The 144,179-nt window shown below is 38.8% G+C and overlaps 2 protein-coding genes and 1 long non-coding RNA gene across 7 annotated transcripts in view; 1 reads left to right on the forward strand and 2 right to left on the reverse strand.

Moving 5' to 3' along the window:
- Positions 1-1,170: 1,170 nt before the first annotated feature.
- Positions 1,171-18,092, reverse strand: DDIAS (DNA damage induced apoptosis suppressor). 2 transcript variants are annotated; one of them, XM_074335690.1, is made up of 6 exons: positions 17,962-18,092; positions 17,682-17,849; positions 11,308-11,436; positions 6,365-6,526; positions 5,167-5,284; positions 1,171-4,059 (listed from the first exon to the last, which is right to left on the reverse strand). In XM_074335690.1, exons 3-6 carry the CDS (start codon positions 11,418-11,420, stop codon positions 1,471-1,473), a joined length of 2,982 nt encoding a protein of 993 aa, XP_074191791.1. In that variant the 5' UTR covers positions 11,421-11,436; positions 17,682-17,849; positions 17,962-18,092; the 3' UTR covers positions 1,171-1,470. The 2 variants fall into 2 exon arrangements, with proteins under 2 accessions (XP_074191791.1, XP_019608101.2); XM_019752542.2 differs by lacking the exon at positions 17,682-17,849 and having other exon boundaries at positions 17,962-18,033.
- A 23-nt stretch (positions 18,093-18,115) lies between these two features.
- On the forward strand, positions 18,116-78,321 carry PRCP (prolylcarboxypeptidase). 4 transcript variants are annotated; one of them, XM_019752556.2, is made up of 10 exons: positions 18,116-18,200; positions 19,301-19,482; positions 50,973-51,113; positions 54,940-55,041; positions 57,807-57,988; positions 58,224-58,381; positions 59,101-59,273; positions 68,921-69,085; positions 69,821-70,008; positions 77,578-78,321. In XM_019752556.2, exons 2-10 carry the CDS (start codon positions 19,321-19,323, stop codon positions 77,792-77,794), a joined length of 1,488 nt encoding a protein of 495 aa, XP_019608115.2. In that variant the 5' UTR covers positions 18,116-18,200; positions 19,301-19,320; the 3' UTR covers positions 77,795-78,321. The 4 variants fall into 4 exon arrangements, with proteins under 4 accessions (XP_019608115.2, XP_019608114.2, XP_074191792.1 ...); XM_019752555.2 differs by having other exon boundaries at positions 18,122-18,251; XM_074335691.1 differs by having other exon boundaries at positions 18,164-18,251; positions 19,306-19,482.
- A 58,906-nt stretch (positions 78,322-137,227) lies between these two features.
- Positions 137,228-144,179, reverse strand: part of LOC141572212 (uncharacterized) — a 14,497-nt gene continuing 7,545 nt past the window's right edge. The window contains exons 1-3 of the long non-coding RNA XR_012497461.1: positions 141,419-144,179; positions 139,717-140,924; positions 137,228-139,214 (exon numbers count right to left, since the gene is read on the reverse strand). The exon at positions 141,419-144,179 is cut by the window's right edge and continues 7,545 nt beyond it. This is a non-coding gene — a long non-coding RNA (uncharacterized LOC141572212). The remainder of the gene's footprint in view (positions 139,215-139,716; positions 140,925-141,418) is intronic.

Here is a 144,179-nt window from a genome sequence, read left to right on the forward strand (position 1 = left end):
AATATGGCATAGGGCCCCTCGCAGAAGACGCTTGTCACGTAGATTGTGAGGCGAGACCTTGGGGAGTATAGTGTAGTGACAGAGTCCCAGAGGGCAGTTTCCAGGCTCTTGGCCTCATGTGGAAAGGTGCTGGCTTGGGTGTTAACAGCTGATGGCCATCAGCTGTTACCAGTTAGTCATTAGCCACTAATATAACTGCCGTGGCTACGCTACGGGGTTGGTTGGTTAGCAGAGAAGCGGACGGCAGGTTACAGATCGTGTGGCTCCTGCTTCCTGTGTCTCCAACCCAGCCGCCAGCAAGAATATAGTGGTATGACTCCCTTATCTCTGGCTCCGTTGGTGTTCCTTTTTGGCCTCACCCTGTCCTGCGTTCTTGTGAGAGGAGTGGGATCAGAGACCCTGCACGACAGATTAGCACTAAATAGGTGTGCATCATTTTCTGAGATTAGAAGAAAAAAGCTATGGGTGAGTAGATACAGGTAAGTGGGTAGGTACGGGTGTGGGAAGCTGAGGGAATACCAGCTGATCTCAATCTTCTCCATGGAGGAGCCAAGAATAGTAGGTTGGTGGCATGGAGATGTGGAATACTTGCTGTGGGGAATGGCAAAGGGATACATAAGATTTCACAGGGTGGGGCTGAGGCACCGCTAAGCACCTGCGTGTCCAGAAACTGCTCATTTTTTTTCCTATTAGCACTTCAAGCTTATCTCCTATCAGAGAACTTACCAGATACAAATTGTTTACCAGATCACGAGTTTCTTGAGGGAAGGGGCTCAGCTTTCAAGTTCCCAGCGCCTAATACAGTACCTGGCATGTAGTAAGCATATAATGAATCCTTATTAAATAAAAGCGAGTTTCACATTTAACTCTAAACAGTAAATTTGTATTGACCTCTCTTCTTATCCCCAGATGCTCCTGGGTTAAATGCTTCTCTATCACGATTCCGTAGCAACGTAAATGTTTGTAATACCCATTTGAAACCTCTTTCATTGCATTTGCTGCATTGGAGTGAAATTGGCGCTTACCTGTCTATCTTCCGAGTAGACTAGAATCGTTTCACATTAGTGTTCCCATAGCTTGGTATCACAAACTTAGCACAGTAGTTGGCCTAATACACAGCAGGCATCTTCTGAGCTAAGCTGAACAATTAAAAAAGACTTTAAGTTTTGGTTTGCAAAAGCTTTATTTCTGAATGTACGTGTTCTTAAACATTTTCAACAAGGAAAATTAACAATATTACTAAAGTACAATCAACAATATAGAATAAAGTGTCAAATGATCTGCATCAGAGTATTCTGGATAAAACACTGAGAAAAATAATGGCTTTACAAACATTTAAAAAGGCACAAATTGCACATCTTTTCTATTTGTGTCTCTTCAAGTGTTCAAAATGTGTTCCATGCCAGTGGAGGAAAAAGTTTCCGCACAGACTTAACTGTAAAAGTTCAGCAATTGGGTTCCGGTGACTTTTTATGAAAACAATTCAGGAGACCAAGCGCTTTTAGTTTCAGGCACTGAAGGTGGCCAATTTTCTGAAAATGGAAGGCAACATTTGACTTCTGAACAAGAATCAAGTCCCAAAACAGACTTGTTGGAAATCCAGCCTGAACTTGTACTACTATAGTTAGGAGTTTCCTGTTTTGAATTTGCTGAAAGCATATTATTTAAATTTAACTCCTGAACTAAATGTTTATCAGTTCTTTGTTGGACATATTTCGGTTTCTTTCTTGGTAACTCTTTTTGATCAGGAGTACAGGCAGCAGGGCATTTCCTTAGACCCACGGTTTGCAATCTGAACATATCTGAAAGAAATACTTTTTTTGTGGTAGGAGGGACCCATTCATCAATGTCAGATTCAAGGCTCTCAGCAACAGGACAGTTGTTGAAAACCTCTGGTTGTGCAATATCAGATATAATAGGGCTTCCGGATTTCTGGCTGGATGTTTTTTTACTTTTTGGACAGCTGGAGGTGGCTTGCTGTGCCTCATTTTCAGATGAAATCTTTGTTTCTTTATAGTTAACATCAAGATCTAAATAGAAGGCAGGTAGTTTCTTGAAAGCTCCTTTCATCCCATGAATTCTTGTTTGGTGGAATCCTGCAACTGGAGTTGACTGTGAACATGGAACAAAATCTTGGCTATCTTCAAAATCATTTTCTAAATCTGACTGAAAATGAGGTGAAGAGTATGTCTTTGGGTACATAGTGGCAGACATGTTTTGCAAGGATAATTTTTGTGAAGATTGTCTGGAGCTTTCAGAAAGTGATCTCGGTGAAAAATCAGATTTTGTATGATTTTTTGCCAAAGACTTTCCCCATTGTAACAAAATATCCTGTGATTTTTTGGTAATTTCTGTTGCAACATCCATTTCTTTACCACTATCATCAAAGAGATCAGCAGAAGCATTGTAGCTCCCTTCATGACCAGGAAAACAGTTCTGTGTTAAATTATTGTTATTGGTATGTCCATAAGGCATTTCTTTTAATGCATCTGTACTTCTATTTGGACTACTGCAAAGAGCTTCTAAGGGATATGTAAGTTTCCTGCAAATTGTAAGACTGTCATCTTGGTTCTTTGGCCACCTACTATATTGCTTATTTTCTAAGTTGCAAAGGTCAGAAACATCATTATACCTCCAAGAACACAGAGTTGTCAACTTACTACTCATTTCTGAAAGTGATTTTACTCCACATCCATCAAAATATTTGCTATCGAGACAAGAATGGTCACTCTCTGGTTTATTGTGCTTACGTAAAACTTCAGCCCTATGTGGTGGAATTCTGGTAGACTTCCTAAGAGTAGCTCTTGTTCCTGAGCCTTTTGAAGATGGAAAGAGAGCTGATAGATACGCGTTTGGCAGGAAACAGTCAGAAATATCTCTTTCATGACTACTTATAGAGATCGCCTCTGTTGTGTTACCTGGTTGGGACTTCTTCTGAACACCAGGAGTTGGATTTGCTTCACAGGTGGAAAGGCAGTCATCTTTGCCAGAGTTTGCTTTAGCTGTTTCTTGTGCTGATCTTAAAGCTATCGGTGGTGTATGCAAGGCTCCAGTAGTTCTCGAAGGAATCACAGATATGCCACTGTGGTCTGCATGTAATTTATCGATGTCATTATCCAGATGACATTTCCTACTGCTGGCCTCTGTCTGGGTTATAGCAATCTCACTTTCAATAGCAGCCAGAAACTTGTTCAAGCTTTCAGAGAATGGCAGATCATCCCACATCTCGGGGTCACAATCCCGGGAATCACCAGCTACCTCTTCAAGTCTGAGTGATGAAGGTGGACAATATATAGGTCTCTCCTCAAGGCTCGGGGGAGTACTGACATCGTGATGCTGGTGATGTGTTTGCTCATACTGGGAATACCTATTTTTATTGTCTACTGCACTGTGGAAGGATTTTGTATTACTTGGCTCAAGCACCTCTTGCATTTTCAAAGGGAATAAATTAGAGCCAGTAACTCCAATTTCATGGTGAACTACATTTGGCTGATTAGCTTGTAAGCCAAGCTCTTGATCCAACTTTGGTGCTGTGCTCTTTGCATCCATATATGAAATGAGGCTCCACGGACGCTGAATGACTTCATGGTAGCTACTGGAACCAGTGGCCTCTGCAAAGGAGATGCTCTTTCTGTTCTGGTGAAGAGTATCAGTGGCCTGGCTTTGTTCTGAAGCTGAAAAATTATCATCATCTGTTAGTTTTGAAACAATGGAAGTGAGTTCAAGTGATGGCTGCCAGAATCTAACAAAATTATCTCTGCTGTGGGACTCAAAAAAACAAGAACTGTTGTCAGGGCAACATATGCTGCTGAGATCACTACTTGAGTGTTCTAAAGCAGGTAAGTGGCTATTAGGTGTCTGGGAGCCATCGTGAAGTTTCCTGAAATCAGAAAGCTGCAAGAGCTGATGGAAATACTCAATGACTGTGCGGCCTGCAACACCCGGGTCTGGTAGAACAATCTGGCAAGCTACTAGCGCTTTAACTTCTCTCTTGAGGCCAGGGCACTTCTGTAAGAAGTTATTGGAATTTGAACCGTGCCCAGCTTGGTTTTCAAAATTCTGTGAAAGAAGAAAATGAATTTAAATGAGAATACAATTTTCTTTCTTTCACTCGAATGTGAAACAGAGATTTAAAAGATTAAAACAGATACAACTATAACCCCACCCCCATTATTTCAATTCCTCTATAGTGTTATAGGCCGAGGAGTATGAGAAGTAAGTCTTGGAGTAAAGAGACTTGTCTTCAAATATTGGTTCTAACATTTATTAGTGTTGTGACTTTGGACAAGTTAAGATTAAGTAAGTCTTGGTTTTCTCATTTATAAAATAAAGATAAAAATGCAGTATTATGGTATTTGCAATAACACCTGGAAAACTGTGGTGCTTAGCCAATAGCAGCTGCTCAATAAATGGTAGCTGCTATTATATTTCTCATTAGCTTCCATAAACTTTGAGTGTTTAATGGAATGGTCTCATCTGTTCAAAAAAAAAAAGGCACACAAAGAAAAAGAACCATCTAAGATTTTAACAAAGGAAAGCTCCATAGCTCCTGGCTTCTCCTTCCCTTTGGGTTTTTCCCACTGTACAGTCGTGAGTGCTCTATTCATGTTTTTAAAACCCTGATTTCAATGTGGACAAAATTTCCATTTGTTCCCTTTGCATGGATGAGACAGAAAACGATTACTCTTTCAGAATCAGTACGTAATCAGTAAGCTTCTTCTGCAGTCACTTTTAGTTATTTAGGACCATCCTTCCTAACCTACTCTTAGTTATCACATGCAGATACTTTGCCTTCAGTGGTAGTTTCCTCCTTCTCCTTTTACAGCTGATAGAATTCAAAAGGCAAGGATTTGAAGAAAGTTTTACTATGGAAGCTGAACAAAGTTTGGAGAGTAAAATAAACACCAAATAGCAAAACAAATATCTAACATTTCTGAATTTATAACATTTAAAGCTCTGAAAGCATTTGAACTAGGCTCTTCTAACTTTTGAAAGAGGAAGTTGTCACACCGTATTTAACAGATCAGCTAAAGCCTATTTTCGTACAGTGGAAAAGTGCTTCTACAGGCTCTCATATTTATGACTCCCAAAAACTAGAGGATTCAAATCATTTCATTACAATGGAAATATTAACAGAATACAAAAAAGAAAGCTAGGCTCAATTACCGTCACTCCAAAAATGAAGCTCTGTCCAACAAAGCAAGTTTCAACTGCTTTAGTTAGTAGGTTCTGAGTTGCGTCACTGCCTGGTGTTTCTGGAATTTCATTACGATCCTGAATGTACCTTGATTGAAAAGAAAATAGAAAATATGAAGAGATAAGCTTTGAAATTTTAACTTGCATAAACTCAGAAGCTATAAACCATTAGTTTGAATATGCAGCATTAACCTTTTTGAGTTACATCTTCTTAAAAAAAGTGACTTTAAGAGCTAGGCATTTTGTTCCCCACATCCTAAAAGACAAAAACAATAGCTCCTAAGTGAATAAGGTAGAAGCCTGCCTAGTAATCAGACCCAGCAATTATTGTAACAGTAGCAGTGGGAGTAGTGGTGGGATCTCTAGCACCTTCTTCTCAAAGCTGAGGGAAAGCCTTTCCTCTTCCCTCGCAATCATGGCTGTCCCTCTGCTGTCCCTTTCTTCAAATGAGTTTGCTCTCAACTTTGAGGAGATTGACAGAGATTTCTTCTGTCAAGTGATTAGGGGAGAAGAGTAGAAGACTGGGGGAGAGAAAAGAGCTTCAATTGCTTACACTGTGGGTACCAAAAAAAATGTATTCACATGACTATTCATCTTTTGTTATTGGTATATATTGAGCATTACAATTTTAATAGTTTTTTCCTTTCTTAAAATGTCTATACATTTTTTTTTGGCACCCTCTGTATATATCCTTGCATTCTAAGGACAACGTCACAGGTCCAACTATGCAGGTCAAGTTGCAATGCAAGTGAGAAAAATGACAAAATTTCCACTTCTGATATGCAAATATTCCCACAGATGGCTTCTTCTGCCTCAAGGGACCTTAGTCACTTGAGTGCTAAACCTCAATTTGGATAATCCTTCCCTTTGAAACAATTTTACTTTGTAATTCTGTATTTCTCTAACTTGGATTCGAGTTTTATAATTTAGTATTTTAATTACAGCATAGCTGTCCTGAATAAAAGGAGCCTGGTTTAACATCATCACAATATGTATTCAGGAAATAAACATCTTTGTTTTTCTGATTATCTTTTAAAGGAAATGATGATCTGAGGTTGAGTGATCATTTTTTTTACTAAATGCGTATTACCTTAAAAACACATAACTTCAAATTCTATTAATATCCTAAAGGAGGAGCCAGGAAAAAGAATGCTTTAAATATTCTTACCTGTGCAAATCGGTGGCTGTAAGTCCAAAGAATGCATCTAAGCAGCTTCCAAATATAGTAATGCCAAATAATTTGTTTGATTCTGCAACTTTTATGGAAAGTTTATATCTGTAACTGGCATTTTCAACTTTACCAGTAGAGCCACATTTTGGACAATTAGACCTGGAAAAGTCAGGGGTGGGGAACAGAAATGTTCACTAACTAATTTTTTTTCTTACGATGAAAAACAAATCTAAAAAGTAAAAATTAAAAATATTTTGTGTTCAAGTGTTCCTATACAACTTACATTCTTCTTAAACATTTCAGATCAACCTCTTTGAATATCTCTATTCATAACAGATGCCTTCACTGATTTAAATTAAGTAGCACCAAATTGACAGGAAAGTGAAGGAAAACTGGGGGGGGGGGAGGTGAAGAGGGAGAGATATTCTTGTGTTCTTATTGGGTAGCTAAATCACCATTAACAAATTGAAGCATATTATATATAGTCTGGGGTTGGTGGGGGGGTGCAGACCAAATATAATGAAATGAGCACCATATCAACAGAAGACCTGAAAATTAATGTCTATCTTCTATTAAAAGAATAATGAATAATCTTGAAACATTTAATAAATATTTATACGCAGAGTACCCAGTTACATTCTCACCATTATAAGAATAACTTTCTTTAATTCACTGGAATATGCTGAGAATTTATCACATTACAAAAAATTAGGAACAAGACATCTTATTTAACTTGTTTTTAAGGTAATGTATAATTATGGTCAATGGCTTTCTTGTCAAAAACTATGTAACAAGTATAACTTTACTGTCATTTACTAACTATCTGGTCTTGGAGCAATTACCAAATCCCTTAAACCTTATTTCCTCATCTGTAAAATCCAGGGTTGAAGAAGGATAAAAGGAGACTAAGTAAATGAAAAGATAAACCAAGAATCTATTGCAGATATTGCCAAATTAATAGTGTTAGTCTGAGTCTCTCTCATTATATTAAATACTATGATTAATCGTCACTTCTACCATTTCCCTCCTTTCTAGTTATTTGCAATAGTATCCTATAACTCTGATATCCATCTCACATTCTTAATTTAGCAAACTGATCACTTAAAACATCTTATGATAATGGTTAATCTTAGGACTTTTTTTTTCTGTTACTAATAACCTAGCTTTAAAGAGTGGCAAAATGCAAATAGAAAATAATGTTAGTTTTATAAATTTGATTGCTGACAGATAGCCACTAGGGGGAGCCTAAACTCCATAGATTCTAAGGTGATTATTTTGAACAAAGGTTAATCCTTCAAAAAAGCAGTTACTGATTCAGAATTAGATCTGTGCTAATTATTATTATTATTTTTTGCTACACTGAGGATGGATCTGTGTCAATCCATTCATATAATCTTACCCAAATCTGCTAGTTTGTGCTGTAGTTTGGCAATAAAATAAAGTGAAGGTAATAATAACTGACTTCCTAGGGGATAAAATCTCATTAGTACCAAGCTTTAGTGAAATCAATGATTTAAAATACATGTTAAATTATTAAATACATATTCTTTAAAAGTTATATATTCATAATGCATTCAGGCCGAATGTAAAATTCTTAGCAAATCTTAGAGTAATTAACATGCACCAGTATTTTGCAGTTTATTATTTGCAACATATATTCTTTCATTCTGGTAGGTAAACAAGGCCATTTATTCCCATTTACATCTGGGGCAATTGGAGTGAACTTTTGTTCAAAGTGACAAAGTTAGTGAATGTTATGACCCAAATCGAAGGCTTTGGATTCCTAGCTACTAGTTGTTTTCCTGTATTATGTCTTATAAAACTATAAGAACAATATAGTTAATAATGAACTACCTTGTAAATAGTGTCAATAATAGCCTAACAAAAGGTAAATCTAATATTAATGCATAATACACACTAAATTACATATACTTTTATATAATATATATAATGAAGATATTTATGTATATAGTTTCCTCTAATCCTTTGGGAATAAGACAGGGTTGAAAGAAACAAATATTAGTATGGAGAAACATAGATCACAGCTTGAATTTTAATATGCATACAAGTCATTGGGCATCTTGTTAAATGAAGATTCTGATTCATTAAGTCTGGGTCAAGGCCTAAGATTCTGCATATCTTTCCCCCCCTCCCCTTCTTCACCCCCCCCTCACACCCCCATTCAAGCTGCTGTTACTCAGTCTAGTTGTGTAGGACACAGCTCCCTGGCCCATGCTGGTATTATGAGCCTTGCGCTCCTCATGGCTGAGGCAGTTGGTTGCTGGTTGGCTGCTCACAACGTCTCTCACTGGCTGCGCCACTCTGGCTGGCCCCCAGCCGCTGGTGGCAGCACACAGCAGCCAGCAGCCCGGGGCAGCTCAGCTCCAGGGAGAGCTGTTCACAATCTTAGCTGTAGAGGGCCAGCGAGAGCTGTTGTTCACAATCTTAGCTGTAGAGGGCGCAGCTCACTGGCCCATGTGGCAATCCAACCAGCGACCTTGGCGTGAGGAGTACCGCGCTACAACCACCTGAGCCACCGGGCCGGCCCAGATTCTGCATTTCTAGTAAGCAAACAGGTGATGCAGAGGTAGCTGTTCCTCAGACCACACTTTGGGAAACAAGGGTAGAAAAAACACACAAATCACAGTCCCTATTTAACATCTAGAAGCACCGCAATTTCCAAAATGTCATTTGTTATGGAATAGCAGTTTTCAAACTTTTGATCTCAGGACCCTTTATATTCTCAAAACTTATTGAGAATTCCAAAGAGCTTTTGTATATGTGTGTAATATGGGTCTATATTTTAAATTGAAAGAGAAATGAAAGTGAGAAATTAAAATTGAGAAATCTAAAAAGTATTAATTCATTAAAAATAATGGACCCATTGCAAAGTTAACAAAAAGAACATTAACTTTATGAAAAATAACCATGTGTTCCAAAATAAAATTAGTGAGAAGAGAATGGCATTGTTTCACATTTTGCAAATCTCTTTAATATCTGGTTTAATAAAAATAGCTGGATTCTCATATCTCCTTTTCTGTTCAATGTGTTGTTATATCGCATACCATGTTTCCCCGAAAATAAGACCTAGCTGGACAATCAGTTCTAATGTGTCTTTTGGAGCAAAAATTAATATAAGACCAGGTATTATTTTACCATAATATAAGAGTGGGTCTTATATACTATAATACCAGGTCTTATATTAATTTTTGCTCCAAAAGACACATTAGAGCTGATTGTCTGGCTAGGTCTTATTTTCGGAGAAACAGGGTATGTAGTCTCTTAAAAAACTCTGCTATGCATTCAGAGAATTCGAGTGAAGGGAAGAAAATGCCTTGGAATTATTATGAAAATTGTTTTGATCCCAAAAAGCCTCTGAATGGATCTGCTTGAAATAATACCTGCAATTTGCTACCTTTTTTGTTTGATACGTTAAAACAGTAAGTTTCATTCATGTATTTTTCTAGATTAGTGTACTTATAGATATCTCAGAAGTAGAATTGATGAGATTAGTGATCCTTAGTGTTTCCTTGGTCTTGAAACTCTGAAAATCTGATGAAAGGAATACACTCACTCCCTCTCCCTGAAAAATGCATACATAACCAGATAACACAGTAATTTATGTATTTTAAGAACTGGAGCATTCATATGCACTATAGTCTATCCACAGACCCCAGGTTAAAAATACATAGACTAGAGGATTACATAATGTCCCTTCCAAATTTATAGTCCCAGATTAAACTGAATGTATATAATGTAATGAAAAATATTTTTAAAAATGTATCTTTAAGGCTTTACATAAAACTTCTCTCAAAGGAGAAAACTATGATTTATGTGTGGAAATTCAATTTGACTTGTTTAAGTAAATGACAACCTCTTTGGGTGGGTGTGAGGGGTGAGCAGGGGAGAGGATAGGTAGATAGTCTCTGAGCTATGAGTCACATCTTAAGACAGGAAAAGAAAGTTCTTAGTGCCAGAGACAGACTTGTAGACTAAAGGGACTATGGGTCCCATTAAGTACCTAGAAGAGCAATTTACATCTGTTTGGGCTGGGTAGATAGCTTATCTGGATAAATAAAATCCCCTCCCTTACTCATAATTTTTGGGCTAGTACACACACACACACACACACACACACACACACACACAAACGCCAGGGGTACCAAAAAATGTATACACATGACTTGTATTCATCTTTTGTTACTGGTATATATTGAATATTACAATTTTAATAGTTTTTTCCTTTCTTAAAATGTGTATACATTTTTTTGGCACCCTCTGTACATACATGTGTGTACATATCTAATTTCATCCTTCATATGAAAAATTATATTCACATATACAAGCATGTACATATGTAGCTATACATACACTTATGTATGTGAATACAATAATCTTCCCATATGAAAGACCAAACTAACTTTCTATACTTGTATTTTTTATATTTCTATGTCTACATCTTTATCATGGAACCTGTTCAAATGAAATCTTGGAACCCTAATACAAAGATGAGAATGGAGCTCTTGTTGAAACTAAAACTTGGGGCCCCGGAGCACATCCTATTTGTCAGCACCATCCACTATTCTTTCTCTAATCCGAATCTCCCTCTAGAAACAAGGGGCCCTAAGGCTCTGCAGTATGTAATTTGAAAACTACCATTGCTCTAAATCTTGGAGGTTAAAAAAAGGAAAAAAGTTAACCCCATGAAAAACGAAACACCTATTATGGTTGTTATCGCTAAGGATTTGGGGTTCAAAGAAAAACTTTAGGTAGCAGTCTTTTGCTCTTTAGTGTCTCTAAACTCTTTTGCAAAGGCTGGAGTGTGGAATTCCTGTCATAAACTTGCTGTGCTGTAGCAGTGAGGAAATGAAAGTGAGCAGTCCTCCATTGGCTAACAACTGATTTATATTTCCTCTCATGCTTACAGGCTTTACTTTTACCTTTTGGAGACTAGGATTATCCGAGAGTAGCACTTTTGACATGCAGGATATATAAAACTTGAACTCTGGAGAGCAAGAACTGAGGCAAGAAGAAATTTTCTTCTTTTATTCATGTGTTCACACCGCGGCCTACAAAACAAAATAGTCACTGGGGTGAATGGTGAATCTTTAATTGTAGGGGCATAATTCATTACTTAGGACAACCTCTTAAACCTACATTGCAAAGCCGATAGATGTCTTTTGTATATAAGTGTCAATGGATTGGAAAACTAATTTTCTTTTCCTGCTTAATTGAAAGTATTAATAGAAAGAAAATAAGATTTAAAACATAGGAGTTAAAACTTTCTGCTTCTGAATAAATACGCCATCTCAGTAATTCAGGAAAGCTGTTATTTAGCTTCTTTTATATCTTTATAAGAAAAGCTATATAGAAATTTTTTCTACCATTAACAGGAACTTAAATGACTTTTTTAAGAACCTAAATTGGGCGGCCAGTTTGCTCAGTGGTTAGAGCGCGGTGCTCATGATACCAAGGTTACCGGTACGATTCCCACATGGGCCGGTGGGCTGCACCCTCCACAACTAGATTGAAAACGACTTGACTTGGAGCGGAGCTGAACCCCCCCACAACTAGATTGAAAACACGACTTGTCATGGAGCTGATTGGTCCTGGAAAAATATAGTCCCCCAACTAAAAAAAAAAAGAAACACTAAATTGGTGGGAAATGGTACTTTTTAGCTGAAAAAATAACTTTATTAGATCTCAGTGTGCACATTTTTACACAGCTTGAAGAGAAAAAAAGGTAATTCCTATTTTGCAAATGGAAAAAGCAAAATGTTATATGGGGAAGGAGAGTTCAAAGTGCTTTAAGATGCTTGTATAAAACATATCAGAGAAGTAAAACAATAAAATAGCAATGTTCTACTTATACTTTTTAAAAAATGTCAAGTGTTGGTTTACCTACCAAAATTTAAAAAAATGATTTAGCTTATTTATAGCATAAAATAAATGTCTCTGTACATGGTCAAGATAAAGTTATATCAATAATTTTTCATTTATAAATACATGGCAAAACCTTTCAATTTCTGAAAATGAGTGGAACTGTTTCTGAGCCTGGCATCTGCAAATTTCTACAAATTGGGAGTCATCAGTTTAAAAATCATAATATAATCTTTTAGGTATAGCTCTTCATAGGATAATCAGAAATTTAGAAATGTCATGCCAATGGAAGGGAGATTTTAAAGTGCTACTAATCCTGTCCATTAATCAAAATAACATTTCTGTGAAAATAAAATCTTGTCCCCTAAGGCATTAAGATGGAAACTTGCAAAGATGAAAGATAAACAGATTTATCTAAATCACTGATCTACATTATTAAAGGGAGCATAGAAAAAAATTAATTCTGCCGAATTCTTTGTTGTTATTCTTATTTTGTGATCCTGAAACATACACGACTAGTTACGGTTCTACCAAAAGCAGTTATGTATTCCTAGATTTAGTTTTTATCTTAGGCCATATGACAATCTCTAAGGCCAAAGTAGAGTAGGGGATATAGGATACAAGTGGAAGGCAGAAAGAAGAGTCACAGAACACTGTCATTATTAATGAATAAGGGCAATAGGGCGAAGCTCCCTCCTTACAATGTCATCTCTTACCTGCTTAAAATCCTGCTATTTTGAATGCAGCCTCAATTCCTTACAATGGCCTATGAGGCCCTCGGCCATCTAGCTCCATCTCCTTGACCTCACCTTGTACCATTCCCCCTTAATCACTGCAAGCCATGCTAACCTTCTGTCTGCTCCTCAAACACACCAAACAACTTCTCTTTTCAAGATTCTGTGCTTACCTTTCTTTTTGCCGAGAACATCCTCCCCTTAGCTCATCAAATAGAAGGCTCATTCTCATCCTTCAATCTTTAATGTTACCCCTCAGAGAGCCCCACTTTATCTCAAGTAGACCTTAGTTACCATGACATCACCCATTTTATTCCTTCAGGGCACTTATCATGCTTGTGATATAAGCAATCATGAAAATGCATATATCCTATATATACATTTGCTCACTTATTTTTGTTTCTTCTACCCCCACTAGTCTGAAAGTTTCATGAGATCTGGTCTATCTTGTACTCTACTATATCCCCAGTACTTAGCACATAGTAAATTGTCAATAAATATTCAATGAATAAATGAAAAACTATAAGCAGAATCTTGCAATTTAAGGAACCTTTGTAATGGAGTAGGTATATGTTATATAATAGAACTTTCCTCCCTTTTCATTTAAAACCCCCTTCAAAAAGCCTTTCTCTATTAACATAAAGGATGGCTTTTTTTTTTCTACACCTTATACTACTGTACTTCTACAGCCTTACCATTTGTTTTGTCTGCTCTATTCTATTTTCTACTTGGTTTTACTCTCCCTAAATGCCTTTTTTCTTAATTCTCTCACCCTTGTTCTTTATGTGCTAGTAATTTATGCTCGAAAACACAAAAAAAGCAATCTGAGTTGTGTTCCTTTTTCCCTTCCTCACCCCCAAACACTCCCCTGCCACAATATGTTTCACATTTCTTTGCTTTTTTTTCACTCTTTCCTCTGTCTAAAATGTTCTCTCTCCTGGCTAAAGCCTATTCTTCTTTAAGATCCTCGCAGGGGTGTTCTTCTCCAGGAAGCTTTCCCAGGTTAAGTTAAGTGATCCACTTTCTAATTTATCACTTACCATATTATGTTAAACTTATCTATTTAATATGTATTTTTCTGGAACCAGAGTAAGATCGTGAATCATCTTTTTATATCTCCAGTTCCAAACTAAAAAATTGTCAATCTGAACATCAGCTATTAATTTTCTTCTTGATTGTCAGCTTTCCTTTTTTTAAGCCAGTTCTGCCACATACTATTAATATAAAACACAATTTTACCAAGTCAAAAAAATAAGTTTCAATGTGTATATACATTAGAGTACATAGAGAAGTTTCATATATAGTACCTTATTTAAAACTTGATCTTTATTTATATTTTATCCTCATTTCCAAATTTTTTCTTAATTGTGGTCATATGAGCAGAGGTTATCTTATTTAGGGCTCTAACATAAAAATTTATATTGTACCACAACTATGTCAGCATTCATCAAATCACATTCTTTACAAAATTTGTATCAAATTTAAACTTTAGTAAATGGACTAAACATGTAAGACGACTAAAACACTGCAAAGTGTTGTGGGAAAATTTGAAAAGTAAGACACATCCTGTTCTGAAACGTTTACTGTCTAATTGGGCAGACAACCTACCAATGAATGAAAAACAGATAAGCAGAAATATTTGGGGGTTAATTTCGAAATTAATTGTGCAAGCACGAATTGCTCTGTTTTTAAAGGAAAGTTGGTTAAATTGTCTTTATTTAAGGGTTTATTGCCCTCTAGTGGATCAAATAAATATGTCTAGAAAATTACAACAATGGCAAATTTGTGAATTGAAATGAAAGAGGTCATTAAACTATTTTTACTATTTGTGTTTCACCTGGTAAACCCCAGCAAATTGCAAAAAGACTTCCCATTCATTGTCTGGTGGACAAAAACGCAATGATGTCCTTTCAGGCAGTTACTGTTAGTTATTCTCTTTGCTGTTTTCATTGTATTTTCTTTATGATACTTGTCACATAGTTTTTTTTGTTTCTCTACTGCTTGAACTTGTAGTACAGTGGATCCATGTTTGATGGATAACTGAATGAAGCATCAGGAATGAGTAAATACTAAAGTTAGGAAAACATGATGATGGACATAATAAACAAGTTCCCTACCTGGTCACCATACTGTAAGTCCAATGCAAGAGACATATTAAACCAATAATTATACAAAAAGTTTAACTGAAATTGTGGTAAATTCTATAAAGGAAATGAACATAATACCATGAGAAAATATAAGGGGACTGATCTATGGAAGAGGATAGTTAGGAAAATATATAAACTTTTCTTGAAAAGTATTTTCTGTCAGAGTTGGCAGATTAAAGGTAATTTTTATTTCATTATGTATTATACTTAAAATATTTTCTAAAAGTACTTTTATAATTAGAAAAATAAAGAAAATAATAGTAAAAATACTAGGTGGGGAACTTAGCAATAACATATAAAGAAAACCTTGGGTCCTCTCAATCTCTCACATATAAAAATAGAAACAAGGGATTTGAGATGGAGACAGGGAGAAAAGTATGTTAGCGTAGGTTGATGGGAACTAATTAGGGCCTCAGCTTTTGTTTTGAAGGCCTAAAGGTTGCTCAAGTCAATGTCCAAGAATGAAGACTCTGATACTTACACTTCTGTGGGGTGTAGGTAGACACATTACAGTATATTTTTAATTTAACACGGAATAGTGTGGAATACTTGTTTTCTCTCTTTCTAATCCAGCCATATGGAGAGCTAAACTACAAGCAATGATGCTTTAGTAATTTGCCATGGAAAATTACCATCAGAGGGAAGGGATACATTTTAAGGCTATATTTTCTTTTGGGTGTATCTACATGTTAAGCCAAATTATAAAGAAAGTTGCTTGGAAAGGGTTGTCAGGTGAATCAAAAATTTAATGATAATATAGCTGATGCATCCTTTTCACACTAGAGATTGTTTTGTCAGTGGGCCCATATACATAAGCTCATTGAATACCATTGAAATGATTTACTAACCTTAATATGAAAATTCTAGAAAACGAAGAGAGGCAGGGAGGAGATAGATAATTAAATGAACGGAAAACAAACCTCTTTTGTTTGGAGAACTATTGGTAAAAAATATTTTTAAAACATTACCCAGGAAAATCTTTTTTGAGTACAACACGCAGTTTGTCCACTACATTTATAATGGGTGAAGCACTATTCTAAGGATAGGGAAGGGGACAGGGTTATAAATAGAAAACACAGGCTCTTGTGTTCAAGGAATTTATAATCTATTGGCTAAGACAATATATAATTGCCAATGAAGTGACACAAAGTTACACATATACTCTTATTTGCAAGCTCCAAACTTCCATATCTTTACTTACCTGAGAGCCAAATGTATTTGGATGACTCACAGACATCGCAAGGTTTAATAGGTAAAAAATCTGAATTTTTGGTTCCCTCTCCAACCTCTTTACTCGCAATTTTCTCCATTTCAGTAAACGGCACTACTTTCCAACCAGTAACTCAGGCGAGATAGCCAGGAGTCATCCCTCATTCCTGTATCTCTCAAGTCCCACATAATAGCCATCAGTAAATGCTTGAGTCCATCTGTATATCTAAAACCCATCACTCACACCCTCCACCTCCCCTCCCCCATCACATTCTGCCACCACCTTAACCACAACCACCATAATCTCCTGCTGATGTTGCTGCATTAGCCTCCTAACTTTCTAATTGATGTGGTCCCTGCCTGTCTCTCCAAAGACATCTCATACAACTGTTCTTTCTGAATATATTCCAGCAACATTGGATGCCAAGCTCGCTCTTTCCTGCCTCAGGGACTTTGCACAACTCATTCACTCTGGAATGTTCTTCCTTTCCTCTGTTGCATGGCTGGATCACTCTCATCTCATAGGCCTCAATTCAACTGTCAACTTCTCAGAGAGGCCTTTCCAGACCAACCTAACTCAAGTTATTCTTCTTAAGTCCATCCATAAAAGGTTTAAATTCCAACAGGACAGGAATCTATCATGTTAACGATTGTAATCCCAGTACCTGGCAGCTCTTGGTACAGAGGAAGAAAACGCTTAAAAATTAACTGCAGAATGAATAACTAACTAGGTGCCTTGTGATCCAATCTTGCAGGGTCAGAAAATGCTACCTGAGTTAAAAAAAATCATAAAACGAGTAAAAATTAGCCAGTTTGGAGACGGGGTCAGAAGACATCTAGAGGTGAGGGAGAGTGGTGCATTTGAGGAACTCAAAAAGACATTATGTATGGCTGGAGCCTAGGGCTAGAATGATGAAAAACAAAGCTGGAGAGGTAGGCAAAGGCCAGATAAGAAAGGCCCTGTAAATCATGTCAAGGAGATTGGGTGTTAATCTGAAGAACAATGGGAGCTACTGAAAGGTTTTAAATAGGGAGCGTCACCACCAGATTTGAGCTTTATCAGCCTGGCAAAGTGGAGACTGGCTTGGGAGTAAGATTGAGAACAAGCTGGGAGGCTACAATCATAGTTATGTAGCACTCATGATGCTGAACCAAAGTCATGACATCAAAAGTATGGTATGACTGGCTAGATGTGAGAGAAAAGGAAGGAATATAGAACACATTCAAGTTTCTCGTTTGAGCACACCGCTCAGTTAATCACTCTTCCCTCTGGGCCAAAGCAGTTTGCAAAAGTACCTTTTGAGCACGAATTACTTTCGGCAGAGCAGCCAGCTGATTACGTACCTCAAAAGCTGGATTTCCAGTTCCAGACGCTCATCCGTGTCCGGCTCGGTGGCACAGTAAATGCTCAATAAACGCTCTTTGAACGACTGCAACGGCACTAAAATTAAAAATGACTGACCCTGCCACTCTCTACCCTCATGATCGCCCTTTTATAGAAGAGACTGACTCCTGAAAAAAATAACAAAGAATGCTCTGAGTCTCATTCATAATGACGTTAAAGGCTTCGTTAGGAGTCTCCGGCCCTTTCCCTCCCCGAGAACCTCTCCCCACAGCGCCTCACCTGAAGCAGAGGACCGGGAACCTGCCCGGACAACGCTCAGAAACGCAAGCCGGCGGACCTCAGCAGCAAAACAAGCGCCCTCCAATCGAATCTCCCGCGTCCCCTTCCGCCGGAAGTGACGCATGGCCGTGGCTCCTCAGAGCCAATCAGAAGAAGGCGCCGCCGAGGGTGGAGAGTAACCTCGGCATCTTGTGAGCTGTAGGGAACGACCATATTCGTCAAACTGGGTGTAGAGACAGGTTTGGCAAAAGTTCTTCCCCGACTGGTCGAGCAATAGTACTGTCTGTAAAGTAGGTTTGGAGGCCAAGATGAGCTAGCTGAGCGTAGGGATCCCGGGAATGGGTGGGAGCTGGGGGAACGCCCCTCCGACTGGGGTTCAGCCGGGAGGCTGGAAGGAGGAGTGGGAGCTGGTGAAGGGCGTTGGCGGAGCCGTGAAAACGCAAGGGGATTCTGCCGGAGGGGGATAGCACAGCACGGGGACGCGGGCAGAAGGAGGCGGCGGCGGGGGAAAGGAGGGAGGGAGTTCACCTCACCCAGAGCGGGCTGCATGGTGCTGGGAAAAGAGGGGGCGTTACCTGGAAGAAAGGACCTGAACCACGCCGGAATCCGAGGCTTCGTGGTCCCCTGGTGACCTTCGTTAATGGATGGGTTGCGTGGGCAACACGTTGGAGGTGGTTAGGCTTACATAGTGGAGGTGGGGTGCAAGGAGCCAGATAGAGCAGTCCGTGAAGCCTTTTCTGGGTGACCCAGTGCAGGTCCCCGCACCTGTCCTAGCCTGTTTTCTCCTCTGTAAATGGGAATAACAATCATACACGACGCACAAGATTGCTGTTAAATGAGATGTGTGTGCCACTATGCCTAGTGATATAGTGACATGTAATGAACGATCAATAAATTGTGGTGGTTGCTATTATTACCATTATTTGGGATTTGCGGAGGGCATGGGGGTGTGGCGATGGAAGTAAGGGGAACGGGTTAGGTTTTGGCGGTGATGATAAAGGCGGGAATACTGGGTGACCAGGCGGAAAGATGGATTTGGTGGGTGATACATATAATTGAAGATCGGATTCAGCGGTCAGGTAGGCTGGGGCCCTGCGATTATAAGGGTAGATCTGGAGCGTGACCGAAATGAAGGTGGACTCTAAAGTGGGGATGGCAAGAGAGGGAGATGAAATGTGGTGGCGTCCTCTGGGACAGGGGAGGTGTGGCTTGGGTGACCTGGGTTTGGGCGGTGCTGTTGAAGGGCGGGATGACTTTGGGCTTCCCCTGGGAGGAGCCTGTTTGAGGCGGGGTCCCGCTGTGACTGCCTGCTTCAGCGGGTCTGCCTCCCCACCCGCAGTGCAGCCGCGAGCCCGAGCCATGGGGCGCCTCTCCCTCCTGTTCCTGGCTTTCCTGACGCCCGGGGCTGCCATCCCGGTACCGCCGGCTCTAAGGGCCTTTAGCAAGCTTCACTTGTCAACTAGCTTCACATCCCACTCCGCTATAGCCATGAAGTTCACGACTCACTACATCGAACAAAAGGTAAGGCCGGGGGCGGGGGATTGAGGGGAGCACTGGGGTTTCACGGCCCCCCACCCAACCAGCGGGACCCCAGACACCGGAGTCCACCAGGAATTTCACACCCCTATTGCCTAAGACTTGTCCGATCTTTGGATTACCCTTTCCAGAGGATGGCCCCAAGTCTCAGTTCTGTTTAAAATCTCTCCTCCTATTATCAATGATTTAATGTCAGTCGTGGTTCCACAGTCTTCTGTAATTTGCCACAATAGTCACTTCAAGAAGTTTTTCTGCTCCCAGAGGATGCCCTAATCCAAATTATCTTGCCCTCTCCCCAAATTCAAATTATTTAATGCCAACTCTGTCCCCTACTCCACTTTGACAGTCATCCTTTGTCCCAAAGCTGCCCCCAAATACAAATTTTAAATTTTACCCAATATTCAGCCTAAAGTGCCACCTTTCATCTCATGCTCAGCTCAAAGTTGATTTGGTAGCTCTTTTATTAAGACTTTTTAACCTTCATTATTTTTTGTAAGACTGAACATAAATGTAGTCCTTGCCTGTAAAGGAAGTTGTAGGAGTACGTCCCAAGCTTTGGGAGTGGGGGCAGGGTTTAGAATCTCTGTTCTTTGAAGCTTGCATTTAGAAATTTAAGGTAGGCTTGATAGCTTTGTACTTGACAGAGGCATGAGCTATTTCCTGGTAAGCCTGGAAATGTACATATTGTGTGAATGACAATGATCCCTTACAGTTTTGTATTTCTGAGAGCCTATGTAAAGATAGGCAAAGATTTGGGAAGGGTTGAGGTTAGGAAGAGTGCAGGAATCTGAGGTTTGGTGTAGGAGTCAGATATACCAGGATTCCACTCTGCTAACTCTGTGACTTGGGGAAGGTTACAGAACTTCTCTGAACCCAGTTTCTAGCTCTCCTGGGGATTTGGTAATGGTTAAATGAGAGCAGATGACATGTCGCTAGTAGAGTACCTGTCCTCCAGTAGGCACTTATTAAATTCGTGGTTACTGACCTATGTGAATTTTGAATAGGAGTTTGGGATAGAGGGGTGGCGTTAACTTGTAGAATAATTTATAAGAAATGGTTTTAACCCAGAAATTTACATCAGGGTTTATGAGGAAGAGAAACCATTTTAATTTCAGCAGAGGTGCCAGGAAGGAGGGGTCTTTTTCTCAGGCCACTCATTTAAATGAATTCTCTAGCCTACAGTTTCCTCATTTATAAATTTAGCGGCTTGGATATGGACCAGAATGCTTCACACTGCACTGAGGAAAATTAAGGGCTCTTTGGGGAGACATCTCAGAGGGACGGTGGGTGAAGGCCAAGTGGAGGCCAAGATAGGGTGTCCCAGTATCCCCTCTTTCAGCCTGAGCTTTATACTTTCTTTTTTTATATACTGATTTTGTTTACAATTATTTGCAGGGTTCTATTGCTAAAGTAAAATTAAAGGGGAGCTATTGGAATGAGGAACTCTAAAATCCCTTTAGGAATGATGAAAAAGAAAACTATCAGCAGAAAAATGGAGAATGAAAGGGTAGAAGAGACCGAATGATTTGTTAGCTCTTAATTAATGTTCCTTTATAGTAGATTCCTTTCTTGATCACTTCACTCTTTAGAAATGTAATTTAAGGCAAGTTCTTTTTCCATTTTGGTGATTTGCAAAATCTGTTTGGCTTTACTAAGCCATCTCTTGCTCTCCGGCCTAAATATAAAATTTAGTTCATATTTTAGGACACAGATTTCACTTATATCTTTATTACCATAATAATCATTTTCCTTACATCAACTCCAATTGAGTTTTATTTCATTTTTTTGAGAAAAATTTCCACATGTATTTATTGCATTAATAATGGTTATAGTAGTTGCCAGTTTATGGACCATAGATTTTTAGTTGCAACTGACTGTGTGTAAACTCAACTTTAATATTTTAATTAGCACATGAAATACTCATGCCTTTTAATAATAAACATTACTATTATTATTTTAACTGTACGGCTCAGTTTTTATTCAAGGTTTAATTTTAATCAAACTTTATAATGATTTTCTTTATCTGTGGTTATGTCTGTCTAGCTGACCAAGCTATTCCCAGCTGTCCTTATATGTACATAAGCTCTATGAATGGTCTCAGTAAAAAGGCTTGGCCCATGGCCCTGTCCCTCCCCATTTTAGAAATCCTTAACTCTGATTGTTTGCAAGACAAAGGTCAAACTCTTTGCCATTATTCCTCACTACATAACCCCAGCTGGCCTTTCCAGTTTCATATCCTGCCATAGCCTCTCTACCCCCCAACACATACATACACTTTTAGCAACATGGAACATAGACTCAATTGAATTTTACTGTGTTTGAAATTCTGTCTGGAATACCATCCCACTTCTCCACTACTTAAACTCACATTGTTTCAGCTGAAATGTCACCTCTTCTGCGAAACTTCTTGACTTGAGGGCAACTTTGTTTGTCTTTTTTCACTCTGCACACTAAATAGCACCCTCCAGTATACAGAAGAGCCCATAAAAAATATAAAGTACAAAATAAATATTTATTGAGAGAGTGAATGACTAACCAAAGAAAGCCTAAACAAAGCAGAGTGACACAAATAATCTTTTATTTTCCTTTCTATCTGTTCTGTCCATTATTAGTGTGTTATGTGCCGTTGAGTCTGCTCTGACTTCCAGCAACTCTGCATGAGTGATGTCCAGTGTCCTGTCCTCAATAGCCCTGCTCAGCTCCTGTAGACGCGTACCTAAGGCGTCTTTTATGGAGTCACTCCATCTCATATTTGCGCTTCCTCTTTTCCTGCTGTCTTGTTTTTCCCAGCATTGTTGTCTTTTCCTAAGAACCATGCCTTCTCATGATGTGCCTGAAGTAGGACAGCTTCAGTTTTGTCATTTTTGCCTCCAGTGATGTTTCAGGCTTAATTTGCTCTAGGATCCACTTGTCTTTTTGGTGGTGCAGGATATTCCTAGAACTCTCCTCCAGCACCATATTTCAAATGAATCAAGTTTTTTTTGTATCAGCCTGTTTTCTTCACTATCCAACTTTCGCATCTGTACATGTAACTGGGAATATGAGGAAGTGGATTATCTTAACCTTGGTCTCTAACAGCCCATCTTTGTTCTTGGTACTCTTGCCTAATTCTTCCATTGCTGCCGCCCTTTTGAGTCTCAGCCTTCTCTTGATTTCTTGGCTGCAGTCTCCATTTGAATAGATGACTGAACCGAGGTAAGCAAAATCTTTACTAATTATTTTTTCTTCTTTCAAAGTCTTCAAATGTTGATTTAGTAGGAATATTTTATTTCTTTATCCAAAATAACTGAATCAGGAGACCAAAGGTTAGTACATCACTTGGGCACCTCAAGGCTCTGGGTACATATGTGACACTAGGGTTTGTAAAGGACTCCTTGGGATGTGTGGCTTGTAGTTACAGGGTTTCCATGTTTCTCACTACCCTCCACCTCCCATACTAGCCCCTCAAAATAAAATGTGAGTCCTGAGGGCTTTTTACTCTGTGATATAGTGGGAAAAGAGAAAGGGTCCTTTTAGGCTTTTATTTTCCTGAGTGGTAAGAGCAATATCTACTGTATTAGTCAGGGTTCTCTAGAGAAACAGAACCAATAGGGTGTGTGGGTGTGTGTCTCCACAGAGATATATTGATTTATTTTAAGGAATTGGTTCATATGATTGTGGAGGCTTGGTAAGTCCAAAATTTGCAGGGTAGCCCACAGACAGGAGACCTAGGGAGTTTGAGTCCAAAGGCAATTCTGCTTGCAGAATTCCTTTTTGTTTGGGACAGGTCAGTCCTTTGTGCTACTTAGGCCTTCACCTGATTGGATGAGGCCCAACTGCATTCCTGCTTTAGTCATAGTCCACTGATTTAAATGTTAATCCCATCCAAAAAACACCATCACAGAAACATGCAGAATAACGTTTGACCAAATATCTGATTCACTGTGGCCCAGGCAAGTTGACATGTAAAATTAGCCATCGCATCTACCAAGGTTGTTATGAGGGTGAAGTATGGTAACATGTGAAAGCACGTACACAGTGCCTGGAACACGGTAGGGACTTAAAGAACTAAGTAGAGTAAGTGCTAGTTCCTTTCCCATTCTGTCCTAAAAGCACATTCTCCATAGTGTTATGCATTTCAGATTGATCCAGATGCATGACAGCTGTGGAAATGCCTCTTCTAGAAACCTAGTGGTCATTCATCTATATTCAACTATTCTTATTTAACTACTGACCAGTGTTTATGTTAGAACTCTGCATCTTGGCTCAGCATTGAGCTCATGGCCACTGATTCCTGCAGAGCCTTTCCACAGCTCCTTCCTGGTCTGCTCTGAGGCAATCATATCAGCAGGCTAAGCTATTTCTATTTATGTACATCCCTAGAGTTGTACTTTCAATTCCTATTCTACGTTCCCCTTTCTTACAGTGGCCCTAGTGTCTAGTAAAATGTATGTGTGTCGGCCCCCTTGGAAGGGCCCATTGCTCTTCCTCCTCTTCCTACTCTTCTTTTTTTCTCTCTTCTACTCTTATTGTTGGTTCTTCTACTGATGGCCTTCCCCTTGTATCTGGAATCTACTGTCACAGATACTATGTGAATTCTGAACTGATTTCTGTTTTTGCTCACAGAATCATTGTTAGAAGAAGTCTTAGAGATCATGTAGTCCACCCCTTAGATAAGATGAATTGACCGTGATCTAAAAAAAATTATGGAAGGTCAAGAATTTGATAGAGCTTGAATACCATATAAATTGAGAATCAGTTCTATTTCTACCACTACCTGAGTAACTACCGACAAATTACTCTGAGTTTCCATTTTTATTATTAGCAAATAATGATAATTATAGTACCTATCTTACAAATGTGTTATGAAATGAGCTAATATGTGTAAAGTGCTTATTTAGCACAGTTTATATCACTGGGTAAACACTCAGTAAATGGTAAATATTATAATTTATCTTGCAGTTTCTTAATAAAATATTTAAACCATCTCTTACCATATATAAAATAGTTATTTAGAAAAATGAAAATCCATGTGAACTCTTCTGTTACAAAAATATATGTGTCTTTTTATCAGTGGGATATAACTTAATACAGTTGTAAATAAGGCAGAGAAATTGACTTTTCCTCGCTTAATACATTTTTTCATGAGACTGATGCATGAAAAAATACATGAAGCTATTTCTGGTGTGTTTTTTTTTTCTATGCTATTTTGAGTTTGGGGAAATTGTGGAGGGGAAAATATAATGAACATATCCTTTTAGGTTTTTGCAAGTACCTTCTCTTCTCAACAATAATACTAAATCTAACACTGTCCTTCTGATAGCAGAATTTTGAATGTTTTACCAGTTAATGCTAAAACGTAGTTTAAGTAAAAATTAATTTTAGGTTTTGCACTGTCACGTTTATAGCCTTAAGTATATTGCAGGGATTTTGTGCTTTAGGCAGTTAACAAAACATTTTCAAAGTTTGGGTTCTAGTATCAGGCCTGCCACTAACTCTTGTTATGACCCTGGGTATGATGCTTAACTCTAGATTTCAGCGTATTAATGCAAGATAGGATTGGAGTAAGAGATGGGAGCGTAAACTAAAATATGCAGTGTATAAGCATCTAATGCATTAATAATAATAATCTGGTACCATTTATTGAAAGCTTTATATGCCCTAAGTACTCTGCTAAGTACTGAATAGACATTCACTTATTTAATCCCTATAGCTGTCCTATGAGGTAGATATTATTGTCCAACTTTATAGATGAAAGAACTATCTTACAGAAAGGTTAAGTTACATGTTCAAGATAAACTGCTTATTTCTACCATTTTGTTTTTCTGAAAATAAACTTAACAAATTTCTAGTTCTAAAATAAATGTCATTACTTTACTTACTGTACTAGTCAGGATAGGCTAGGTTATGCTGCTATAACAAAACTCCACAATTTTAGTGACTTGACCCAATAAAAATTTATGACTCATGCTGTATTTACATTGGGTTGAGCAGAGGGTTCTGCAAATTACATTCACTTAGAGACTGATGGAAATTTCCTTTCAACATATGCTTTCATGATCACTGTAGCTGAGAAAAAAGAACATGGAAGGACTTGTGTCAGCATATAAATGTTCTAGCCTGGAAATGACATTTGTCACTTACTTTCATAATTCATTGGCCAGAACAGGTTAGATCACTGCATCTAACCACAGGTGGGGAGACAAAAAGTATTGGCTTTGGAGAGACAGCACCACTGACTACCATACTCAATTAGTCTCTTACCCCCTACCCATCTACCTACTCAGGGCTTATCCAATTCCTTTTATGTCAGGCCCTGGGCTAGGTCCTAGGGAGGCAGAGATGATTACATCCTAGAGGACCTTACAGTGTATTTGTTGACCATTTTAGTTGTACATACTGAAATTTGTATCTGAAAAATATGGAAAGGCACTGATATAATAAATTTGTAATGTATTAGCTTTTATATGGCTACAGCTCACAGATTGCTTCAAAAGATATCCCTGAAGTGAGGCCGATGTACTTTATGTTTTCTTGCTGTTATCATAATTCACTGACCTGATGTGTGTGTGTGTATATTATATAACATATATAATATATGGTATATATATAATATGTACTATATAGTATATATGTTATATACTATATAGTATATATTATATATACTACATATTATAGTATATACAGTAATATACTGTATATACTATAATATTATATATGTATAATATATATTATGTATTATATATATTAGAATATGGTAAAGGAATTTATGCTGTCATTAAAAAATATTTGTTTTGCCTGTCTTTTTATAATAAAAGACATAAAATTGATATAGAGATTAATATAAAAAATCTAAAGTATACTTTGTAGGTATTGATTAATTGTTCATCACAGTGGCAAATTCTGCACTGGTAATCTGTATATTATTGGGGAATTTATAAAAATCTTGTTCACAATTTAAGAAAAGTCCTAGTTATTATTTATGAGCAGTAAATAAATGAACAATTATTGATTTTCTAATCTGGGCCAGATAGTATGCTGAGCTTTTTTATATATCTGTTGTTAATTACTACAATCACTTTTAGAAATATATGGTTTAATTGAGGTTCGGTTGAAGTTCATAGAAGTTAAGTGTCTTGATCAAGCTATTAAGGGACAATATTGTGAGTTACATTTGAATCTGTTGCTTTCAAGATCTATGATCTTTCATTCAGTTGAGATTATGATGCCTCTGTGTTCTAAGCAATATTAATAAAACTGATGTCTCTGTATCTATTTATAGTCGACATTCAGTCTCTACAACAATCCTTTGAGTTAGATATTACCCTTATTTTTAAAGGTGCAAATACTGAGTGAGGCTCAGAACGATCAAAGGAGGAAACATCCAAAATTTCCCAGTTGTAAATGTCTTGGTTTTTCATTTCCAAATTATAAATGATGGTCATATATCCATAAAATGGAATACTATTAGCCCTGTAAAAATGGCCTTGAAGTATATCTGACAAGGTGGGGAAATGTTCATGAATTGATGATAAATGAAAAAAGCAAAACAGAAAACAGAACATACAATCTATTTCCAAATTCATTTACTCAGTTTGTATTGAGTGCCTACTGTGTGCAAGGCATTATGGGTACTGGGGAAGAACATTGAAGTCATGGGGAAGAGCAAGTACAAAAACCTGGTAGGTGTGTACCAGGCAGGAACAACTGCAAGGAGGCTAGTAAGGCTGGAGGGACATGTCCGAGGGAGGAGGACAGCGAAAGTAAATACTCCTCTAGTAGAGAAGGAAAGTAAATGGGCGAGTAAAACAGAATTTGATTTTAGAGCAGTTTTGAAATCTCATGCAGGTTAGTAAAGCCACTTGACATGCCTAGTTACATTCAGTTTCTTGGCTGTGGCTGTGGAGTTAGTGGAGAATTCTTTTGAACCAGGATTGCCCTTTTACCAAATGAGTAAAAGAGACAAAGAGAGACTTGGGGACTGAGGGGTGTATAAGAGAGAGTGATTATCCTCATGGACCATGGAATTTAAGCCAAGTAAAGAGGGGAGTGAGAACAGGGTGAGGGACAGTGAAAAGGTGGACTATATGATGAGGGATTTAGAGAATCATAGTAGTAGAGGAAGTAAGGTCGAAAGATATGAGGGAGTAGAATGAAATTGAAGGTATGTTGGGATTAAAGTTCCTGGGAGTGACAAGATCTAGTGGTGACAAGATCTAAGGTTTGACAATGAGTTAGTGACTGAGGTAGGTGGGGGACAGGTTAAACAGGAGCTAAGAGCCTAGGATATTGAAATCACCAAGAATTTTCAAAGGAATTATGTTGGTGTGCCAGTGAACAAGGAGCTAAAATCTTCAATGAATGAGGGAAAGTGAACCAGAGGTCAGCTGACGATTGTAGCAAGAGGAGTGGTATAATTTGATGCCATAATAGTTAAAGCTAGTAAGTTGGAGAAGAGGGAGGGAGAATTAGAAACAAGGAAAATAATCTATCCCTCTTCCAGGCCCAGTGGTAGGAGAGGTTAGAAAGAATAATCAACTACCACTTGAAACGGTCAAATATGTTTAAAAGTATGTTTATAGCTGTACAGAGAAAGGATAGAAGAAAATAATACAAAATATTAACTGGTGGAAAGGTGTGGGTGATATTTTATTTATACTTTTCAAGTTATGTATAATGAACCTACATCATTTTATAATCCATTTTTAAGAAGCGTTATTAAAAAAGGAAGCAGTTGTCCTGGCTCACATAGACAGTATGTGGCAGCATTTAGAACCGGGCCTTCGGACCTCAGACTGTATCACATCACGCCATGCCTCTCGGTTAACACTCGGATTACTCTTGTTCCTCCTTCGCTGCCTAGCCATGGCTGCTCTGCCATCCTTTCCTTAAGTGTTCTGCGTCCTTGTCTTCCATACACAGCTGTGGGCAAGGAGGAAGAACTCATTTGAGTGGAGATGGAGGGGATAAAAAAAGAACAATCCCTTTCTCTATTCCATTTCAACCCTTAGGTTTTACTGGATGAAAGAGAAGGGGGAGAGGAAGTAAATGAAAGGTTTCCAGAGGAGCTGGTACCCATGTCAAGAAGGGGAGGCATTAAGCATTTAGGCCACCTAAGTAGGACCACAGCATGTGTTTTCCCTAAGCCTCCAACCCTCCTATCTGTCTGCTTTTCACAGATAGGAGCTCATGGTTCCTCTCAGGAATGCTTTTCAGATCATTCCCAAATCCATGGTTGTAGATTTCTCTCTCTCTGTCTCTATCTCTCTTGCATGCTTTGACCCATTTCTCTAAAAGTAATCAGAATAGTGATAATAAATATTTATTGAGCTCTTACTATGTACTAGACATTGTTCTAAACACTTTACACATATTAGTTTCTTAATTCTCACAGTGACCTTATGAGCTCTTGGTACTGCTATCCCAAATTTATTGATGGAGAAACTGAGGCACCGAGTGTTAGGCTTTTTAATCACTACCTCAGTCTGCCTCTTGATGTTTCTACTTGGAGGTTTTGTAGGTCTGACCCAGAACCAGACTCATCTGGTTAGATGATGACTCGGTCCAACTTTCTCCTGGTGGTGTTATTATCATTGAAAAAAGTATTTGTTGAGGGTCTACATATATGCCAGGCGTGGTTCTGGAGACAACAGATGGACTGATCAAGTGAAACTTATTTTCTGGTTAGAAAATAAGTAGATAATAAGCAAATAAACATTACATAAAATAATTATAGATTATAATGATTGCCTTGAAGGAAATAAGCAAAGTGATATGTGTGTGTAAATATGGGGTACGGCGAATGGGAAAGGCTCTATTTCAGGAAGGTTTCTCTAAGAAAGGGACAGTGGATCAGAGGGAGCAGAAAGTACAAAGCCCCTAAAGCCTGAAATGCCAGTTATTTTTGGCTCTTCTTTCTCCCATACTCCTTGTAATTACCAAGTTGGGTTGATTCCATCCTCAGAGTATATGTTACGTTCATTTGTATGGCCCTCACCCTTTGTTGTGACCCCTATTACTGCCTTCCTGAACTGGAAGAGTCTTTCAACTGGGCCTCCTTGCTACCTGCAATTTCCCCTCCACTGCAGTCCCCATGGGTCACATTAATCACTTCTCCTGCATTCAAGCCATTCTTCTGCTCAGAACCTGCAATAATTCCTTATTGTTTGCTTTATTAAGAACAAAATCCTGTAGCATTCAAGACCTTTCACCCTATGGCCTCAACTCACCTTTCCAGTTTGCTAATCTATTCTCTACACATGCCCACTACCTTTTTGTTTTTATCTTTAGCCCACATTTTTCCTTTGCCTGGAATGCCTCTCCCATGCTCTTCCCTTCTTTATCATCAGTCCCATTCATCTTTTAAGCCCCATTTAAGACACTGCCTCCTTTTGGAGCCATTTCTTAACCTCCTGAAAGTGTGTGATTGGTCAGATCTCTCTTTGTACTTCTCTTATGGCAGGTATTTTATTTTAGCCTTGTGTACCTTTGTTTTAATCCCCTTTTAAAGAAGGAACCCTGTCTTGTAACTACATATCCATACTCCTCCATAGCATATTGCAAATTGTTTTACTTGTGAATGTTTATTGAATTTATATCTTCATTCATGTTGAATTTATATTTTTCTCCCTCTCCCTTTTCCTGCTTATCTACACATTGATGTAAGGAACTTGTGTGTGTGTGTGTGTGTGTGTGTGTGTGTGTGTGTGTGTTGGGGGGGAACAATGTGGAAACTTGATTCACAGCTGTCTAAAGTCCTTTTGGGGAACAAGGTAGAATGTCCTGCAAATAAAAACAGACCTACTTGTTCTCATTCTCTTATGATCTGGAAGCTGTGGCTACTTGTCTGCTGGCCTTTCTTTCAACGTTATCTAGAGAGAAAGAGTCATGGGAGGGAATGTAGCAGTTCCTGTTTTTTTCTTTGTTTTGTGTATGAGTGAGGGCTAAGGGAAGGGTGAAGAAGGAACACATTGGGAAAATGTCTCCTTAAAGAATAGTCATGTGGTAATTGTGTACTGCCCATATTGATTTGAGAGCTGAAGTAAAGGCAATTCTTCCTATGATTTTGGTTTTACATTTGCAAACAGAGGCCAATTAACTATGTATATTTGTAAATCCTTACTTTTTATTATGTATGTGTCAGTTCCAAGTTGCCCTGCGGTCGGTCCTATGACTGGAGAGGAACAGCTGCTGTGTCTCTTTCAAACTCATGATGTTCTCTTTCTTCCTTTCTTTCTTTTTTTTTTAAGTTTTGGATATTCACTAGTCACTTTATTTTATTTATTTTTTTTTACTATTAGTTTCAGGTGTACAAAACAATGTAATAGTTAGACATTTATACCTCTCTTTCTTGCTGCTAATATTGTGAGGAGTACCCACCTGGGTTAGGAAAAGGCAGATTTATTAAAATCAGATTTCTTTAGGAGCTTTCTCTGAGCAGTTCTGCAATTTGGTTATGTGGTACAATGCACTATAACCCTCTTATAACATTTATATAGTAAAGCAGCACAGTTATATATTCATTTAACAGGTATTTATCAAACTCTGTGTGCCATACACTGTGTTAATAGCTGGGGTTAAGTGGAAAGCAAAGACAGACCTCATGAAGTTTACAGTTAGTGGGAAAGGGGATAGTGACAAGTAGTTACAAGTGTGACATGTGCTGTAAGGAAGTAGTTTGTTGTAGGATCTCCAATGGAGCCCTGAGCATTAGGGAATTGTCTAGGCAGCAGTGGTGTTAAAACAGAGACCAGAAAACTAAGCAGGAGGTAGCCAGGAGAAGGAGATGATCGAAAGTTCTGTCAGGTCAAGGATGTGTCAGGCACAAGATCCTAAGTTAGGAAAGAGCAGGTCATGGTGGAGCAACTGAAAGGAGGTCAGTAAGACGGCGCTAGAGATGGTGAGGCAGGAGGTGAGTCTTCAGCACTGAGGGCAGTTTTGTCACTCTTTCCACTTACACACTCGTGGTGTGGGTATTCCTTCTCTGAAGCTTTCATTGACTTTACTGGTGTGGGGCAGAGCATGCTCTGTTGGCCAGAGCAGCATTCAGCTCGTGACAGCTTCTGCATAAGAGTTCTTCACATATCCGTCTTTCACTGCGGGGAGGTACTACCACACCTTTTTTACAGAGGAATAAAAGGGCTCAGCGGTGAAGTCATATGCGGTCTGACAATTAAGTTCATGAACTTGTTGCAACGATGTTGCTAACCGTTTTTGATATCAGAAGGATTATTCATTATGAATTTGTACCAACTGGACAAACAGTTAACCAAGTTTACTATTTGGAAGTGCTGAAAAGGCTGCATGAAAAAGGTAGACGGCCTGAACTTTTCGCCAACAATTCATGGCTCTTGCATCACAACAATGCACCAGCTCACACAGCACTGTCTGTGAGGGTGTTTTTAGCCAGTAAGCAAATAACTGTATTGGAACACTCTCCCTACTCACCTGATCAGGCCCCCAGTGACTTCTTTCTTTACCAGAAGATAAAGGAAATATTGAAAGGAAGACATTTTGGTGACATTCAGGACATCAAGGGTAATATGACGACAGCTCTGATGGCCATTCCAGAAAAATAGTTCCAAAATTGCTTTGAAGGGTGGACTAGACACAGTGCATAGCTTCCCAAGGGGAGTACTTGGAAGGTGACCGTAGTGATATTCAGCAATGAGGTATGAGGTATGTAGCACTTTTTCTAGGATGAGTTCACAAACTTAAGTGTCCGACCTCGTGTTGCAGTGTCACAGCACTGGTGACTAGAAACTGGACAGAAAGTCAAAAGCAAAAGCAAAGCACATACCAGGCCGCATCACATTGTGTGTGAAAGGCCCTCACTATCACCAAGTCAGTGCCCTGTTGCTGACATCAGTTCCAAGATAGCTGCAATTTTTTTTTTAATTTGACTTTGTCATTTTGTGTGTTTTTTTAACTGAACACAGGCCCAATTGTTAAAGTTTTATGTCATAATTTCCTCCTTGTAAGTGGCAGTATTAAACACATAACACATATATTAATATTATTTTATGTTCGTATGTGTGTTTGGCAGTGTTTTCAGACTTGGGAGGCGCATGCTAATAATAAGCTACAAAAATAGTAATGCAAGAAGCTTTTACTTCCCAGAGGCCCTTGCTGGGCACTTGCACACATGTATTATCTGACTGAATCATCACAAGACTGCTCTGGGGTAGGTATTATGTTTTTCATTGTACATATAAGAAAACAAGTCCAAAGACATGAAGCAACTTGTTCAAGTTTAAATAGCTCTAATAGATGGCAAAATTGTCACTCAAACTCAGATCTGTCTTCAAATTCCCTTCTCTTTATAACACAGAACACTTGTGTTTTTCGGGAGGGAAAAAAAAGTTTTTGAAAGATCTCTTGGTAACTGATTAGAGTTTATTAGTACAGAAGTGTGTGTGTGTGTGTGTGTGTGTGTGTGTGTGTGTGTGTGTTTTCAAGCTTTGACAGTGCTGGCATATGACTAACATGTTTGGTCAGCATCATTGTGATTTAATAACCTAATTTAAAAAAGGAACTACAATCCAAACAATGGCTCTGATTCAACTGATAGGAAAGTGAGGAAGTACTTGTTATTATTTGTCAGTGAATTTTTATTTTTAAGCAGTTTGAACCACAGGTCACACTGCAGACACTGTCTGTTAAAACTGTCGGAAACCTCTGTCACTTCCTGAGCACTGATGGCCTCTTCCTTTGAGGGAGCAAGCAGCTCATGCAACAGTTTCGGAAAGCAGTGGTGGTAACTCGCTTCTCCTTGGCCTCTGATGCTTCCTTTCTCTCGAACAATTGGCTTTAAATGACAATGACCAGTGCAGCTAGTACAAACCAAAAAGGGGATTATTGTTTGCCTTTCTATGTTGTCCAATTTCTAGATGACCACACTTTAAATGAGAGGGGAATTCATATTTGCCAAGCACCTCTCTGTCATCTCCTCAAGGACAGAACCTTGGGTCTCACTCATGTATGGGTCTGGGAGCCCACAGCACCAATCTGTGTACATGTGGAGCTGAGCTGATAGAATGACACTGCACGTTAATATCCCATATTATTGCAAACGTTAAGTGCAAAGGGCCTATTGCTGTTACTTATATACCCCCAGTGCTTTGGTCCAACTCTGAAGACTGTGAGTGTAACATGGTAAAATGGATATTGGCTGAGAAGCCACGGGAGTTATTTGCCACAAAATACGGATCATGGTTTTTAAAGATTTTCAGAAGGACTTTTTGCAGTTCAAATTCTGTAACATTGCCAAACCCTTTTATTAATTTGAATTTTTAGTTATTTATCTGTAGTCTTTGTTCCCAGCTGAACTTCTTTCTCCACTTCACACCCCAGCCAAATACATACATGTATTTATTCTTTCCTTTTGTTTTTCTGGCAAAAATTTATTTTTTAAATACTTCTTTGATTTTCAAGGTGTCTGGCCTGTTTAGTGCTGGCTTGTTCCCTTCTATTAAGAAATGCCCCACTCTTTATTAATTGGAAAAGTAGCAAGGTTCTGTTGTTCCTTTGTTCCTACTTTACACTCCATTCACTGTTCTTCCTTTATCTTTGCTTACGTGCATCTAACAAGTGCAGGCGACTAGTTGATTTGCAGGTTCCACGTGCTTCATTTTTAAAATCCAAACTGACTGACCCCATGCCTCCCAGTGTGCCTTTGCCTGCCCCATCCCTTGCTTAGCTAGGGTAGGTTTAGACAAGGCAAATGAATCAACCTTTAAAAACTTAATCAGAGAAGTATATCTGCAAGAAAAAAATCTCTAATATTTATTATATATTATTATAATATATACAGGCATTACACACTGGTCATCTATCTCACTGTTTTGTACACACTATGCTGGGATATGGCCCATATAGTGCTGGTCTCGCTCTGCTTGGAATAGTTTGTTTTCTTCCTTTCTCTGCCTGGCAAACTCCTGTTCATCCTTCACTGCTCAGGTCTTGTATCACCTTCTCCAGGAAACTATGGGACTGGTTTGCTTCTCTCCCACAGGCTGGGTAATTGACTTCTATCTCCTTTGTGCCTCCCATTGCACTTTATAGAAACTTCTTCTGGATTTCAGTGATTTGTTGGTATTCATATATTGGTATGCCCATAGACTGTGGGCAGCCTGAGTGCTGGGATCACACCCGTGAGTGCATACTCAGTGTATGCCATCCACAGCTGCTTGAATGAATAACTGGCCCAAGCTGAAGTGATTACTCCCTCTTCTGAATGCTGTTAGCTTTGCTTTTATTATATTTTGCCTAGTACTGCCAATATGGCATTGATACTGCCCAGTCAGAACAGAACTGGTCATAGAGCTGTGCCGTAGGTTAGTTCTTTAGGTCTGGAGAAGGGATTGGGACGGTGACACACGTGGGCATAGAGAAGGGGTGGGCATCACTCAGTGTGCTAAGGCAATTATTTGCCAACTGGTATGGAAGTATTTCAGTATTTTAAGAACTGGCAGAGAATCAGCCTTAGTCCTTCCAGGTAGTAAGTGCCTTAAGAATAGGATGCTGTTTTCACTGCTTAAGATTCCTCAGATAGCTACCTAAGTGCAACTCAGAGGTACAGTGTTCAAAGCAAGTGCAACTTACAACAAACATTAAGGTTTTTATATAACACTCCCTTCTAAAACTCCTGAGTTTCGTCACATTGCTGTTGATGCCACTGCTCTTCTCCTTGTCACCCAGGATAGAGTAATTTGGAATCATCTGATTCCCTCCTCTTCACCTCCACACCAAAATCCAGTCAGTCACCGAGACCTTTCCATGATTCCTTTCTAGTTTCTGTCCCTTCCTTTACATTCCCAAGGTTACCACCTTGTATAGGCCCGTGTAATTCCAAGCTAACAATAGCCTCTTCAATGCCTTTGTTCTTTCAGCCTCAGCCCGTCCAGCTGGCACCATGGTTTTTCCTCCTCTCCTCTTTTCCAATCCAGGCTTTAGTGGGGCCGGCTTAAACCCCGCCTCCTCAGGGAAACCTTTCCCCACTGACAGAACCTAGTGTGAGCTGGTCTTTCCTAGTATTTATTGTCTGTAACGTTCATTCAGCGGCTGTTAACTGCTCTGCTTTGTGAAGTGGTTCTTGTTTCCTGAGCTGTAATTATACGTATCTTGGTATATGATGTAACACGTATTTATCCTTTAAGTAGAAAGCATATATGCCCTAGAATTAATAGACCCACAGGGTCATATGGTTTAGGAGTTTTAAATTTTTAAAATTTCCCGATAAACATCATTTTAAATTCTGTAGGTAGGTTGCTGAATAATATGCAACTTTGTTAAAGAGAAATGCTGACTATGACCCACTAAATTTAGTTTATAACCCACTAATGGGTCACAATCTCCATTTTATGTAACACTAACCTAGACTGTATGGGCCTTACAAAAGTGAATGTTTCTCCTGTAATGGAGAGGTAAGGCCTGGAATCAAAAGTCTTTACCATAGGGAGACAGTGAAGTATTGCAAGAGAAGTATATAGCATGTGATTTCAGAGGAGGGAGAATTGCATGTGAAAACTACTTCCTATATTAGGAAGATGATTCTGTTTGGGGGAGAAGGGATTTGGGTATTAGCAGTCATAGATTTTTCCTTGATAGTTAAATCATTCCTTTCAAGGTGTTTTTTTGTTTGTTTATTTTGTTGTTTGGGGGTTTTTTAGCAATGGAAGATGGGAATAATATACATCCACTTCCTCTTTATTTATTCACTGTCTTGTTTTCCTTCTCAGTGTTTTTATGCTTGCACAATAGCAGGATTCGTAACTGAGGTTTTCAGACTTTGATTGTATTTCTAACACCAACGAGCAAAGCAGGTTACCCTAAGGACGGAGATTTATTTCTTAATACTCATCCATTTTGGGGACAGACAAAAAAGTATATTTTAAAAATGGGGAGCTCTAAGAGGTAGTAGGCTTTGGGATAAAAACATCATCACTTCTGAATAGCTGTAATTACTTCTCATTGCAGGCAGCCTGGATTATAGTTTTAAAGGGAGGCAATATCCTATAGTAAATAGTGTTGGCAGACTATTATTATTTTTTAACTATTTTTTTATTTTTCAGTTACCGTTGACATACAGTATTATATTAGGGCAGATTATTATTATTATTCCCAAGTAATTTTCCTCCGAATGTGCTGTTTTCTCTCTCTCCCTCTCCCTGTCTCTCTCTCTCTCCCTCTCTCTCTTTCTCAATGAATGAGCCTTTGAGGTGAAGCTTTTCTTGGTTAGATTCTTTGTGGCAGCTTGTTTCTCTCTAGAAGATCCTTTATGTAAAGGCTACCTTACATTATTTTTATTGCATTAATGAGGACAAAATTGTACCCGGGGAAAATATCATCAAACTGTTTCTTAGGTTCACTAGGGTCATATGCCAAATGTTATGAAAATATTCATACAGTGGTAATGTACTTCTGTGTGTGTTTTTTAATACCACGAGATAAAATTATGGATCAATCATCAGGGGGCATTTGCTGTAATTCAAATTTGAGCCTTTACGACGGTCGGGGATTTGTACACATACCGTACTACCTTGAATCCTTGCAACCTTGTAAGGAAGATGTTTGTAGCTCCTTTTACAGATGAATCATTTGAGGTTCAAAGATGTGAAAAAGTTTGCTGGCATTCCCCCAATTGGAAAGGGGCACAATCAGCGTTTTAACCCAGGACTGTCAGACTACAAAGTGGGTTCTTTCCACTGGAGAAGGAGCACTCCCCTCTGGACCTGGGGTTGTCCTGGAAAGCTTTATGGAGGGGACAGTGCTTGAGCGGACACTTAGATGGACAGAGGAGAGGTAGGAGTTTTCTGTAATGATATGAGGGAGGAGAATAGTCTATGCAGGGGGAAAATCTGGACACCGGCCTGGAGACTTGGGAAAGCACACTATGTCCAGGCGATTTCTGCGTTGTGAAGTAGGAGCAGGGCAGGTGGTAGAAGATGAGTTGGAAAAGAGGTGGGCAGGGTCCTGGTGTGGGCACTGTCAGCTCCTCCGAGTTTGCCTTCACTGCAGCCTCCTGTGCAAGCACTTGGCGGGGCTGCATCTCCTCCGTGCTGCCATAGCAAACATCCCGTGCTTACCCGTATTCATAATGTGCGTCTTCTGCGTGGAAATCGTGTCTTTGCTCGCTTGTCTCCACTAGACTGGCCTCTTTGAGAGTGAAGACTGAGCCTTTTATCCTTGCGTCCAGTGTAGTCAGGCACGTGCAGCAGGCGCCTGGGTAGTGGGGGAGGGGAAAGCGCCTTGCCCTCACTAAGAATCAGTATTAATCACTCACTTCTGTGTTTATCACTCTTCTACCCTTTCAAGTTTCAGTTGGATTTTAACTTGATAACTGAGGATCTGTTCATGTTTCCTGAGGTTAACACACCTGATGGAAAGAGAAGAGTCCTACTGGTGTCATGTTACCCTTCTCACTTCTGCGCAGTTCAGCTCAGCAGTCTGATGGAAGAAGTCTTGTGCCCGTTGTGTGCTTTGTCCTGTGGGGGCTCAGGCAGGAACAAGAAAGGGGGGGCAGTGTGGTGTGGTGGGGAAAAGGCAGCCTCGCCACGTCATGGGGTTCCTGTGAGGAACAAATGGGAGGCTGTACATTTAGCACTTACGTTATTCACAAGGGCAATGGGAATAATGCACCTGGTTTGATCAGTAGATTCTAACGTCTCATATGGGTTACTTAGTGTTGGGGTTTGTAATAGAATACCAGGTATGCAGTATGTATGTATAAATAACTATAGTGCAAAGCTACATTTGAAAAGCACTATACTGGAACTAAAATTACTATGGAAGCACAAAGAAGGCAGAAAGGCCAAGGTATGCTTCATGTAGGAAGTGGCATTGAATAAAATCCCCAGGGCCTTTTCACACTGTTGACATATCTAACTAGAAGGCTGTGGGTGAACAGCTTAATTAACTACTGCCTGCTCTGAGACCCCCGCTATGACTCCCCTATTCAGATTAGGTCTACCTGTGTTTTCTCTGTCAGAATCAAACCTGCACAATCACAGTTCCTAAGTGTTTATTTGTGTATTGTTTGTTGTCTGTTTCTTTTATTAGATCATAGCACTGTATGAGCAGTGACCATATTCAGCTTGTTCGCTGTTATATCTCTAGCATTTATCCCATAGTAGGCACTCAAGAAGTACTTGTTGAATGAATGAATGAATGAATGAATGAATGACTACAAGCACTGACCGTGATTTCTTTGTACATCGTGTTAGCTCTGGGCATTTGCTCTGCAGGATGGTGACATAGTGGCAGAAGCACCTGAAAGTAATCAAAGAAGCAACTTGGTCTTGTTTGAACTTGGTGTCATTGTTCTGAGCTTTTTGGTTTCAGCTGAGGATATCCTTTTCCCTTCCTTTATCTTTTCTATGGTGCCCTTCTCATTCAGACCGGATGAATGCTGAAAACAATGAGTAGTCTATAGAGTGTATTTTTAAGTTGATGATAAAAAGTCTCTAGAGGCCATTGTGTAGTGAAACCATGACTGAGAATTTGATGTTGGAGTTCCCCAGGAGGAAAAAGCTTAGGCAGCTACTTTCTTCAGTTGCTTCCTTTTGTGGAGACTCTTCATGTGGAGATTCTGTAAAGTTTAATTTTTCAGAATGCTGAAAGCCTTTAAAATCATGTATTAATTAGTAAAATAATAATAATTCATTTTAAGGCAATCTCTGAAAAGAGAATGCCATAGGTTTTGTTGCAGTGGTTCTCGCAGTGTGTGATTCACAGAAGATCCTCCATGCGAAAGGAGGAGATGCATTTTAGCATTATGTTTCAGTTTCTTGTTTGCATGTCAGACTTTTTTTTAGAAAAGTAGTTTATTAATTTAACAGAGGTAACCAGGTCAAAATTGTGATCCCTCATTTCTTGTCTCACCAGAGGGGAACAGGGACTATAAAGTTTAGGGACTACAAAGTTTGAGAACTATTAGATTCTCACTTTGTACAATTTCTTTAAATAGAATTTGGAGGAAAAAAGTGGAAATAGAATCTACTTTGTTAACTTCCGTTCAATGCTGGGAGGAACCTGATGTCCTTGGAAGTCTGTCGCCACTTTCGTAGGGCTCTTACCCTTCAAATGCCCACAGTCAGGGTCAGCGCTGAATCCGTTACTAAAGGGCGGTAGTGTTGGTTACAGCTTTTCGAAAGACTTGTTTTTGTTGTTTGCTGTTACCTGAATGCTGCTGTTGTCAGACATTGGGTCCTTTTATATTCTGATCTTTCCTGGGTGTATCATGATTTTGGAACGCGAACATTGTTATATATATTATATACATATGTACCAATTGAACAGAGACTTGGGGTTGAAACCTGGCTTATTTATTAGTCTTACCATGATCTCTCCCCTGGACCTGTCAGTAGCCTTCTGTTTACTCTTTCTCTCTTTCTTTACCATCTCTCGCCAAGTCATCATCCACAGAATAGCCAGAGTGACCTCTTTAAAATACAGACCAGAACAAGTCTTAAAACTCTTTTAAAGCTTCCCATTGCTCTTAATATTAAATTGAAACTCCCTACCATGACCGACCTAGCCACAAGCCTCATCCTATACCATTGCTGCTGTGTTTACCATGCTCCAGGCTCTGGGATCCTTTCTGTTTCTACAACATTCCAAGCTCTTTCTGGCCTCTCAGCCTTTGTATTTTTTTGTGCCTTCTTTCTGGGTTTTTCCCTTTGCTGGTTCCATCAGGCTTTACCTCCAGTTACCTCCATGGAGAGGCTTTCTGTGTTAGTTTCTTAAGGCTGTTATAAACAAAGGACCGCAAACCGGGAGGCTTAAAAGAACAGAAATTTATTTTCCCATAGTTCGGGAGGCCAGAAGTTCAAAATCAAGGTGTTGGCAAGATTGGTTCAGGTCCTTTTGGGGCGCTCTGAGGGAGAATCTGTTCAGGGGCCCACTCCTAGCTTCTGGTGGTTGTGGGCATTCCTTGGCTTGCAGCTACATAATTCCAGTGTCTTCTTCTGTCCTCACATGACCATCTTTCTTTTGTGCATCTGTACTTGACATGGCATTCTCCTTCCTCTCTGTATCTGTCTTTGTGTCTCTTCTCTTCTTATAAGGACACCAGTTACAATGAATTAAGGACCCAGCCTATTCCAGCATGAACACATCTTGACTAATCACGTCTGCATTGACTGTATTTCCAAATGAAATCACATTCTGAGGTTCCAGGAAGGATATGAATTTGGGGGCACACTATTTAACCCAGTGCACCTTCCTGACTCTCAGTTTAAAATAGGCTGTATTAGTGGAGCTGTATCTATAAACATACAAGTTATTTATTTCTGGCCAGTGGTGAGCAAAGTACTTAGTTATAGCACATTTCATGCATTGTACTCAATTCTGGGCACACCATCCATGAGAGAGAATGTAATTGACCTAGGATATGAACAGGGTTATGGACTGTCTCTTCAGAGGAGGGATAGTGTGGACAATTGGATTATAAGTTACATACATCACAGCATTTATGCAGGAAGAGGATGTACAGCATTACATAACTTTTATAAGATTGCCATTGAAATGCTTACATATTGTATATATGAGTTCTGGCAACATTTTTTCATTCCTTAAAATGGGGTAACTGCAACATTGTTTAAATTCTCTGGCAAGTCAACAAGCACTTTTGGCAACATCTGTCTGGTGGGCGAGGCCCTCATTGCTCTGTGTGTTCATGGTTATATGGAGATAGGGATGACCAACTCGCTTGCCCCCGTCCTTCTGTCACAGCCTCTTTATGAAATTCCCATTCTGGTTTTATCTAGCCATTAAACTTCTCTACTCTGGATTTCTAGTGAAGTAAATCCACAGCTAGGCAGGTGGTTGTGCCTGCAAATTCAGCCTCCCACCTCAGGGACCCTCTGGAGACAAACATCAGTTTTTTCTTCCATGCTACACTTTTGCCTCTATGTCCAATCATTGCCACAGTGTGCTGTTTTATTCTCTTTTAATAGATAGCCTTGCCCCCTACTTCACTGATGTTGTGTGAGAGGCATTTCAGTTAGAACCCCTTCAGTTTTCTTCCCTTTCCACCTTGAAATGTAACTCCTTCTGCACCCATCTCTTTCCCAGTGGAGGAGGGGTTCCTCTCCTGTCCAAGTCAGAACCCTCCAGTTGTGCTGTGGACCCCATTCCCTCCTGCCTCCTCGGACTCTCCCTGCATCACAGAATCCCCCGTCACCTGGAGTCTCAACTAATCCCTCTAATCGTCTTTTTGCCCTTGGACATAACACCTTTCCCATGTTTCTTCCTTCGTCATAAAACTCTGTTGTTGGAAAAATTTATTTTATACATAGATCAAATCAACATTTTGTATTACATTTAAGTTTACTGAACTCTAGTATGCTCCTCGATGAGCCATTCTGATGTACATTTTACAGGAAGCTGTCATTTGTGTTAAATACTGTGCACTGGCTGAAAGCCACAGCTGTAAGTCCTTTCCAGCCCTGAAACTGTGACTATAACCCTGTCATAAGGTCAGGTATATTTTAGGTTATACATGTCAGTAAAATGCTGATCAGTCGTCCTTCCCTGCCCCTCTACCAAGATGCTGGCATAATTTGTAGGTACCTTCCTGTTTCTACCTCCAGCAGAGGGCATGCAGTTCCTGCTTTCTCAGCAGCCTGGATAAGGCTAGCCTGTTAGGAATCAGTTTTAGATTTTATGCTTGGGTTCTCCCTTAGGCATGTGATCTGCCAGTGGGCAAAAGGCACATCCAACTACAGCCAGTAACAGACCCATGCACTAAGGAAACCTGCACAGACTTCATCTAGGGAACTTTGATCTCTATTCTCATTGCTTTGAGTCAGGCTGTTCTCCGAAGCTCTGTTGGGTCTGTTTTTATACCAATTGCAGAGCTAGGATGTATGCATGCATTCATTCCTTCTCTACATAGTCACTGATTTTATACTATGTGTGTGTATTTTTCTAGGCCCTGGGGATTTAGCAGTGGGCAAAACAGACAAAAGTCTCTGCCTCGTTAAGGCTCTACTTCTAGTGGACCTATTTCATTTATTGTTGGTTGAGAGAGGCAATCTCAGGTCAGTGTGGTATCTCTTCATAGGAAGAGTTTCATACCTGCATCTGGTGGTAGCCTGATGAATCTAATCTTCTGTCTCTTATCCTGACAAACTGTATACCTCCTGCCATAAAGCAACAACACTTCTTGAATATGTTTGTTTTGCATAGTCCATCATGCTCCCTTTGCTTGAAGTTCTCTTCTGTACCTGCAAAAATTCTTGTGATTCTTCAGGGTTCAGCTCAGATGTCACCTTCTTGGTGTAGCCTTCCATGATTTCCTTAGGCTGGGTAGTAACTTCCTCTGCTGAGCTCCCACAGCACTTTGTATATATCATCATGTGATTGTTTATTAGTATGTTCATCACTTTTGTTAGATTCAAAATTTGAAAGGCGGAATTGTATCTTACGCAGTTCTCTTTCCTTAATGTCTGTCATTTAATAAGTTAGTACTCAATACTCATTTTTAAATGAAGGAAAAATTAGATGTGATTTAGTGCAATATAATTTACATGTAACTAGTGAACTAGAAATAATACATTATAAAGTAAATCATAAAATATAAACTATATCTCAAAGCACGGCGCTCCAACCACCTGAGCCACCGGGCCAGCCCCAAAGGGCATCTTAAATGCTTACAAATCTATTTGTTAATTATTTTATTATCCATATAGAAAAATACACTGTCCTCATTCTGTTTTAGAGTCACTTTTCTCCTACAAGGGTAACCACTATCCTGACTTCTAACAGCACAAATTTTGAACCCTGGCTTTAAAAAGAAGGGTGATGAATTCCCTATTTAAATTATGTGGATATACCTGTATTTTAAAAAGAAAGATGTAAAATAACTGGCATCTCTGTATCTCAGTTTTTTCATTTAAGAGTTTGGACTTATCTGAATTCTGTTCCTGTCCTAAAATTTTATGAATCTAGTATTTAAAACTTGTCTCTCCCACTTTACTTTTTATACAATAGCGCCATCTGATGGTGTAACATTTCTTGAAGTTTATTTATTTCATAATCACAGCAGTCCTTTCTCTCTAATTTGAGAGCTTAAGCTGTGGCCACGTAACTCCAGTGGCACAAACCTCCTGAAGTCGGCAGGGGTTATTGCTCATGTGGTGCTTTCACAGTTGTTTAACCAACAGGTGATGCTTGAATCGTTGCTGAAACACTTAACTGTTGTTTGACAAAACATGTTATTTCTTGATTTACTGGAGTGTTTTCAGTGTTCTTGAAGACAGGATATCTCCATCTCTGTTTTAGCAGTAGAGCAAAGAATATTTTAATTTCACGGAATTTTGGTAATTTAGAATGTGAGTCCCTCTTTGGGGTCCACAGTCCTTGGTCAGTGAAAAGGGGGTTACTGATGTGGATGGAAAAGGGGCCACATATTAAACCTGACAAGCTCAGGAGACTGAAAATAATTACATGAGATGGCATGAGCAAAAAAAATTCCATAACTAAGTGGGCCATGGCGGGAAGTCATATCTTTACCTTCCTTCATAATGTTAATCTGTGTCTTTAAGTGGGCCTGTCTATTGTCTTTTTGTACCTAAAATGACATCCTTGGAATGTCAGTAATCCCTTTTTTCTGGACCACAGCAGGAAAGTACAGAATCCCTCATTATGATTCTTGTCCCTTGATTAACATCTCCTTGTGAGCTATTAACTGTCCTGTACCACATATGAGAAAGAAGTACCTGTCTCTCCAATTTACTTTTATCCAATCCCAGAGATTTCTCCGCTTTGCTTTCTCCCAATCGCTTAATCTGTCACCAGTGGATTTCACGTAATCCTCCTCCTTTGATTCTACATATAAAATAAACTGCAAACTGCCATTTCGTTGGAGCATTTTCTCAAGCAGTTGAGATTTTGCTTCCCAGCAATTGTCAGTTTGGCTCAAATACACTCTTATAAGCTTTAATGAATGAATGAATAAATAAATGGAACCACTGATTTAGAAGATTTGAATTACATTTATTTAATAATTATTTATAAAGTATCTGTCTTGTACAGGAGCACGGTGGTAGCTGTTCTGTCCTTGCCGTTCTAATTAGCCATTTATAAGTATAAGAGGCTAGATCACCACACTTGTTCTATGGTGGACTCTCCTGTATCACTCCTTTTCTTCCTTTTCCATTTTGTTATTTCTCTTTGAATAAATAATTTATTTCTAAGAATCTCCTTTTGAAGATTGGGGGCAGGTTACTAAAAAAGTATAGAAGGAGTGAATATAATTGTCTCCTCGTTAATATGGATACGTGAGTGTGTGCCATATATGAAGGAGCAGTGCCTTATTACATATAACGATCATTTCATTTGAAGGGTATATCTGAGGAAACTTTCACCTCCCTTGTCAAAATGGAAACTAGATCTGCTAAGATTGGCAATGAAGAGAGCATCCCTGTGGGGAGGGAAGGCCAATCCTGTTTCGTATACTCAGCTTCCTTTTCAAGGGACTTGAGATCGTTTCCCCTGTCACCAGCACACTGTCCTCAAGGAATACTGTTTTAATTCTTTAAGTCAAATTTAGCCTTCAGTTCTTCGTGATATCTTCATAGTGCAGATGAACAAAGGTAGAACATTTAAGCAGGACTTTTTAATATCTGTGACATAAAGAAGTAGAAATAAATGGTAGTCACACGTGGCCTGACTCATAAGATATGGGTTGCTCTTCCATCTTGTCCTAGCTCTGGGGCTACCACTGTGTGGGGGACAACTTAACTTAATTGGACTCCACTTGTAGACATCTACCTGTCTCCAGCGGGAGACCTACGGTCTACCTAAATCTCTCTTCCCTTCCAAGTTTTGGTTCCTTCTCTGGCAACTTGTATCTTTCCAATGTGAAGATGTTCACCATTTCAGGAGAGATCAAGCTTACCTAGAAATGATGTCAGAATTCATTTAGGAACCCTAAAAATGTAATGCCACAATTCTAAAATTAATAGAGGACACACACATCAAATGGAAGAAAAGGGGTCTTATTTCATTTTAGCACCTCTGGGTTAGAATTGGAAACCAGAGCTCCCTTCTTCAAGGTACTTTAATTTATTGGAGATGTGAGTCCATTTTTTTTTTTTTTTTTTTTTTGTCCTGTATGTCTGTGAGTCCACTTTTCATATCTTTAGTAAAATTTCAATTAGCTATTATATGTCTGGGTGCATAAATAAAACCAACTGTATACTGAGTTTTTTAAAAACTCTTACTGAGTAAGAGTTAATGCAATTTTGTTTATCAGTGACCTAATGAAATGAGTTAAAAATAGTAGTATTGTAGCAATTACTGAGTCAGGTAAGTGAAAACACCGCCATTCCACATATTCTTCAGTATAAATATTAGTAAATGGCTGAGAGATATGTTCTTCATTTTGCAAATTTAGGGGAAAGATAGTCTAGTGTTTCTGCTGAAGTTTGAGTTCATAGTCAGCCCTAGCTGTAATAGTATGTTATACTGACAAAGCAGACTGGCTTTTGTCAGAAGTAGGATTGGGTAGAGGATAAAAGCACATGAAAAAGAATTGTATTTGACTTTTAGTTATTAGTTATGTCACCTTGGGCAAGTTATGTGACCTCTTTGAACTTCAGCATCCTTATTGTAAGACTGGTGAGTGTTATTGGGAGGGGGAAGAAGCGATCTGTGCAAAGCACAGTGTCAGGCACGTAGTAGGTGCTCTGTTACCACCCCCACACCCCACTGCCCTTACATTGCCACCAAAACTGTGTCTACCAGGTGTAATGTTCTTCAGGCTTTTCTGGATGTGAACTTCATTTTCAAATTTTAAAGTCCAAATAATTATTGCTCAAATAAACTGTATGTAAAGGATGTTCTTTTTGTGCCTTCTTGCCTATCCATTTTCATGGATCTCTTTCTCTTCTGCAAGGTGAATGAGGGAAGCATCACTTAAAGTTTCTTGGACCACACTCTAGAAATAACTACTGTATGTGAGTAGAGGTTTCCTTTTTGAGGTCGGTCATGCCTATGTCACTTTTACAGAACGATTATTAATTTCAGTTATTTCGATAAACCAAATTGCAAAACAAGTCCAGCCCTGCCTCTGACTTGTGACCAAGTCACTTGACCTTTGAGCCCAGTTTCTTCAGTTGAACAACACAGATCAACCTTGTTTTGAGATCTAACCTTGTTAGAGGGTTTCTAAGACCCTCGTCTCCTTTTGTGTTGTGATTTATAAAATCTCTATTCAGGAGCGCAGAGCTGGAAATGGTGTGTAGGTCCCCATTCAACAGCAGAGGGCACGATGCCCCAGTGTGCTGGGCCATTAGGTATTGGAAACTATACATCTACTATGTAGCTGGACGTTGCTAAATACGGTGATAGGAAGGAGCCAAGAAAATTCTGTAATGTTTTACAAAGGAGATTTCACTGCCTGTTTCTAGCTATTTAATGTTTAGGTGAAGCACGAGAGAGAGCGAGAGAGAGAGAGAGAGAGAGAGAGAGAGAGAGAGAGAGAGAGAGAAAGATCTTGACCTTCTAAGGGTATTTCCTGTAATTCTGTGAAGAGCTTCCTTATGTCTTCACCTCACTTACCCCATCGAAGTACTCTATGCTTAAAATTGGTGTGCAGATTGAATGGAGAAAACTAATATTTATTGAGCACTATATATTGAACTATATCTGGTACTTCAGGTGCATTTCCTCTAATCCTTGCAACATCCTTTGAATTACGTGTTATCCTATTTTATATAGGAAGACACTAGGGCTCAGAGAGGTTAAGTGACTTGCTTGAATAGAGATTCAAGTTCAGGTCCGTTAACTCTCAGACTGCTTTCTTTCTATCATACCAGGGTTCCTACCCCTTTCCTCCAATCTAAACAATTAGGGATGATGGCTAGGAGCAGGTGTGCCCAGAGAGTGGCCACAGAGCAAGTGTGACTTTCTCTGGTTTTGAAGTTCTTGTGGCCCTTTTTTTTCTAGAGGAAGCTTTCCCTCTGGCAAGAATTTTTAGCCATTTACATTTAACATGATATAGACAAACCCATACCATGTTTTCAAATGTGAAAACTTTAGACTGGATTATTGAAATGCTTTTCTTTATGGGATGCTTTCAAGGGTATAGCCATGTCTCATTTGATAAGAAGGTTAGGTTCTAAAGTCAGTAGGTAAGGTGAAAAATCACTATGGCAGAATTATCTTTGAAAATCCCACAGGAAGGCATCTTGTTAGAGAGCCATGTACTTCTTTCTTTAAGTTCAGCACAGCCAAGCTTTCCTTCCCTATTGAAATAGATCATGATTTTTCCTGTTCAGTTTCAGATGATACAGTTGGCTTGTATTTGGGGGCAATGTTGGGTGATAATTTACATCTTTAAACATCATAGCCTCATTCAATGTGGTGAGATGCTTACAGTATAAGAGATGTTCTAAAACCTAGATCAAAACAAGGAATAGCGGATTCATGTCTTATTTGGGGGCTTCTGCTAACTCAGTGGTTCTTAAAACTTCAGCCATGCATCAGAATCACTAGAGGGCTTGTTAAAATATAGATCCCTGGGTTCTACTCCCACAGTTTCTGAGTCAGTAGGTCTGGGATTCAGCCAGAGGATTTGCATTTCTAACAGCTTCTGAGGTGATGCTGTTCCTCCAGGGACCTCACATGGAGAACAACTGCACTTGTGAATGGAAGCAGGGGGAATCACTTGTCTATCTTCCCTTCGCTGTCTGTCTGTCCCTCTTGCTCTTTTATTTTTACACTGAGTGGTACCATGTTTCTCTGAAAATATGACCTGGCCGGACAATCAGCTCTAATGCATCTTTTGGAGCAAAAATTAATGTAAGACTGGGTCTTATAATAATATGACATGATATGATATGATATGATACAATATGAGACCGGGTCTTATATTAATTTTTGCTCCAAAAGACACATTAGAGCTGATTGTTTGGCTAGGTCTTATTTTCGGGGAAAGAGGGTATTAGTTTAAGTTAAATGCAGGGATTGTGGCTCAGCCAACTCTATCCTTTTGCACACTGCTTGGCCCAGAACAAGTACTTGGCCCATTCAATAATTGCTTATTGAATGAATGATTGAGTGAGTATACATATATAATGGGAGGGGTTTTTAACACATGGACATCGCTATTATATAGCTGCTCCATACAAGCTGTTTATTTTCCTGAATGTAGGCAGCCATTAGTTTAGGATAGCTTATATTTTAGGACTATATGTGGCAATGATCATAGAAATCAAGAAGCATGTAATTAGATGCAGTTTTGTGAAACTTGCATTTGGGGACCTTTGATATGAATGTGAAGAGTGTGTATGTGTCGCTGTAGCTCAGTACGGGGAATCCCATTTGTTTTAGAATGACTTAGGGAAGTCTTAGGTCAGAACCAACACCTGCCCCAGGGAGGCTTGAGCAGCACTGGATCAGCCTATGTCTGCCCCAGACCAGACGCTGCATTCTCACTCCTGTCCCCCGAAAGCACTGGGACATTCAGCCCCCATGATCCTAAAGGGTCACTGGGGCTCTGTACTGTGGGGTAACTGTCAATTCAGATAGTTGTCTATGAATCTTACTGTGTTATAGGACCTGATAATTATTTTTTAAATGGTGAGTTTATTCGGTGAGGGAGGAAAATCTCAAAAAAAAATGTGTTCAAAGTTCAATTTAAACATAACATCATTTTTGACATGTTCAATGTTATCTGTCTTGCAGAGTCTCAGTATTCTGTGTGTTTTGTTTCTTTCAGTATAGATTAAATTTTCTTCCTTTAAATTCATTTTACTTTTTTATGCTGAAGTATTTTCAAGTAAATTACAGACAGGTTGACATTCTAATTCTAAATTCTTCTATGTGCAGTTGTAAAAAATAAAGAAATCATTTTCTATGTAGCCAAAATAATATAATCACTCCTAACAAAATTAACAATGCCTTATTATTATCTAGTATCTAGTCCATATTCAGATTAACCTAGTTGTCCCCAAATTGTAATTTATATCTTGTATGTTCAAACCAGGATACACTCTGGAGTCATGCATTGCGTCTGTTTATTATGTTCCTTAAAATTTATTTAATCTAAAACGGTCCTCTTTTAATGACATTGCCTTGCCATTGTCTTGTAAAATATCCCGCTTTTGGATTTGTCTCATTGCCTCTTCAGAGTGTCTTCAGCTTGTTTTACCCTGTATATTTCCTGGAAACTGGAAATTAGACCTAAAGTCTGGATTAAGATACAATTGAACATGTTATCCAGAATTTATCGTAGGTGATAATATGTGCTTTGTGTTGTCCTACCTGAGGAGATCCATAATCCCTACCTACCTTACCATTAGTTATACTAACGTTGATCACTAGATTAAGGTGATGACAGCCTGATCCTTCCGTGTGAAGGACATAGTCCCCTTGTTATGAGACAGAGTATTCTCTGTGATATTACTTGGGCACTAATATGAAGAATTCATTTCTCTATCATCCTTTCTCCTAATTTAACACCTTTTGGTAATTTATGCTGAATCATAACTTCGTTAGGGTTTACAGAACTATTATTTTTCTAATTTTGTCACTACTACTGCCAATAGCTGACATTTGATTAAACAGAGCTCTTTTTCATCAACTGGGACTGTTTGGTACCCTGAAATACAATTCTGTTGGAAAGGCTGGTTAAATGATGAGTTCTTTACTTTTTTATTCCTAATTTCTAACTAAGGAATTGGTTTAATAGACACATTAAATGGTGAGAAATGAATGTTTTTCTTGATTTTTCTTTTTTATCAAAGACTGGACTAATGGATTTTCATGAGTTGAATATTTTAATCAACTACAATTATTCTTTTTATGTTCAATTTATTTTATATTCAATTTATTAAAACTTTAGCCAATGATAGAGTCTTTTGTAGTTGGCTCCTGTGTCTGTTAGACATAACTCCATTCATATTTGAGTACTTCCTTGAACAGCAAGATGCATAGGCCGATCTAATTGCTTCCTTGTCCCAAATGTCAGTCAGCCATGTCACTAACAAGCCCTAGTTCCTTTTAGTGGGGAAAGGTATTAGACACCAATATACTGGCCCAGTTTTTACTGGGCTGACAGTGTTTATAGAACTTTTCAGTGGTCTTTTTGGTTTTTTAATTTTGAAATTGAAAGTTTGAATAATGAAAATTCAGATAGTAATGATATCTATATTTTAGAAATTAATGGGTTCACATCACTATTTCCAACTCAATTTAAACATTACTGTGTTTTAAAGTAACTACTTGATTTTATAATTGTATCTTTTCTCTTACACTGGAAATCTTGATCACCAATAACATTGCTTTATCTTACAATATAAAGAAAAAATTTCAAAATAACAGTATCAGTATTACCACTACTAATAAAATCAAATGAAGTTTAAACTTGTTTGTGATTTTTGTAGCATAAGTTGATTTTAATGAAAGAGCAAATGTAATGACTTTTGAACTCATTTAATTACTTTCCTTTGAAATATGTGTTGTCTGTTTTTGTTTTTTTGCTATAGGTTGATCATTTTGGATTTAATACTGATAAAACTTTTAAACAGCGGTACCTAATAGCTGATGAACACTGGAGGAAAGACGGTGGATCAATACTTTTCTACACTGGTAATGAAGGGGACATTATCTGGTTTTGCAATAATACGGTACGTGCAGATTTGTGAAGTTCCTATGCTCTATTTACCTTTTGTTATGATAAACTGGAAGAAAAATATTTTGCAGTATCTATGACCAAGTTTTACTGTACTTAATTGTTAAGTTCTTTAAAAAAAACAAAACAAAAAAGGTAAACTCACTAATAATACAAAAACAGCAAAAGAACATGAATAGGCAGTTCATAAAAGAATAAATAGAGATAACCAATAAACCTGCATGTTCAGCCTTAAAGAATTACACATAAAAGGAATGACATACTATTATTGGACAATTGAATTTGAAAAGATATTTTTAAATTCCCAGTTTATTTCTAGAATGAACAAGGATATGAAATAAATGGGAATAGGAATGTTATGGCATATAGTTTTTTATCTTATTTTTATTATGGTCTTTAGAATGTAAATACAAGGGCAGGAATTTTTTTTTTAATTGGGGAATATTGGGGAACAGTGTGTTTCTCCAGGGCCCATCAGCTCCAAGTCATTGTCCTTCTATCTAGTTGTGGAGGGCGCAGCTCAGCTCCAAGTCCAGTCGCCGTTTTCAGTCTAGTTGCAGGGGTTGCAGCCCACCATCCCATGCAGGAATCGAATTGGCAACCTAGTTGTTGAGAGCTCAGGCTCTAACTAACTGAGCCATCTGGCCGCCACAAGGGCAGGAATTTTTGTAGGTTTGTTCAGTAGTGTATTCTCACAGTCCAGGACTACTAGGTATATGGTAGGTTCTTAATAAATATTGAATGAATGAATGAATGAATGAATGAATGAATGAATGAATGAATGAATGAAACCTAATCAAAGCCAATGCGAATAAGAAAAAAATACAAGTTTAATTGTCAAATAGGAATGGACAAAGGTATAGTTGAAGCAATGTTTGAAGCAATGTTTTAATTTGCCTTTACTACTGTTCTACCATTTTTCTTATATTTATGAGGGTAACAAGTAGTATAGCTGTTAGCTTACTTCCCTGACTATATTTTCTCTTTTATAATCCATTAACAAAACTTAATTTAGAAGGACATATGAAAGGAGGAAATTTTCCTCTTTAATGTGCCAGAGCTATGACTAGAAAATACCAACTTTCAGAGCGGATGGGTGACTCAGTTGGTTAGAGCGTGAGCTCTGGGCAACAGGGTTGCTGGTTCGATTTCCACATGGACCAGCGAGCTGCGCCCTCCGCAACTAGAATGAAGACAATGAGCTGGTACTGAGCTCCTGGGCAGCCGGGTGGCTCAGTTGGAGCGTGTGCTGTCAACCACAAGGTTGCCGGTTCGACTCCCGCAAGGGATAGTGGGCTGCGTCCCCGCAACTAAGATTGAACAATGGCAACTGGACTTGGAGCTGAGCTGTGCCCTCCACAACTAAGACTGAAAGAACAACAACTTGATTTGGAGCTGATGGGTCCTGGGAAAAACACACTTTTCCCCAATAAAGTCCTGGAAATACACACTGTTCCCCAATAAAGTCATGTTCCCCTTCCCCAATAAAATTTTTTAAAAAAAGAAAGTCAACTTTCTACTAAAAACCTGGTCTGTGAATTACCTTAAAGTGGGAACTGAATCATATTTTCTCTATTGCTAATTAATGTCTAGCTTGATGCCTGGTATTCAGGAGGTCTCAGTAAATGTTGAACTGAACTAAATTGAACGCAAGGATATGAACCCAGTTATACTGTGTTATTATTGCTTGCCATATTTCTGAGTATTTCCTTAGGAATGTTAAAATTCTAAATATGCTAGTTGAAAATAAAGTAATTCCCTGAGAAATGAGATGCTAGGATGTCTATTTCTCTTAGATCAGTGACCAATCAGAATTTATTTTCCATCAGATTCCCGCTGTGGTATTCTGTGAAACAACCGAGTCTGCCATGTCGCCCTTTCTCTTTCTTGTGTGACTTCCCTTTTGTGCCAAGGTGATAGGGCAGCTTCTCTTGTCCAGTTATTTTCCCCGCTCCTCTTCTTCTTTATTATAGGCAGGCAGCTGTTCCTGCCTCTACCAGACCCCCCTGCTCTGACTGGCAGCATAACTGAAGGCTTGCCAGGGAATCTCTGACCTAGAAGTGGTAAAAAGGAAGAGATACTCAGCGTAGGAACAATTCCAGAGAACTGACTAGAGGCAGATCTAGAAGGACAGATCCTGGTCCTTTCCCAGTCCTACACAGCTTGCTTTACATGCTAAAATGTTCCAGTCACATATTCTGGACATTCCTTTATTAAGGGGCAGTATATCATAATGGTCAAGAATGAAGACTTCAACCAGACTCATCAGGTTTGAATTCTGGTTCGGCCACTATGCTGTGTCACTTTGGATGAATTTCTTATTTTGTGCCTCAGTTTTCTCATCTGTTAAATGGGTATAGTAATGTCTCGTTTATAGAGTTGTTGAGGGCTAAATAAGAATCAGGAACTTAGAACAATACTGGCACATAATGTTATTAAATGTTAATGTATTGCATGAACCTCTTTTGAAAAATAAAAATATCCCTGAAGTAGAGGCAAAATAATCGCTTATTATAGTGTGAATCAGTTCAATTAAATTGCTTTCTCTCAAAGTCTGGGGTCAGCTCCACAGAGGTTTGGTTGTTTTGATGGATGGTCCTTACCCTTAAGAAGCTCATAGTCTGGTAGGATAAGACACACATGTCTTACTAATATTGCATAGTGGTAGAGATCTATACCTTGCACAGTGGTATTGAGAGGAGGGAGAGATCGGGGTGTGACAGGAAGGGGATGGCATGCTTGAATTGGGTGTTACAGGATCTATAGATAAATTGCAGGGGGTAAGCAGGATGTTAAGAGAAAAGGTGGGGTTTTTGAAATTATCAGAGATATCAGGTTCTCCATTCTCACATGCACACACCTCTTAATTGTTCGTTTATTGACTAAAAACAAACAAAACATTTCAGACTTTCTTAGTTTTTGTTAGGGAACAGCAGCTCATTAAAAAGCGAAAATCTGCACTGGGAATGACAAATAGTTTTAATGTATGCTAAATCTAAATCTGATTGATGTTGGCTGCCTAGAATGCGTTGTTGAAAAAGATTCTGAGCGCACAACTGAGATAAGTGACAAAATGCAGTGCTTGATTAATGACCAGCATTGCATGTGGAAGTAAGGTTGTCTCACAGCACTTGATGATTATGCTCTGGAGCCAGACAGCCTGTGTTTGAATTTTGGCACTGCCACGTTCTAGCTGTGTGACTTTGGCAGGAAACTCTTGTGCCTCAGTGTCCTCGAATATAAAATGGGGACAATCGAAATGCATCTCTCTTAGATTGTTGTGAAAATTAAGTGAATTAATACATATGAAGTGTTTAGAACAGTGCCTGACACATTGTAAGCACTCAATTAATATTAGCTATTGCTAGTTACTATTTATTTTCAAGTTAATAAGAGTAATATAAAAGTGAGTCTAGTATGTTTATTTGTACTGTTTTCTCTTTTATGTTGTAAATGTATATGAGTAAGCACCAAACTTAGATATCTAGCACTTAGAGTATTTGGCTCACAGTACAATTTGAAGACTATTTTTGATATAATGTTGATTCTGTGGCTAGAGTTAGAATAAGGAGAGTTGGAATGACTCGTGGTTGAGCAATTTGGGCTTACTTTTAATTGTTTCACTCTAATACAGTGTGAGATTAATATGCAACAGTGAAACAGCACTTACATAATTTCTCTGTTAAACAAATATAAATTATGTGGCTTCTCAGCGAGCTCTTTTTGGTCTGATTTAACATCTGTTTCATATGAGTTAAAAAAAGGTTCAGTGACTTTTTTTCATATCCTGATTTTATCCTCTGAATCTAAATTTTTCCTAGGGTTTCATGTGGGATGTGGCTGAGGAACTGAAAGCTATGTTGGTATTTGCGGAACATCGGTACTATGGAAAGTCTCTGCCCTTTGGCGTCAACTCATTTAAGGTTAAGTATACTTTTTACTTCTAAGTTTAGAAGTTTTGTTTTGTTTCTTTAAAAATTTTAGGACATTTTCTAATTATAGGTCCCACTGTAAGAAAGAAATGATAGCTTTAACTTGAATTGCCTGAAATTTCAGTAATTTGTATTTAATCTTTCATTTTTATATACAGATTGAGACTTTTTAAAACCATATGATTTTCATTTATAATGTTGATCAGTTTTTATTTAACTCAGTGTAATGAGGCTAGTTTTCACAGGTGAATCTTAATTTATGGCTGCAGAGACTGTGGAGGGAACTTTTCATTGTTTCAGATCTGTCAGTAAACAATTCTGCTTTATAAATTATGTACTTAAATTATTGGGTCTACCACTGGAAAAAATGTAATGAGCACTGAAGTGTTTGTTTAATCAAGTGTTTTTAAGTAAAATAAGGACAAACAATCTCTACGATTCAATGAGGCCAACTGGCCACTTGGATTTCCTCCTGGCCTTTCTTATTCTCACAAGGAGCTTTGGCCTTGGCCACAGGCTCTACACCTAATAAATCAGGACACTTTCTTCAACTGAGTCATTCATGTACTATACTTGTGATTCTGGCTACATGATTTTGCCATCTATGCTATTAGTATTTTTCTTTAACCAACTCTCTCTTCAAATTTAGTATTACCTTAACAAAAAACTTAACTAGGTTTTATATACTAGTTATTTTTTCTAAATTACATTAAAATAAAAAAGTACTAAGTTAAAAATGTTCGTGTAATACCTAATATCATCGTACATACTGCCAGTATACACATACCATGCTTTTGGGGAACTCTGAGTTAGAAGAATTTAAAGTCAATCATTTTCTAGGCTGCCTGTTTTGAGAGAAGTTTTTTTTATCAGAGGTTTTACTCTCTCATATTATATATAAATTAAATAAATGAAAGTCTTATGTTACAAATGAAAAGCAGAACAATTTATTGGTATTTACTGGGCTGCATGGGAAACTCTATTCTTTAGCTTATTATTTTTCATTATTATGTGATTAGTTAAGTTGACAGATCCTGAAACCAGAGAAGTATTCATTCACCTTGCTGCAGATAGAAATGTAACCTCCTCCCTATGGTTCATACTTTGTTAGCAAAATGGAGCTAAATGCACTCTTTGATATGTTTTTTTCCCTTTGTGTATTCACAGAATTTATTAGTATTATGGGGCATATTACAAATATTATTTAAAGACTTGGGGGGGAAAATTGCACTCAAGTATAGATAGTGTCATGAAAACCAAGTAAAGAATAGTGACAGAAAATGAGAGGTGGGGAGGTAATAAGTCAGAAAGCATGCATCTTGGATAAGGGGGAAGGCTGAGGAGTAGGTGACATACCTAGGAAATATGGCAACTCTGTGATTCCAAATGTGCCAAATGAGGGAAGGAGTCAAACATGTTTGAGTGGTGAGGCTAAAGCATGAAGACCAAACAGGATAATATAATACAGGTATGTAGCTATATTAGTTATCTTGCTATGCAGCAGTTTACCTCAAACCTTAATGGCTTAAAACAACAATGTTTATTATCTCACAGTTCCTGTGGTTAAGGAATTAAGAGTGGGTCAGCTAGGTCGTTCTGTTTCATGGGGTCTCATGAGATTAAGATGTCAGCTGGTGCTGCTTTCATCTGAAAGACTGACTGGGGCTGGATGTTCCTCTCCACTCATATGGAGGATCCACATGAGTGCCAGACTGGTACTGGGTATCAGCGAGAGGCTTCAGTTTGTCTCCTCCTGGGTTTCTCCAAAGGCCTGATTGAGTGGCCTCATGACATAGCGGCTAGCTTCCCTCAAATTTGACAATCCAAGAGAGCAAGGTGAAACTGCACTACTTTTTATGATGTAATTGGGAGTCATGTATCACTTGTTTTATTCTGTTTGTTAGCATGAAGTCACTAAGTCCATCCCGAGTTCAAAGGGAGAGGAGTTAGGCTTCACCTTTTAAAGAGAGACACCTCTTTAGCTTTTCCAGCTTAGCAGGACTCTGAGCTTCACCTCCCTACACATTTTTGCATACATATTTAAATACAACGTACAGAAAATTACACAAATCAAAATACACTGCAGTGAGGAAATTGTCCTTAGTCAGAGAGCTAGATGGTCATAGAATTTACTTTATGAGTATCCTTCTCTCAGGGATCAATGTCTCATGTTGCTGTTTTCTAATCCCCAAATATAGCTGCTCCATAGGTTTTTTTTAACTCCAATTTTATAGTTGTTTACAACAGGCAGGCTAATTTGTTCCAGTTGCTGATATATCAGACATAATAATAAATTCTCTGATGAAGAAGGATGAGTTTTTTACTAATGAGTCTTACGTCAATATTCCACAGGATTTAGTTTACTTTTGCCTCTATCATAGCCATTTTAAATGTTTGAAGATTTGAAATAAAAGTTATAATACAGTAGTTGTCTATTAAACTTAGTATTGTGGTCCATCACATTTGCTGCTAAATGTTCCTTACTGTGTTTCTATTTCTACAACCTCAACAAGGTCTTTGGTAAATTGCATTTAATAGAAATTATATTTAATGCGAAATACATTATGTTCTTTCCACAAACTTAAAATCACTTTAAATCAGCATTGCTATTGCTTTGACTAGGCATTTTAACTCAATTGCCTAGAAATTCTATTTGGAGAAAAGCTTATCTGAGTAGCTTTTTTCTGGGTCTATGCTATGCCTGAGTTGCTATTATGCGCACATTTATACCCATTTTCTTTGTTATTTTTCTTTAGGATTCAAGACACTTGAATTTTCTGACATCAGAACAAGCTCTGGCTGATTTTGCAGCGTTAATCCAATACTTGAAAACAACAATCCCAGGAGCTGAAAATCAACCCGTCATTGCCATAGGGGGCTCTTATGGTGGCATGCTTGCAGCCTGGTTCAGGATGAAATTTCCTCATATGGTGGTTGGGTAAATGCATTTATGTTGAACATGTGCACTTCTTAATGATTGTCAAGCCAAATTTTGAGATTTCTTTTGGATAAAACATGCTCCATTCTATTGTACTGAAATTTCTAGTTTCTAGTTCATTAACAGCTGTTACTTTTCTCACCATTTTTGTTCAATATCAGTTTCAATTTTAAAACAAATTAGACGAGTTACTTTTTTTTTTCTTTTCTCCTTCCTCATTTTTCTTACCATTTAGAGCTCTTGCGGCCTCTGCCCCCATCTGGCAGTTTGAGGATCTGGTACCCTGTGGTGTATTTATGGAAATCGTAACTACAGATTTTAGGAAAAGTGGCCCAAATTGTTCAGAGTGCATCCGCAGGTCCTGGGATGCTATTAATCGACTCTCAAGAACGGGTAAGCTTTCAGGAAGAGAAAGGAATCCTGGGTTTTTTTACCTTTCACTTGTTAAATTCAACATTTCCCACTTTTTCAATCTACTTTTTATTTAAGTACAACATACATATTTAAATATAACATACAGAAAATTACACAAATCAAATTACACAGCTTGGTGACTTTCTGCAAAGCGAATACATAGTGTCATCACACCTAGATAAGAAATTCCCTCAGAAATCCTCTTGTGCCCTTTATAGTCACTGCCTCTGCATTTCCCAGGCTAATAGCTATCCTACCTTCTAGTCATAGAATCATAGATTAATTGTGCTTGCTCTTGAATTTTTCAGTAATTGGATTTGCATAGTATGTATTTTTTGTGTCTGCTATCTTTCGCTCAATGCTATGTTTGTCAGATACATCCATTTGTTTTATTTCGTTGTAGTTAATGCATTCACACTGCTCTATAGTGTTCCATTTTGCTTATTTATTTATTTCAATAGTATCCTTAAAATGGAATAATTCAGAATACTAATTCTGGTTACTCTCCATGAGGATAGGCAACTTGCCTATCATGGTGTTGTCCAGTTGCTCTAAAAATATCTTAGTGAATGTTGACAAAGTATTGTTGGAGAAATTATGTAGTAGATTTCTAGAATACCAAGTGAGGAGAAAATGATCTGTAAAGTCTTATGTTTTGCAGTACTTTTTAGATTTCAACATTGTGATTCTATTCTCAGGTCCTGGCTTGCACTGGCTTTCTGAAGCCCTTCACTTATGCACCCCATTAACAAATTCTCAGGATGTTCAGCGTTTGAAAGACTGGATCGCTGAAACCTGGATAAATCTGGCAATGGTGGACTACCCTTATGAGTCTAACTTTTTACAGCCTTTGCCTGCTTGGCCAATCAAGGTAATAGGAAAATGTCCCTTCATCACTTTTAATAACATGCTTTTCATTTGTGTGTGTGTGTGTTTGTATACGCACACTCTCTGACTTTTGACATCAAAAGAAATCCCAGTGACAAAGGGGCTTTGGAGTTAGTCACACCTGGGCAGGAATCCTGGCTTCTGTCACTTTCTGGTTACAGAGCATTGGACATGTTCCCTAACTTTTCTGAACCTCAGTTTCCTCATTTGAATACTGGAGATAAAATGCATAGATTACAGAGTTACATGAAGTAGAAATAAGACCAATAGTTGCTGTTCATGGAATAATCACTATGTGCCAAGTTCTGTGCTATGGACTTTGCATATATAATTTATGTAATTTTTACAATGTATGTGAGACACATAGAGCTATTAATATGTGGTCAGTGTTTAATAAGTAGCAGCTGCTATCACAGTGCTATGATTTAGTCAACTGCTTACATATTCTGAGTGTTGCATACATCCTAAAGGGGCCATCCAGTGCAGCAAGGTGGAGTGGAAAGAGCACAGACTCTGGATCCTTAATCCAGAACTACCGTTCAGCAGCTGTGTGATTTTAGGCAAGACTCTCTTCTTCCCAAGCCTCCATGCCTTCCTCTGTGGTATGAGATAATGACACTTACATTCTCGACAGGGTTACACTGAGGATCAGATAAAATACTGGATGTGAAAACACTCTGGAATGGGTAAAGACACATTACACCATAAATTTTTCTTTAAACTTTGAAATACCTTTATTCACATTCATGTAAACTTTATGTTGTTTGTACCAAGTTGTTCAGACTTGTTTCCTGATTTTTTACCCATAGGACTGGTGAAAAATGTCCAGTTGGGGTTAGAGGTACTGCTTGTTAGCACAGAACACTTTTAATGAGGAAGGCAGGAAAATCAGCATTGGCTGCAAGTTAGATGTCCTCTGGGCTACTAGTAGTATTGAAAACTTACAGCAAATCTTTTGATTTTTGATACAGGATGCTTCTACACATTTGATCTGAATCTCTGAAATTTTCTTTTTTATAAACTCTTAATTTTGGAATACTTTTAGACCTACAGAGAAGTTGTAAAGGTCATCCAAGAGAGTTCTCATGTCCCCTTACCCAATTTCAGTTTACCCCTAATGTTCTAATCTTCCATTACTATGGTATGCTTGTCAAATCTAAGCAGCCTGCATTGGTATGTTACCATTAACTTGTTTGTCTTCTAACGTCCTTTTTCTGTTCCAAGATCCAATCCAGAATGCCACATCGCATTTAGTTGTTATTTCTCCTTGTTCTCTTGTGGTCTATGATGGTTTCTCAGTCTTCCCTTTGTTTTTCATGACCTTGACAGTTTTGAGGTAGATGGAGGTATGTTGTAGAACATCCCTTAGTTTGGATTTATGTCGTGTTTTTCTCATGATTAGGGTAACAGGTTCTTGGAAAGAAGACCGCAGAGGTGGTCTCCTCATCACATCTTGGAGGTTAATGATCCCCACATGAAATCACTGGTGATGATAGCTTTCGTCATTGTTTAAGTGCTGTCTGCTAGGTTTCTCCACTGGAAAGTTACTGTTTTCTCCCTTTCATATGCTAGATTTTCAAAGTAAGTCCAGCCCTTACTCAAAGAGAGTGGGGATTTAGCTCCATCTCCTGGAGGGGAGGATACATATATGAATATATATATAGATATAGATATCTATATGTCTATATATCTATACATATATAGATATTTGGAATTCTTCTCTAAGGAAGATGTGTTTCTTCTCCCTGTTTATTCAATCATTTTTTTATATCTGTATGGACCCATAATCTAATACTATGTTATTCTGTTATTCAAATTATTCCAGCTTTGGCCATTGGGTGCTCTTTCAGATTGGCTCCTATATGCTTTTATTATGCCCCATCCTTTTTTTTAAAATTAAACTTATTGGGGTGATAATGGTTAGTAAAATTACATAGGTTTCAAGTATACAATTCTATAATACATTTTCTATATATCACATTTACACCATAAATTTTAAGGTTCTTTTTGTACCAGAACTCTTTATTGTGTGTGCTGTTTTTAAGGCATTCCTTTGTAAAGAACATTCCTTTTAGTTTTAAAAGACAAAGGCTGGCCAACTTGATGGTTATTAAGTTTAGAGAATATAACTGATTCAATAGTTTGAATGAGTGCTGGAAATGGAAATAAAATTGGTGATATGAGAACAGGTTTCAAAAGCACTTTTAATTTAACTGTCCCTTTGAACTATTAAATGCACACCTTGCTTAAAACTTTGTAACCCAGGTGGAACAACGTCATTTGCTATTAGAAATATTTTCTTCATCTAAAAATTAGAATAACCAGTGGGTATCTTCCAGATAGCAGGCCAAAGGTAAATGTGTATTGAATTAAATTGAATTCTAACAAAACAAAGTTATTTAAAAGAGCAGATCTCTCTCTTGATAAGAAAGCCTGTATAAAAATGATGAGAAAAAACTAAATCTGAACCAGGGTTTAGTCTCCATAAATGTCTATGTGCCTCTGATCTACCATATTGCACTGGATTAGGAGAAGACTTGACTAAAGGTTTGGGTGGATTGCTGGCTACAATGTGACAACTATCAGATTTAACTCTGTATTCTGTAAACAAAGTGAGCATTATATTTGCATCTTTATGCCCACTGGAAGAACAAATGCATTGTCAGATGATAAAAACATATGAGGAATTCACTTGTTATTTTAACAGGGATTGGCAAACTTTATCTATCAAGGACTAGATAGTAAATATTTTAGGTTTTGTGAGCCGTAGGGTTTCTGTGACAGTTACTGCAGGTGTAGCAAGAAAGCAATCATAGACAATATATAAATGAATGAGGGTGACTGTGTTCCAATAATACTTTATTTATAAAACGGAGTAGAATGGATTTATCCTGGGGGCTGTAGTGTGCTAACCCTGATTTAGAAAAAAAGTCAGAGGAACATAGCTTTTTAGTGTTAATTTTTTTATGAAATGAAACAGTGAACAGCCTGACTTTGGTTTTCACCTCACTTCTTTAATTTTCCTTTTGGGATATTTTGCTGTTGAATCTTAAATGTAAGTAAATAGTTCATCCTGTCTCTCTCCTAAATACTCACTCAAAATGAGTGAGTATATCGCAAATATTTTGCCATCTGTTTTTGATTTAGCACAATCTTTCATCTTTTCTGTATATACATTATAAAAGTTTATTTTTAAGGCAAGATAACTTTGTGTGTTTGCCACACAATCACCTTTTATTAATATTTTTTTTATCCAGGATGAGTTCTTGTCATTTTTTTCCGTTATTTGTTACCCACTTTATCCTTCCTTTTGACATATTAAGGCATTCTTGATTGCTTATATTTATGATACTGTGTCCTGCCTGTACGCCACCAAAAGTAATTTTCTCTTTGCCTCTTGCTTGAGAAACTTCCATTGCCTACATCTGTCTTCAGTTTCAGCCTATCTGATTTCAGAATTTTTCCACTACGTGTCTCCCTCCCAAACTCTTAGCTTCAGATCACTTTCTTTCACTGTTCATTCTATTTCTCCTTTCTTGACCCCCCTTTCTGTTCTCCCAACCCACTAATCCCTGGAACACTACCCAGTTGGGGACCGCTCTTTCACTTGGATAGTTCCATTTAACCAGGACTCCTCCTCCCTCTGATACACTTCCTCCTTTTTAAAGGGCTGACAAACAGCCGTCCTTTTCTGAGTCTGTAACTTAGGCTTAGGATGGTGAGATAATATGTAACAGTTGCATTATGGAAAAAAGCAGGTAATTTCCAATTCTGTCTGGACCTTGTGTGGTTCTGAAGGATCCATAGGCAGCGACATTTTCTGTGTCAACTTAGTATCTAGTATCATTCTTTTAAATTTGTCTTGGGGGCTTTGCACACTCAGACTCCATTTGCTTTTGTTTACTGTTAACAGAAGCTGCAACATTCATGCAGAAATAATCATGGACTTGGCTGATAGAACACAAGGAAGAAGAGAAAAGGGAAATAGAAAACCCTCTGTCATTTGACTGCTCTGTCAGCATAAAACTACTAGGTCTCTCTCAGCTAAAAGAGCAGTTTTAAAGGATGCTGTAGAGTTGTTTATTTTGGAATCATTTTTCAGCTGATAATTCACCAAATCTTTTAGCTTAGCCTTCTGAGTATGCAGATAGATATTGTGAAATAATAAGACATAAAATGGAAAATCTCTTCCGTTTGTCTTGGTGTTTGATAATGTATGCGACCTCTCTGGGTGGTTTAAGCGGTTTAGGTGCATTCTATGAAAGGGGAGCTTTTAATGACAAAACTAATGTGATTATCTGAGTGAGTGTGAGAGAGGTATTGAAGCCTTAGAGAATGAAAATCTGTTAGAAAAGCTGAATGTATCTGCTTAATCCTTTCTCTAATGTGGATGGACCATACTCTCTGAGAGGAGAGATTGGTCTTTTTTCTTTCTATTTTTAACCTATCTTCTTTCCTTCTTCTTTTAAAACATTTTCCTTTGCCCCCTTTTTCTTTCTCTTATTCAAATGCTTATCCTCATAGGTGGAGGGACATTGAAAGCTTTTAAGCAAATCGTTATCTTTACTGCTTGTGGACTCAAAGGGAAGAACCTAAATATTTGGGTGCAGAGCTGATTAGTTTGGTACTAGGGTTGGAATGTTCTACTATCTCTGTGATTTCTATACTCTTTAAAATCAGAATTATTAAAATGGACTTGTAATTCTCTTTTTAAGCTTTTCCTGAATGCTTTACCTTTGTTCTAGGAATTAGAAAGTGAATTAATCCAAACAATTGTCACCCCTATAAACTTTAATTTAAAAAAAAAGTGAATTAAATCTGTCCATTTCATATGATTCTTGAGATTTACATTACTATTTTACAGTTTTGACTATTGCATAATAAAAAAGTTTTATGATTTTGTATTATCACAGAATCCCTTCTAAGTTTTTACCTGAAACAAATAAACTTAGAAAAATATAAATACAATCTAAAACCAAAAGAAATTGTTGAAAAAATTGAGCATGAGATTACAGATATATTTAGGCACTATTCGTGTTGTTATTTGTCTCTTACACTGTAATGTCAGAGTTGAGTATGTGTAGTGTAGTGGGTACAAATGGAAGCTTCAGAGTGAGTCTGTATTTGAATCCCACCTCTGCCACTTCCTGGCTGTGTGGCTTTGGGCAAATTTCTTAACCACTCTGTTTCATACGCAACATAGGGATGATAGTAATTGTAATTTTGATTAGGGTCATTATGATGATTTGATAGGACCTGGTATATAGTAAGCACTAAATTGATGCTAGTTATATAATAATGACAATAACTGTAAGTGTTATTGTATAATATCAGGGAGACAGATTGTTATACCAGGACTTTGTGGTCAAAGTGTGAGTTGAGAACCTATATTCACAGTTTTAAATTGTGTACCTGTAGCCAGACCTCTCTGAGCTTTTCCTCCTCTGTGAAATGGGAAAGGTCATTTCTGTGTTTCTCCCTGGGTCATTGTAGACAAAGTCACTGACCTCAAGGAACATTCACTAGTGGTACTAGCAGTCTCAGCCCCAGCTGCCCCTGTATCAGTAAATTTACAGCATAAGTAGGAGTGTAGTGCCTTATGTAGAAATTGTTTAGAAGACACTGTTTGTTAGTATCCACAAAATAAATAGAAAGTATAGTACAAGAGCTACCTCCATGTTGAGTATTTGAATGGAAGTGGTTAGCAGGGACTCTTTCCTTGTTGTCTGATTAGATCATAGCCATAGATCATTTGCTACATAACAAATTACCTATGTAAACAGTCATCAGATTGCCCTCATCAAGTGAGTAATACCTGTGAATTATGAGAGTAATAGCTGTAAATTAAAAGCTGAAGTATTATATAAGGTTGAACCAAGCATGCCAATATTTGACTGTGTTTGACTTATACACAAGGCAATTTCATAGGGTTCAAATTAACATTTACGTAAGTGTTGTGTGCATCCTACAGACCTTTAACAAAAGTATATGAATATCTCTTTTTAAATTACTGTAGTCTTTGAATATGTATGGGAAGTATGGGAATAGTCCTGAAGTTTTGCCACTATGACTTCAGTACTTTTTGGAAAACTTCATTCACTCTTTGCTACCAAAATTGTTAAGGAAGTGCATAGAAATATTAATATGTGTTATGTTTTTATGCTAGAGGATGATGTTTGGACTCATAAAATCTTTGAGTTACAAAGGAACTTTAGAACCACCTAAAATTTAAACTTTTCGTTAGTAAATTTGCAAAAAAATTTTAGGCGGTATTTTTCTGGCCTTCTAGCTAGCATATTGTTAGAATTATAAATTGGTTCTTTCTATAAGACAGTTTAACAGGATGTAGCAAAGGCCTCAAAAATGTTTATTTCCTTTGAACCAGTAAAACAATTAAGGGTATATGTAAAGATTTAGCCCCATGGGTATTTATTTTAGCCTTATTTGTAATAATGAAGGATTGTGCGTGATACAAATGACCAATAGTAGGGTTTCTCCAGTTATTCCTCAGCTCTGCATCCTGATTGCTGCCCTCAGGATTTTTTCATGTTGGCTCAGTGTCCTTAAAGTGTGGTGCTGAGCACTGGGTACCAGGGAGATCTGACATCACAGAGGACGGCAGGCCCAGGGTAGCCATTAATCTGGACATAGAATTTCTGTCATTAGAGGCCAAGTTTCTGACCATGATCTTCCATTTGTGTAACTGGGGCTGCAGAAACCCAGGTATTGTCAGCTGGTGCTGGTCCCCAGCCATGCTTGTGTCTTTTCAGGAGTGACAGTAACTTCTGTTTGCAGAGATGGCTATTCATGGGGACTTTTTTTCTTTGCCTGACAGAAGCCCAGTGTTCTAGCTCTGAGAGGAGATCTGATGCCAGCATGTGAGTCACACTCACTTGCTACTGTTCTTTTCCAGAGTTTTTAGGCCCCTTGTCGCTGCACTTCAGCAGCCCCCTTTCCCCACGCCCAGCTTGCATGGTCGCCCTGCCTCATCTACCATGTCTACCATGCTGCAGTTGAACATAATGCTCTTCTCTGCATTCCCTGTGTCTACTCTGTAGTACTGTGCTGCATTTGGAAGGAGCCAAGTCCACTATTTGTGTCCACATTCAGGAAAGAATGCTGATTGGCTGTTGGCAATAGGTAGTTTAATAAATTCTGTGATTGGTTTTGATGTCCATATTTTCTTGGGTATTTCTGATTGATGTATTTCTTTGGAGCATTTTCTGAAAAAAGTGCTATACTTTAGGTATTTTTTGACTTACCATGAATAATTGAGAGTTGTCAGAATAGTAAAACACTGTTTTGCCTTTTTCGTTCAACTTGTATTTCCTTATTACTTTAGGTTTCGGAAGCTCTCAGTTTAGCTCAATTCTGTTTCTTTATGTACACCCTAAACTCTGGTATGTGAGCTCACAGTTACTTTTTTAAGGTACAGTATATTCTGTTATTTGGACATCTTAATTTCTGACTTTTTTCAAACTCAACATTTTCAAAAACTTATTGGGAATAATGCATACTCCATCCATCTCCCTTTTGGGAAGTCACATTGTAATTGAGTGTGTTAAAGCCTCTGAGAAATCTTACAGTTAAGAAAACTGTTCACATTTTCTAAGGCATTTCTTAAAATTGACATGAAACCTTTTTTTTTTTTTTCACAAAGTATCATTTAACCTTCCTTAGAAATATTGTGCTGAATACATTTGGGGAGAGGCATTCAATTTTTTCTTTAATTCATTTCGTTTGTCTTTTCAAGTTTCCCTTTTGTTCAGGAAAGTGTTGCTGGAAGCTGGTCCTAGGCAGAACTGTGATGAGAGACTGGGTTTGCTTGTGGCCACTTACCTCCTTTCTCAGTGTCCTGCTTTCCTGACCGGGAGTATATCCCTAGCCCAGGCCCCAGGCCTTGTAGCTCCTGATGCCCAAAACTCTCTCTGAAGTGGGGTTACTGGGCCCTTTCTTTCCTGGCTCCTCCTCTGGATTTATCTCTCTTTTTTTTGTCAGAACTTGCCTGTTGTGTATATTTTCCCATATGAAATGAGTAGGGACTGGATCACTGAATTCATATGAAGGTGTTAATAGAGGATGGAAAGTTAATGTGGTTTCCTTGCCATTGTGGCTATTTGCAGTTTTACAAGGGGACACTGCCTAAACTTTTTAGCGTAATTGGTAAGATGTACATTTCACGACCAGCAAGACCTGGGGTTGAATTTAGGCCCTACATTTACTAGCTAGATGACCTTGAATAAGCTGATTTAACCTAAGAATCGGTTTCTTCATGTAAAATAGTCGATGATTCTATATCTATCTGATAGGATTGTTTGAGGATTAAAAGGTATAATGGTTGTAAACCCAGGGCTCGGTAATTAGTATGGTTGTTATTATTCAGCTATGATTCCATTGCGTGTGATTTTCCCCCGATAGTTTATTGTGAAAATTTTCAAATACAGAAAAGTTGAAATTGGACAGTGAGCACCCATAAACCTACCACCTAAATGCTATAAATAATATTTTGCTATATTTGATTTATCACACATACATTCACCTATCCATCTTTCTATCTATCCTTCATTCCATCTTATTGTTAAATGCACTTCGAAATAAGTTGCAGACATCAATACACTTCCTAGATGCTTCAGCTTTAACATCATTAACTAGAGTTCAATATTTATAGTTTTTTGAGGTTCAATTTACATACAGTAAAATATACAAATTGTAAGTGTAATGTTTGTTGTGTAACGCAGACACCTGTGAAGATATGGATTATGGTATTTCCATACCCCCGAAAGTTCTCCATGCCATTCTCTATTCAAGTCCCTTCCTTCAACCCCAATTTTGAGTATCACCTGATTTTTAGTACTAAAATTTCAAGCACTGATATAGCCTAGTGATGGGGAGTATTTCGGAGCTGGGGGACTGTCTGACCTGCTTATCACACCATAGGCATTGGAGCTTGGTGTAGTTTTTCCATAAGAAATTTTATGAATTTTGTATTTTTATAAAAATGTAGTCATTCATTCAGAAAACATTTAGTTGCTAGGTAACCTTGCTAAGTGGTGAAGGAGACATTCTGGAATCAAATGAGTGCTGCACAGCATTACAGGGGCTCTGATAGAAACAGGCACAGGGCATAGTGGAGGCATAAAGAAGGGAGTGATTTAGTTTTCCTGACTTGAGGGCATAGGCACTGATGACTCATAGGGGAGGTGACACTACTTGAGCTGAGTATTGTAGAAGAGGAGTTGGTGTTTGCCAGGCATTAGTAGAGTGAGAGGGTGGGAAAAGGGCATTTCTGGGTGAGCCAAGGCCAAGAGGAAGGAAAAAGGAGCTTGGTATCTGGAAATGGTTTTGCTAGGCGGGAGCAAAGGCTGCAGGAGGTGAAGCTTCAGTGGCAGGTGGGGAAGACTTTGCATGCCATGCAAATGACTTTGGTTTATTTCTGTAGCTTGGGAAGTAATTTAAGAGGTTTATTCATTAGTGAAGGGATTATACTCACAAGGTAATCAATGCAGTTAAGCAATGAGGTTAAATGCTTATGAGTTTTGCGATCAAATCAAAGTCATGTCTTCTTTGTTTTATTGCACTGTAATTTTATATTCATGTTCTGACTCTTCTTTTATCTCTGTAAAATGACAGGTAGTGTGCCAGTATTTCAAAAATCCCGATGTATCTGATGCACAATTGCTGCAGAATATTTTCCAAGCTCTGAATGTATATTACAATTATTCAGGCCAGGCGAGATGTCTGAATATTTCAGAGACATCAACTAGAAGTCTGGGATCCCTGGGGTGGAGCTATCAGGTAAGTATATATAATTTTCCCAAGTGGAACTTAACTTTTCACTGATATGGTTGTGCTGTCACAGAGTTCACAAGATGTTGTCACCTAAGTTGGATCTCGATCTGGGCTCTGTAACCTTACACTCTGAGACCGTGGATACATTTTTTCATTCATTCATTCATTCACTCATTCATTCATTCATTTATTCAATCATCATTGTGAGTACTTACCATGTGTCAGGCACCCGTCTAGATTCCAAAGATAGAAAGATAAATAAGACATGATCTTACCATGAAATGTAGCTTATTGAAAAAGAAGAGTAAACTAATATTACAGTAGGTCTTGATAAGTCCTATAAAGGAAGCATTTTATGAATAAATAAAAGAACTTGACTCTCTCTGAGCCTCTATTTATTAATCTATACAATGAGAATAATAATAGTAAATAATAATAAATAATAATAATAGTACTTTCCCTCCAGAGTTGTTTTGAGGATTAAATATGAAAATAGATGTGAAAGAAAGCAGTTTACAAAGAAGGAATATGTAGCCCTAACTTCTGTGACTTCTCAACTGTGCCTTTCCAGGAATAATGAGAGGTGATTGGCGTAGAGGTATAAAGAGCATGGGCTCTGAAGCCAGACTGCCTGAGTTCAAGCCCTGGCTTGGCTGCTTACTGGCTGTATGACCTTGGACAACTTATTTAACCTCTTTGTGCCTCCTTTTTTCACTGGATTCTTCTGGTGTGCTTTTCCAGGCCTGCACAGAAATGGTCATGCCCTTCTGTACGAATGGTGTTGATGACATGTTCGAACCTAGCTCGTGGGACTTGCAGGAATTTTCTGATGCTTGTTTTAGACAGTGGGGTGTGAGACCAAGGCCTTCCTGGATCACCGCTATGTATGGAGGCAAAAACATCAGTTCCCACACAAACATCATATTCAGGTAAGTTTTTGCCGGTTCAAAGAAACATTTGGGTTAATGGAGACATTTGTAGAGTAGCTGAGGACATAGAACCAGGAAAGTGTTGGACAGTAAAATAATATAGAATACAATAGTGGTATCCATCATGTTGTCCTACTCCTTGAAAGACACAAGATGCTGAGAAGAGGTAAGATTTTATACTCATTACCAGTGTGCTTTTTAAAGGCTTCAAAACAACATGGCAACAAAATTAAAATATTAAAAAACATTCCCCAGCACAATATCAAGCATCATCTGTTTTTCTCAATTGGTCTTACTATTGTTACTGTTGTTAGTAATCGTAATAAAAAATTTCCAGTGTTTAATCAACAAACACTTTTAAAGTGCCCCATGTGTTCTGTTCCAGGTACTCATTATATGAGACACTTTAAGTAAATTACCTAAAATTGAATCCTCACAACTCTGAAGTAATGGTTATAATCCCTCTTCACTGAGGGGGAAAGTGAAGGTCACTGTGTTCATTCACTTGCAAAGTTCATCCAGGTTTGTTTTAGTTACTAAGTGATAAAGCCAGATTTCAGCCTTGGCCTGTTTGACTACATTACACTGCTCCTGTAGTGACATATTTGGTATTGATTCATATCAGACTTAATCGAGTAGACTCTATGTGGGTCTGATTGTGACTTTAAAACTTCCTTATTTGGGCTTGTATATTAGGTTGTCAGCTATTAAGAACAGCAACCAGTTAATCAAAAAATTTCCCCAAATCTCTATGGAAATAGTAGAGAGATACCCATACATACCTCTTAACCTGGAGCTATTGTTTAAATTGTAAATGTCATTCTTTTGCAAGCTGTTCTACACAAGAGTCAGATTTGGTCTTCGTGATGCTCCCCAGCTTTTAGGAGAGAGAAGTTCTGTTTTGAGTGAAGGGTCACTCTCTGCGTTCAGGCAGGTAGCACTGCCCACTTTACAATCTATTTTATTGCTTTCTTGCCACTTTCTCACCCAACAGGGTACCAACCCAAAATAAAAGGTGAAACACTTTAATGGAAAACTTAAAGATTCTTTTTGTTTGATTTCCTTAAATTGTGTTCCTTGTTCTCAATAAGATTCTTCAACAGTATACTTTTCAGCTCAGGCTTATAAATGTGACAGTTTAACAAATAAATCTATTTAGGGTCTTTCAGGAAACTGTGCCAAACTAGGGGGTTTGAAAGCAGGGAAACATGAAAGGACTGAGAGGACTGAAAAAGATAAATACAAGCCTTGGGTCTCTGGGCTCATCTTTGTTCCTCAGAGGAGGAAGTACTTTGTTAATTTCTTGTTTTCCTTTAGGAGCTTATCTCCATGTGGTATTTATATAGATTCTCTAGCAGGCTGACACTTTAAGCTCCTACTGCCTTGCTTTGACCTTATAGAGCTGCAGTTCAGTACAGTCTTTAAATCCTAATATGAAGGTTTCAACATGAGTTTTGGCCAAATACATTGTCCTTTTTTATTATTATTATTATTGGATTCAACCGTTACAGATAAGTATTTTAGGTATTTGTCCTCATATTATTTTCCTCAGTCCTTTAAAATAACAATCATCATCATTATCATCATCACTGGGAGGGGTACAGATTTTGTGAGAAAAGTTTGGATAATAGAACTGAAGGCCATAGGTGGAAATTATAGCTGAGTGTTAAAAACTTTTAGTTCAGTGTTAAGACAGGACTTTCTAATAGAGCTGTGCAAAGGTAGAATGAGCTGTCTTAAGTAAAATTACTCAAGCTCTTTGATGCTGTTTTCTCTTCTGTAAAATGAGGATAATAATACCACTCACCTCCTCAAGTTGTGATGCCTAAAAGAGTTAACCCAGTGAAGTACTTGGCCCTGAACTGGCAACTATATATGCTCAAAAACTATTTGTTGAATGAATAAATGGAAATACACTCTCTACCTTGCACTTGGCATTGAAGCCACAGGGAACTGTTTATTTGTCCATGAATGTCCTTTCCCTCCCCCCTTTCTCTCCTTTTCTTATAACTCAGGCATCCTCCAAGATACCTTCTCTGACTCCTCCCACGGGGTTAGGTTTCCCCCACCCCCTAGTGCCTGTGACTGTCACTAGCATTCTTTGTGCAGATTGTCTGTGTTTCAGTCTGCCCCGTGAGATTGTTGACTTCTTAATGACAGAGACTGTCGTAATCATCTCTGTGCCTCAAGCACCTGCTGCAGGGACTGGCACATAATGGATTCCTGATAAGGGAGTGTATTGATAAGGATATGAGGAGTGAAACACAGAGCTCAGGAAGGCTTCAGGGGCTTTGTGCAAGTTTAAAGGCAGGACTGTATGAAGACGCTGGCTTATCTTTCTGCAGTGGCAAGTCGACTTTTAAAAAGAAATCATTTCCCATATGCTGCTAGGTGTGAAAAAGCCAATGTAAAAAATTTTAAAGTTATTTTAAAAATTCAAAATTCTTTTGCTTTTCTGAAGAAAGCACATTCCCAAAATAAAGGAGACGCCTCAGGTGTCTCTGTTCTGTGTACTTAGTGACTCCCAGGTAGGAAACATTTCTGGTTGATGAGGAAGAAAATGTCCAAGAAACCAGGTAAAAATGTCTTTATATTCATGCTTCTCTCCTTAGGTTGCCTCACACAAATCCAAGCGTGACTGCTTCTCTGAGTGGAAAGTTCAATCTGTAATGGTTGAATTGGAGATTTGCCAGTTAAGAGCTTGGGCTTTGAAGTCAGAGAGACCTGGGTGCTGTCCTGTTTCTTCACCGAGTTAGCTGCGTGGCCTCAGGCAGATGGCCGATTTGTATGAGTTAGAAATAATGACTGCCGAGCGGGGTTATTTCAGGGAGTAGAGAGACTATTATGGAAGTGAACACTATGGGGACAGAGATTTTGTCTGTTCACTGCAGAAATCACTGTGCCCAATCAGTGCCTAGCACATGGTAGGCACTTAGTAAACATTTGTTGAATGAATGAGAACTTAATAAATAGTAGCTATTAATAGTTCCATTTCAACAGTGATTTTGTTGGAAGGATTTTTACCCCCAAACCCAACTAGTAAGAAATTATCTTACCAATGGTCATTCTCAGTTATTTAAATATAAATTCAAAAGGGAATTCCTGAGAAGCTGGTTAATTTTAGCATCATTTCTCAGGCAAATTAATTGTTGCTAGCAATTAAGTGATGCTCACTGTTGGGATTTTATCCAGGCATCTGCATTCTCCTGTGAAAGCCATTATTATGTTTGTTTTGCTTTGTTTTCATAAATTTCCTAGTGACTGGTTTAGCTTTCACTTGTCTAGGACCAAGAAATTCAAGTCCGTGTGCATCTTAGGTTTCTCAGCAACTCCAAACACTGTTGCTAAGTCACTAAGTTGATTCAGATGACCTTTTAAATCAAATGCAGTTTGCTTATTATGTGGCTGTTAGGATAGCTTTTTTGTTTTGCAAATAATGGAGTTTCCTATCTGGGTTGGTCCTGTCAAATGGGAATAATGATAAAGACAATTTGTTCACTTAAGAAAATCTAACCGCTTGTGTAGTTTACTTTAAAAATTTATCTGGTAGTTAAAAAGTAAAGATCCTATTTGTGAGTTTTCCCTTTTGTTTTTAATAAAACCAAAAAAGTACACTTTTAGAGTAACTATTTTTTTCAATAATGATGTTATTAAGTTGCAATTGAATTACTTTTTTTTAAAAAGAAAAGTATGGTGAGAATTTGTGTTGGGAATTTAAACTTGCATTTCAAATACGCATATATTTAATGTACCTGAATGCATATTTTCTCTTTGAATTTGTACATTAGAAAAGATTACATTAGCTTTGCTGAGTGAATTTCTAGCAGAAATGCTTTCACATCTCTTTTCATGATTCCTTTAGCTCTCAGAAATAACACTTCTCATGCTTACAGAATATAATAATAACTATAATAATACTGCACATTCATGTAGTATTTTATAGTTTATACCTTAATTCCATATGTATTATTTAACTTGTACCTTATAATATCTCTGTGAGGGAGGTGTATTATCTTTAAGAAATTTTGGTGGGGAGGTAATAATTGTGTGCTTTGAGGGTCAGAGAGGTAAGGTGACTTACCCAATGCCATGTGGCTAGTAAGGGTATGAAACTTAGATCTGCTGACTTAGTTCATTGTTCTTGCCACTTCTGTACACAGCTGAAGGTCAGTCTCTACATCTGTATATTAATCACTTATATCAACTCTTTTTTCTCATGTAAAAAGTACTGAAGTCATTTACATGTTCTGGAACTTGCATGTATGTATGTTTTTATAGATCTCTCTTAGGTAGGGCATGTGGTATAAGGCCAAAGACAAACTAGACATTTACATTCCCTTTTTACTCAGTAAATATTTTCATGACTCTTACCCTGTGCTATAGTAATAGACAAAACAGACAAAAGTCCCTGCCCTTGGGGAGTTCTTGTTTGAGAAATAGATAATAAACAGATAGCACCTAAAAATATATTAGGAGATAAGTGCTAAGGAGGAAAAAATAAACCTGGGCTATCTATGAAATGTCGGGTGGTGAGGGGAGGGGTGAAATTTTCAATAAGAGTGGTTAAGAAGACCGCACCAAGGGGTGACTTTTGGAAAATGATCTCTAGCTATGAGTTTGGTGGGGTCAGAACACTCCAAACAGAGGAGTAAGCAAGAACAAAGGCCTTGAGAGGTAAATGTCCCCCACATGTTCTCCTCCGGGTATAGTAAGGAGGTGAGTGTGGCGGGAGTAGAGTTAATGAGGGAGAGAGTAGCAGGAGTTGAAATCAGAGAGGCAGCAGAGAGCTCAGATCATGTAGATAGAAACTTGTAGAACCTGATAAGGACTTTGGTTTTTACTCTGAATAAGGTGGGAAAACTTGGAGAGTTCTGAGCAGAGGAGTGACATAATTTGATTCAGGTTTTAATAGAATCAAAGTGCCCTGTATGCAGAGCAGGGAGACAAGAGTAGAAGCAGGAAGGTCAGTAAAAGTCTACGCAGGCTAGAGATAGTGGTGATCTCTACGCAGGCTAGAGATAGTGGTGATTATAATATAATGATCAAATGTAAAAGGCTTTGTAAACTCTAAACCAGTCTATGCATGTGTGGAGTTAATAGTACCAGGGAACAATTCAATTGGCAATAGCATCAAGAATAAAGGACTCAGGAATAACTTCTTCACAGAAGAAGTTACAAAACATTGTTGGGAAAAATTGAAGATCTAAACAAATGGAAAAATGTCTTATGTACTTCTGGAAGAGGTAGTATTGTTAACATGTCAATACTCCACAAATTGATCTACAGGTTCAGTGCAATCCCAATGAAAACCCAGCTGGCTTTTTTACAGAAATTGACAAGCTCATCTTAAAATTTATGTAGCCAAAATAGTCCTGAAAAAGAACAAATTTGAAGAACTCATACTTCCTGGTTTCAAATTCATACTTCGTAGTTTCAAACTTATAATGCTTCCGTAATCAATACAGTGCAATACTGGCATACAGATAGATATAAGCATCAGTGGAAGAGAATTGACAGTCCAGATCAACCTTTACATGTATGGTCCATTGATTTTCAGACAAGAGTGCCAAGATACTTCACTGGAGAAATAATAGTTTTTTTAAGAAATGATGCTCGGAAAATGATATTCACTTGAAAAAGAATGAAGTTGGATCCCTATTTCATACCATACAAAAAAAAACTAACTCAAAATGGATCAAATGATTTAATTGATAATTTAAAAATGGGCAAGGATCTGAATACACATTTTTTTCAAAGATGCTGTGAAATATCTAATCAGCACAAGAAAAAATGCTCAATACCATCAGTCATTTGGGAAATGCAAATCAGAACCACAGTAAGGTTCATTTGACATCCATATGGAATGGCTAAAATCAGGAGATGGGGAATATGGTGAAAAAAGTGAAGGGGAATATAGTCAATAATATTGTGATAAATTTTCATGGTGACAGATGTTTACTAGAAAGAGTAGAGTAATCACATTGTAAGGTATAAAAATGTTGAATGACTATGTTAATCACCTGAAAGTAATATAACTAATGTAACATTGTATACCAATTATACTTAATTTCTTTTTAAGTGAAAAAAAAAGACAGGTAAGTGTTGGCGAGGATATAGAGAAATTGGAACCCTCATATGTTGCTAGTGGGAAATGTAAAATGGTGCAGCCACTTTGGGAAACAGTTTGGCCGTTCATCAAAAGGTTACATCACCATATATACCAGAAATTTCATTTTTAGGTATATACCCAAGAGAAATGAAAACATGCATCCATGCAAAAATTTGTATACAAATGTTCATAGGAGCAATATTCATAATAGCCAAAAATGGAAACAACACAAATGTACATCTGCTGAATGGATAAAGAAAATGTGGCACATTCATACAATAGAATTTTATTTGGCAATAAAAAGGAATAATGTACTGATATGTGTTACAATATGGATGAAACCTGAAAACATGCCAATGTGAAAGAAGCCAATAAAAAAAGACTACTTATTGTATGATTCCATTTATGTGAAATGTCCAGAATAGGCAAATCTGTAGAGACAGAAAGTAGATTAATGGTTGCCTGTGGCTGAGAGTAAGGAAATCTGGGATAAGGGAATGGGGATTATTAACTGCCAATGAGTATGGATTTCTTTCTGGGGTGATGAAAATGTTTAAAATTGTGGTGGTGATGGTTGCAAAACTCTAAATACACTAAAAGTTATTGGATTGTACATTTTAAATGGGTGAATTTTGTGGTAGGTAAATTATATCTCAACAAAGCTGTTAAGTATTAGGGATGCTGTCTGTGATTCTAATAGATTCTTATTCAGCTAAATAGCCTATATCGGTGACTGATCCTGTTTACATCATTCTGAAAGGTGTTGTGTGAACCAGCCAAGACTGGTAACCTAGTGGCATTTCCTTAGCTTTAAAAGCTGATGTAAAGTGGGGATCTTTGAGTAATGACCAAATCTTCTGATTCATTTTCAGAGGAATTTTTTCAGTTTCAGAGGAATTTTGTCAGTTTCAGAGGAATTTTTTCAGTTTTACCACCCTATTTCCCAAAGTACTGTATTACAAGGGAAGTATTATTAAAAAGAGGAAGGTTTTTTGTTTGTTTTTTTAAAGAGCTAAGAAATAATTAGCATTTTGAAAATGGAAGGTTTTCTCTATCACCTTGGTAGTTAGATCCTGGGAAAGAAAGAAAGCAGCATTAATTGAGGGGCTCCTATGCGCCTGACACCTGTGCTTACCAAACACATCCACATATGCTGTCTGTTTTGACCCTTACAACAGCCTCATGGGGTAGGCCTGTGTTCTCTGTTTCCCAAATTCCAAGTCCTGATACCATCTGGAGTGATACATGGGGCACCACTTTCACTCTTCTCTCTGGTCCTATTTCTTGCACTTGGTTATGAAGCACCTTTCTATATGACAGATTAGATCCTCAGATCAAATCTCCCACGTTATAAGCTTGTAATTTTAGATGTTATATTTATAAAAGAGGTTTCTCCTATCTGACCTGCGTGTAGATATGAAAAACTGACAATGTTATTTTTTCTTCTCTCCCTCACTTAGCAATGGTGACCTAGACCCCTGGTCCGGAGGTGGAGTAACCAAGGACATTACGGACACCTTGGTTGCCATCACTATCCCCGACGGGGCCCATCATCTGGATCTCCGAGCCAACAATGCCTTTGATCCCAAGACTGTGCTATTCGCCCGCTCCTTGGAAGTTAAATACATGAAGCAGTGGATCATAGATTTCTATGCCAGCCTGAGAGGGAAGCACTGAGCAATTTTGGACCATTTTCAGTTTCTTCTTTTGTGTTCAGTCCACCCACATTCCCATTCACCTTGCTTTTCTACATATAATTACTTTCCCTTGTGTATCATTAGGTTTGGTGGGGCAAAGGTTGAGCTAGATAGAAGAGGGTGATGATGACAGCAGCCATCCCACACCCAGGCCCTCACCATCTTTGTGCCACTCTCAGGAAGTGTCTCTTCATGACAGCTTTCCCGCACTATCAGTGGCCTCCTAATGAGCAGAGTTCCTGACTGCCTTTCACAAGAGGGAGAGTCAATTCCTTTGTTTCTCTGCAAGCAGGGATTTCTCTTGGTTTTGAGACTGAAGTCTTTTTGGCCCATTTCTCATTCCTCACCCTTGCCCTCCCAAAAGGAAAAGCAGAAGACAGATAAAAATTATGTAATTGGGGCTGGTAAAAAGGATGTACGATGCCAATCCAGGAAATAGCCATTTCTTTTGTACTTGGTTTAATGTCTTTGAACTGTGCCGTAAATAAAGAATAAGGCTGGACCTTATACCTGTGTGTTGCTTCTGAAGCTCACTCCAGCTGATGTGTGCACGGGGGTTGGCTGTTTTTGGAAAGTCCTTTAATTTTCTCTCCTCCACTTGGTAGCTTCTCTTAGTTCTGGGATACTTGCCACTGTGATACTGCCAGTAAGAAATCTGGCCTTTTTCTGCTCCGTTTCTCTTTGTTTCTAAGGTCAGTTTTCTGGTAATTTGGGTACATTTTGCCAGTTTAGGAAAATGACTGTGTTTTGCTTTTCCTTTTATATCAGAGCAAGCTTTTATATGCTATGGTCACTGATGATACTTTAGTAAGAAGCCTTTAAAAACTGTTGAATCAACTATTCAGACGGTGGAATGTAGTTATGTTTAGCATTTTGTGTTTTTTAATTTTGTTTTCTGGTGGTGGTTGCTGCTGTCATTAAAACCAGAAGTGTCAGGACACCAAGAGGCAGGTGCATGAGAACTTTTCTGTATGGCTTCCAAAAGACAAGCTGACTAATTCATGCGGGCAGCATATTTGACATTAATAAATGGCCGAGCCGGTCCTATTTCCAAAGGGTTGCCTTTCAAGCAGTTCTTACACTGAAACCTTTCTTCAGAAGAGCTTTTCTAGGATAACAAATAGGGTTGGATCAAAACCTTTCAGGGGCACAGAGAGAGACTAACAGTTTCTACTCTGTTAAAAGATTTCTTCCCCCTTATTTCTTTTCATTTTCTCTCAAAAAATTTTTTTATTCGCCCTGCGTTGGGAACATTTTCTGCTTTTTAAAAACTGTACCTTGATCTCGATCATTCTAAAGCACTCATTTTTTTCATTTTAAGTACAGATATAAAGTTAATTCTTGGATGAGAGAGTGAAATATTTCCCTTATTTCCTATGGCATCTGGGAGATACAGAAAAATCTTTGTCTGGTTTCAGAAGGCTTCAGCTCTCATTGTAATGAGTTGTCCATCAAAGCATTTGGGCACTATTTTCATTTCAGCATCAGAGAAAAGTCTGCTAGGGTGGGAATTTAAGGGTCAAAACAATACTAGTTTTTATTCTTTGTCAACTAAGAAGTTATATAATGCAGGGTGTATGGGTTTAATAGAGGATATTAATATTTGTTTTAAGATACTATTGATTTTTAAATATTTTCCTTGAAACCTTTTTACTTGTTTAAAATCTTTAAGATACTTTAGAACTTCATTTGGTGTTAGTTCTTGGATGAGTTGCAATTTTGTGAAGAGAAAAATTGCCAAAAAATGACTTTTTTGTAAGTATAATTTTATCCTATGTACATGTTTTTTAATGTGCATTTCATGACAGACAACAATCTTAACTAAAGTTAGCCTGATTATAATATGCTGACATTTAATTTTAAATTGCAAAAGAATTGGAACATCAAATAAACATTGTTTAAAGCATCCCTCTATTAAATGATGCTTTTGAAAGACTGTGATAGAGAGACAGAGAATTGGGGTGGGTTTTATTTTCTGTTTTTGTTACTTTACATGGAGTCAATGGATAGAACTAAAGAAAATTAGGGAGCTTAAGAGTTCTTGAGTCGAGATTATCCAGAGGAGTCAATACCTAGCCTAGCATATTAGACAGGGAAGGCTCCTCAGATATCTAGCCCAGCCCATCATTTGTAGGTGGTAGCATCGCTGCACAGAGAGAAAGGACTTGCATAAAGCCTCACAGCTCATTTTTGGAAGAACCAGACCTTGAATCCTGGTTTATTTGTTGTTTTCATTTTATTGGTGTAGCTTAATCTTTGGATTCAAGAAACAAAACCTCACGAAACCCATTTAAGCAAAAGAGGGAATTTATTGAAGCTATAGGAATAGCTCCAAGACTCGGGTAACTAGGAATCGTTGAGAGAATGGAACTGGGGTCTGGAAAGTCATTAAAAGTCAAGACTGCTATTTCTCTTTTTCACAAATTGACCAGCAATTACCAGTTGTCAGCCTGTAGGTCAGATTTGTTCCTCGGATGTTTATAGTTTGGCTAGCAGGCTAGAGTGTGCTTGTGCATAAGATTACCTGAAGGGCTGGTGAAAACATTGTTTGCTGAGCCCCACCCAAGCATTTGTAATACGTCTTAGGGTGGATCCTGGTAAGTTGCATTTGTAACAAGTTCCTGGGTGATGCTGGGGATCGCACTTTGAGAACCATTAGTAGAAAGACTTCTGAATTTCAGTGTCTTTACACCGGGTAGGTCCCTTCAGTTCATGTCACTCTTGTTGTCTTGCCTGATCCCATTTGAGTTTGGGAGCCCCGCTTAACATTTCTCTTCCCTCCCAGAGAGGCTGTGTCCCAGAGAGAGGCTTCCTTCCCAGAGAGGCTGTGTCCTCTCTGTAGAACAGCTTCCTCTTCTTTGCTTTTACAGGGCCCATGATGATTTCTAGAGTGCTGTCCTCAGACCCCTGAGACTGCATTACTTCACAAACCCACGACAACCCTCAGGTGGTTACGGAGGAACACAAGGTCATGAAAACATGGCTTCAGAGATACTCTGTTTTAGATGGGGGGTGGGGGCAGTTCACACAACTCAGTATATATCACACAATGTTTCTTAAAACAGCTGTCCAACAAAATGCCAACCACTTACGTAGTAGAAATCCACAGTTAAGCAAGGTTGGAAAATAATGGTTTAAACAAAGTTAAATATATTTTTAAAAATCTATAAATATACATTGTAACTCTTCAAAATGGTAATTGAGAATTCAACTTTGCCTTCTCTGACTTACAGAGTTACAGGCATAAAGCGTTGTTCAGGAACCCGGATAATACAGCCGTGAAAAAGAAGATAGTATCTGTTCTAATAAGGTTTACATTCTTGTGAGGGAAAGATGAAATGTCATATTATACAGAGAGTTGGTACAAATATAAGTGCTATGAAGAGTGGGGGCTCTAGCGGGGAATCTGAGATAGTGTGTGGGAATACAAATGCTTTTTTGAAATGTGACATATTAGCTGTCACCTAAATGATAAATGGAAGCTATATAGGAAGAGGAGTGGAGAAAAAGCCCTGAGTGTAGCATATTCAAGGAACTGAAAGAAGGCCATCATAATTGGGCAGCAATGACTACAGAGGAAGTGACATAAGATGAATTTGGAGACATGGGCAGGGAAAAAGCTTATTCCAGTCGACCGTGACAAGGAATCATAAAGAATGAGAATACATCAATGTTCCTTAATCAGGGCAGTGACATGAACAGATTTTCATTTAAAAAGATCCATCTGGAAAAATATCTCTTCAGATCCTCAGCCCATTTTTAAAGTGTTTCATTTATTTATTAAATTTATTGGGGTGACATTGGTTAGTAAAATTACATGGGTTTCAGGTGTACATTTTAATAATACATCACCTGTATATCACATTGTGCATTCACCACCCAGAGTCAGTTCTCCTATCACTATATATTTGACCCCCTTTTCCCTCTTCTACTAACCCACTCCCCTCTTACCCTCTGGTAACCACTAAACTGTTGTCTGTGTCTGTGAGTTTTTGTTTCTTTACTTTTGTCTTATTCGTTTGTTGCTTTCAGTTTTATATACCACATATGAGTGAAATCATATGGTTCTTAACTTTTTCTGTCAGACTTATCAACAAAACAAAGGCAACCAACTGAATGGAGGAGATGTTTGCAAACAACACCTCCAATAAGAGGCTAATATCCAAACTATATAAAGAACTCTTACAACTCAACAACAATAAAAAACAAACAATCCAATTAAAAAATGGGCAGAGAACTTGGACACTTCTCCCAAAAAGACATACAAATTGCCAACACATATATAAAAAACTGCTCAACTTCACTAGCTATTAGGGAAATGCAAACTATTTTTTAATTGGGTTGTTTGCTTTTTTGTTAGTTTTGTGAGTTATTTATATAGTTTGGATATTAACCCCTTATTGGATATATAATTTGCAAATATCTTCTCCCATTTAGTGGGTTGCCTTTTTGTTTTGTTGATGGTTTCCTTTGCTGTGCAAAAATGTTTTAGTTTGATGTAATCCTACTTGTTTATTTTTGCTTTTGTTGCCCTTGCCTGGGGACACATATCCAAAAAAATATTTCTAAGACCTTTGTTAAAGAGTTTACTGCCTATGTTTTTTTCTTGTAGGAGTTTTATGATTTCTGGTCTTATAGGGGTGAGAATAAGAATGAAAAGGTGAAGGGGAATAAGAGGTACAAATTTCGTTATGAAGTGAATAAGTCATGGGAATGTAATGTACAACATACGGAATATAGTCAATAATATCATAGTAACCTTAAAAAAAAAAAGATTACTCTGGCTGTAGAGAGGAGTGTTCATTGTAGGGTGCAAGCATATGATGTAGGAGGCCACTGCTGCTCTTGCTTAGGTAAGAGAATAGATAACTTTGATTAAGGTTGTAGAGGTGGAAATGACAAGTGGATGATTTGAGAGATTTAGTAAGGAATATTAATGGGATTTGGTGATGGGTTCTATATGAGTTGGGCAGATGTCAGGGATAATAATTTCTGGCTTGTGCACTTTGATGGATGGTTGTGTCATACACTGGAAAAGGAGCACCAGAGGGTAACCAGGTTTGGTAGGAAGATTATGAGTTCAGTTTAGTTTTGTTATGTGAGTTTTATGCACTTTATTTATTTAGTTTCAGGTATACAAAGCAACATAATAGTTAGACATTTAAACCCCTCATAAAGTGATAACCCACCCTTCAAGCTACTACCCCTCTGACATCTTATATAGTTGTTACAATACCATGGACTATTGTCCCTATGTTGTACTCCACATCCTGTAACTATATATATCTATATAGTTAGTTATAGTTGACACTCAATATTATTCTACTTCAGCTCTTCAGATACATTAGTCAGGCATCTACACCGTCTGTGACATGATCCCCCTGGTAAGTCCAGTGCCCATCTGGCACCTTACATGATCTTTACAACATTGTTGATCATATTCCCCACACTGTATTAACTATCAATTTATACTTCTTAATGCCTTCACCTTTTTCACCCTGCCCCCAACTCCATTCCCATCTATCACCCTGATCGATCTAGTATCTATCTGGCGCCATACCTGGTTATTGCAATATTATTGACTATATTCCTTATGCTATATACTACATCCCCATGACTACTGTATAACACCCCAATTTGTACTTTTTAATCCCTTCCCCTTTCACCCATCCTTAACCCCGCCTCCCATCTTAAAGAAGTCACTCTAAGAGTCCTTGTAATACTGGTTTGGTGGTGATGACTCATTCAGCTTTTTTTGTCTGAGAAGCTCCTTATCTGTCCTTCAATTCTAAATGACAGCCTTGTTGGGTAGAGCAAACTTGGTTGTATGTCATTGCTTTTCATCACTTGGAATATTTCCAGCCACTCCCTTCTTGCCTGCAAAGTTTCAGTTGAGAAATCAGCTGTTAGTCTTATGGGGGCTCTCTTGTAGGTAACTAACTGCTTTTCTCTTGCTGCTTTTAAGATTCTCTCTTTGTCTTTAACTTTTGCCATTTTAATGTCTTGGTGTGGGCCTCTTGATTTATCTTGTTTGGGACTCTCTGTGCTTTCTGGGCTTGTATGTCCATTTTCTTCACCAGGTTAGGCAAGTTTTCTGTCATTATTTCTTCAAATAGGTTTTCAATTCCTTGCTCTCTCTCTTTTCCTTCTGGTACCCTTATAATGTAAATGTTGGTATGCTTGATATTCACCCGGAGGCCCATTAGAGTTTCTTCAATTATTTGGATTCTTTTTTTTTGCTGTTCTGGTTGGGTGTTTTCTGCTACCTTATCTTCTACATTGCTGGTTGGATCCTCTGCTTCATCTAATCTACTGTTGATTCCCTGTAATATATTCTTCATTTCCATTATTGTGTCCTTTATTTCTGACTTCTGTTTTTATGGTTTCCATTTCTACTTTTATGAGATCATTGAGCATTCTTATAACCAATGTTTAGAACTGTGCATCTGATGGATTGCTTATCTCCATTTCACTTAGTCTTTTTCTGGAGCTTTGTCCTGTTCTTTCATTTAGGACATATTTCTTTGTCTCCTCATTGTGGCTGCCTCCCTGTGTTTGTTTCTGTGTATTAGGTAGGGCTGCTATGTCTCAGTCTTAGTAGAGTGGCCTTATGTAGTAGGTGTGCTGTGGGGTTCAGTGGCGCTGTCTTTCTGGTCACCTGAGCCACGTGCTCCAGATGCGTCCCTTGTGTGGGTTGTGTGTGCCCTCCTTTTGTATGTTGAGCTTCAGTTGATAATTGTACATCATTGTGAGGGGCTGACCCTTGGGCTCACAGGTTGTGAGGACTGGCCTTGACTACAGTGGAAGGGTTGTTGTGCAGGGACTGATCCTACAGAGCAGGATCTGCCTCAGCAGGATTCTGATGCCTGCCCAGTCTGCCCCTTGGGAGTGCTGTACTTGGAGATGGCTGGGTGATGCTCCAGCTCATTTTGAAGCTGGCCACTGGGGGCTCCAGCCCCAGGACACCTTGGAGGGGATCCATTGTAGGTCTATTTCAGCCACAGCTTGTCCCTCACCCAGGGACACCTAGCAGGAGCCAGAAAGAAATCCGCAGATGTCTGCCGCCCATTTGTGCTGTGCTTGGAATGCCTTGAGAGGCTAAGCCGTGAGGCTAAGTCTGTTGCCACTAGTGCTGGCTTAAGGCTGCTCAGCCAGAAGTACAGGACATGCTCAAGCCAGATGCTGCTTGTCTAGGTTCCGTGAACCTTTGAGAGACCCTAGGAAAGTACAGCTTGAGCCAAGGCAAGTTTTCTGCATGAAAAAGCCGCTGAAAGCAGCCTGGCTGGGCCCAAAAGTTGGGCGGGGCCAGGTCTCAAATTACCAGGCAGAGTGAATGAACTGTCGAAATTCAGAAATGGTGGCCACCTGCGTTTACCTACCAGGAAGGGGAAGGGCTCAACAAAGAAACAATGGCCTCCACCAGCTCCCCTCTCCAAGAGAAAGCCGCCTCTCCAGCCCTCATCCCAAGCCGGACAACTCAGTCCCCACCATTAGTCCCTGCCGCCTTTCCAGCTGCTGCCCCAGCCCTGGAGCTCAGAGCGAGTGATTCCACTGGTGGGTAAGTCTGCGTGCAGTCCCTTTAGGAGGAGCACCTGTGAGTGCAGCCGCACTGTCTCACTCAGTCACAATCTCCTCTGATTTTCACATCCAAAAATTATGGGGACTTCTCTCCCTGGCACTGGAACCCTGGGCTGGAATGGGCTGGTATCTCTCACTCCTTTAGGGGACGGGAAGACCCCCACAGCCAAAATAGCCCTCCTGATCTTTAATGGTCATATGTGGGTGTGGGACCAGCTCGTGCTGCGTCTGACCTTCCTATCATTCTGGAAGTGGCTTCTTCTGCAAGTGCTTAGTTGAAAGGCTTCAGTTCAGCTTGATTTTAGGTGATTCTCAATAATGGTTGTTTTGTAGATTAGTTGTAATTTTGATGTGGTTGTGAGAGAAGGTAAACAGCGTTTACCTACTGTGCCATCTTGGTTGTGCGGTTTTATGCACTTTTGAAATAAACACATGGGCCAGCCCGGTGGCTCAGGTGGTTGGAGCGCCATGCTCCTGATGCCGAGGTCACAGGGGCTAGTGAGCTGCACCCTCTACGCTAAGATTGTGAACAGCGGCTCTCCCTAGAGCTGGGCTGCCATGAGCAGCCGGAGGTCGGCTTGAGCTGCTGTGGGCTGCTGTGGGCTACTGTGTGCTGCCATGAGTGGCCAGTAGCCAACGTGAGTGGTCGGCAGCTGTTGTGAGCTGCTGTGAGCGGCCTACTGACACTGAGGAGCTCAAGGCTCATAACACCAGCATGGGCCAGGGAGCTGTGTCCTACACAACTAGACCAAGAAACAATGGCTTGAACCGGAGTGTGTGTGTGTGTGTGTGTGTGTGTGTGTGTGTGTGTGGAGAGGCAGAAAGAGGGGGGAAATAAATAAGTAAATAAATAAATAAACTAAATAAATTATTAAATCAGAAGAAATTTTTATTTAAGAAAGAAACACGTGGAGCTAGCTGTCGAGTAGGGCTGTTGGTTGTAAAGATCTGGAACCCAGTTTGGGCTGGAGAGCCGTAGTGAATAGATGGTAATCAAAGCATGGAAGTGAGCTGAAGGAACTTGTGTTCAGGAAACATACTGTGGGGACAAAGCCAGGAGTGCAGTTGCCAGGCTCTCGGCCTCACGTGGAAAAGTGCTCACTCGGGTAGTAAATGGCCATCAACTGTGATTGGATGGCCATCAGCTGTGGCTAGTTGGCTGTCAGCTGTAACTAGTGAGCCATTGGCCACTAATCTAACTGCCGTGGCTACACTAGCAGAAAAAATGGGGGGTTAGCAAGAAGATGGTGGCTGGCAAGCACAGATTGCAATTAGGACGGCAGGTTGCAGACAGGGTGGCTCCTGCTTCCTGTGTCTCCAACCCAGCCTCCAGCAAGAATACAGTGGTATGACTCACCTACTTATGGCTCTGTGGGTGTTCCTTTTGGTCTCACCATGTCCTGGCTTCTTTTGTGGGGAGCGGGACTAGAGACCCCACAGGCCGCCCTGCATGACACATACTTCAGGAGCTTTTACCATACTGTACCCACCATGATACATTCCTAGCAATCCCCAAACATCCTAATTGTCCTGGAGCTGTAGTACGTATGACTCCACTGAGCCCCCCACCACTTGATCGCTGGTAAAGCCTTTGCTTAAATTGGGATCTCCTTTTCTGCACTCATTTCCCATTCTTACTGCTACCTTTCACTTTCCTAACGCCTTGCAATTCAGCCACACCAAACTTGCTGCCATTCTAAAATAAACCCTTTCTCTGTCTAAAATTCCCTTCTCAGCACTGTCCTCCAACATGCTTTCACTGGCAAACTGCTGTGCATCTTTCAAAGCCCACATCAACTCAATTACTTCCTTTGTGAAGTGTTTCTCAGCTTTCCTAAAGGGAGGGGTTTCTTATCTATGCTCTCACAGAACAAGGGTCACACCTAGTGTGTCAGCTAGAATATAAACTCCATCAAGGTAGGGATTGTCTATTTTGTTCATCTCTGCATCTCCAGTACCTTAAATGGTGCCTGATCACCTCTAATTTAGCACACATGCCCTAAATTGTAGTTTTTGCTAAAGGTTCTTACCCTTTGTTCAGGAAGACCAAGCTCTCTGAGAGCGGGGACTCTTGTCTTATTCCTTCTAGTAATCAGCATCTAGCATGGGGCCCAGCAGCCAGGTCTCCATAGGCCTTTGTAAATTTATATGAATGGATATGTTTCAGGGTGGGAAGGCCAACCTTTCTATCCATCTCTCTCTGTGCTCATATGACCTCTTCCCCTGGATTTTGGAAAGGGGATCTACTAGTATGTGGACTTAACTGATTTCCCTTCACTTCAACTGCATGTGCCTCTGTCTCCTTCTCCCACTCCATCAGCCTGGAATTCTTTGTCAAAGGGGCTGAATGTAACTCTGCCTTATGTTAGGTGGGAATGGAACACTGACTAGAAATAGTTATTCAAGTGGATGCATTTCTCTGGAGACACTTTTTAAGGCAAGGGGTCAGAAAAGAGGCTGCTTCCAAGATTTTATTGCCTTATGAGATAGGAAGATAGAAGCTTTCAATAGCAGAGGTGGAAAGCAATCTTGGGATCATTTAGTTTTACACATGTGTTTAACATGGCTGCCATCTTTAATAAGAAACAGGCCTGGAGTGTGAAAGTTACTTGGCCAAGTAACTGGGTTCATACAGCTAACATGTTTATTAATTTTTAACTTTTTGTCACTCCTGGTTCTGAAAGGATTTCAGGTGATCCATGGATATACATTAAACACAGCATAAGTGGGACAGAAGAGATTTAAAAGAAATAGAGATGTAAAATGTATCTAGGAATGCAAACCATAAAGGGACATTTATCAAATAGGTTCCGTAGAATTCTGGTAAGGCCAGATGTTAGTGGGTGTCACATAAAAAAGCGGGTACAGATCAAAATGTTTGAACATGGTCAAAATAAATTTAAACAGGTTATCTTTATTTCAGAATCTCTCGAAACCTTGACATGCATGTGCATTGTGAATCAATAAGAACGTGACATTTTCCAAACTTACTTGATCTAGAACTGGTTTTTTAACAACATTTGAGGAACTACTGCTCTGCTAAACCCCCACTGGGAAATGTTGCCATGGAATTCTATATACTTTCTGAAGATGGGGACCAAGACAATTTGGCTCTGAGCTTTCTAGCAGCCATCTGCAAAGGGGAAAGAAAAGTTGGTTAAACAGTTCACATTGTGTATAAGATAAAACCAGACCAATCAACCTGGAGAAGCCTAGGCAGGAACTTCCTGAAAGAGCCTCAGAAGGGGGAAAAGTGTAATATAATAAATGGGATCTTCACCTTCTCTACACATGCTGCTAAATTGTGCTGTATTCATCCCATATGACCCTTCAGTCATAATATCAAAGCATAACAATTATCCTATAATGAACTAATGAAACACACCACTGGTGTATATACTATATATGCTGATTTGGCTTAATCTAGAAATAGATTTCACAGTGTTTGGAGGAAGACTCTCAGCCAAAATTTTTCCAGGTAGATAGTTCACATGCTATAGTACATAGTAGAACAGGAGGAAGGAAGGATATAACATAAATGAAATAGTTTGAAAAAAATAAGCTCAGACACCTGAATTTCATATCATCCTACTTGGCTCATGGGTGAACTACCGGACCAGTGGTAGCTCACTAGCCATGTGGAGGCAGAGCGGAGACAGTCAGGTGCTTCTTCCATGAAGGTGTTTGCGTCTGTTACCAAACATCTGTGGCTTTGGGAGAGTGCCTTTAACTGGTTTTGTTTTGTAACTCCTGAAATGTGAGGTAAATAACAAAAGAAAGGTTTACAGAAAACCAGCAATCACTAACTCCAAGATATTAAACTCTAAATGAAACTTTTTGCTCAGGTTGGATGTAGAGTGCGATGACACGGAGGGTGTACAGGAAGTACCCGTGAATAAGTGCAAGTAGCCAGCTGATTTGATAAATGGCTTCCTTCTCTTATCAACAAAAGCCATTGAATTATTCCTGTTTCAGAAATCTCCATTACAGTTGACAGAGGACATTTCATATGTTCCCATGATGTCAGTTCATTTGGTCAATCTACCTACCTTTAGAATGGATGTTACAATATAAACCAGTAAAATATTGATCTGCTTTATAATCAAGGAACTCATGGTCAGAGTTCCACCATCTCTTTTGTCTCCTTTTCTGAGGTCACAAAACATTCACCTGCAGGAGTTTACTCTTTAAGTCTAAGCCAGTGGTTTTCATCTGGCAGCACTTTTGTTCTCCAGAAGATAGTTGGCAATATCAGATGTTATTGTTTGTCACAACTCGATCGGGGAAGTTGCTGCTGGCATCTAATGAGTAGACACCAAGGATTCTGCTAAACAATCTACAGTGCAAAGGACAGCTTCCCACAACAAAGAATTATGTGGCCCAAAATAGCGATACTGTTGATGTCTAACCTAAATCTCTATCATAACTTAAGGCCCTTTCCTCAAGGTTTACCTTGCAAAGGAGATGAAAATTTGATTTGTTAATTCAGTTCATCTTGATAGTCTTACACTCTAAACAACACAAGAGTACAATGTTTAGAATGTACAGTCTAAACATTGTAGTACAGATACCCTGTTATCTAAAATTTAATAATTTTTATTTTGGAGACTGGTACTTAAGTTATTCCTTGAATTTTTCTTCCTTGGGCCAAGTAACCCCAATTCTTTGGATGGTTTGTTCATTTATCTTTTGTTCATTCAGATATTTATTGAATGGCAACTCTATACAGGTACAATGTGCTGCTGACCTCTTCTAATTTGAGCCCCTCGATAACCCTGGGTGGGAGGCAAGAAAGGTAATACCTCCATTTTACTTTTTTTATTCTGTTTTTTATTTGTTAAATTAGTTTCAAGTGTACAAAACAATGTAAGAATAAAAAGGCAAAATCCAGTTTTCCAAAACTCGGTGTTAATGAGAGGTGATCACAATGTCAGATTAAATACATTGGGCTAAGATTTTGTGTTGCATTCAGGATGCTGTGGGAGCATGAAAGCAGAAGTGATAAATTCATCCTGAAGGTCTGAGGAAAGCTTTAAAGGAGAAGTAACATTTGAACTGAGACTTGAAGGATGAGAGTTTGCAGGGTGGATGGGGCTTAATGAGAAAGACAATAAAAACACTATTTATATAAAAAAAAAAATTAAGCGCCCATTATGAACCAAGCGTAAGGCACCACTCATGTTACTGTGAATGAAACAGACACAGCTCCTATCATTATGAGGGTCATAAAAAGGGCTAAAGGAAACCTCCCCTCTAATGCTTATATCATGCTTTATAGATCTCAGAACTCTGCTGCTGACTTGTTCTAATTTGAGCCCCTCAATAACCCTGGGTGGGAGGCAAGGCAGATAATACCTCCATTTTACTTTTTTTATTCTATTTTTTTTTTTTTTTAATTAGTTTCAGGTGTACAAAACAATGTAGTAGTTAGACATTTATCATTTATATCCCTCACACAGTGACAACCCCCCTCCCCCATCCACTACCCCTCTGACATCGCACACAGCCATTACATTTCCACTATCTCTATTCCTAATGCTGTACTCTGCTTCTTGAAGCTATATATGTGTGTGTGTGTGTGTATATATACATATATATGTTTATATATACACATATATATGTATATATATATACATACATACATATATATATATGTATATAATTGTAGTTGACTTTCATTATTGTTCCATTTTATAACGTAGGACCATGAGGCCAAGGGAAATGAAGTAACTCTCTTCCACCCCCAGCCATGGACACAAATCTAGTAAGTGGCAGTTGTCTGATCCCAAATCCTATGCTTTTCTACTCTTCCTTGGTTCCAAACGCAATTTCCTGTAGCAGGGAGGCAAGCTCACTTTTTTTACCCTCTCCTTGCACTGCTGTCTTCATCTCGGTCTTCACTTTTGTTTTCGGCTGGCCCCACGGCTGAAGGAGTTTTTCAGTCTTCCCAGTTCCGATTACTGAGGGATGCTGAGGGAAGGAGGAGTGAGAATTGATGTCCTGAGACTGTCCATTTGCAAACTCATTTCTTCCTTGATTTCCCCACAGTTTTGAGGAGGAACTAAAACTGAGATGTGGAACAGAAAATTCCTTTTGTTTGTCTTGGTGTTTGATAATGTATGCAACCTCTCTGGGTGGTTTAAGCGGTTTAGGTACTTTCTATAAAAGGGATCTTTTAATGACAAAACTAATGTGATTATCTGAGTGAGTGTGAGAGGCGTATTCAAGGCTTAAAGAAAATCTGTTAGAATAGCTGAATGTAACTGCTTAATCCTTTCTCTAATGTGGCTGAACAATGCTCTGGAAAACCATTGGTTCGTTCTTTCTTCTAGTAAATGCCTGTCTCCAGAGGTAGGGACTGTTTGCAGCTTTTGATACCCTTACGCTTCATCTTCTCAGCTGCACAAAAGCACAGGAAAAGCCTGGAGGAGCCCAAAGCACTCACAGAAACTACTGTCTCCTCTGAATGCTGAGGACAAAACGTACAGCACACGCATGCTTTCTCCACAGCACTAGCACAGACCAGGGCAGTGGCCACCAGCAGCAATGGCACCTTGGAGAAGGCTCCCCAACCCCGTTCCCAGTGCTTGATTTCATTGGGTGCTGGGTGAGGGATCATTGTGGAAAGCTTAAAATCTAACACCTGAGTTTTACAAGTGGCCTAGCTACTACTATTTTTTTTTTCTTTTTGTAGGTTGGTGAGTGGTGGTCCAGGGAAACATAAAAAGGGAGAAAAGTAATACAGATTTAGGTTCTGCAACTTGCTCTGTGACTTTGGGCCAAAATGAAATCCGTCTGAGTATGTTCTCTCATTTGTGAACTCAGGATAATAATGTCTGTCACACAAATTCACTGAGAGAACAAAAGCAAACGTGAACGTGGATGTGAAAGTGTCACAGCCAATCTAGGATATTATCAGAGAACATGTTGTACACTTTTATTTATATTTGATGTTACTTTATTTAAAGTATTATTTTTAATTTTTGTTCTTTTAAAAATGCTCTTGTTTTCTACATGTATAATTCACTTTCATTCAACAAAAACATTTGTCGATTATTTACTATACACAGAGCTCTATGTACAGCTCTGAATTAAGTCTCTGACCTTTAAGGAGGTCACAGCCTTGTAGGGGAGACAGGCATGTAAAACCTAGCTTGTTAAATGTATCTTAGAAGTGATTAATTCTAATCTGGGGTCATTGATAATAATGGCTTCACCTTATACAGTGCTTATTATTTGCCAGGAGCCGAGCCAAATGCTTTACTTGTATTGCCTCATTCAATCCTTACAGCCCTAAGACGTATCATGCCCGTTTCACCGGTGAGGAGGCTGAGGCTCAGCCAGATCAATTAAGTTATTTTTCCACAAAATCGCAGCTGGTAAGTGGTGGGCACATTAGAATCTCAGGTCTGTTGGATGTTCCAGTCTAAACTCTTAGTCATCGTGTGTGCTGCATCTCAAGTCAAGGAAGACTTCCCGGAGGAGTTGGCTATAGCTGGGTTTCAAGACAGAACTAGTGTACAGAGGAGAAAAAGCATTCCAGACAGATGGAATTGCATACGTAAGTCAAAGCACTGCTGGAAAATGTGTAGAGAGGAACTAATTTGTGATTAGTGATGGAGTAGGGCAGGTTGGAGGCATAAGTAGGGGTCAGATTATGATCTCACACTGTACCCTTGTGAAAAAAGTAGGTTAATTATTTAATTAATTACTTGGTTTATATCCTATTTGTCCAAAAGGTTTTTGTAGCAAAGTGGGAACTGTGTCATCCTTGTCATGCAGAATCAGAAAATATAGTTCAAATTTTAGAATCAGAAAACTGTCAGGATGGAAAGCATAGAAAATGAACTCATTCTATGCAACGCTGAATATATATATAATCAAGATTATAAAGCAGTTTAATCAGCCAAGCCAGGAGTGTTTGTTTGTTTGTTTGTTTGTTTGTTTGTTTTTAGATAAATTATGGAGTCAAAGTGAACATTAAATGAGAGTTACAGGATTATCTTCAGGTGCACTTATAAAATTGGAGAATTGAAAAGAGGGAGATATGGAGTGAATACTTCTAGGGAATTGGAATAAAGTCCTTGGCTGAAGCTGTAGGTGACCACTGGGAACTTTTGTGACAGCTCTGTTTGGAGAATGGTGTTGGATATGTACATGAGTGTCTTGGCTGAGCTGAAGCTGGGAATCAGGTTCTCCTGGAGGTAGAGGACAGGGTTATCTTCCTATGTCTGTTGATTTTCATTGGTTGCTTTAAATGAGGACCTGGGACACATGTGGGCTGGTCTTCCTCTCACTGAGTTCACAATCTGAAAGACAGAACTAGCAAGAAAACAGGTAATTGCAACAAACTGAAATTAGTCACGTAATAAGGAATAAGAAAGCTATGGTAGCTCAGAAGGGACATAAGTAAGCTCTGTTCTGGACGATTGAGGAAAGGCTTCCTGGGAAGAGAGTGGCATCTAAGATAGGCCTGAAAGATGACTAAGTATGATGAATAGGAGGGCAAAGAGTGCTCTAGATATGAGGTGTGATCAAACAATACAGTGAATGTTTCAATTAAAAAATTTCATTACAATAAAAGACACAGGGCCATTAATCCCCCTCAAAATACTCCCACTCACTTCGAGCACACTTATCCCATCATTCTTGCCACTTTCTGAAGCAGTTCTCGAAGTCTCTTTTGTGAGTGTCTTCAGTTTTGCTGTCATGGCTGCCTCAATGTCCTGAATCATTTTGACTTTGGGGAAGAGCCAAAAGTCACACGGTGCCAGATCTGATGAATAAGGTGGATGAGGGCACACCTGTAATGTTTTTATTTGACAGAAATTGCCATATATAAGAAGCGATGTATAACACGGAGCATTGTCATGATGGAGGATGATTTATGGCACACTTCAAAAACATCTCTCCACCATAGCTCACACCCAACTGACTGCACAGAACAAGCTGAAACTTATCAAACACTGTTACTAAGGTTTGACCCACTGCTTCCTGTATTGAAGATCCCTGCCTTTCCATTGGATGGCACTCGGCAGCAGCATTCACCATACTTTGTGGTCACAACAGAAAGGCTCCGTGTCACACATCACTTCTGGTACGGCAATTTCTGTCAAATAAAAACATTACAATGTGTGCTCGTCCATCTTATTCACTGGATCTGGCACCAAGTGACTTCAAAGTCAAAATGACCATGAAAGATAAACGTTTTGAATGGATTCAGGACATCAAGGCAGCCACAACAGCACAACTAAAGACACTCACGAAAGAGGACTTCCAGAACTGCTTCAGAAAGCGGTAAGAATGATGGGATAACTGTGTTTGAAACAAGGAGAAGTATTTTGAGGGGGATTAATGGCAATGTGTCTTTTATTGCAAAATTTTTTTTAAAATTTAAACATTCACTGTATTGTTTGAGCACACCTTATAAGGAGAATAATTTATGCAAATGTCCCAAGGACAGAGATGGCTGCATTTGGGAAAATTAACTTGAATGTGCTAGTCCCACTGGCTATGGCTGAAGTGTAGTGTGTGCACAGGTGGGAGTGACATGAGACTTTTTTTCTCCTTTCACCTCCCTTCCCTCCACATGCAAGGTTACATACTTCGGCAGTTTACTAGAGAGTTACAACTCAGAAAGAAAAGATTGAAATATGTTTGGGAGTGCCACAGAGAGCAGGCGCTGATGAGCTGGGGCCACACTAAATGATTGCACAAAACAGAATCTCCAATTTTCCCCTCCTCATGTCACTCCAGCTATCCCACTGACCTGAGAACCAGTCTCCCCAAAGGCGCTACTTCTTACCTCTAAGATGAAAAACAAAAAGCCATGAAATCAATGCTCTGAATGTAAACTAGACACATCAATGTCAGTGCAGCAGGAGGGGAGAGCAATAAAGTAAGCAGGCCTGAATGATGGTGGTAACCTGCTGAATTCCCAGGTCACAGAGTAATTTACTGACTGGTCCTGGGCCACTAGATAATTATCCAGACAGCCCCCATTCTGGTGCAAAGCCTCCTGCTGCTCATGTTATTAATACTGGCAGCAACCAGCGGGCGTTGGTGGGAGCAAAGAGGAGCAAACCAAGTCCCCAGGCTGCTAGTGAATGTGGAGACACCTGCCAGGGCCCTCTGAGCTGGACCTCACCAGGAAAAGCGACTGGCTCCAGCGTTCAGCTTTTAGCCCAGCTGTTGCATAGTTCCCAGGGAGAGGCTCCTCGAGAATCGCTGAGGGCTTGGACAAAGAAAGAAGACACCCAAGTCCTGGGGTTTATGTCACAGTCACTTATGTCACAGAATCTCTGCCCTGTTCCCCATTGGAGCTGCCTGGAAAGTGATGTTGAAGCCTCCCTAGAATAACTTAATATCCGTGAAGCAGTGTCAAACACTCCTCTTTGACATGGTGTGGGAATTAGACTTCACTGCACTCAAATGGGGCCAGGGAAGGTGATGGTGTCTGTTCTAGGGTTTAATCATTTGGGAGCTTGACCTCAGGTAATGTGATTTGTGTGGAAGTGGGGCTCTCTTATCCCATATCCCTCTTTAAAATGCAACATATGTAAAGTCCCAGCACACAGTAGACATTTTCAATCAAGGTGAGTGTACTTCCTTTTTCTTCCTTCTATAACATGATCTAGTGAATGGCCTCACTGAGCTTTCATTTCCTTTTCCCTCCAGAACAGGGCCAATTTTGCTTCCCAGAGAACATTGCCAATGTCTGGAGAGACATCTTTGGATGTGATATTTGGGGAAGGGAGTGCTCCTGGAACTTAGTGGATACAGGCCAAGGGTGTGGCTACACATCATACAAGGCACAGGACAGCCCCCACAGTAAAGAATTAACCAGTACAAACACCAAGAGTGTTGAGGTTGAGAAAAACCTACTGTAAGAGATTTTGCACACTGCAGCCAGAGTAATCCTTTCAAACATAAATCTTAAGTCACTTTCTTGTTTGAAATAGTCCCAAATGCTGTAGTCATCGTCATCATAAATGCAGTTCTAATTATCACTCAATATGTATGGAGCACCTGTTCTGTACCAGGCAGTGTGTGATATTGCAGAGATACAACCAGCATAAACGTGCCCTTGAGCTGATGATTAAAAACACTGACTTTCTGTCATCTCCAGGGTAAAGTCCAATCAACTGAGGGTAGACAGGGAATGTACAGGAATGAAAAAGGAGAACTTGGTTTTGGGACACGAGGAGCAAATCTGCTGTTGAACATCCAAGCAGATTGAGCAGAAAGGACAAGACATAGCAGTCTAGATGCTGCAGAACTTCCTATCCCCAGAGGTGGGTGGGTGCGGTGTTGTGTTTCTTGTTTCAGTGAATAGAACTCCTGGCCTCTCCAGCTGGAGGCCTGAAACTCATGTTTTCTTCTTGACCCTTCCCTCTTCCTCAGGCTCTATTCGAGTCCTTCTCGTGTGTTTCAGGATGCTGTTATGTCCCAATGCTTAAAGTATCTTTTTGTGTAATGAATTCGCTTTTCTCCAGTGCACCTAGAAATGATCCTAGTTATGCACCATTCCTAAGAATTTTTTTTTTTTTTAAAAGTCATTCAAAATAGTTTTCTGTAGGACTTAACTTTATTAGGGACTCTCATTGAGAAAGGTTGTCAAGCATTGCTTTGTTTTGATTGAACTCTTAATACAACCTTTAAATATTTTATCCTTTATAGAAATGTTTGCAGTTTTTTTTTTAACTGGGTTATTTGTTTTTTGCTATTGAGTTGTAGGAGTTTCTTATATATTTTCAATATTAATTATTTATTAGTTCTATGAGTTGCATACATTTTCTCTAGTTCCACAGGTTATCTTTTCGCTTTGTTGATTGTTTCCTTTTAGCTTGATGTAGTCCCACTTGTTTATGTTTGCTTTTGTTGCTTTTGCTTTTGGTGTCATATCCAAGAAATCATTGTCAAGGCCAATGTCAAGTAATATTTTCCCCCTATGTTTTCTTCTAGGAGTTTTACAGTTTCAGGTCTTACTTTTAAGTCTCTAATCTATTTTGAGATGATTTTAGTGCATGGTGTAAAATAGGGGTCCAATTTTATTCTTTTGCATGTGGATATCCAGTTTTCCTAGCACCATTTATTGAAAAGACGATCCTTTCCCCATTGTGTATTCTTGGCACCCTTATCAAAAATCTATTTACCAAAAATGTGTGGGTTTATTTCTGGGCTCTTTATTCTGCTCCACTGGTCAGTATATTTGTTTTTATGTCAGTACCATACTATTTTGATTACTATAAATTTGTAATATATTTTGAAATCAGGACGTGTGATGCCTTCACATCGTTCTTTTTCAAGATTGCTTTGGTTATTTGAAGTCTTTTGTGGTTCCTTATACAATTTAGGATTGTTTATTCTATCTCTGTGACAAATGCCATTCAAGTTTTCATAGGGATTACACTGAATCTGTAGATTTCTTTGAATAGTATGGACATTCTAACAATTTAATTCTTCTAGTCCATGAGCATGTGATATCTTTCCATTTATTTTTGTCATCTTCTGTTTCTTTAATCAATCTCTTATAGTTTTCAGTGTATAGATCTTTGACTTACATGATTAAATTTATTCTTAAATATTTTATTGTGTTTGATGCTATAATAAATGGGTTTTCTTAATGTCTCTTTCTGATAGTTCATTGTTAGTGTATAGAAGCAAACTGATTTTTGTATGTTGAGTTTGTATCCTTCAAATTTACTGAATTTGATGATTAGTTCTAATAGTCTTTTGGTGTTTTTAGGGTTTTCTATATATAATATCATGTCATCTGCAAACAGAGGCAGTTTTACTTTTTCCTTTCCAATTTGGATGCCTTTTATTTTGTCTTGTCTAATTGCTCTGGCTAGGAATTCCAAAACTATGTTGAATAAAAGTTGCGAGAGTGAGTATTCTTGTGTTGTTTCTGACCTTAGAGCAAAAGCTATCAGCTTTTCACCATTGAGTAGGATGTTAGCTGTGGTCTTATCATATATGGCCTGCAGTATGTTGAGGCATGTTCCCTCCATACCCATTTTGTTGATATAAATTTGTATCATGAATGAATGTTGAATTTTGTCAAATGCTTTTTATGCATCTTTTGAGATAATTATATGATTTTATTCTTCATATTAAAAATGTGGTATATCACATTGATTTATTTGCATATGTTGAACCATCCTTATATCACAAGGATAAATCCCACTTGATCATGGGTAATGATCCTTTTAATGTATTGTTGAATTTGACTTGCTGATGTTTGCTGAGGAATTTTGTGTCTAAGTTCATCAGCAATATTGGACTGTAATTTCCTTTTCTTGTAGTATCCTTGTTTGTTTGTGGTATCAGGGTAATGCTGGCCTCATAAAATTAATTTGGAAGTGTTTATTCCTCTTCCATTTTTGGAAGAGTTTGAATAGGATTGGTATTAAAAGTCTTCTCTCTCTCTCTCTCTCTCTCTCTCTCTCTCTCTCTCGTAGTTCAAACTAAAGGGTTTCAACTTTGTTTACCTTTTCAAAAAAACACTTTCATTGATCTTTTCTATTGTCTTTTTAATCTGTTTCGCTTCTTTCTGCCCTCTTGTTTGGTTATTTTCTTCTTCTACTAAGTTTGGGCTTAGTTTGTTGTATTTTTCTAATTCCTTGAGGTTAAAGTTGGATAGTTTATTTGAAATATTTTTTCTTAATGTAGACTTTTATTGCTATAAATTTTCCTCTTAGAACCGCTTTTGCTACATCCCATAAGGTTTGGAAACATATATTGTGTCTATTTTCATTTGTCTCAAGATGATTTCTTGTTTCTTTTTTGACCCATTGGTTGTTCAGTAACATGTTGTTTAATCTCCACATATTTGTGAATTTTCCAGTTTCCTTCTTGTAATTGATTTCTAATTTCATATCATTGTAGTAGGAAAAGATGCTTGATATGAATTCAATTGATATAAATTTATTAAGACTTGTTTTGTGACCTAACATATGATCTCTCCTGGAGAATGTTTCCATGTGCATGTGAGAAGAATGTATATTCTGTTGCTGTTGACTGGAATGTTCTATAAGAGACTGTTAGGTCCATCTGGTATAACATATGGTATAAGCCCAATATTTTGTTGATTTTCTCTCTGGCTCATCGCTCTGTTATTGAAAGTGGAATACTGGAAGTCTCCTACTACTTTCGTTTTGCTGTCTATTTCTTCCTACAGATCTGTTAATGTTTGCTTTATGTATTTAGTTGTTCTGATGTTGAGTTACATTATACATTTACAATCATTATATCCTCTTGATGAATTGACTACTTTATCATTATATAGAAGGTGCCAAAAAATATATACACATTTTAAGAAAGGAAAAAAAACTGTATTAAAATTAAGCTGATGGCAACCACTTTGAGAACCTCTTATAATTGCAGAAGTCAAACATGACTTGTACTCATCTTTTGTTATCGATATATATTAAGTATTACAATTTTAATATAGTTTTTTCCTTTCTTAAAGTGTATATACATTTTAGTGGCACCCTCTGTATATAACCTTTGACTCTTGTTACTGTCCTTGCCTTAAAGTCTGTTTGATGATATAAGTAAAGCTACCCTTGATTTCTTTTGATTTTCATTTGTCTGGAATAATTTTTACATACCTTTACTTATACTCTATGTATTTCCTTAAAAACAAAATGAGTCTTTTGTAGGCAGCATATAGTTGAGTCTTGTTTTATTTCTTTAATTTTACTTTTTATCCAGTCAGCCACTGTGTGTCTTTTGATTGGAGAATTTAGTCCCTTTACATTTAAAATAATTATTGATAGGTGTGGACTTACTATTGTTATTTTCTGGCTGTTTATAATTCCTTTGTTCCTTTTTCCTTCTTTGTTGTCTTCTTTTATGGTTTGATGATTTACTATGATTGCATGCTTTGACTTTTTTTCCTTTATCATTTGTGTATCTATTATAGGTTTCACTTTGTGGTTTCCATGAGGCTTATGTAAAACATCAGAGATCTATAATAGTCTAGTTTAAGCTGATATTAACTTCAAATGTATATAAAATCTCTACACTTTTATACTCTCCTCCCACATTTTATGTTTTTGATGTCACAATTTACATCTTTTACATTTTTATCCATTAACAAACCATTGTAGTTAAAGTTATTTTTAATACTTTTGTGTTTTAATCTTCTCACTAGAGTTGTAAGTGATTTACTCAACACCATACAACACGAGTATTCTGAATTTAACTATATATTTACTTTTATTAATGAGTTTTATGCTTTTATATGTTTTCCTTGTAACAATTCTTTTATTCAGCCTGAAGAATTTCCTTTAGCATTTCTTATAGGTCTGGTCTACATTTATCTACTCCTGTAGCTTTTGCTTTTCTGGAAAACTTTTTTTCTCTGTCGGTTCTAAAGGACCATTTTGCTGGGTAGAGTATCTTAGTTGGCAGGTTTTTTCTTTTTTCTTTTTTTTTTTAAATCAGTACATTGAATATATCATGTCACTCCCTCCTGGCCTGTAGTTTCTGCTGAAAAGTTTGTTGATAATCTTGGTGGGGGAGGGCATTCCCAGTGTGTAAGAAGTTGCTTTTCTCTTGCTGCTTTTAAGATTCTCTTCTTGTTTTTAACTTTTGACTATTTATAATGTGTCTCAGTATGGATCACTTGATTTATTTTATTTGGTACTCTCTGGGCTTCCTGGATCTGGATGTCTGTTTCTTTTCCCATTATTTGTTTGAATATACTTTCTGCCCCTTTCTGTCTCTCTTCTTCTGGGATCTCTAACATATGTGTAATGGTCTGTTTAATGGTGCCCTGTAAGTCTCTTGAGCTCTTCACCCTTTTCATTCTTTTTTCCTTTTTGTTCCTCTGATAGGATGAATTTTACTGTTCTGTCTTTAAGTTTGTTGATCCTTTCTTCTGCTTAATCTAGTGTGCTGTTGAACACTTCCATTGAATTTTTCAGTTCAGTGGTTGTATTTTTCAGTTCTGCGATTTCTGTTTGGTACTTTCTTATATTTTTTTTATTTATTTTTTGGAATTCTCATGTTTTTTTGTCCATGTTCTCCTAACCTTGCTGATCATTTTTATGACTATTATTTTGAACTCTGTATCAGTTTAGTCACTTCTCTCCAGTTCATTAAGTTCTATTTCTAGAGTTTTATTTTAGTCTTTTGTTTGGAACGTAATCTTATGTTTCTTCCTTTTTTCCTTGACTCTTTGTGTTGGTTTTGTCCATTAGATAAAACAGTCACCTCTCTCAGTCTTAATGAAATGGTCTCCTGGAGGAGGTGAACCTCATTGTTCAGCCTGGCCTCTAGCTCCAGGTTGTCTCTCAAACCTATGTGATTGTCCAAACTACCTTCTTTGTTCTTACTGGCTACTTAGTAATAGGTGTTCCAAGACCTGTCAGTGTCCTAAAGGGGACGATTGCATTCAGTACTTAGATATAGGCTGATTTAAAGTCAGAACCTTAGGCAGCAGCTGAGAAAGTATGCATTTAAGCCCTTTCTAGGAAGAAACTCGTAGATGGGAATTTTTGTCTGCTTCTTCTTGGCCTGGATATGTAGCTGTAGGGGTGTGCTCCTGCACCTTCCTTGTTTGTTATAGTCCCATGAGACTTGTGAATGCAAGTCACATTGGCTATCAGAGTGAGGCAGTCTGGCAGTCCGTCCCTTGGTCAGCTGTTGCAAAAGCTGAAGCACCAGATATGTGTATAAGCTTCTTCTAGGGATATACTGGCAACTTTAAGATGGCTAGAAAGAGAAGGTGGAAGAGGTGTTTGTTGGATTTCTTGGACCCTGGGGAGTTTCACAGCCAGCCCCTAGGTGTGTGCTAAATTAGAAGCCTTACATTCAGGTAGCATATTTTATTAATTTTTTTATTTGTAAATTAAAAAAAATTCAATTACAGTTGACATTTTATATTAGTTTCAGATGTACAGCATAATGGTTAGACATTTATATAACTTATGAAGTGATTCTCCTGATAAGTCTAGTACCCCCCCCCTTGACGTCATACATAGGTATTACAATGTCTTTGACTATATTCCCTGTGCTGTACTTTATATCCCCATGACTATTTTGTAACTGCCAATTTGTACTTAATCCCTCCACGTTTTTCACCCAGACCTTCAACCCCCTTCCCACCTGGTAAACATCAGTTTGTTTTTTGTATCTATGAGCTTGTTTCTGCTCTTTGTTTATTTTGTTTTTTATTCCACATAACACAATAGTATTCGTCTTTCTCTATCTGACTTATTTCACTTAGCGTAATATCCTCTAGGTCCATCCATGTTGTTGCAAATGGTAAAATTTCATTCTTTTTCATGGCAAGTAATATTCCATTGTATATGTGCCACATCTTTTTTATCCTATCATCTATCGATGGGCACTTGGGTCTTGGTTTCTTATCCATTCAGCCACCATATGTCTTTTGTTTGGAATATGAAATCTATTTACATTTAAAGTAATTCTTGATATGTATGTAATTATTGCCATTGTATTATTTATTTCTTCTTCTTCTTCTTCTTCTTCTTCTTCTTCTTCTTCTTCTTCTTCTTCTCCTCCTCCTCCTCCTCCTCCTCTTCCTCCTCTTCCTCCTCTTCCTCCGACTCCTCCTCCCCCTTCCCTTCCCCGTCCCTCGTCCTCCTCTTCTTCCTTCTCCTTCTCCTTCCTAAAGAAGTCCTTTTAACATTTCTTGTAATATTGGTTCAGTGGTGATAAACTCCTTTAGTTTTCTTTTGTCTGGGATAGACAGCATCTTTTAAAGTACATAGATAGACCCCTTTCAGGTAAAGACTAGGAGATGATCATTTTGCTTGCTCCCTCTGCTTAGCCCTGGTGGGGAAAGTTGGTTGAAACCTCTTTCTTTGTTTGCTACAGGCCTGTGGGACTCATGAAGGGAAATCTCCCTGGCTGTCAGAGCCAGGCAATCTAGGGACCTTTCTCTTGAGTGGTGGCTGCAAATGTTGAGGTGCAGACACGTGTGCAAACACCTTCCAGGGAGGTACTGGTGACTTGGAGCAGGCTAGAAAGAGATGACTAGGGAAGTGTCCACTGGCTTCTTTGGTCTCTGGGGAAGATTGCAGTCAGCCCCTTGGCATGTGTTACATTAGAAGCCTGACCCTCAGGCAACAGCTTTCAAAGTGCACAGATGGACTCATTTCAGGGAAAAATTGGGAGACGGGCTTATTTTTTTCTGCTCCCTCTGCACTGAGACCTGGGAGGTGTTAGTTGCATCAAGTGCTTGCATACCCATTAAGAATTGCTTCATTTGCTATTATTCTGTGGGACTTGAGAACAGCTGGATGTTTTGGTGCTCATTCCTCAGGTGGGAGTCTTGAAAGTTAGAGCTCTAAATGTGAGGTCCAAACCCTTTGCACCTCAGAGAGAAGCTGGAAGTTGGGAGTTCCCTCCCGAATGCATGGCACTGTGCTGGGGTTGAGGTCTATGGTGAGAGTGTGTTCTACCATTTTCTATCCGTTTTGATGCGGGTGTTTTCTCATTTGCTCAGTGCATCAGAGTTCCTCAGCTACATCTTGGATTTCTGTCGGAGGAAATTGTTTCATGTGTAGCTGTATATTCAGTGTGTCCATGGTGGGAGGGGAGGTCAGGAGTGCCCTGTCTCCATCTTGATTGATGTCCTGAATGTCCTGAGTGTTTTTTAGATTAAAAAAGAGAGAGAGAATGTAATCAATAATGTTGTAAAGATTTTGTAGGGTATCCGATGGACACTTGTCTCATTAGGAAGACCACCTCAGGGATGATGTAGATGCCTGACCACTGCACTGTACACCTGAAGCTGAAGCTGAATAATAATGAATGTCAACTATAATTTTATATATATGTGTATATATATATTTACAAGAAGCAGAGTACAGCATCAGGAATAGAGACAGTGGAATTGTAATGGCTGTGTGCAATGTCAGAGGGATAGTGAATGGGGTGGGTTGTCACTATGTGAGAGATATAAATGATAAATGTCTAACTATTACATTGTTTTGTACACCTTAAACTAATAAATAAATGGAAAAAAAAGAGAGAAAGAGAGAGAGGGTAAGGGGTCTGGGGAAAAGATATGTGCGTATTTTGTCTGGAGGGTGAAGTGTGTGTGTGTGTGTGTACATGTGCATGTTTGTGTTAGGGAAAGGGGAAGGTGGTGGGTAGGTATAAAAACCTTCCGTTTTTACTCAGAGAGTTGTTGTGATAATACAAATGGCTATACAGTACTTTGGAAATGTTTAGGTGCCATACTAATGTAGTTGCAGTTACTGTTAGTTAGTACCTAGAGCGATATAATACAGGCTCTTATAGATGCACCACATTGGGTCAGTCACCAGGATTTTTCCCTCTCACCCCTTCAAGCTTAGCTTCCTCTGGGCTGTCTTTCCAGGGTTTGTCCTTGGCCTAGAACCAGATGGGGAGGACAGAACTTATACCATCTGTCCATGCCAAGACAGATTAGAAAGGGTGGCAGGGGAGCTTACCTAAGCACAACAGCTGGATGATACCTGCCTCTTCACTCTCCTCCTCGTAGCAGAGAGTGAGGTTAGGGCCCTGGAAAGGCTCCTGGTAGTTTTGTGTTTGGCTCAAACTGAGATGGTCATGTTGACTCCATCCACACAGATGCTGCCTCCTTAACATGCACGGTATCCAGGCAGTGAATGGCAAGATAAGATCCTGCTTCTTCAGATATAAGTGATGGGGCTTTATTGTCTCCAGAGGGATCTTAGAAGTGAGGGGGTCAGGAGACCTAAAATCAAGTCCAAGCTTTGCCATTCACCAACTGTGTGACAAGCTCTTTCATCTTTCTGGACCTCAGTTTTCTTTACTGTGAAATTAGGGACTAGGGTTTAGATTTTAAGGTTAAATACACATTAAAAATAAGAGGTTCTCCAGAATTAAACCCATGTATATATGGTTGATTCATTTATGACAAAGGAGTCAAGAGTATACAATGGGGAAAGGACTGTTTGTTCAGCAAATTATTTTGGGAACATTGAGCAGCCATCTACAAAAGAATGAAACTGAACCCCTGTTTTACACCATACACAAAAATTGACCTGAAACCATAAAACTCCTGAAAGAAAAAATAAGTAGTAAGCTCTTTGATATAGGTCTTGGCTTTAATTTTTGTGACTCTGACACCAAAAGTCAAAAGCAACAAAAGCAAAAATAAACAAGTGGGTCTACATCAAACTAAAAAGCTCTGCAAAGCAAAGGAACCCATCAAACAAACAAGTGAAAAAAAAAAAAAAAATGAAATGGCAACCTACTGAATGGGAGAAAATATTTGCTAATCATGTATCTGATAAGGGGATAATATCCAAAATATATAAAGAACTCATACAACTCAATAGCAAAAAATAAAAAATAAAAAAAAGAGAGAAACAATTCAATTAAAAAATGGGCAGAGGCCATGAATAGATATTTTTCCAAAGAAGACATACATGTACAGATGGTCAACAAGTACATGAAAAGATGCTTTACATCATTAATCATCAGGGAAATGCTAATTAAAACCACAGTGAGATATCATCTCACATCTGTTAGAATGGCTATTATTAAAAAGACTATAAATAGCAAGTGTTGTCAAAGTTGTGAAAAAAGTGGAACCCTCATGCACTGTTGGTGGGAATGTAAATTTGTGGTGCCACTATGGAAAACGATATGGAGGTTGATGGAAGGAAAACTGGGTGGTGAGCACACAGTGTGATATACAGATGATGTATTACAGAATTGTACACTTGAAACCTATGTAATTTTACTAACCATTTCACCCCAGTATATTTAACTTAAAAAAATTAAGAATAGAACTACTATATTACCCAGCAATTACACTTCTGGGTATTTATCTGAAGAAAACGAAAAATAGGATCTCAGAGAGGTATCTGCATTTCCATGTTCATTGCAGCATTATTTACAAGAGCCAAGATATGGAAACAACCTAAGGATAAAGAAATTGTGCTATATATATATATATATATATATATATATATATATATATATATATATGATTATTATTCAGTCATGAAAAAGGAATCTTGCTATTTGCAACAACATGGATGGACCTCAAGGGCATTATGTTATGCAAAGTGAAATAAGTCAGATAGAGAAAGACAAATACTGTATGACCTCTCTTATATAGTCTAAAAATAAAATAAAACTAAGCTCATAGATACGGAGAACAGATTGGTGGTTGCTAGAGTCGGGGGGCATAAGAGGTGGGAGAAATGGATGAACTGTTTTTGTTTTTAGTTTAAATATATTGACTATAAAAAAATAAAATAAGAGGCTTAATTCTCCCTATTGAGAGTAAGAGATGAGACTTCTCCCCTTCCTTTTTCTTATTTTCTTTAGAAAACAAATTCTTTTCCTACCCCTTTGAGATGTATGTAAATGTTTTAAAAAACATCTTACCAGTTTTTCAACCCAGGAATATCTTTCTCAAAAACATGGGAATAATCTCTCTCGTCTTCTTTTCTTGTGATATATATATATATTATATATCTTGTGATATATATATATATTATATATATAATGTTTACCATTTTAACCACTTTAAAATGTGTGGTTCAGTGGCATCAAGTACATTCACGTTGTTGTACACCACCACCACCACCATCCATCCTGCGAGCCATCTCTTTGAAATGTAGTCATCATGGGAGTAGCACCCCTATCTGTGGGAGGGTGGGAACCTAACTTCAGTGACTGCCTCACTCAAAGTTGTAAAACTACCTCCTTTCATGTAGATTTCAGAAGTTCATTTTTCCTTTAGATAAAGCCAATTAACAAACACAGATGGCCCCTCAATTACCAGGTGAATCTAGGATGAACTACTTGTAATAAATGGTGTCTTCAAGTCCTCTTCCCTGAACGTGAGTTGTTGTTTATTTTGAGAACATGTATGAAATAGATTATATTTGCTTAGCTATTGGTTTGCTAAGGTTTCTAAAACAAAAGAACAGATTTGGTGGCTTAAGCAACAAAAATTTATTTTTTCATTGTTCTGGAGGCTAGAAATCCAAGACCAATATGTCAGCAGGTTTGGTTTCTTCTGAGGCCTCTCTGTGGCTTGCAGATGACCTTCTCTCTGGTTTTTCCTCTGTGTACAGCATCTTTAGTAGTAGCTTTTTGTGTGTTCAAATTTCTCTTCTTAGAAAGCGACAAGGTAGATTAGATTACGGCCCTCACTAAAAGCCTTATTTAAATTTAATTACCTTTTTAAAGGCTCTGTTTCCAAATAGTCACATTCTGAGATGTGGGGGGTATGACATCAGCATATGAATTTTGAAGGGAAAAATTCAGCTCATAATGGTTACATAAAAGGGTGAGATTTCTCTCTGCCTGTCTTTGTAATCTCTTAGGGATGGACTATTATGTGCTTTATATTTTGGTTTAATGCTGATTCGATAATAAAATTGTTTTCTTTCTCTTCAACCTTTGTGGAGAAGTTTTCTAAATTGGGAAGAGATTTTGTTTTAATTCTATTTCCCCAACAGTGTAAGAAGTATGGAGATTGGCACCAGAGTCAGAGGTTTGAGGTCTGGCCCCTGTGAAAAGGAGCTTTGTGAGTCACTTCTTGTTTGGGGTCTTGATTTCCCAATCTCGACTGGCAAGTAGAAGGTTGTTCATGATTGGGCTTCAAGTTATTGCTTTAATACTGCTTCCTATGGCAATAAAACCTCTGAATCTTTCTTTCTTTCATTCTTTCTTTTAGCGATATGCTGCATTAGAGAGAGTGGGTTGGGGAGAATGGGGGAGGGGGAAAGACTGGAGTGAGAGCAGCTTATAGGAGCATACATATTCTCCAAAAGATAGAGGCTCCAGTCAACTCCAGACCTCTGTTGAAATACCTGGATAAATGAAGCTCTTCTTATAGGACACAGGCAAATTACCCTGGGCCTAAGGACTCACTGGCTGTGAGATGGCAAGAGCTTGATGATTTTCTCTAAACCAATTTACCAACTTCTCGCCTTCCTTTTTGCCAGAGCACAAAGTGAAGTACCTTTTTTGTTCTACATAGTCCTATTCCTCCCCTTTTGGTCTCCCTACTGGGTTAAATGTCAGTTTGTGCCTCTTTCATCTAGTGCCACGTAGTTTGTGGAAGACATGGGGTAAGTATAAGAGTATTGCGTAATGGGTAGCTAACACTCAGGTCCAGAGCCAGACTGCCTGCATTCAAATACAAACTCTGCCACTTGGTGGTTGTGTGACATTGTGAAAATTACTAAATCTCTCTGAGCTTACGTTTCCTCATTAAAGAAAATGGGGATGCTTACCTTATTGGGGATGTTATTATGAGGACCCAGAGAGTTAATTTATGTAGCATACTTAGAACTGTGCCTGCACATAATAAGTATATGAAAATTACCTACAATTCACTAAGATCAACAATCAGGATATACAATTTATAGGTAAGGAGTTAGAAGTTGTTATTTGGTATGAGAAAATGATCAACCTCACTCATAAGAAGACATCATTTTTACTTACGAGATTAACAAAAATGGGGTTGTTTGATAACACATTGCATTGGTAAGGGGGATGGAAATTAAACACTTTAATAAATTGCTAGTAGGAATGTTAACCAGAGAGCAATCTGGCAATACCATATTTCTCCGAAAATAAGACCTAGCCTGATTTTTCTGGATGCTCATAATATAAGCCCTACCCCAAAAATAAGCCCCAGTTAATATCGTCAGCCAGATGGATGCATTTAATACGTCCGTTGCAACACATGACGGACATATTGAATTATAAAACAATATTGATATATAATTAAATATACATAAATCATATTATTGACATTAATACTTAAAATAAATGATAATATAAATTATAATTAAGTATTTGTAAATACACAATCGGGTGCCTTTGGATGAGAGGTAAACACCTATGTAAACAGATGAACTCGAGACTTATTGCCGGATGACCAAATGGAGTACAGACACAACACACGAATAATGTGCGCACGGACATGGTTCTGTCTAATATGAATCTTAATCAATATTGTTGTGTGTTTTAACGGACGTACTTAATGCAGTCGTGTGAAATACAGAAATGTGTTCTGAATTTTGGTGCCTGCAATTTTTTGTCACTTTTGTGTGGACCATCATTCTTAACTGTCATCATTGTTGTTGCCACTCCTGTGTTGTACGTCTTCAATTAACATTTGATTTAATGGTAGATTTAAAGGGAATAATATTTTGACTCCCAGACAAAATGAGTGCAAAAAGAAAGAGCTATTCCATCGAGTACAAGAAAGGAATTGTGGAGGACTCCCGCAGCAAGAATCTTACGTCTTTCTGCAAAGAGAAGAAGTTGGATCTCTGAATGGTCTGAAAATGGTGAGCAGAGTATGATAACCTCAGTCAACAGGTGGAGGAGGGAAATGCTAAGAATCACAAGTGTGGATCAGATCAGCAACCATTGTTTCCTGAGCTGGAAGACATCATCTGTGAATGGAGAGCAAAGGCTTTGGCTGTGCGCAGGGCTGAAATTCAAGCATTTGTCCTTGCAATGGCACCACAGTTAGAAATATCCCCAGAAGAATTCAAAGCATCACAACACTGGCTGGATGACTTCCTTCAGCGATAGGAACTGTCTCTAAGATCGACAACACTGTTCAAGCTGGAAGATACTGAAGTTATTAAAGGTGTACTTGCATTCAAGTCCTTTGTTGATGGCATCGAGTTTTCTAAATACCATCTCTCCAACATGATTGCTATGGATGAAACTGCAGTGTTCATGGGCCAAGGATCTCAAATGACAATTGATCAGCAGGGTGCCTCATCAATCTACATTCCCTCCACTGTTTACAAAAGTGCATGTGTTACCTGTATTTTGGCAATTCATCTGGATGGAAAGAAAGCCCCACCTCTAAGCATCACTAAGGGCAAGAAAGATAAGATTAAATCTGTTTCAGGCATTAACGTTCTTGAAACCAAAAAAACCTGGTGCACACAAGCAGTTATAAGGAAGTGGGTCGATTTAATGCTGCCACTTGTTTTGCAAGGTGGCTGAAGAGGTCTGCTAGTCTGGGATTCAGCCAGCACTCACCGCGCTAAAGACATGAGGAACTTCCTTGCAGAGAGAAGAATAGATCAAATAATGATTCCTGTAGGAATGACTGCCTATCTCCAGACTCTTGATATTGCAATAAACAAGCCATTCAAGAACCATTTGCACATGGAACTCAATGACTACACTGAAAACAGAATGAAGAGAAATCAGCGTGGAAACTTTGTGAAGCCCAGCCTGCAAGAGGTCATGACTTGGGGGAAGAATTCCTGAGATAAAATCACTGACAGCTGTGTTGTCAATGCACTACGAGCAGGCTACATGGACAAGAAGTGCTCATTTAAGGAGCGCTCTATTGCTGGATGTCAGTCTATTTGTCAGTTTTCCAACTCTGCTGTGTGGACTAAGTGGATTATGCTTCTCTTCTGGATGTGAGAGATTGGGGCCAATGGTTCTACAGGAAATGGAGTCGCAGGAAATGCAAGCCGGAATTTGGGGTTTGGATAGTTATGACGATGTTCCAGAAGAAGATGACATGACTGTATTTGAATAAATGTAGATGTTTGTACATGAATAAATGTAGATTGCTATACAAGAAAAAATAAGACATCCCCTGAAAATAAGCCCAATATGTCTTTTGGAGAAAAAATTAATATAAGACCCGGTCTTATTTTCGGGGAAATACGGTAACTATAAAAAGCAAAAAGGCACATATCCAATTTCCATGAAATACCACTTCTTGAACTTTATTCTACAACCTATAAAGTGTTTTGTATAGCAGAATACTTGATAAAGCATTTTTTTTTTTTGTAATGGCAAAATGATGAAAAAGAGAGAACTCTATCTCTACTGATCTGGAACAATGTTGAAGATAAATTGCTAAATCAAAAACAAACAAAGAAAAAAAAAGATGTAGAACTGTGCATACAGCATAATATAATTTATGTAAATAAAAGGAACTATACAAACAAGGTTTAATTAGTGTAGAATATATTCTTTTTAAAGAAACACGAAAAACTAGTCGTACCCTCTGGAGAGGATAAATGAGGGTGGCTGGGGGGTCAGGTAGATGTACTTTCCATGGTAACCGTTCATACCTTTAGAATTTTTTTATCATGTGCGTGTATTTCCTAGTAGAAAAACTATCTTAAAAAGTAATTTTTGTATGTGTATTAGCTTTGTATAGACTTGATTTGTCATTGGAAAATGATTTGGCTTACTAATTTCAGGTGTTTTCACAAAATTCAGCAAAGTGAATCCCTGGGTTTTAACTCAAACACAATGTCACTTTAATTAACAAACGTATACTTTTTCAGTGAAAGACTACTCATGTTTCCTTCTTTCTCATCTTTAAACAGACAGCAAGTGTGCTCACCTGCTTGAGAGGGTTACTAGAGAAATATCTGATGAGTTTCAAATAATTCATAAAAGTGATGGAATTACAGAATTGCTATAACTTGAGGCTGGTATGCCAAAGTTCATCAAGTGTCCTCTCTCCAGCTCATCACTTCCAGAAGCACATGAGCATTGAAATGAGCTTAATTGGTTTGGATTTGTGGATCCAGTCCATCTGTTCTTCCACATTTGTCCTGAAATAGCAACTCTGCCCTGTTCCTGGTGAGATTAATTTGGAGCATCACTATCTTCCTACCACCAAGCCCACCCTCGGCCACCTTTGACTTCTTCCTCTGCCCTTCACCACATGTCCAATCCACTGCCAACTTGGGTTGATTTTGTCATCCTGATGTCTCTCTCGTCTGTTACAGAATCTACTCATACAGCCCATAGTAGCAGCTTGATGTGCTTTTGCTGGGCTCTCCCCTCCCATCATCCTCCCAGCTTCCTTTACTTGGTAAATTGTTACTCAGTATTCAGCAGATTCAATTTAGCTTCTTTGTTGAACCTGTGCTGAAACTTCCCCTTGAGCATGACTATACTTTGTACACTATGCTTTATACTTACATTTTTTTTACCCATTATTTTGTGCCCACCTCTTGCAGCCTTTGGAATATTACAACGTGCTGTGTCCCATCCTCCAATTTACATGTTGAAGTCTGCAGTCCCAATGTGATGGTATTAGGAAGTGGGGCCTTTGGCAGATAAGTAGGTCATGAGTGTGGAGCCCTCACCAATGAGGAAACAGCGAAAAGGCAGCGGTATGCAGCCCAGAAGAGGGTCTCCCCAGAATCCGCCTATGCCAGCACCCTTGATCTTGGACTTCCAGCCTCCAGAACTGTGAGAAATAAGTTTCTGTTGTTTATAAGACACCCAGTCTATGATGCTTTGTTACAGCAGCTAGAATTGACTAAGACACAATGTAATTGTTTTTCATGTTTGTGATTCTCACTAGGCTGTAAGGACCTCTAGGAAGAGTGTAACTCCCTACCCCCTTTCTAAACTGTCACTTATTGATTAACCTCTATGTGCTAAGTACTACATATGAATTTTATGTATGTTATCTCATTTTATCACTTCCTCAGCCATCCCTGGAAATAGTTATTTTGAAATGCCCTTTAGAGGAGTAGATTCTAAGAGCAGAGGGCTGAAATGACTTGCTGACCTGTGTCTGTCTTTGAAAGAACTGACTATGTCTGTCTTTGAAGTCTCCTTTATGTTGTTTAGAAAACTTTGGATTATAGGGGTGTTTTTCCCTCCATTTCTTCCTCAGTTCCTTACCCCACTCCAATTTTTTTCCCCTCTTTATATTCTGTTGCATTATCCCGCTCCATAACCAGGCACGTGGCAGACACAGAATGCTGAGTTACAAACTAAAATTACTGAATGTAAACCTCAGTTTAGATACCCTCTGTTCTAGGAATCCCTCTGTGACCTAATGCTGCTGCTTTTGCACATGAGCCCTGGTCGGACCTCTGTTATCACACTTATCGTGCTGATTTGTGATCTTTCAACACGCCTGTCAGTTTTCCAACTCTGTTGTGTGGACTAAGTGGATTATGCGTCTCTTCTGGCAAGAGTGAGCAGAGCAGGAGTGGGAGGCTGGCCTGTGAGCCAGCTCTGGAAGAAATGCTCCCAGAGCACCCAGGGCTGAGGCAGTTAATTTGCCCCAGTGGTGAGGAGGAAATTTCTTGTAAAAGCTAGCTCCCCTCAGAACAATGTGGCCTTTTATTTTTTAGCTTTGGAATGGAGCCTAGCTGTCCATGGAAACAAAGAGAGGAGAGAATCACTGAACCAGTCTCGCACATAAAAAACTGACCATGTCTGTCTTTGAAGTCTCCTTTATGTTGTTTAGAAAACTTTGGATTATAGGGGTGTTTTTCCCTCCTTTTCTTCCTCAGTTCCTTACCCTACCCCAATTTTTTTTTTTTTTTCCAGAGAAAAGAGAGAACTGGGTGTAAGGGAACCTTTCTTTGAAACAGGGCAGAAGTCATTAATTAAGGCTCCCATTCATTCCTTCTGACACTTGCTCATCAATCAGATTTCCTCCTAGCATTCTGATGACCCCGCTGACCTGGGGTCCTCCGTACTGTCTGCCAGACAGAATTGAAACTCAGACCACACACCAGAAAAGAGGGAGTGGGCTCTGGCTCCTGGCTTCCTGGGATTGAGGAGAAAGAGTCTGGGGACAAAGCTGGCTGATGGGGAGCTCTTCTGAGTTGAGGTGAAGGTGAATAAAGAAGATATTTTCTTTGCGGAAGCAAGTGTTGCTCACTTCACTGAAACAGTGATCTATAGTTGCCCTTCCCTTTCTCCCCCTAACCCAGGGCCAGCCACAGAGCTCGGAGCACAGCCAGCTAGGCCCGGGAAATGAGGCTAGCAGTTTCTCTGTGCCAAGTCGGCACTGCTGAAAGAAGTTAATGGCTCTAAGCCTTCTCTCAGAAAAGTACAGGGAGCTGTTCTGGAGATGACAGGGACATTTTTGGGGGTGAAGGGTAGTCTGCCTGAGCTCTGGGACCTTTATTTCATTACTCATTTGTTCGTTCATTCATTCATTCATTCACAGCCATTTACCTAGAACCCACTGTGTATGTAGTAGGCAACATGCTCGGTACTGAGGATAGAACTGTGAATGGGGCAGTTGTAATCCCTACCCTCATGGAGCTTATAGTCTAGTTGGGGGATGTGCCTGGGAAAGGAAATTTGGGTATTTAGGAGGACCCACTGTGGTCATGTAAGATTAAAACTCAATGACTATTTAATGGTCTCCTTCTATGTACTAGGAGCTCGGAACAGTGAAATGAAAAAGAAAAACATGCTCGCAACCCATATCCTCAAGGAATTAACAGAGTAGGAAATAGTAGACTGGTAAACAAGGTCATTAGTATTCAGCATGACTAGTGTGATTACAATAGTATCTATAGGATTCAGAGAAAATAGAGAAGAGTTTGTTCTACATGGAACTCCTTGGCTCTTACTCTGAGTGAGCTAGCAACCACTGGAGGGTTTTGAGCAGAAGAGTGACACAATCTCATGCATTTTAAAAAGTTTGGAGAATAGATTTAGGGGGCAAAGGACAAAATATGGATACTAGTTAGTAGGTTTATTGCAATAAGCCATGTTTGGTGTCTTGGACCACAGGTAATGATGCAGGTGTGGAGAGGAGGTGGGTTTTAAATATTTGGAGAATGAAGCCAGCAGAATTTTCTGATGGATTTGATGTCTGGTTTTAGAGAAAGGAGTCAGTGTTGATTCCAGAGTTTTCGACCAGAGAAACCAGGAGGTTGGAGTTTTCATTAATTGAAATAGAAAAAATTATGGAAGCAGAGGTTTTAAGGGAAAATCCAGAGTTTGGCTTTAGACATGTTAAGTTTGAGATGCCTTTTAGGAGACTTGGTGATTGTATTTAAAATCCTAAGATTGGTTGAGATCACAAGGATGTGAGTACAGTATTCCTCCCCCCCTTATTCTTGGGGGACAGTCCAAGACCCCCCCGCCCGCATCCCCAGTGGATGCTGAAACCATGAATAGTATCAAACTCTGTATCTACTATGTTTTTTTCCTATATAAACATACCTATGGTAAAGTTTAATTTATAAATTAGGCACAGTAAGAGATTAACAACAATAGCAACAACTAATAATAGAATAGAACAATGATAACTATATGCTGTAATAAAAGTTATATGAATGTGGCATTAATAAGTAAAATAAAGGTTACCTGAACACAAGCACTTCAATACTGTGGCAGTCAATCTGGTAACCAAGACAGCTCCGGAGTGACTAATGGGTGGGTAGCGTATACAGTGTGGATATGCTGGACAAGGGGATGGTTCACGTCTCAGGTGGGTCAGCCGGTTGGTGCAAGATTTCTTCATGCTACTTGGAACGGTGCGCAATTTAAAATTCATAAATTGTTTATTTCTGGAATTTTCCATTTAATGTTCTTGGACCATGGTTGACCATAGGTAACTGAAACTATAGACAGTGAAACCTTAGATGGGACAAGGGGGAACTACTGTACATGAAGGAAAGGGAGCAGATCTAAGGACCAAGTCCCGGGGTGTTCCAATGTTTAGAGATTAGGAAGATGAGGAAGAAACAGAAAAGCAGACTGAGAAGTAGCAGACAATGAGATTAAGAAGATTGTAGTTTCCTGGATCCCAAGTAAACAAGATGTTTAAAGGAAGGAGTAAACAAGAAGTATCTAATACTTCTTGTCAAAATAAAACAATGACTAATTGGTAATGTTGTGTGTTACTAAAGATCTTTCTAAGAGCCCTGTCTATGACATGGTAGTAGTCAATTCTTGTTTGAGGTGGATTCCCTAGGGAACAGAAAGAGGAGAACTGAAGGAAATGAACATAGACAAATCTTTTCAAGAATTTTATTACAAAGGGAGCAGAAAAATATGTTGCTAGTTGGAAGAGGACGTGGAATCACATGGGTTCCTTTTTAGTAAATGGAAGAATTTTGGGTGTTTTTATGCAGATGGGATGACTTTATAGAAACGTAGTAATCAGTGATATAAAAGAGAGAGAAGAGAATTTCTGGAGTGATGCCCTTGATTAAGGGAGAGGAGGAGGAATCCAGCAGAGGAGTAGACAGCTTGGCCTTAGGTAGGAGTACAGTGTGCACTCACCGGAGCTGGAGGGAAGGCAGAGAACGTGGGACAGACTCATCCATGAAGGTAAGTGTGGTGATGTGGCTTCTAGAAGTTCTATATGACTGTTTCTACCTCCTCAGTGAAAGAGGAAGCAAGGGGATGGATGGAAGAAGGGATGGAGCTTTAAAGAGAGCAAAGTGAATGAAATACTTACTAAGAAAGAGGGAGTGTGAACAGGTCGGAGAGGTGATTCCTGAGCAGCAACAGGGTCTGCTCCAGGTCAGGAGTCATACACCTAAAACCAGAGCAGTCAGGATGGGTGCATGTTGCTCTCTAGCCAGGTTCGGCTGCTCACGTGCAGGCTGGGAGAAGTGAAGAGGTGGATCTCACTGAGGCTGGAGGTTTTAAATAAGAGCACAATAAGGCAATAAAGGAAAAAGATAGTTGAAAGTGCGTATAAGGGAGAAAGTATAGTGATGGTCAGACTCTAACCTGCGTACAGAGGGGACTGAAACCACAGCAGGATGCTACACCGAAAGGGAGATAGTGAAATGGTAGCATCTGTAGATTGTAGGTCTCTTGTTGGAATTGGGACATTAAAACCAAAGATAAGAGGTGGTGGTGATCGGCGAGTGTTGTGCTTGGAACTGACATTAGATACAAGTTGCCATTACTGGTAACGATAAGGTGTGGGATATGACTGTGGGGATGAATGGCTGGGTTAGGGCGTAGCACAGTGTCCCTGGAGGAGATGAGGTCAGGGAACACAGAAATCAGGACACGAGAGGAACAGCTATACGATTACTGACACAATGTCTCGGTGAAATTGTTGGATTATAACTAAGGGAGAGTACAAGGGAGCTGCAATCTCCAAAGATGAGGGGGAGTTAAAGGCCACTAGAGAAGAGCAACAAAGAGGGGGTGGTGGATAGTATGGTTGGGCAACACTACTGAAAGCTGGGAGTTTTAGGAAGGAGGGAGGAAGGATGGGGAAGAGCCACCACGATGGGTACCCCACCTGGGCTCTGGAGTATAAGGAGTTTGAAGACAAAACAGCAACCACAGGAGAGGGTTGCTGGGGAAGCAGTGTCCTCCCAGGAGGGTCAGGTTTCTGTTAGAACAAGGAGGCAAAGGGACAGTAAAAGATGGAGGATGTATGGGATTTGCTGATGACTGGCCTGGGCTTTCAAGGAGATAAAATGGAAGAGTTTCCTTAGACATCTCCTGAGGTCAATGGCATCAGAAAAGTGGATATAGAGAGTCAAGTGGGGGAATGGGAGCCCAGAAGATGAAGATGCCCTGACCAGAAAATGTCAGACTTAAACAGGTATAAGGGGGATAGGAGATTAACCCGGGGGGTCTCAGGGCAGGTAGTGCTGTGTGGCCCTAGGGTTTTGTGTTTTTTTTTTTGGGGGGGAGGGGAGAGGGAGAGCTCAGGGTCCCATCAGGAGCACAGAATTCTGAAGGTGGTCTTGTCTTGTCTGGATCAACCCAGGTTCCAAGGCATGCTTCTCATTTATATAGCTCAAAGTGCTCTGAGGCTTTCTCCTGACTCTATTGGTGGGTTTTTCTGGTGAAACTGGGCTGCTATCACTTATTTAAAACCATCTGTGTTGACATTGTAGGATGCAGACCTGCTTTACCTCTCTTTATAAATTAACATCTTGGGAAGTGGCCTTGCTGGCCCACCCCTAAATTTGGCTCTAGGAATAATAAATAACTCAATTTGGCTGAAGATAAACACTGGATTAAAATAAACCATTTATGATAAGATATAAGTCAGCCAGGATATCTTTGATTCTGAGGTGTGTAGCAGAACACTAGGGAATAACAGGTCATTGAATCTTAGTGCATTCCTTGGGCCAGGTCTGCTAGGGGTATACATGCTTTTGTAGAAGGTATACTGGAGATCCTACTTTTATATATCAAAAGCAAAGCTTAGATTTCTTAGCATGAACATTTAATTTTATCTAGTGGTTTTCAGATTTGTGGACCACAATCCATGGTAGGAAATACATTTCTTCATCATTACCCAACACACACACACGTGCACACACACACACACAAGTGTGAGCATGCATATATTTGTGTAAAATGGAAATAAACATTTCAGGAAATACTATTTCTCTTACTTCAGAGGATGCCCCCTAATATTTTATATTATGTTCAATTCTATTTTATTTCATTTACAAAAATGCTGGTCTTGACTCACAAAATTGATTTTGCAGCACGTTAATAACTTATAATATGTAATTAAAAAAAACTGCTATAAATCATAGTGCAGGAACAGTCAAGGTACACAGGGAAAGGCTCTGACTCGTGAGACTGAAGAAATACCACCTCTCTTAGCATTATTATTGTTGGAAGGAGAGGAGACACCATGGAAGAGGTAGGGTAAGATGGACATGGGGGTCCTCATGTCCACCCTTTTTAGGGTATAACCTTGAGGTGTGTGTGAGGGAGTGTGTACATGTGTGCGTGAGTGCACTCATGTGCGTGCTGTGCCGTAGAAGTCTTCATATAGGTATGAGGAAACTGAAAGCATTGGAACTAGTGGCCTGGGTCCAGGGCCTAGGGATGCTCAAGCCTCCAAAAGTTGTGTATTTGGGTTCGGAAGAGTCTAACCAGAGCCAGGAGCTGTATAGCGTACACATAGCTGAGAAGTAATCTAGGTAGATGATGTGAGATAGCACTGCTGGTTCTCTGAGCCTGTGAAGAGCACACAGGGAATTCAGGAGCTTCTGCTTGGCTTGGTGATGGGGCACAGATGTCCTGAGAAGACTGGTAGAATAACAAGAGTTAGGATTGAGATTTAAAAAACAACCACATATGAATAGGAATTTTGTACCCATGAGCAAATTGCCAGTAGCATGAACATTCACAGCAATAGACACTGGTATCATATTCCAAAAGATTTTATGGGGTCAGCAATACCTCCATGCGTACCAGTCTCGGGACCAGGCTGAAGCATAGGAACCTTCCTAAAGACATGTAAGGGCCCTCCTCCCCAACTGCCCCAGACCTACATAACCCCTTCTCACTGACCCAAATGTCTGGGGTGGATCAGAGGAAGGGAGGAAAGCTAAAAGCCTGAGCGTTTACCCAACAGACACCAACGGCCATGAAATAAACTGTTAAACCAGAAGAGATATCATCTAATTGAAACTTTTAAGTCTGCTCGGTCCTGAAAATTTTGTTTTTTTAAAATTTTTATTGGGGAATGTTGGGGAATAGTGTGTTTCTCCAGGGCCCATTAGCTCCAAGTCGTTGTCCTTCAATCTAGTTGTGGAGGGCGCAGCTCAGCTCCAAGTCCAGTCACCGTTTTCAGTCTAGTTGCAGGGGGCACAGCCCGTCATCCCATGTGGGAATGGAACTGGCAACCTTGTCATTGAGAGCTCGCGCTCTAACCAACTGAGCCAACAGGCTGCCCCAATCCTGAAAATTTTGAGGAAGATTGGAGCAATTAGAGAAAATATGAAATGGTGGTTTATTAAACCTGCATCCCCATTACAGGTGTAATAATTTCCAGATATTTTGTATTAGTGACCTGGACAAGCCAGATCGTACTTATTTTTACCTCACACTATGATAAGCTGGGCACTTTAGACTGTATGTCACTTAAACTTCAGCTTGAAGGCATGTGCGATGAGCCCTATGTTACACAGAATCTTAGGACACTGAAATTTTGAGATAAATCTTGTATCAAAAGTCACATAGCTGGTAAGAGGCAGCACTGGAACCCTAACAATCTGTCAACCTTTAGAGCCTGTGTTACACCTTGCAGCCTACTGTGGGGATCTGATTAGGCTGTGGTCTCAGGCAGTGCTGAAGTCACTGATTCCTCCAGTCACCTGGGCAAATGTGGTCAGACATGGGAAGAAGCAGAAACAAGGGGATGCTAAAATGATGGACACTCAGAACCAGATAGTCTCCAGAGAGTCTGCAGATGCCCTTATAATCATATACAGTGAGTTATGGTTCATAACGCTCGTCACATTTCTTAGTTGACCTCCACAAAAACCTTGAAGCTGGTGTTCATGTTGTCCTGCTGCTGCAGATGAAGGAACCAGGTCTTAGTAGGATCGAGTAAGTTTACAGAAGGCATTCCCTGAAGAGGTAGCATGGAGACCCTCAGCCAGCTCTTTTTCTTCCTAGAGTAACACACATCGGAAGACTCTGCCTTCCTATTTAGTTCAAGGACAGGAAGATAGTGGCAAAACATTGTTACGCTCCTGTCTTCTCATGTCCTTCTTATCCTCTGACTGGTGGTTGCGTTTTCGTGTCTGGCTGAGCTGTTCAGGACAAGTGGAGTCTGAATCTTTGACAGGCAATATATGGCAATGGTTTATTTCCCTTTCTCTAATTTGAGGGGGGTTGGCAACCACTGTAGCTGGGAAGCAGCTGCCCAAAGCTGGGGTGTGGTGGGCGAGGGGGGGACTCTGGAGATGCTTGGCCACAGGCGAATGCAGCTACACAGGCTGCTGCTTCCAAAGCCTTTGAAAGAAGATTCTGCTTGAACTCAGACTTTTCTGACCAGCTGGTTTGGCACCTTTTCCTCTCTGGTTGTGAGGAGTCAGAGAGGATGAGGGATAAGGGACAAATGCCCCCCTGCTGACTAGAGACGTAGTTTGGAAGTCTGAATAAATTGGCTTTCACATTAAAAGAGAGAAAGAGAGAGAAGAAAAGCTCTAAATGAATCGTGAACAGAAGAACTGATGTGTCTCTTATCGGTCTGCTGCCTGTCGACTTTGGCTGGGAGATAATCACCATGGTGAATGAGGGTCCTGGCAGCCAGTTATTATTCATTTCTGATCATTCTTCTTCACCATTGTTTTGACATATAAAACCCTGCAAGAATATCAAATCCCAGTGCTCTGCCGCTTCGTGGTTTCTCTTTATGAACCACAGCCTCCTCGTCCTCCCCAGCTCTCTCCCTGCCTGCCTCTTGCCCCCACTGCTACCAACGGCAAGAGACAAGGAGGGGGCAGAGCAGGTAGGCTTCCAGACCTCGTCTTCTCACTCCTGCCATGGGCGTTCTCCCACCATCTGCTTTATGAAAAGACCTACTGGGCTCCATTCACTCCTCAGGGTTCCTCTGTGAAACACTTGAAATCCGCATGCTCTCACATATTCAGGATCTCCAGCCACGGGCTCTGACAGGGGTGAGGCGGTTGCATCCAAACGCCCTGTTTTCCAGCCATTGTATAAGTAAGTGCAAATTATTGTTTGTCCTTATTGTCTGTTCTTCCTCAACTGTGACACCAGAAAAAAAAGGTGAAGAACCCCTGGCACATCCTGTTTGTACAGGTGTCCAACAGCCGACCGAATTAATTTTCTTAGTTAAGCTAAGTCCACCCAGAGCTAATATTCCTGTCAAGGAAAAGGTGACCCCTCTCGGGTTTACTCAGTCTTGGTCCAAATTTTGTTTGGTCCCTGGGGCAGGTGGGAGGCTCCACAGGTTAACAGTGTCCACATACTTCTGTTCCTTTAACTAATCTAGACCCACTTACTCAAGTACATGGTGGGAGGAAGCGAAAGGAACAACAGGACTGGCTTCCGCTCTCCACAGTTACTTTGGGCATCACCATGGGCTCGCTCCAATCCCCCTTTCCTTGCTGCCTCGTGCCCGCTTTTGGCTCTCCTCGATCACTTGGCTCTCTTAGGTTGACCTACCATTTTGGACTCATGTTTCTGTGACACATCAACACTTTTTTCATAAATATAAACTTGCTCTCTGGATCCATAAATTGCACTGAACATCAAAGTGTTTACCTGCCTAAACCTCCACCCACCAGATCTTGAGGGATAAATTCTAGGGCAGCCTCCTGCCTGAATTTTTGTCAGTGTGAGAAACAGGAATGTACAAACTTAAGGAAATTCCAGAGGAGACAGCAAAATCTCCATCAGGAATGGGAAATTGGGCTGGTACATAAAGTCACTAATCCTTACCTGGTCCCAAGGCTTCTACCTTCACGGTGCCCACAAGTCCAGTGGAGGAGGCAGCTACCAAAGCAAATAGTTCCAATAGTTCCAACGATGAGGGCAAAGATCCCATCTATCTTGTTCATAGTGCCTGGGACATAATAGTATTTAATATATTTTTATTTAATTGACTGGATTTATTTATACCAAGTATGTTCAATGGTTTGATTGATTCCTTCAATTATTTAATCATTCATGTAGTCCTTTATTCATTCTTTAAATAGTGTTAGCTATTTTTAGGTAGTAAGGCAATTTATTCCCATTTAATTTAAATGTGAAATTATCCTGAAATAGCATTGGGAGGAATTTTGATTAAATATAAACAAGAGTTATGACCTTAGACACACCTATCTTTATTGAACAATCACGGTATGCTTGATTCCTCTCAAGGTACATAGTATCATTCTCCATTGGCAGATAAGAAAATGCAAGTTTATAGAGCTGAAATAACTTGCCCAGTTCGTATAATGCGATTCAAACCCAGGTCTGTCTGCCCGACCCTCAAGCCTATGATCATTTCCTACCTTATGCTGCCTCTGGTAGAAGGTATAGCCCCTTAATGTCAGGGCCTGGAGAAGTGGATGGAGCTGGACTGTCAGGGTGGGGCTGGGGAAAGTAACCTGTCTGTCAGTCTGATCCCTGACGGACATGGCCAAGAGCCTAAGGGGTTGTGATGAACTTGATTTGACCCTAGCGGTTATGAGGAGGCAAAGACTCTTATCTGGAAAACAGGGAAGGTAGGGCATGACATGGTCCCAGTCCATGACGATACCAGGGTAAGGCAGCATGAGGATTGGAAATAGGACTGGGGCTTGCAGGGGAGTGAGGGGTTAAGGGGGAAGGGTAGTGTTGAGAGAGACAGGATGGAGCATCCACTGGGAGAGGAAACTTGAATGTTTGGGCATTGGAACCCAGGTCAAGCAGTCTGGACTCAGGAAACTAAATTGTTTATTGAACTCATTGGATGTTGCTTTTTAGGGCACATCTCTCCTTCCATCCTTTTGCTGATATATTAATACCTGTAGTGTGGTGGTATCAACAATCTTAGACTTATGACTCCTTTCCTCCTACTTGCTACTTTGAATGTTTTGTCAAGTGGCCTCATCTCTCTGGATTTCATTTTCCTCATTTTAAACATGGGAGTTTTAACATTTGCCTCAGTGTGTGGTTCTCCAGATCATATGAGAGTCTATGAAGTACCACGGTGTTTGGATGCTGAGGCTCTGCACCCACTGAAGTGTTATTCTTATGTGTTATGTCTATTTGTAATAACCCAGCAATCCTACTTCTGGGGATACATCTAAGGATAATCTGCTCCCCCATGTTCATTGAACTATTATTCTCAATAGCCAGACAGGAATGCAACCTAAATGTCCCTGTCAGTGTGTGGATGGATAAAAAAATATGTGGTCTATACATACAATGGCATATAATTTAGCCATGAGAAAGAAGAAAGTCCTGCCATTTACAATAACTTGTATGAACCTTGAGGGCATTCTGCTGAGTGAAACAAATCAGACAGAGAAAGAGAAATGCTGTATGAGATCACTTATATGTGGAATTTTAAAACATTGAACTCATAGAATCAGAGAGGAGAGGGGTAGTTACCAGGGACTGGGGGGCTGGGGAAATAGGGAGATATTGGTCAAAAGGTATAAACTTCTAGTTATAAGATTAACAAGTTCTGGGAATCTAATGTACGGTATGGTGATTATAATTGAAAGTTAACTGAAAGAGTAGATCTTAAATGTTCTCACGACAAAAAAGAAATGGTAATTGTGTGATAGGATAGAGGTTTTGGCTAATGCTGTGGTGATAATCATGTTGCAATATGTAAGTATATCAAATGAACATGTTATACACCTTAAACTTACACAGTGTTATGTGTCAATTGTATCTCAATAAAGCTGGAAAAAAGGGGCTGCAACTTTCTCTGGGGAGATGATGGGGCCTAACTGAAAGTGACAAGAAATGCTCATTAAACAACTCTTTATGCAGACAGAAGTCAGTTTTTGCCTTGTTGCTAAGGTCCCAATTGTTTCCTGGCTGTATTTTGTGTGTCTGTGTCAGGCTATTCTATGGGCTCCTTTCAGGAACTCGGTGATATTGGCCTGCAGATAATTAGATGAGTGTCATCACTTTCACTGCCCCCCTTTTTATTCTGCTGGGACCATTTGCATGAAAATAGAAGTGGATGATATTCCTTTCCCTTTACAAGACTTAGCTTCTTACTGGGATATAATTTGGGGAGCCTTACACGTATAAGGGCTTTGGAAAAAGTTTTAAGTCACGATGTGAGTGAACTTGCCTTAATTGAGCCTTGTATAAGACCCAGACAGTCAGTCAAGCGACCCACTTCTCAAACTGGCCTTTTGAGAACTTACTATGATCACATAGAGGATCCTCATTTTGGCTTCATCGGGATGCAGTTATTCAAGAGAAACTTTTAGGAGGCCTGCATCCTGTAGTGAAATTGATTCTGATGTTAATGAATTTATATATGTTTTTGCAGGTCTTTCTTCTGGTTAGCGCTTATCAAAGAGCTAGCCCTAATAAAAGGCTAGCCCCTAAAGAATTTGCAAAAATGAAGTTTGGGAGGAAGATGTACATATTTGTCATTGATTTGCTATAAAACAATGGAGTTTTAATAGAGAGCATAGGCTTAGGTGTCTGTCAGAATGAGATTTAAATATTAATTCCACCACTTACTAGTGGTTTGAGCTAGATATATTTACTCATCCTTTCTGACCCAAAAAAGAAGTAAAGAAAATAATCCCATTTACAAAATTGCATCAAAAAGAATAAAATACTTAGGAATAAATTTAACCAAGGAGATGAAATATCTGTACACTAAAAACTATAAAATATTGATGTAAGAAATTAAAGAAGACAGAAATAAATGGAAAGCTATCTCTGAGTTCATGGATTGAAAGGATTAATATTGTTAAAATGTTCACACTACCTAAACTGATCTATATAGTCAATGCAGTCTCTATGAAGAATCTAATGGCATTTGTTTTTCAGAAATAGAAAAAACAATCCTTAAAATTAGTATGAATTCATAAAAGATCCCAAATAGCCAAAGTAATCTTGAGAAAGAAAAACAAAACTGGAATCATTACACTTCCTGATTTTTAGACTATGTTACAAAGTTATGGTAATAAAAATAGTATGGTACTGGCATAAAATCAGACAAATAGACCAACGCCACAGAATAGAGAGAGCAGCATGCATATATGATCAGCTAACCTTTGACAAAGGTGTTAAGAGTACAAAATGGGAAAAAATAGTCTCTCCAATAAATGATGCTGGGAAAAGGAATGAAATTGGACTCCTATCTTACTCTACACACAAAAATCAACTCAAAATGGATTAAAGACTTAAATGTAAGACCTAAAATTATAAAACTGCTAGAAGAAAATATGGGGAAAAGCTCCTTGGCAATGATTTTTTTTTTTTTAATATGACAACAAAAGCACAGACAACTAAAGCAAAAATAGACAAGTGGGATTGTATTAAACAAACAAAAAGTTTCTGCACCGCAAAGGAAACAATCAACAAAATGAAAAGACAACCTACCGAATGGGAGAAACCTATCCGTAGAGTATATATCTGATAAGGGGTTAATATTCAAAATATATAAGAAACTCAAAAACTCAATAGCAGAAAGCCAAATAACTCAATTTAAAAATGGGCAAAGACCTGAATATTCATTTCACCAGGCATACAAATGGCCAGCAGGTAAATGAAATGTGTACAACATCACCAATCATCAAAGAAATGCAGATGAAAATGACATTGAGATATCTTCTTATATCTGTTAGGATGGCGGTTATAAAAAAGACAACAGATAACAAGTGTTGGCAAGGGTATGGAGAAAAGGAACCCTAATACACTGTTGGTGGGAACATATATTAGCATAGTCATTATGGAAAATGGTTTGGAGGTGCCTCAAAAAATTAAAAATAGCACTATCATATGATTCATCAATCCCACTTCCGGGTATTTATTCAAAGGAACTGAAATAGGTACCTCAAAGAGATCTGCGCGCCCGTGTTCATTGTACCATTATTCCCAACAGCCAGGATATGGAAGCAACCTAAATGTCTATTGACAGATGAATGGATAAAGAAAATGTTTATATATGTACAGCAGAATATGACTCAGCCTTAAAGACAGAAGTCAACTTTACCATTTGTGACAACATGGATGAACCTGGAGGACATTATGTTTAGTGAAACAAGACACAGAAAGACAAATACTATATGATCTCATATATGGAATCTAAAATAGTCAAACTCAGAAACAGAATAGAATGATAGTTTTCAGGGGCTGGTGGGAAGGGTAAAAGAGGAGGTGATGGTCAAAGGCTGCAGAGTTTCTGCAAGATAAATAAGTTCTGGATGTCTACTATAAAGCATAATGCCTATAATTGTGCACTTAAATGTTTGTTAATAGGGTAGATCTCAGGAAACATGTAGGTGAGGGACATGTTTCTTACTCAGATAGTGGCGATGGCATTATGGGTAGATGCATGTGTCCAAACTGATCACATTGTATACATTAAATATTTTCAGTTTTTTGTATACCTCAATAAAGCTTTAAAAATTGATAAAACTTATGGGTTAAGAGTTTTTTACTGAAACAAATATATTAGGATTATTTATGAAGAATATGGAGACAAAAGTAGATTCCAAACTCATAATAACTTCAGTTAGTGTTGTTAAACTTCTGACCATTATACTATATACCAAAATATATTATAGAATGATTAAATGAATAGACTTAAACAAAATCATAGTATGGTTGATAACACTGTATTGTATAGTTAAAAATTGCTTAGAAAGTAGAACTTAAATGTCCTCACCCTCCCCCACAAAAGATAAATATGTGAGTGGATGTTTGTATTGTGTTAATTAACTCAATGGGGGTAATCTTTTCACACTGTATACGTACATTATATTATCCCATTGTACATTTTAAATACCTTAATATTTTATTTGTCAATCATACCTCACTAAAGCTGGAAAAAAGAAATAAAATCATAAGAAAATTACAGTTAATATTAATTAATAAGTAATTAATTTTGGAGTGGGGAAAGGTCTTTGTAAACTTAAAAGGATAGGATTAATTTTAAGGCCAAAGTTCAACTGATTTGACTACATACAAATAAAAACTTGTATATGTTTAATAAAAAGGTTGGTCTTCTAGAAGAAAACACAGGAGAATACATTTCCAATCTTGTGATAGGCAAACTTTTTAAGATAGCATCCATAAAGCGTTAAGAATTTTCAAAAAATGCTAAATTGTACTTCAACAAAATTAAAAACATGTTCATCAAAAGACATTTCTAAGAAAATCAATAGATAAACCCCAGACTGCTCATACTCAGAACACAAAGAACAACAACAGCAACAACAAAACAATTTTAAAAATGGGTAAGAGACATGAAGCATTTACAAAGGAAGACACATGAATGGCCAATAAGCACATGGAAAAGTTCTCAACATCATAGTCATCGGGAAACGAAATTTAAAAAATGTAAGATACAACTGTATGTCCATTAAAGTGACTGAAATAAAAAAGACTGGCAGTACCAGATGCTGGTGAGGGTGTGGAGCAACAGGAATACTAAACAGTGCTGAGGGGAAGGCAATATGGGAGAGTCATTTTGGAAGTTGGTCTGGCAGTTTCTTATAAAGTTAAATATACACCCTATGACCCAGCAATTCCACTTCTAGGCATTTATCCAGGGGAAATGAAAACATACATTTACAGAGACTTGTATAAGAACGATCATAGCACTTTACTCATAACAACCCTAAGCCAGGAATTAACCCATTGTCCATCAACATGGACAAACACATGGTATGTTTATGCAATGGATTACTACACAGCATCAAAGAAGAACGAATTACTGATACGACAATAGGGATGACTTCCAAACACAGCACGTTGAGGGCAAGAAGCAAGATGTAAAAGAATATATACTGTACGGTTTCATTTGCATGAAATTTTAGGATAGACTGTACTAATCTATGGTGAAAGAACCCAGAACAGTGGTTTCCTGGAAGTAGGGATTAGAGCTTCCATCAAGGGCTTGAAAGATGCAGGGGTGATGATTCCTCTCACGTCCCCATTGAACTTGCCTTTTGGCTTGTGCAGTAGGAGTCATGGATTTTGGAGAGGGACAGTGAATTAACATGGGTTTGATTAGATTACGACTACAGTGTAACTGCTGTTTCAGATGTGGTCTCTCTTTTTTGGAGCAAATTAACACAGCTCCTGCCACTTAATATACAGCTATTAATGTGGCAAATGATATACACACGCTCCAATAAGCAGATACCACCAGAAGTAGTTGGCATTCACCGGGCATGGTCAGCACGTTTATAATTTAGACTATAAGGTCTTTGATAATCTCACCCTTTCATGAGGATGTCAAGCTTGTTCACTCCCTTGATGACATAATCATATATATGCCTTGGTAAGAAGCATGCATAGTAGGGGACAAAACAACCCAGAAGATGAGTAATAAACAAAAACTTCAGTGTACTTTAGTCTGAGACAAGTTGGGATATAATCTCCAAAGTGAAAGATAAGTTGTTGTACCTTATGTGCCTTACCAAGAAACAGAAACGACTTGGTGTGGCCTGTGGATTTTAAAAGCAACATACACCATATCTGAGTGTGCTGCTTAGACCTATTTAGTAAGAGACATTTCCAAATGAGGCTTTCCATTTTCAGTGGAGCCCAGAGAAAGAAGTTTCTGTAGCAGAATTAGTCTATGGACCAGCAACTACATCACTTGGGTCTTACAGTCCCTTTGAGACAATGACGTTTATAGTGAATGTAGCATATTTCCATGACATAGAAGGCTGTGGGAAGCCCCCTAAAGGACTCACAGCTCAGGCCTTTAAGGTTTTGGAGCAAAGCCATATGTTCCTTGGAAAATTTCTCTTCTGGATTGCAATCAGACTTACTGCCTGACCATGGGAGTCTAAAAGGACACGTTGCTGGGGCTGCCCTTCATGAACTGGGTGCCATTAAATTAGCTGAGTTCAACAACTAAGATGATCTACTGTCCTGGTTTGTCTGGGACTGAGGAGGTTCCCAGGACTTTCAGTGCTAAAACTGGGAATGTCCTAGGCAAACTATGACAAGCATTCCACCATCGATTAAAAGTGACTTATATGTGATTAAGCTTGAGCAGGACGTTAAAGTACTGGAAAGTTTTATGACTGAGATTCCCATGGAAACTATGGTTGCGTTGTCATTACCTATGGCTACATGGGGAATCTCTGAGTCCTTACCTATCCATAGCTTCACGGGGAATTCTCTGTGACCATTTGACAAAGAAAAAATAGTTTTAATCTGGCTTACACATAGCTCCATGTTTTACTGGCTCTAGGCAGAAGTGTACTTTAGGAGCATAAGAATCCAATTTTGTAGATGTCAGTCTGTCTTTATATCCAGATCCACTGAGGGGACGACTTTTCTTGCTAGAATAGACAGTCATGTTGTATATGGATTAGCTTTTCCTTTCCAAATGCTTCGGACAGCTCCAATATTTCTGGATTTATAGAATGCTTTATTCACCATCATAGCATCTCCTACTTGATTGTTTTTGTCCAGGGAAATGATTATTTACAGTAAAAGAAGTAAAGATATGGGCTCTAGCTCATGGGATTTACTGTTCTTATGCAATCATGTATCCCATTACCCAGAAGCAACTGGGTCTGCAAGACAACAGTCTGGCCAGTTACAACATCAACTGAGAAGCATCACTTTTGGAGATCGGATGCTGTACTGTGAGGGCTTATTACACAAGGAAAGAATGTTTTCAGCAGGGAACATGCAATGATTCCATTAAATTGGAAAATTGAGACTGTCACCTAGCTATTTTGGGCTCCTTATGTCACTGATCTAACTTACAAACAAAGATGTGACTGCAATGGCTGCGGTGATTGATTGTCATTTTCAAGGGAAAATTGGGTTGCTGATACACAACGGGGCCAAGAACTATGCCTGGAAACCAGGGATTCTCTAGGTTCACTGCGGTGACCCAATAAAGGTAGGACTGCTGAAGATCCAGACCCTTTAAGAATGAAGATTTGGGTCATTCTACAGGTTATGAACTTCGATAAACTGAGGTGATGGCTGAAGGAAAAAGAATCTCGGACAGTTAGGGGAAAGAAGAAATTGTAAAAATCAACTATGGCATTCTGATCATTTACAGAAATGAGCACTGCAGCAGTTATGATATTTTATTCCTTGCTTACATGTATATATTATGTTAACTATTTTTCCTCACTCCTTTTCTCTAATTTTTTTTATATATAGGAATTGTTGTTTAGGATTAACTTTGGAATTTAATCTTCAGGTTACAAAATAGTCAGGTAAAATTTTGACTGAATTAAAAGAGAAATTAACCTCATCCAGAGATGGATATGGTGGCTATGGGGACTTACCTCCCCTTTTTGGGTGCGAGTGTCTTCCTTTGCATAAGTTGCCCTTTGTTTGGAGGCAGCATGAAGTTGTTACTGTTGTATGACAATTTAAATATGGATAGAAGGGCATGATTGGATACTAAGTAGGAAAAGGAATGCACTGTGCTATTTATTTATCTATTGACTCCTAGATCTAAACCTACTATTCTATATTCTCTTCTGTGATACTGGGGCTGGGACTCTGAAAACTTTTTCTAGTTTTCTAGAAAATCTAGTTTTCTAGATTTGCTTGTTAGGTGGCTTCCAGTTAGGTTGTGCCAATGAAAGGCACTGGTGGGAAATTGGAAAGACAGAAAAGGGGTGAAGGGACTTCTTGCTCTTTTCAGCTCCCTTTAGCATCCTTCCAGCATCAGGGTATAGCTTCTTATGGCATTGCCAGCACCAGCTATGCCTCCCACACCCCCAGTCAGAGCACCAGCTATGGAAGGGCCCCTCCTCCACATTCCGAGTTCTGGTAACCCCACCTCCACTTTGGGTTTCTTCAGACCCGAGGGTGAGCTGCTGCTCCCTTTCGTTAGTAATACTTGGCTTCCCTTAGAGGCCCCTTTTGGTTCTTTCAGTCATTCGACATTAGTGTAAGTGACTCTTCATATTAAATACCCACGTTTGAATTTTCTAGAGTGGTTTACTTTTTCCTGATGGGGCCTTGACTGATACAAAGAGGATCCTGTGAGGAGGTGTGTTTCTTTGCATACCTAGTGTTAAAGGATAGAGAAATACCATAGGAAGCCAATACGAGATAACCATAAATGGCTCAGGCCGTTCAGAAATAAAGATTAGGGTGACCTCACCAAATAAAAAATCCTGACGAGATGACGTACTGACTGAAGGCAAAGGGGCCATGAAATTGGTAGTGGAAGAAGGTCGTTATAAATTCCAACTGCAGCCTTGTGACCAGTTAGAGAGATAATTATAGTAGTTATACATATTTTTCTTGTTTTGTTATGTATATACCAATTTCCTTTATTCTACCCTCCTTTTCATTATTCATTTATATAAGGTGTGTTAGTGATACTTAATTTTATAATCCGGTTTATTAGGTTATAGGATGTCAAGATGGACTTGTGTCTGAGCTAGAAGAGAAAAGAACATCACCAATAGATGGGGCTTTGGGTTTCCACACCTTTGGGGCAGAGGGTAGTGTATTTTCATTGATTGCAAGGGATAATTACATTCTATGAGACTATGTTGTTGCTATTTTGTTGATTGGAATTTTAAATATATAGAAACTTATATGTCAATATTATATGCAGGCAAAGGAGTGGAATGTACTATATTTGTCTATTGGCATTTAGTATCCGTTGCTACTTGTTCTACGTCCTCAACCTCTTTCTGTATTGTAGATGTTAGAGAGATAAAGACTTCGTTTCTAAGACTTGATTGTTGCTAGGATCCTGAATGTAATTTAGGATCTCCTAATGAAATACATTCGTGTTAGGTTTGGAAGGTAGAAGGAAGGCAAAAGCCATTTTTACTGGGATGGTGGCAGTTTATGTGTGGGCTCCAGCAGGCAAAGGTGTTTTGGCATGGCCAGACTCTACACTCTATTGTTTAGCCTCCAGCTTTATGAATATAGACCAACTGTGACAACTGCAGTGGTTTCCTGCAGTTTTCTGACCCGTGGGTAGCAGCAATAGTTTCCTGACCTTGAAACCTAGTAGTGATGTGAACTTGAAGCCTCGTACTGGCCACTTGACTGCCATTCCTCCAATCTTTTGGTTGATTTTTTTAAGCTCTTGATTTCTGCATCTCATTTAATGGCTCAAGTACTATCTATCTAGCTAGCTAGCTAGCTAGCTATCTGATTGCCTTGTCTGCCCAAATACCTAAAGTTGTTTCTTTGTCCTAACGTGACCCATAACTAATAAACTGTCTTTTGTGCATTTTTCTATTTGATGTTGATCATTTTCTTATTGATAACTTAAAGCACTTTGTTTGTTAAGAAAATTAGTCCATGTTTATCATATGGGTTGCAAATATTTCTCCAAGATTTTCAACTGTAATTGAAGTTTATTTAAACATTTTTCTCTTTGCTTCATATGGAATTTATATGTGAGTGAGGAATAAAACTGGAACAATAATAATAAATATAGTCCTTATGATATACTGTTGTAAGCACACATATCAATATAATCTCAACAAAGCTATAAGGCATAAACTATTATTATCCTTCTTTGATATATGGAAAAATGGAGGCTCAAAGCAGTTAATTTACCCAAAATTACACAGCTAATAAACAGTATATCTTGGATATATGGACTGTGCTTTTCACTCTCTGCCTATGAGATTCATCTTTTATTTTTGTCTCCCCTTAGATCAGTTGGCACATCATTGTTTATTGAAGAATCCAAATTTTCCCTTTTCATAAGAATTGTCACCTTTATCAAACATACATTTTCATATGATTTGGGGTTTACTTCTGGACTGCCAACTGTGTTATATTGATGTGTTTATTAATAACTATGTGATTGCCAAGTTATTTTAATCACTGACATTTTAATTTATTACTAGCTAAAGTAATTTCCTTCTCATTGATATCCTCTTTTTGGGATTTTATGATTTCACAGTGTATATGCATCATTAATTAATTACCCTTAGATCGTTCTGATATCTGGACAATGGCTGTGACATTCTTGGGCAATTGGTGTAAGGGAATGACTACTGACTTTTACTGCTGTTTAGGGAGATTCTGGTGAACTATAACAAGACCGAGTCTGAAGAGAGATTAGAGAAGGCCTGAAAGACCTTAGGCAGACACAGAATCCTTGGGGAAATACTCAGGGAGGAAGAGAGCATAACAGTACACTTTCTAGAAGTTGTGGAAGATATTGGTTACTCAGAATTCCTTTGAGAGAGTAATAAATATGGATGCATTGACAAACAATTTTTAGGGCCTCTCTAAAATACTTCACTCATATAATTTCTAAAAATATGAAATTATTTTCCTAGAGAAGATGGAAGGATTGTCTGATATAATTAGAATCCTTGGGGGGAGAGCACCACTAGAGTACTACACTGTGGACCTATGTGTATGCCTCTTATTGAAGCAGGTGGTGGGCCAGGCATCTCAGCCATTGGGAGAACAAATCACACACACACACAAACGCACACACACACACAGATACAGGATTTTTCTCAGCCTCACTGTCAAACGAGGAGAGAGCCATTTGAATCCTCTCAGGAGAGTGAGATGCTATGATAGCAGATTGATGTCGTCAGTGCCTCCCAGACCTCATATTTAAATGTGCAGACTCCATGCAAATACTACATTGATAGTAGAGGCCTAATGTTTGAAGACTTGAACAGCCTGAAATTTCTTGAAATTAACTTTGGGAGGAAAAGAGGAGGAGACCTAACGTCTTTGAGAAGGGCAAGTTCAGAACAAATGAGAGCTCTACCAGATACCAGCACCAGCTATTTTGAGTAATATAAAGGAGGACTCATTCCACAGATTAAGAACCCTGACTCCAGCCTTATAAACTTTTAAGAAAAAGATTGTGAGTGTCCTTTAGTAAGCCCTAAAAGGATAAATCCTTATAAAGGTTTACTTAATCAGCTAAATAGGAGACTCACCCATTAAACTATTAAGAAAGGATGATACTGTATAATAAAAAAAAAAAAAAATTCAGTGGCCAAGGAGAAAATCCAGCTATTGAAGGGCATCAGGGAAATGTTGAAAAACAGTAAAGGAGCCTAGGATCTCGGGTTTCTCTCAGGTTTATAGGAATACCTCATGAGAGTTGAAATGCTCTAGCTTTTATCCTGCATAGTTTGGTGGGATACATGAAAGGTAGGAACAGTAGAGAAGAGAATTGGCCTGTGGTAGTGCTGCACGTTAGTTCTCGCAGATGTTAATTTTGAAACCATGTCAAGCCTCACATCTGGGTTATTTCATAAAATTTTTAAAAATGTTTTTTGTTTAAATTTATTTTTAGTTATAGTTGAAATACAGTAGTGCACTAGTTTCAGGTATACAACATGGTGATTCAATATTTACATACCTTACGAAGGATAACCATAATATATTTAGTAATCATGCCACCATACAGTTATTACATTATTATTTACTGTTTCTCTATGTTGTACATTGCATCCATGTGACTTATTTTATAATTGGAAATTTGTGCTTCTTAATCCCCTTCCCCTTTTCCATCCATCCTCCAACACCTTCTCACCTCTAGCAACCATCGTTTTGTTCTCTGTAAGTTTGTTTCTGTTTCATTTTGTTCGTCCATTTGTTTCGCTTTTAGAGTCCACGTATAAGTGAAATCATATGGTATTTGTCTTTCTCTCTCAAACTCATTTTACTTAACATAATACTCTCTAGGTCCATCCATTTTGTTGCAAGTGGCAAGATTTCATTATCTTTTTTTGCTGAGTAATATTCCATTATACAGACGGTGCCAAAAAAGTGTATACACATGACTTGTATTCATCTTTTGTTAATGGTATATATTGAGTATTACAATTTTAATAAAGTTTTTTCCTTTCTTAAAATGTGTATACATTTTTTTGGCACCCTCTGTATATATGATGGAACATCTTCTTTATCCATTCATCTATCAATGAACACCCAATTGCTTCCATATCTTGGCTATTGTAAATAGTGCTGCAATGAACATAAGGGTGCATATTATCTTTTTGAATTATTATTTTTGTTTTCTTTGGATAAATACTCAGAAGTGGAATTGCTGGATCATAGGGTACTTCTATTTTTAGAAATCTATTTTGAGTAATCTTTATACTGTTTACTGTTGTGGATGCACCAGCTTATAATCCCACCAACAGTGCATGAGGGTTCCTTTTTCTCCTTTCCTTGCCAACACTTATTTGTTGTCTTTTTGATATTAGCCATTCTGAGAGGTGTAAGGTGATATCTCATTGTGGTTTTAATTTGCATTTCCCTGGTGATTAGTGATGCTGAGCATCTTTTCATGTGTCTGTTGGTTGTTTGTATATCTTCTTTGGAGAAATGATTGTACTGGTCCTCTGCCCATTTTTTTTTATTGGATTGTTCATTTTTTGACATTGCGTAGTATGAGGCCTTTATGTATTTTGGATATTAACCCCTTATTGGATATAGTATTTGCAAATATCTTCTCCCATTCAGTAGGTTGCCTTTTTGTCTTGTTGATGACGAAAAGGCATCTATATTATATAATTATAAACAAAATTAAATAGAAATTACTATTTTTAATTAAAGTTTATTGGTGGTGACAATTGTTAGTAAAGTTAAATAGATTTCAGGTGTACAATTCTGTAATACATCATCTATATGTCACATTGTGTCTTCCCCACCCAGAGTCAGTTCTCTTTCCATCACCATATATTTGATACCCTTTACTCTCATCTACCACCCCTATCCCTTTACCCTCTGGTCTGTGTCTATGAGTTTTTGTTTCTTCATTTATTTGTCTTATTCTTTTGTTGTTTTCAGTTTTATGTACCACGTATCAGTGAAATCATATGGTTCTTTACTTTTTCTGTCTGACTTATTTCGCTTAGCATTATAATCTCAAGATCCATCCATGTTGTCACAAATGGTACTATTTCATATTTTTTTTGTTTTTTTGTTTTTTTATTAAAGGTTATTTGGGTGACAATTGTTAATCAAGTTACATAAATTTCAGGTATACAATTCTGTATTATATAGAGTCAGTTCTCTTTCCATCACCATATATTTGATACCCTTTACTCTCATCTACCACCCCTATCCCTTTACCCTCTGGTCTGTGTCTATGAGTTTTTGTTTCTTCATTTATTTGTCTTATTCTTTTGTTGTTTTCAGTTTTATGTACCACGTATCAGTGAAATCATATGGTTCTTTACTTTTTCTGTCTGACTTATTTCGCTTAGCATTATAATCTCAAGATCCATCCATGTTGTCACAAATGGCACTATTTCATCTTTTTTTTTTGTTTTGTTGTTTTTTTTATTAAAGTTTATTTGGGTGACAATTGTTAATAAAGTTACATAAACTTCAGGTATACAATTCTGTATTATATCCTCTATAAATCACATTGTGTGTTCAACATCCAGAGTCAGTTGTCCTTCCATCACCATATATTTGATCCCCTTTACCCTCATCTACCACCACCCTCCCACTTAAATTTCATCTTTTCTTATGGCCGAATAGTATTCCATTGTGTATATATACCACAACTTCTTTATCCAATCATCTACCAAAGTATACTTTGGTTGTTTCCATGTCTTGGCCACTATAAATAAAGCTACAATAAACATTGGAGCACATATGTCTTTATGGATCAATGTTTTCAGATTTTTTGGGTAGATACCCAGGAGAGGGATTGCTGGAAATAGGAATTATTATTTTTAATTAAAGTTTATTGGCGGTGACAATTGTTAGTAAAGTTACATAGATTTCAGGTGTACGATTCTGTAATACATCATCTATATGTCACATTGTGTCTTCACCACCCAGAGTCAGTTGTCTTTCCATCACCATATATTTGATCCCCTTTACTCTCATCTACCACCTCCCACCCCCCTTACCCTCTGGTCTGTGTCTATGAGTTTTTGTTTCTTCATTTGTTTGTCTTATTCTTTTGTTGTTTTCAGTTTTATGTACCACATATCAGTGAAATCATATGGTTCTTTACTTTTTCTGTCTGACTTATTTTGCTTAGCATTATAATCTCAAGATCCATCCACGTTGTCACAAATGGTACTATTTCATATTTTTTTTGTTTTTTTGTTTTTTTATTAAAGGTTATTTGGGTGACAATTGTTAATCAAGTTACATAAATTTCAGGTATACAATTCTGTATTATATCCTCTATAAATCACATTGTGTGTTCTATAGCCAGAGTCAGTTCTCCTTCCATCACCATATATTTGATCCCCTTTACCCTCATCTACCACCCCCCTCCCAACTTATATTTAATCTTTTCTTATGGCAGAATAGTATTCCATTGTGTATATATACCACAACTTCTTTATCCAATCATCTACCAAAGTATACTTTGGTTGTTTCCATGTCTTGGCCACTGTAAATAAAGCTACAATAAACATTGGAGCACATATATCTTTATGGAGAAATGTTTTCAGATTTTTTGGGTAGATACCCAGGAGAGGGATTGCTGGAAATAGAAATTATTAAGAAATATAGTAAGTATAAATTTAGAGGGTATACACCTAAAAATCTTAAATTTTTATAAGTTTTAAAGTTGCTTCGATAAACATAGCTTTTTCATTTCCAATTATATACTTGAAATGACTACAGATTTCTTACAATTACATTCAAGTCTACAATTAACCTAAAATAAAAAGTCTCATTAAAAAAAATTATTTAAGCAGATATAAACAGTTAAGCCACATGAGCAAAATTTCATCTAGTCTTTATTTCATGCATGTAAGTGAAACTTAATTTAGGTTATTTCTTGTAAATGCCTCTGATAATCATAAATGAAACTTAAGTTGTCTTTCTAAAATGGTATAATTACTTTTAACCAACCCGCTGCTGTCTGGAAACGTCCCTTGTAATAACCACCAATCATTGTGAAGGTGGTTATTCTTACTTTATAAGCCCTCCTATAACGTTATGCCTCTGAGTTTCATATCATTTTTGGGATTGCAGTCTCCTGTTCAATATCAGTTTGTTTCTCACTCAATAAAATATTCATATCACGTTAAAAAGAAAACAATGACTATAGATAATTATCAATGCTCAATTATAATTATCAATGATAATATCTTCAATTTCTTGATAGTCACCATTGGTGAAATATTTTATTTGCATAAGTAGGTGACACAAATTTAAAAATCTGTTTCATTCTCATTCTTTTAAATTATATTTAAAGAACCTAACAGTTCTTTCTTTTCTTTCCTTTACAAATGTAATGTTGAAATTTCTTGTGAAAATTTGAATAGATTTAAAATCCAATTGAATTTTTTTCTTACCTAATGTTTCAAAATAATGAGTTTTACTTTGCAGAATGTGCAGGCAATATTAAGATAATCACTATGTAGTTAGTTTGCACGTATCAACAGCAAATTGACAAAATTATCCGATATAAGTGAGGACAGAGTTTGGGTGCTGCTGCTTTGAGCTCCACCAGGAATCCCTGCCTGGCCTCCTTGCTTCTCCAGCAGCCTCCAGGTAGGGCCATGTTGGGCTTCTTGAGTGTCTGCATCATGAACTCTTCCTGTTGCTCTGTGGGCTTCTTTTCACTGAGGGGCAGCAGTACTCAGTGCAGTTGGCTGATGACTAAGTCTGGGTAGTCAATCAAGCAGAGTGTGTAGACACTGTCACCAAACAGGCTGTCAGACGTTGGTCCTCACATTTGCTGCTCATCTTGCAAAGCCATCGGAAGGACCCAACTGGTGGGGAAAGTGGTAGAAGCCACGCTTAAGGATGAAACATGAAGTCCTACTGGTATCTCTACTGGTACACTGTAGCTTCAACTATGTGGGTACCCATTTCCAAATCTCTTGAAAGTGTAGGAAATGACAGGTTAAGGACAAAATTTTATGGCAACTGTCTTACCAGGGCAAGAGAAACTTAACTGGTTTCTCCCGCACAGGAGCTGGCTTGTTACCAATGGCAGGGAGGGACACTGTGGGAATAATGCAGCGACATACGAAGCTGCTGAGGGAGCTCATAGAGAACGGTGGGGAGAATCTTAGCAAAGAGTTCCAGGCTCAGCTCTTCAAATAGCTGTCTTGACCAAAATCTCTTGATAGATACTCACTGCAAAATTAAAATGTCCAACACAATTTCTCCAACAGTTCCTTTGTACTTTTTCCACACCACACATGATAAGCTGAGGATGGAACCCAAAGGAAATGTTTTTGAAAAAAGGAAAACAGGAAGAAGACTTACTGTTCTACAAAGGCTCAGGAGGAGCTGGAGGATGACGTGGCCTTATCCATGCAGTTTGGGGTTGTCCGAGGCAACTCCAAGCAGCGGCACACCAACTCTAGTTAGGGGTCTTACTTTCTAAGAGCAGGATTTAGAGTTCTTTGCCAGCTGCCAGTCATACTTGGCTGGATCAGTCTGATGTTCTTGGTAAATTCCTTCAGGGAATTCCCTTGGTCCACCACGGCTACTTCCTCAGGCTGCACTGAAATCACCAGCTAGTGATTTCAGTTTAGTCTCCCCTTCCTTCAGTATCTGTAACTTTCTTCTCTGAAACGAAGAATCCTGGCACTTGATCCTTGATATATTTATTTTTGGATCAATCCATCTGTACGGAACCAATGTCTCATTTGTTTCGACCTCTTCTCCTACATGAATGCTCTCCTCAACCCTCTCCCACGCTCTGCTGGGCATTCCTTCCACGTGGCTGTCTCCTTACCTAGTTTGGGCTCTGACATACCCCATTACTCACTGTGCTCTGGCTCTGACACTCATCGGTGAGCTGAGCTCCCCCTAATCTCCTACCATGGACTTTCTCCTCCCCCATGTCAGGCTGCCTCCGTGGGTTGGTATCCCTTCACTGCTTGGGCTCTGGCCCCCTTGCTGTGGACCACCTCAGTTCCCCTTCAATACCCTGCTTCATGCACGGCCAGCACAGATGTCAACCTTGCCTTCCCTAAGCTATTTAAGACTGGATTATTCAGGAAGAGAAGGGAAGGGAAAGAAAGGAAAAGCAGAAAACAATAGGAGAGGAGGGAAAGGTTAGTCCCTGCTTTTTTTTCTTTCTTTCTTTTTTTTTTTTTTTAAGATTTTATTGGGGAAGGGGAACAGGACTTTATTGGGGAACAGTGTATACTTCCAGGACTTTTTTTTCCCAAGTCAAGTTGTTGTCCTTTTCAATCTTAGTTGTGGAGGGTGCTGTTCAGCTTCAAGTTGTTCTCCTTTCAGTCTTAGTTGTGAAGGTTGTGGAGGGCGCAGCTCAGCTCCAGGTCCACTTGCCATTGCTAGTTGCAGGGGGCGCAGCCCACCATCCCTTGTGGGACTCGAGGAGTTGAACCAGCAACATTGTGGTTGAGAGCCCACTGGCCCATGTGGGAATCGAACCGGCAGCCTTTGGCATTAGGGGCATGGAGCTCCAACCACCTGAGCCACCGGGCTGGCCCCAGTTCTTGCTTTTTAAAATAAAAGAAAGACAATTGTGAGAGACAGATGGGAAATAAGCCTCTCCAACCAATTTTAAGAACGAGTACATATGGGGTTTGAGAGAACGGACATTCATCTTGTTAGTGCACTCCTATCTGAGTCCTCTTGAAGAGTCTTTTCACACCCTACACTCTGCTTTGAAGACCACTGATCTAGGGGCCACAGGTTAAGTAATGGAATGGAAACACCTAGGAAGAGTATTCCCACCTCAGGATCCTGGCAAACAGGCCCGCAAACATTTTCATCGGCATAATTATTTTACCCTAACCTTTGCAATTTTACTCCCTTTTCCTTCCTTCTGTCCTCCTTACTGCTTTCCTGTTAAGAAGCACAGCTCTTTCCATCCATGCCTCCTCTGTGCAGTAGAACCTTTCATAAAACACTGACTTGGTCTTTTCTTCAAACTGCTTCTTTCTCCAACTTTGGGACTGACTCCCTTCATAGGTGAGGGCTCCAGACTTACCTTTGCCTCTGCTGTGGGGCCAGGTCTCTAACAATCTGTGGTAACTCTGGTTAGAGATTTTTTTCTCAGGAGCTCAGGGCTGGGGCTGTGAGGTGGTCTGGGTTAGAGGAGGGACGTCAAGAGGTGCTGAAAGGAGAGGAACTTTGCAAGAATGAGATATTCTCTGATGGACTTTGAATTTGGGCAGGGACTCTGTGTGTGGCATATCTAGGGTGGAAACAGATACCAAGCTCAACAAAGCAATATTATTAGGTCTTTTTACGCTCACTGGTTTAGACCATGAGTATGAAACTGAAAACCAGACATGTAACTTAGCAAAGGTCCTGAAAATAAAAGAGCACATAACTAGACAGATTGGTTTCCTATAAATTAATGACTAACAACATCCATAGACCCTGAAACACTGTCTGGCAATCATACTAGGTTCCTTGAATATGCTCCATATCTACTTTCCATAATGGCTTTCCATACCTTTCCTCTCTTCTCAAGCCTCCTACCTCACTCTTCTAGTCTTCTCAGCTGCCTCCTCATTTCATTAACCAAAAGAAGTCATTACATGGGAATCTTTCCTTCTGCTGTACAGTGAGTCTTCATATCTATACCCACTCTCCCCAAAACAAAGCCTAACTTCATATGCCTATAATGTCTCCTTTTTTGTTGTAATGGAGAAAGCAGCTTTCTAGCTCCATGGCCTAGGCCTTCCCATCATTTTGCAAATACCTACTTTGTGTATTAAACCGTTTTCTGCTTGAACTCTATAGAGATGTTTCTGTTTCTTACATTTCATACTGACATGTATACTAAAGTCCCAGTTTTCTCACTGTTAAATGGGTTTAATAGTAATACCTACAACATCTGGGAAAGATGGGTCCTTGCCTGGGTCCCACAATTTAGAGGCCTCACAATATCATAAATACATGTAAAAATACATTTATTAAAGAACATGTAGACAGAACTTTTGCATGGTAATTGGTGCTCAATAAGACTTGTACCCTCAAGTAGCCACTCTTATAATTAACACCATTTTGGGCCCTGGGAAACACACCTCCATATTTTTGTCCTATATCCTTAAAACAAAAGACAACTGTATCGAAATGCAGTAAAAAGTTTGTGGTTTCTATTGTGGGTTTTTTTCTGTTTTTTTTTTTTTTTTTTTGGTGCCAATTTTTAAGTACAGTTTTTTTTAAGACATAGTGTTTTCCATTTATAATACAGTACTTATCAAGTGCAATGTTACTTCCTTTCCCTATGCACACATTCCATATTCAAGTATCAGGAACGTGCAGTTATTTACTACAGCAGCTCCACCTTACAACTGCCATGGAATTTGCTACAAACTTGGGTCTTCAGTGTTTTTGTGTGGAACATGCTAAATCTATGCTCAGGTTGTTGATCATCTTCTTCAATGGCAGGCCCAGAGGTGGCACCGCCCGATGAAGGAGCACCACCACCAGGGACATCCCCAGGCATCCCTCCTGGCTTGCCTCCTGGTACAGCTTGGTAATGACAGGGTTGCAGACTTTCTTTCTCCAGTTCTTTCTGCTGATGTTCAAATTCTTCCTTCTCTGCAGTCTGATTCTTATCAGGCCAGATGATAATCTCATTACATGTGTCAAGAATCTTCTGATTGTCCTCCTCGTTGATCTTGCTTGAAATTTCTCATCTTCAACAGTTACTCATGTTGATTGCAAAGTAAGAATTCAAGTGAGTTCTTGGAAGAGAAGATGTTCCAATGTTTCTCATCTTCAGCTTTGTACTTCTCAACTTCTTGGACCATATGCTCACTGTCTTCCTTACTCAAATGGTTCTTGTTGTTAGTGATGGTAATCTTGTTCTCTTTTCCTGTACCCTTATCCACAGCAAAGACACTAAGGATGCCACTGGCGTCAATATATAAAGTGACTTCAGTCTGAGGAACACCACATAGTGCAGGAGGTATGCCTGTGAGTTCAAAGTTGCCCAGCCGGGTGTTATCCTTGGTTGTGGTGTGCTCATCTTCATAAACCTGAATGAGCACACATGGCTGGTTGTCATAGTAAGTAGTGAAGGTCTGTGTCTGCTTGGTAGGATTGGTAGTGTTGCACTTGAGGACAGTCATAACTCCACCAGCAGTTTTCATACCAAGAAAAAAAAGGAGTAATATCCAAGAGCAGCAAATCTTGAATGTTTTCAGATTTGTCTCCAGATAGGATGGCTGCCAGGACAGCTGCACCATAAGCAACAGCCTCGTCAGGATTAATGCTCGTCAGGATTAATTCAACTCTTTTCCATTGAAGAAGTCCTGTAGAAGTTTCCGGATCTTGAGGATACCGATAGAACTACCCACCAGGACAATATCATGGATCTGGGACTTGTCTAGCTTGGCATCCTGATGGGCTCTCTGTACTGGGTTCAGTGTGCCACAGAATACGTAAGCATGCAATTCTTCAAATTGGGCACCGGTAATAGAGGTATAGAAGTTGGTTTCTTCATAAAGTGAATCAATCTCAATACTGGCCTGGGTGCTGAAAAAGAGAATACACTTAGCACGTTCACAAGCAGTGCAGAGGTGATCGACAGCCCTCTTGTTCTCACAGAGGCCCTTCTTCTGCTTGCACTTGAACTCTGCAATAAGATGGTTGGCCATTTGATATGTCAAAGTCTTCCCCACCTAAGTGGATGTCTCCAGCTGTAGATTGAACCTTGAAGATTCCATTTTCAATAGTGAGGTAACATATCAAAAGGGCCACCTCCTAAGTCAAAGATCAGCTCATTTCTTTCA

This window comes from Rhinolophus sinicus, linkage group LG06, assembly GCF_036562045.2.
Source record: "Rhinolophus sinicus isolate RSC01 linkage group LG06, ASM3656204v1, whole genome shotgun sequence".
NCBI classification, from domain to species: domain Eukaryota; kingdom Metazoa; phylum Chordata; class Mammalia; order Chiroptera; family Rhinolophidae; genus Rhinolophus; species Rhinolophus sinicus.

What these genes read in the sequence shown, in the direction of transcription:
- PRCP (XM_019752555.2), top strand. An exon ending in TCTGGTTTTGCAATAATACG is followed by an intron (nt 51,114 to 54,939) that starts GTACGTGCAGAT and finishes AATTTTTCCTAG; the next exon opens with GGTTTCATGTGGGATGTGGC. An exon ending in CCCTGGGGTGGAGCTATCAG is followed by an intron (nt 69,086 to 69,820) that starts GTAAGTATATAT and finishes GTGCTTTTCCAG; the next exon opens with GCCTGCACAGAAATGGTCAT.
- DDIAS (XM_074335690.1), bottom strand. Translation starts at nt 11,420, where the DNA reads ATGAATAAAAGAAGAAAATTTCTTCTTGCCTCAGTTCTTGCTCTCCAG. An exon ending in ATAATCCTAGTCTCCAAAAG is followed by an intron (nt 6,527 to 11,307) that starts GTAAAAGTAAAG and finishes TGACTTTTCCAG; the next exon opens with GTCTAATTGTCCAAAATGTG. An exon ending in GCTTCATTTTTGGAGTGACG is followed by an intron (nt 4,060 to 5,166) that starts GTAATTGAGCCT and finishes CTTCTTTCACAG; the next exon opens with AATTTTGAAAACCAAGCTGG.